The 118,014-nt window shown below is 44.9% G+C and overlaps 1 protein-coding gene across 1 annotated transcript; it reads right to left on the bottom strand.

The window, feature by feature from the left end:
* Positions 1 to 33,915: 33,915 nt before the first annotated feature.
* LOC116937952 (NACHT, LRR and PYD domains-containing protein 3-like) lies at positions 33,916 to 110,915 on the bottom strand. Its single transcript, XM_076059138.1, has 10 exons — positions 110,841 to 110,915; positions 108,064 to 108,156; positions 101,571 to 101,676; positions 82,207 to 82,588; positions 78,195 to 79,878; positions 55,449 to 55,535; positions 48,794 to 48,877; positions 47,518 to 47,604; positions 42,407 to 42,490; positions 33,916 to 41,820 (listed from the first exon to the last, which is right to left on the bottom strand). Exons 4-10 carry the CDS (start codon positions 82,568 to 82,570, stop codon positions 41,739 to 41,741), a joined length of 2,472 nt encoding a protein of 823 aa, XP_075915253.1. The 5' UTR covers positions 82,571 to 82,588; positions 101,571 to 101,676; positions 108,064 to 108,156; positions 110,841 to 110,915; the 3' UTR covers positions 33,916 to 41,738.
* Positions 110,916 to 118,014: the final 7,099 nt, after the last annotated feature.

The raw sequence follows: 118,014 nt of genomic DNA, 5'->3' as shown, positions 1-118,014 counted from the left end.
ATAAAAATTCTCACGACGTTTCGACCATAACACAAACCGTCATCATCAGGTGTGAAAACCCAACGGCAAGAAACATTTTAAAGAAGTAGCGGTTAGCATATATCTATTTATTTATTTAACGGTGTATTTATTTACATATATAAAAACGTTAGCACCACGGGCAGCGATTTGGCAGTTTATTTAGAAGGACGAGTTCATTTATGTTCTGAAAAGAGGAGGGGGGAGACGAAAAAATAATGTATGCTGTCTGAAAGCCACCATAAGCGTGAACAATCAATTAAGACCTGAAATGGTTGATCAAATCCTTCCAATGATTGCTAAGCCAGAATCAAACCGGTGCTGCTCAATGTCACCACTTCGCACTCTTTGTGAAAGAGGGAGGGAGAGAGAGGCACAGTGGTGCCATGTCTCACCACCACGGGACCCGCGCCAACACGGCCGCTCCACAGAGCCGTCTATCCCTGTGGACGCCCCGGATTCGAACTTGTGGTCTTAGCAGTACCTGTGCTGCTTGGCCCGGTTCTATTCCAGTTTAGCTCAGGCAGCAGCACAGCTCTTGGCTGAATGCAACTGGTTTTGTGAACGCGAGAGGAATAAGGACATTGATAATATCTGAAAGCTGTACAACACAACAAGGTCAGTCTCATACAGGGAGAGACAGATATGTTTACAATCGCTTCTAAGCAAGAAGCCTAGTTTTCGAGGAAGATTTAAAAGTGCTCACATAGTCCCAATTCTTGATATAGGTAAGGATCGTGTTCCACACCCAGCATTCGCCTCTGAGACAGCAGCCTGGAGTCCAGAGGCCATAAATTGTGAGCAAAGTAGCATGAGAGCAGAGCACTGAAGTAGACAGGCGCTATTCAATTCAAAGGCTTTTATATTGGCAACAGAATATTACATTTTATTCCTGAATTCGGCCAGGAGCAAATAATGCAAAGCATGTATAATATGCTAAAATATATTAGAGCATCCAAACAAGCATCTGGGTTCTGTACATACTGCAGAATATTTAAAACATCAGATATATTTTGATTTAAAGCTTTCGTGACTGCAGCAATTCATATTCTTAGCTCTTTCGGTAAAGTCACGTTGAAGGGAAACAATAAAAGAATAAAATATATATAAAACAATAAAAAATTATCACGACGTTTCGACCATAACACAAACGGTCGTCATCAGGTGTGTCGGTTTTGCATAAATTTATTTCTTTTTAAACGGTGTATTTATTTATAAAAACCGTCAGCGCCACGCGCAGCGATTTGGCAGTTTATTTAGAACGACTAGTCCATCTATGTTCTGAAAAGAGGAGGGGGGAGACGAAAAAATTAATGTATGCTGTCTGAAAGCCACTGTAAGCGTGAACAATCAATTAAGACCTGAAATGGTTTATCAAATCTTTCCAATGATTGCTAAGCTAACATTTTCATGGAGAAATTTGAGACAGACGCCATCCAGACTGCCACTCTGCGCCCAACCTTATGGAAGAGGTACGTGGATGACACTTTTGTCATCTGGCCTCATGGCCGGCCTGCTCTAGACCAATTCTTCGACCACATCAATTCCATACACCGAGCCATCAGATTTACCATGGAAGTCGAAAAAGATGGCAAGCTACCTTTTTTGGATGTCCTAATTAAAAAGAGGCCTGATGGTTCAATGAGCCACTCTGTCTACAGGAAAGCTACCCATACCGATCCTTATCTGAAACCGGATTCCCACCACCATCCATCACAGAAGAATTCTCTCATCAAGACTCTGTATCATAGAGCCCAATGCATATCCGACCAGGAACACATAGGCAGTGAACTCAAGCACGTACACCAAGCTCTTAAGGCTAATGCTTACTCCGACTATACAATCCGCAAAGCTATCACTCAAACCATGAAGAAGGACCCTCTTGAGGAGCCTTTCAAAACCATCACTTTACCCTACATTGCGGGGATCACAAAAAAGATCTCCAAAATCTTTAATAAACACAAGATCCAGGTCCGTTTCAACACATTACATAAAATCCGTGATCTGGTTCCATCTGTAAAAGATGTGATTCCGGACATACAGTACCCTGGTGTCTACAAACTAAGTTGCCTCTGTGGTAGTAGTTGCATTGGAGAAACCAAACGCCATGTCTCGGACCGCATTCGTGAACACAAAGCAGACCTTAAACACGGTAGGACCAACACCTCGGCAGTGGCAGATCATTGTTATAATTCAGTAGGCTCACATGACATTGACTTTTCCAAGACAGAGGTTCTTTGTAAGCCATCTGGCTACCATGAGAGATTCGTTCATGAGGCTATCCACATATACGAGCACTGAGACAATTTCAACCGAGAAGATGGATTCTGGCTTAGCAATCATTGGAAAGATGTGATAAACCATTTCAGGTCTTAATTGATTGTTCACGCTTACAGTGGCTTTCAGACAGCATACATTAATGTTTCGTCTCCCCCCTCCTCTTTTCAGAACATAGATGGACTAGTCCTTCTAAATAAATTGCCAATTCGCTGCGCGTGGCGCTGACGGTTTTTATAAATAAATACACCGTTTAAAAATAAATAAATGTATGCAAACCGACACACCTGATGACGACCGTTTGTGTTATGGTCGAAACGTCGTGAGCATTTTTTATTGTTTTATATATATTTTATTATTTTATTGTTTCCCTTCAACGTGACTTTACCGAAAGAGCTAAGAATATTATCAGATATGCCAACAAGCAAATAATTACAGTCGTCGAGTCCAGGGGAGATAATGGTATGTATTAGCTTCACAGCATCAGCGAGAGAACGGCAAGAGCATATATTAGCAATATTGTGAAGGAGAACAAATGACAGTCTTACAATATTTCTAATACGTACTTCAAAGAACTGGGCAAGATGAAAAATTACCTCTAGATTCCGAACTACAGGACTGGGTGAATTACAGTGCTGTCAATAAGTATCAAACGATATCACATTTAGGAAGCTGTTGTAGAAAGACAATTTCAATCTCAGCTTTGTCAGAATATTACTTAAATTGTTTTATGTCATCCATTTCTTAACGTCATGTAAACACTGTGGCAGCAGATACAGCTATTGCCATGTTTGATTGAGATTGGGTTAAAATAATTGTATCGAGTGGTAACATAAATATGGAAAATGGTATCAGCCCCAAGACTGAGCCCTGATGAATGTCAAATAAAACAGTGTTTGTTTTGGAGGTGTGTCCAATGTTTTGAAATAGTTTGCTGTCAGCCAGATATATGAAAGCAAGAGAGCAGTTCCAGCATCACCAGTAACTAATGCTGGTCTTTTTCACGGAATACAATGATACATTAAATTGAAACCAGCACTGAGGTCTAATATAGATAATTGAAAAGCTATTAAGCCAACAAAAGGTCATTAGAAATGCTAACAAGAGCTGATTGTGCTTTGCATTGATCCAAAACCAGATTGAAATGGTTTGTAAAGCTTATTTGATCACATATTGTAATGTAAAGGCCATGACACGTTCAATAAACTTAGACACAGAGAGAGACCATAACACAAACGGTCATCATCAGGTGTGAAAACCCAACGACAAGAAACATTTCAAAGAAGTAGCGGTTTGCATATATTTATTTATTTATTGAACGATGTATTTATTAACATATATAAAAACGTTAGCACCACGGGCAGCGATTTGGCAGTTTATTTAGAAGGACGAGTTCATCTATGTTCTGAAAAGATGAGGGGGGAGACGAAAAAATAATGTATGCTGTCTGAAAGCCACCGTAAGCGTGAACAATCAATTAAGACCTGAAATGGTTTATCAAATCCTTCCAATGATTGCTAAGCCAGAATCAAACCGGTGCTGCTCAATGTCACCACTTCGCACTCTTTGTGAAAGAGGGAGGGAGAGAGAGGCACAGTGGTGCCACGTCTCACCACCACGGGACCCGCGCCAACACGGCCACTCCACAGAGCCGTCTATCCCCGTGGACGCCCCGGATTCGAACTTGTGGTCTTAGCAGTACCTGTGCTGCTTGGCCCGGTTCTATTCTAGTTTAGCTCAGGCAGCAGGACAGCTCTTGGCTGAATGCAACTGGTTTTGTAAACGCGAGAGGAATAAGGACATTGATAATATCTGAAAGCTGTACAACACAACAAGGTCAGTCTCATACAGGGAGAGACAGATATGTTTACAATCGCTTCTAAGCAAGAAGCTTAGTTTTCGAGGAAGATTTAAAAGTGCTCACATAGTCCCAATTCTTGATATAGGTAAGGATCGTGTTCCACATCCAGCATTCGCCTCTGAGACAGCAGCCTGGAGTCCAGAGGCCATAAATTGTGAGCAAAGTAGCATGAGAGCAGAGCACTGAAGTAGACAGGCGCTATTCAATTCAAAGGCTTTGATATTGGCAACAGAATATTACATTTTACTCCTGAATTCGGCCAGGAGCAAATAATGCAAAGCATGTATATGCTAAAATATATTAGAGCATCCAAACAAGCATCTGGGTTCTGTACATACTGCAGAATATTTAAAACATCAGATATATTTTGATTTAAAGCTTTCGTGACTGCAGTAATTCATATTCTTAGCTCTTTCGGTAAAGTCACGTTGAAGGGAAACAATAAAATAATAAAAAAATATATAAAACAATAAAAAATTCTCACGACGTTTCGACCATAACACAAACGGTCGTCATCAGGTGTGTCGGTTTGCATACATTTATTTATTTTTAAACGGTGTATTTATTTATAAAAACCGTCAGCGCCACGCGCAGCGATTTGGCAGTTTATTTAGAACGACTAGTCCATCTATGTTCTGAAAAGGGGAGGGGGGAGACGAAAAATTAATGTATGCTGTCTGAAAGCCACTGTAAGCGTGAACAATCAATTAAGACCTGAAATGGTTTATCAAATCTTTCCAATGATTGCTAAGCCAGAATCCATCTTCTCGGTTGAAATTGTCTCTGTGCTTGAATAGCTGGATAGCCTCATGAACGAATCTCTCATGGTAGCCAGATGGCTTACAAAGAACCTCTGTCTTGGAAAAGTCAATGTCATGTGAGCCTACTGAATTATAACAATGATCTGCCACGGCCGAGGTGTTGGTCCTACCGTGTTTAAGGTCTGCTTTGTGTTCACGAATGCGGTCCGAGACATGGCGTTTGGTTTCTCCAATGTAACTACTACCACAGAGGCAACATAGTTTGTAGACACCAGGGTACTGTATGTCCGGAATCACATCTTTTACAGACGGAACCAGATCACGGATTTTATGTAATGTGTTGAAACGGACCTGGATCTTGTGTTTATTCAAGATTTTGGAGATCTTTTTTGTGATCCCCGCAATGTAGGGTAACGTGATGGTTTTGAAAGGCTCCTCAAGAGGGTCCTTCTTCATGGTTTGAGTGACAGCTTTGCGGATTGTATAGTCGGAGTAACCATTAGCCTTAAGAGCTTGGTGTACGTGCTTGAGTTCACTGCCTATGTGTTCCTGGTCGGATATGCATTGGGCTCTATGATACAGAGTCTTGATGAGAGAATTCTTATGTGATGGATGGTGGTGGGAATCCGGTTTCAGATAAGCATCTGTATGGGTAGCTTTCCTGTAGACAGAGTGGCTCATTGAACCATCAGGTCTCTTTTTAATTAGAACATCCAAAAAAGATTACACGGCTTACCAAAAATACTTAAAGTAGATACTCCCCCACCTACAAACTGGCGCGTTTTTTGTCTGAAATCCTGCGTCCTTTCACTGGAAAAACCACCTCTGCGGTACAAAATTCTACTCACCTGGTATCGACAATCAAGGGTATTTCCCTCTCCCCAGACGACCTGCTTGTCAGTTTTGATGTAGTTTCCTTATTCACCTAGGTTCCTGTACCTGAAACCATCGCAATCATTTAAGACTTGGTTCATCAAGGACTAAACACTGAGGTACCCCCCCTGGTGAGACACTGTTTAACCAATACATACTTCTCTTGGAATAAAACTTTCTACAAACTGAGGGCACCCCAATGGGCTCCCCCCTATCTCCGGTTATAGCTAACATTTTCATGGAGAAATTTGAGACAGACGCCATCCAGACTGCCACTCTGCGCCCAACCTTATGGAAGAGGTACGTGGATGACACTTTTGTCATCTGGCCACATGGCCGGCCTGCTCTAGACCAATTCTTCGACCACATCAATTCCATACACCCAGCCATCAGATTTACCATGTAAGTCGAAAAAGATGGCAAGCTACCTTTTTTGGATGTCCTAATTAAAAAGAGACCTGATGGTTCAATGAGCCACTCTGTCTACAGGAAAGCTACCCATACCGATCCTTATCTGAAACCGGATTCCCAACACCATCCATCACAGAAGAATTCTCTCATCAAGACTCTGTATCATAGAGCCCAATGCATATCCGACCAGGAACACATAGGCAGTGAACTCAAGCACGTACACCAAGCTCTTAAGGCTAATGGTTACTCCGACTATACAATCCGCAAAGCTATCACTCAAACCATGAAGAAGGACCCTCTTGAGGAGCCTTTCAAAACCATCACTTTACCCTACATTGCGGGGATCACAAAAAAGATCTCCAAAATCTTTAATAAACACAAGATCCAGGTCCGTTTCAACACATTACATAAAATCCGTGATCTGGTTCCATCTGTAAAAGATGTGATTCCGGACATACAGTACCCTGGTGTCTACAAACTAAGTTGCCTCTGTGGTAGTAGTTACATTGGAGAAACCAAACGCCATGTCTCGGACCGCATTCGTGAACACAAAGCAGACCTTAAACACGGTAGGACCCACACCTTGGCCGTGGCAAATCATTGTTATAATTCAGTAGGCTCACATGACATTGACTTTTCCAAGACAGAGGTTCTTTGTAAGCCATCTGGCTACCATGAGAGATTCGTTCATGAGGCTATCCACATATACAAGCACAGAGACAATTTCGACCGAGAAGATGGATTCTGGCTTAGCAATCATTGGAAAGATTTGATAAACCATTTCAGGTCTTAATTGATTGTTCACGCTTACAGTGGCTTTCAGACAGCATACATTAATTTTTCGTCTCCCCCCTCCTCTTTTCAGAACATAGATGGACTAGTCCTTCTAAATAAATTGCCAAATCGCTGCGCATGGCGCTGACGGTTTTTATAAATAAATACACCGTTTAAAAATAAATAAATGTATGCAAACCGACACACCTGATGACGACCGTTTGTGTTATGGTCGAAACGTCGTGATAATTTTTTATTGTTTTATATATATTTTATTATTTTATTGTTTCCCTTCAACGTGACTTTACCGAAAGAGCTAAGAATATTATCAGATATGCCAACAAGCAAATAATTACAGTCGTCGAGTCCAGGGGAGATAATGGTATGTATTAGCTTCACAGCATCAGCGAGAGAACGGCAAGAGCATATATTAGCAATATTGTGAAGGAGAACAAATGACAGTCTTACAATATTTCTAATACGTGCTTCAAAAAACTGGGCAAGATGAAAAATTACCTCTAGATTCCGAACTACAGGACTGGGTGAATTACAGTGCTGTCAATAAGTATCAAACGATATCACATTTAGGAAGCTGTTGTAGAAAGACAATTTCAATCTCAGCTTTGTCAGAATTTTACTTAAATTGTTTTATGTCATCCATTTCTTAACGTCATGTAAACACTGTGGCAGCAGATACAGCTATTGCCATGTTTGATTGAGATTGGGTTAAAATAATTGTATCGAGTGGTAACATAAATATGGAAAATGGTATCGGCCCCAAGACTGAGCCCTGATGAATGTCAAATAAAACAGTGTTTGTTTTGGAGGTGTGTCCAATGTTTTGAAATAGTTTGCTGTCAGCCAGATATATGAAAGCAAGAGAGCAGTTCCAGCATCACCAGTAACTAATGCTGGTCTTTTTCACGGAATACAATGATACATTAAATTGAAACCAGCACTGAGGTCTAATATAGATAATTGAAAAGCTATTAAGCCAACAAAAGGTCATTAGAAATGCTAACAAGAGCTGATTGTGCTTTGCATTGATCCAAAACCAGATTGAAATGGTTTGTAAAGCGTATTTGATCACATATTGTAATGTAAAGGCCATGACACGTTCAATAAACTTAGACACAGAGAGGAGGTTAAGAATGTATGTATGTATGGAGATCTTATGCCTTACCTTAAGTAGCCAACCGTGCTAATCGAAGGTGCAGAATGAGCCGATACTTAACTGAGTGTGCTCCAGTCGAGATTCTGCTTTTATAACAGGGGTGTGATAACAGCACATTGCAAGGATGTGGGTCAATTCAAGAGTGAAAGGATACATTGGTAATTCAAGTGACAATTGGACCTAAAACAGAAAATATAAACCAAGTAAGAATGTGGGTATAGGATCAGGAGAGCAATTTATTAGTTTCATTTTGGTAGCAACATAATGCCAATTGTGAAAAGACATTGCTCAACTCAGCAAGAAGAAATCCTTTTAATTCCAGGAGGATGTCAACTATATTTTCATAAATGGGGACACACAATAATATAATCAATTTTTATGGAAGAACTCGAAAAGTGTATTCCACGTTTGTGTATATGTTGATTTGGGTGTATACGCGTGAATGTAGAATGCGTTTGTACATGCGTGTATGTATATGTATTTGTGTGTACATATATCTTGTATGTATATATATACGTGCATGTGTCTGTGGGAGCAGTTGGACAGTGGTTAGACTGCTGTGCTATAAACTGGACGATCTGAGTTCGATTTCTGCTCATGACCAACACTTGTGATGATTATCTGAACCTGTCGTGAGCCTGCCCTGAGCCTGTCCTAAGTTAAATCGGCTTCAAATGAGCATCTGGTGCAATGGATTAACATTGCCACTGGGAAGAAAAAGACGGCCGGGCATGGTGCTGGTCACCCACCCCCTCGTGTGCTGTGCAGGCCTTCATCGATGCTCGCTAACAGCACTTGCCCCAAACGTCTGTTATGGATATACGGGGTATCATTGGCGCAGTCTTGCATATGTGTATGACAAGCAGGAATGGTGTCGCCAGGTATGAAGATCAGTGCTGATAAATTTAGACTCCCAATCCGCCGGCGCATGGAGTCAATTTGCACATTCCACTGCTATAAGCTCAACCACGCAAATCTGTGATTTGTGGAATGTGGGCGCAGGAAGATTCGAAATACATAGAAATGCGCGCTATGAAGATAAATTATTGCCCACATCGTCGCCTCTTAAACATGTTTAATTTAAATGTAGCAGTGTTATTGACGAATGTGAGTTCTTTTGTTCATTGTGTAGCAACACATTTCTGGGTTGAACCCAACCAGTCTTAGGGACACGAGAGAAATGAGGAAATGTTATCTAAGAGCTCTACAATACAGCAAGGTCAGTTGGGCATACGGGACAATTTTCCTAATATTTTCTAAAACAGAGCTTAGCAACATGAGGACTCCGTTGCTAGTATCAAAATGTAATAATAGGGTTTTTTCCCTTTTTTCTGGCAACAAAACTGAAATCGTTTTACAAGGATTCTTGTCTGCATTAACCACAACACCAGCAGTCAAAATGCAAACAAAAAACATACTGTGATAATATATGCATTGTCCTTGAAACTGTTTGGTCCACACCAAGGGACGGCTTTCTTTTGAGCCTCGACCCAATTGGTGCTCGACCACATGATGCCAAAAGGCGTACAGCTCAAAGACAATGCACTATCAAAGTAATGAGGGCTCGGGGTGAGCATCTACATCATTATACCTCCTTTGCCAATACCAAAATGTAATAATAGGGTTTTTCCCCTTTTTTCTGGCAACAAAACTGAAACCTTTTTACAAGGATTCATGCCTGCATTAACCACAACACCTGCAGTCAAAATGCAAACAAAAAACATACTGTGATAATATATGCATTGTCCTTGAAACTGATTGGTCCACACCAAGGGACGGCTTTCTTTTGAGCCTCGACCCAATTGGTGCTAGACCACATGACGCCAAAAGGTGTACAGCTCAAAGACAATGCACTATCAAAGTAATGAGGGCTCGGGGTGAGCATCTACATCATTAGACCTCCTTTGCCAGTACCAAAATGTAATAATATTAATGTATGCATTGTCCTTGAAATTGATTGGTCCACACCAGAGACAGATTTCCTTAGAGCCTAGTCTCATACGGTGTTTGACCAGATGACGCTAAAAGGCGCACAACTCAAAGACAACGCACTATCAGAGTAATGAGGGCTCGGAGACGGATTGATCGAATTGTGTTCTTTGGCAGCAGGGAGCACACGGTGGCCTGCAGTTGTTTGCATCGCGCGCTTTCAGATGCGCTTCTGCTGCCGTCTGAAATTCTCTTCCTTCTGATATTAGGAAGCCACTGGGGTGATGCACTTATTTGAAAACTCATTTCGTTAGAAGTGCTTTTTTGTGTTTAGTTTGTTGTCCTTCCTCCTCACCTAACGTATTGCACGTATGATTAGCTGAGCAGTCAAATAGTACGAAGAGATACTGTAATGTGGGGGAGGGGGTGACGGCGTGGGCTCAGTCGCTTTCTCTCTCATACAGCACACATATCCACAATAATTAAGAAAAAAAATGGACACGTGGCAAATAGACATCCATTGCTGTTTACGCCCAAGGTACGACAACTCTATTGGCTTCACTCTCGTGCAGCTCCATGCTACACACAGCAGACGCGAGCTCCTGCAGAGGATCAAGGGCAGTGCATCTTCTACGCCTACAGCACGATCTCCAACACAAACATCCCCCATGCTGTTATTGAGCCCCTTTGAAGGCCGGCATGGCAAAAGTGGATGAGAAATAGCCAGCACCACACCTGTCCACGTTTGTCTCATAGGTTCTACTGATTACCTATTGTGCCAGGCACTCATTTAATGCAGATCCAACCGAGAGGACCCAATACCAGTGTAGATATCATGTGCTATTGATAACTGTGGCTGAGTTTGTTGTGCAGCATGGCTCGCCAAAAACACACATAGGGCATGCACACAAACATACACAGATAAAAACGTGAAAAATCTCCCAAATAGTTTTGGACAGATTATATTATTGGGATTAGTTCTGCTAGTGAGCACCTAAGAAGGCCAGTAAGGCACAGGAAAGTAGTGGAACAATACACACTAACAATAACAGCCATTCACCAATAAAAATTGGTGACGTCAACAAAGTGCAGGTGCCAGGCTAAGTGCACATTGAGGTCATGTGCACTATCGAAGGCTCGTGGGCAGGAGGTTACAGGATAGATAAAGGTGCCATAGGTTGAGTGACAGGAACGACTGTCAGATCTACAACGCGTGCTCCCTACTGTTCCACCTTGCTGCATTTTACTCATTCTGCACTCCGCTCGTTGTAGTGAGCATCACTTCTCCGCCCTCCATTATTGCTGGAGGCAGACATCCTTCACAAAACTCCTCGAGAGAGGCTGATCTTGAAACCACTGGTTGAGCTGTTGGCAAGCCCAAGCAGATCCACATCCTTCTGTTATACAGCAGTCAAACTCTTACCTATTGCGTTTAGCCCCTTATATCTGAACAAACAGAAGCTGTTTGAGTACGCAGTGACTGGCCAGTTGGGCTACATGACCCAGCCAATGCTGCCACACCCACCTTAGGATCTTATTGATGGGAATTTGTACAGATCTTTCAAGGATTTAAGCTGCTCACACAATCCAAATTTTAAAACCCACAGTGGATCGTAGACAACTTGAATATGCAAAACCAGTGTAGATGATCCTTTAAAAGGGATCCACATTTCTCAAATGTAGAGAAGGGAGGGGATACATTGCTGAGAAGACCCAGAGATTTGTGTGGAGTGACAGGCCATGCAGCATTCACAGTGTGTTACACAGCTGGGATAATTATGTTCAACCGATTCGGAGCATTACCTCTGCTGCCAAACTGGAGCTAGTCACGAGCACCCTTTCCAGGTATGGAACATTGTTCTACTCTGTCCAAAACTGCCCCACCACTCCTGGGGAGTGGAGGGAGGGGAGAATAAGATGACACAGAATACCCAGGCAGGTGCTTTGTTTTATGTGGGGATGAATGTAAATCCCATTTCTTAGTAGTATACTCGAAGTTCAACAAAGCTTCTCCAGCTCATACTTGATATAGTTCTGATGGTGGGGATGGTTGTAATGGAGCTGGGCAGTGGTAATACATGCTCCTGTCTAATGAGGAACCGACAGTTTGGGACCAATTTCAAGATAATGTAAACAACGCCGCCAAGACCTGCCCAACAACCCGTTGCAATATTCGGAAGGAATGGATTAGTGATTAAACGAGATGTTTAATTGAAAAAAGAACGTAAAAACTGCTACAAGGGCCCATAGAAGACTACAAGGACCTAAGAAGGCAATGCAAAACTCAGATCTGGCATGACCAGAGGAGGCCTGATGGCAAAGTTGCAGCAGTTGAATAATAACTCTCAAAACAGTTAAATCAAGGATTACTTTGCAAACTTAAGTCAGCTCAGGGGAGCCTACTTTAATGTTCCCTGTGCAATTACAAATGCCAGTGGCAAACTCCTCAGCAGCTGAAGGCAGGAACTAGCATGCTAGAAATAATTATGCTTCCAGTTGCAGAATCGCTCTTCGTCATATCCCTCTGAAGAGCTTGTGCAAGCCACAGCAACTGAAGACCCTACACCAGGGGTGTCCAAACTACGGTCCGCGGGCCAACTGCGGCCCGCCATCCATTTTTAATTGACCCGTATCAAAGTCTAAAAATATAATGCACTATGGCCGACTGTATTGCACTTCTTAGTTTAAAAACTAGGTGGCGCTATTGTCTTGAACACGGCAGCGTCTCCACAAAGCAAGGAATCGAAAACAAATTTGCTCAGGGTCACCAGAAATGCCGGGACCAAAGAGATGCAAGATTGCAAGCGAGTGCAGAAAATTTCAGACTCGGTGAAAAAATGAATATTTTTTTCATAGAAACCAAGGGGAAGTGTGTTTGTTTGATTTGTAATGAGAGTGTTGCCGTGATGAAAGAGTACAATGTACGACGGCATTATGAAACAAAACATCAGACCTTCACGTCCTACACTGGCGCCGAGCGGAAAGAGAAGGTAAAGCTAATCGCAGCTTGCCTGCTAACGCAGCAGCAGGTTTTTTTCCGTGCTAACAAAGCTCAAGAAAATACAACAATAGCCAGTTATGAAGGAGCTCAACTCATTGCCCTACACGGGAAACCTTTCTCAGACGGTGACTTCATCAAACAGTGCCTCACTAAAGTCGTGGGAATAATGTGCCCGGAGAAAATGCAGGATTTCAACAATGTTAGTATGTCCAGAAATACGGTTGTGTGGCGAATTGAAGACTTGTCGGCTAACTCAAAATAGCAAGTGTCAGATAAAGCTTGTGATTTCGATTTTTACTCGATTGCATGTGATGAGAGCACAGATGCCACGGACACTGCACAGCTGCTAATTTTTTTTGCGGGGAGTTGATAATTTTTGCATTACGGAGGAACTGCTCGATCTTCGGAGTCTAAAGGGGACAACAACTGGGAAGGACATGTTTGAAGCTGTGTCAGATGCAATTGACCAGGCTGGACTTAAATGGGAAAAGCTGTGTGGAATTACAATGGATGGGGCTCCAGTAATGACAGGCGAGTGCAAAGGAATGGCCTCTATGGTGAGTGCCAAGGTGCGGGAGAGCGGAGGTGAGGCTGTCAAAATGCACTGTATCATCCACCAAGAAGCCCTCTGTGCCAAGATAATCCAGCTTGGCGATGTGATGAACACAGTTGTGAAAACTGTCAACATAATTCGGGCACGAGGGCTTTACCACAGAGAATTTCAAGCGTTCCTCTCTGATGTCGATGCTGAATACAGGGACCTACTCTACCATTCTGAAGTGCGCTGGCTCAGTCACGGCTCCGTGCTGCAGCGGTTTTATTCCCTGAGATCAAGTAGCGACAAGTTTTTGAAAGAAAAGGGCAGACCTCTCCATGAGATCAGTGACCCTTTATGGTTGGCAGATCTGGCTTTTTTAGTTGATCTCACTGATCATCTCAACACCCTGAACAAGATACTACAAGGCAAAGAGCAGCTGGTACCACAGCTGTACGCGCACATGAAAGCATTCCGTGCGAAGCTCCATCTCTTCGAGTCACAACTGCTCAACTTCAATGTAGCGTACTTCCCCATGCTGACCGAAATCAAATGCGCATTTCCAAATGCCAAGCTCTCTGCAAAAATGGGAGAATATGTGTCTGTGATCACATCTTTCATGACAGAATTCAGTCAGCACTTCCAAGATTTTTCATTCATTGAGAAGGAAATAACACTGTTTGCGGCTCCGTTTTCAATAGATGCAGAAGAAGTGGAGGAGAGTGTGCAATTAGAACTGATCGAAATTCAGTGTGATGATTCTCTGAAGAATCAGCATCAGCTTCTCTCCCTACCTGACTTCCACCAGAGCTTGGAAAAGGCCAAGTTTCCTCTGATGAGACGCCACGCAAAACGAATGATGAGTCTGTTCGGTTCAACATACATCTGTGAGCAGACATTCTCTCTGTTAACGCTGAACAAAAGCAGACTGAGAACCAGAACGACCGACAGCCATCTCCGTGACGTCCTTTGCATCTCAACCACCAAACTTACTCCTGACCTGCCAGCTATCCTTCAGACCAAAGCGCAGCATCACTGCTCCCACTGAGCGCAACATTCTTCCAATTACAGGTGAGTTAAAAATATACACACAGTTTTCATTTGTTAATAAGCCCAATTACTTAATAAATTCAGTCAATTAAAGTTGATGACAATTTTTTAACAAACGTTGGTTGATGTGTTAACAAACCCAATAATTTATTTGTGTAATAAGTTTGAAATATCCACATCCCTTATTTATCTTCTTGTCTCTCCCTTCATACAGGACAATGAAGGGGATCAGCACCCGAAGAACCAATCTGAGGCTGTCACTGAGAGAATGACCTGCCAACCTTTTTGTAAAAAATAAAAGGAAAATCTACTAATGGAGAGCTATGATGGAGGCTTTTTTTTCTTCAAACATGTTCAATTATCAAACGTAATTTACCTGCATTTGATTGATTTTGTCAATATTAGTGCATGAGAAGTGAGGCAGTATAGCTCACGTCTAGTGAGTGGCCCAGTCCTTCGTATATTTTTCTGTATGTGGCCCTCGGGAAAAATATCCCTCTGAAGAGCTCATGCAAGTCACAGCAACTGAAGACCCTACACCTTCTGCATTGAGCAATTTGAGGATAAAGTGAGAGGTACCCTAAGAAAAATGAAACAATCTAAAAGTATCCAACATTTGCAATATCAGAACAGAAATGCTGACACCCAGAGGCTCAACTATCATCACATGGGTGAGTAGGATCTTTTAACACACGTGGAGGGCAGGCTTAAAACCAGTTTTCAATGATGCAGTCTTTTTGGTTGGACTGCATGCAGTCTTACTCGTGCTGTGTCAGTCGTAGAAGTTGTTGGACCATACTTATATTTGCCTCAAGCAAGTCTTGACGAACAAAGTGTGGTATGACTGAAATTATCTGCTGAGCAGTCAAACAGTGCGAGGGGAGACGGGAATGGTAGGGAAGTAGAGGCAGCAAAATGAAAAATTATCAATTAAAGTGCATTTAAAGAGAGTCTGTCAAGGTGGTGTGCACATCAATGAGTTAAGATCATCATTGGGAACAAGGAGGTGTACATTCAGCCTACATTTATAAAGAGAGAACATACAGTGATAATCGCAGGATAAATCTGTGGATGGTAAGAGACACGCCCAGAGAATTGCATCAAAATAAAAGGGAATGAGTGGCTTCCGAATGAGTCAAGGTTGATTAGAAGTTCCAACAGGAAGCCTTGGTTGCTGGGCGGAAAATGAGTAAAGGGAAGTAAAGCGAGATGGTAGGGACGATATAGGAGAGCACTGGGAGGGGAGGGGAATGAGATGATGGGTGAGACAAGCAGGACCGAGTCCATGGAGAATCTTGAAGACAGTAAAGGGGATATTGTGCTTGATGCAGAAATGAATCGGGTACCAGTGGAGGGATCAAACACGATCACAACTTTGCCAATTAACAAAACAGACAACAGAAAAAAGATGAGTACAGTATTACCAAAGACAAGACTGTCACACTAGATAAAGTCCCACTTATTTCATGGATCGTTATTAAAGAAAGGTGTCGTTTTTATCGACATTGTGAACTCGGGATTTTACGGGACAATGAGTCCCATAGGCAACGCCACGGGCTGAAGGGCACAGTGGAGGCTATCACTCCCTCGACTGACTGTGCGCGAGTAACAGACTTCAGCCTCTATTGACGATCTCTGTGAACAGGGAGGAGGAAGCTAATGAAATTCATTTCAACAACAAAAACCGTGATCTTTAAATAGACAATGCTCCTGGTAAAATACGATTGACAGTACGATACCATTTTTACACGCGTCAGAGTACTATACCCATATTACAAGCAGCGTTCCTTCGTAGATTGATTCTGTTACTGATGGAGATATTAAAAAACATGTGGCAAGATGAGACGTGCATTCGAATCCGTGTTCTCAATGTCCTAGCCTCTTGGCATAGCCCCTAGGCTCGAGCATAAGACACTGATAAAAACTTTACTCAACATCGGCAGCGCCGCTTCGGCCCTGCCCCTATAGCCCCCCCCCCCCCCTTCAATCGCGCTATCTCCCACTCCCCCCATCGCGATGTTATTTATCTTCCGAAAGAACTTACATTCGTTGACAACACCGCTTGAAAATAAAAATTTTATAGTAACGGACAATTCAGGCAATGGCCCTTTTATCACAGCACTTCAGTCTCCTCGACTTGTGACATCGACGCCACCCGTGAGGAGCCGCGTGTGAGCGCCAATTCACACATTGTGGAAAATGAGCGAGGACTGAACCTCAATTGTCTCTCGTTAACATCTCCACTGTGCGAGATCATCCCGTTCATGTTGTAGGATCTATTCTGAACATATTCATCAGCAGCTGACTTAAAACAGTTGCTCGATTTAATAATACATCATTCATAAACAATGTGGCTCAAGCACCCATCAAAGACCACCAGTCAGTCTCGTCATTACATCGCAGGCGATTGAAGACCATAATAATAAGACAGATTTATTTATTTTGCATAAACTCATGCAGGAGTCCACATGTTTTTAAAGTCGTGGATGTTTCTTGACCATACTTCACCGTGTGGATTACTTAGGGGGAAGCAGGATTGATTTAGATATTTCCTGCCACCGACATTCACCATGGCAGGGAATGAAACTCATGTGCCAAGGTTCATCGCTCAGTGCAACATCTCCTGCAATACCACTCTCACTTTGACGATTATCCTCGGGGAAATTATATCATCATATATTATATAGAAAATATTATAACGTGTTTTTACCATCATGTGATTCGCACCCATTTCACAACAGAGAGTGTGGGGCAGTGTGGTTCCTCGTGGGTACGGATAGTGAGGCCACCCCGAACGGTTTCCAGAAGATGCTCGGTGAAAACTCTTGTGCTGCCATTCTCTGCCACACGATTCTCTGCATCAATGCTCTCCGATATTTGTAATTAGATTCTTCATCAAATAACCATGTTCTGATACGCATTAAGGATAAAACTGAACATCAAACACTGGATCAACTCAGAAAAGAGGGTGATATGGAATAAGTGGGAAGGATGTTCCATCAGCCCCTGGTAGCCTGCCAGAATTGTTCTCTCGCCCCCCATCAAAGATAACCCATAGGGCCTGAAGCTGCTCTAGGCCATTGCCACCATCCTCCGAGTCTACAGAAAGACAAATCCCGTTCTTTCCCCCTCTGCACAGTCCCCTCTATGAGGCACTGCAACCAATAAAATACAGGGTAAAGGAATTAATTGGCCAGCATGGTAAAGCTGCTGGTATTGATAAAATCGGAGACCTATAGACCCAAGAAGAGAAAATTGATTATTTCCAACTGATACAGGTACGACACGATATGCCGCAGTCACACTTCTACAAGTAGCTACAAACCAGGGACACCATCACCAAGGCTGAAAACAAAAACTTTGCCGAGAGCACTCACCCCATAATTGACTGGTTCGTGGAGAAAAAAAAAAGCACAAACTAGCAGAGGCGTGCCATCACTTCGACTCAGGGGAAGAGCAGATCAGACTAAAAACCAAGGAACTGTTGGAAGCACTGCTGGGGTCTGACATCCACCCCCACCCCCAGATATAACGAGCCTTGGCAGTTGGACCGTAGTCATTCCCCTTGAAAGTAATCCCATTAAAATTCATGCATGGAGTTTACCTAACTAACGGAGTGCAAAATTCTCTAACTCTTCTCTAGATTGTCTCAGATGCCCACAATGCACTACACAGACATAACCGCATGCTTTTTGGATTGGAGATTTTTACTGGAACATTGCCAACTAGATGACAAAAGTGTCATCCACGTACCTCTTCCATAAACACAAGATCCAGGTCCGATTCAACACAGTACATAAAATCCGTGATCTGGTCCCGTCTGTAAAATATGTGATTCCAGACATACAGTACCCTGGCGTCTACAAACTAAGTTGTCTCTGTGGTAGTAGTTACATTGGAGAAACCAAACGACATGTCTCGGACCTCATCCGGGAACATAAAGCAGACCTGAAACACAGTAGGACCAACACCTCAGCCGTGGCAGATCATTGTTATAATTCAGTGGGCTCACATGATATTGACTTCTCCAAGACAGAGGTTCTCTGCAAGCCATCCGGCTACCATGAGAGATTCGTTCATGAGGCCATCCACATATACAAACACAGAAACAATTTCAACCGAGAAGATGGATTCTGGCTCAGCAATCATTGGAAGGACATGCTAAACCATTTCGGGTCTTGATTGATTGTGTTCACGTTTACGGTGACTTTCAGACCGCATTCCATTCGCTGGCATTAACTATATAGCTTTTGTATTCTCCTCACGGATCGGAGTTTTTTTTTGCTCTGCTGCAAGTTTCCTACTACCACTCTCCCATTGACATATTTCTTTGCTCCCTCTTAGTACCTTTAGTAAAATTTCCCTCCCTTTATTACTTCTAATCCTATATAATATACTAGCATAATATGACTTTGAGACCCCCCCACCGCCTACACATTGCACAAGGAGTGACTTACCCCATATCTGCATTTGTCATCAACATGCTAAATTCCCCTGTTGATATGTAAACTCCTTTGTCAATGCGCTCTCCTCCTCCCACCCAGCTTAAAATACGCTGCAAAGCTTAACAGTGTTAATTAGGATGCTGTCTTTCCGACAGCTCTGTTCTTCACCTGAGGACGGCTGGTTGCATTGTGGCCGAAACGTCGTGAGAATTTTATCATGTTTAATTATTATTTTATTTTTCTCTTCTCCGTGACTTTACTGAAATAACCAATAATATGAATCCCTGCAGTCATGAAAGCTTTAAATGGAAACGTAGCCTCCTAATCAGTCAAGGTTGAATAAAAATCCACAAACGATAGCCCAACGAAGTGGCTTAATACGTGCAAATTTATAGCAGCCAAATAACCTGAACACATGCTTCCAAATGTGGAGGGAAAAACTGGAGGATCTGAAGAAAAATCAACGCGACCATGGGGAGAACAGCAAACTCCAAATATAGAACAGGCGTCAGGGTCGGAACTGATCCACCACCTCCTTCATACTAGGCAAGGAAGATGACATCTGATTTTGCATTACAATTCAATGGATTGCAACTGTGCGGCAGTGCGCACAGCTATAGACCCCCAAGTAAAACTATAAAATGTTTTTATTTTAGCAGGCAAGGCCCACTGAGCTATATAGCTATTTTTCAGAAGTTACCACGTTACACGTCATAGCTAATCGAAGAGGTTTATCATCACGTGGGAATTGATCATTGCCAAATAATTTACACGCGTGTTTCTAAATGTGGAGAGCAAAACCGAAGGGACAGAAAAAAATTCCACGTGACCACCACGGGGAGAGAACATATAAAAGCCCCCTTACGTATTCACTCATTTTTCAGAAGTGACATGACCACTAAAGATAGCTCAACGAAGTGGCTTACCACGATTCTAAATGTGGAGGGAAAACTCGGATGACTCGGAGCAAATATCCACACGACCATGGGGAGAACGTCAATTTTCAAAAATACAACAGGCATCGTAGTCAGGACCGATCCCACGACCCTCCTCCATACCAAGCTAGGGAATTAACATCTCGCCACCACGGGGACCCATGATAGGGGGTGGCAGGCAGAAGTGAGACCAGTGAGGATTTTCAAGACGGCGAGGGCAATCTTGTTTTTTTATTCACAAATTAATCGGGAGACATTGGAGGGATCATAAACAAGACCGTAGCTTTACCAACAAAACAGGCGAAACAGAACAAATCGAGTACTGTACTATGAAAGACAAGACTCCCAGTTGATTGGCACACTTGATAAAAAGCGAGTTTTAAATTGCATTCAAATATTTACAACGAGGTGGGTTCCACTCCAGTATAACGTCATTGTAAACTCAGGCTTCTACGTGGGAATGAGTCTCATAGGCAACACCACGGGGTGAAGGGGACAGTGGGGGTTTTTCTCCCCCTCACGTGACTGACTGGTCACGATTAACAGACTTCAGCCCCCATTGACAATGTCTGTAAATAGGGAGGTGGGAGTCAATCGAGTCAGCAACAAAAACCGTGACTTTTAAATCAACACCTTTTCTGTAAAAATACGATTGACCATATATTACGGTAATGCAAAGGGCAGTAAAGTAATATGGAACACCGCGGTGGCGAGCTGTTATCTCCATTGCCTCGTATGCAGGAGGTCGTGGGTTCAATCTCAACCCTTACGCCTGCATATTTGGAGTTTACAAGTTCTCCCCGTGGTCGCGAGGATGTTTTTCTGGGTCCTCCGGTTTATCCCTCCACACTTAGAAACATGTGTTTTGATTATTTGGCTGTCTTTCAAATGTCCACATGACAAGCCACTTTGCTGGGCTATCATTAGTGGCCAGGTCGCTTCTGAAAATGCGAATAGCTCAGTGGATTTTACCTGATAAATAAAATAGTTTTGTTTTGAACCTCACGTGACAAACACCAAATCCAACCAACACGCCCAGTGCAGATACACTGAAAAAAGCAGCAAATGCACCAGAATGAAGCAGGAAACATCTCGCCAAGTGGTATATGCATCAAAGAGACAACGCAAGAAAAATAAACAAATACACAACCAGTCCTGGATATGATAGTAAAATAACTGCCCAGGAGCAGTGTTCTTCACGAGCCTCCTCCGTGCCTACAGCACGAGCTCCAACACAAACATCCCCCATGCAGCTCCACAGACTGATGGGGCAAGTGCTGTTATTGAGCCCCTATGAAGGCCGGCATGGTACACGAGGGGGTCGGTGGTTACAACCACGCCGGACCGCCTTTGTGTGCGATGTTTACACACCGCCCCAGGTCCTCATTTGAGTTACACACACACTGACCTCCCTACCGCCCACCGTGCACACACACTCACACGTGCTACGCCATCTTGCACACGCAAAGAGACATTCATTAAAAAAAAATAAAAAGACCCCGTGTAGACTACACAGGCGGTTTATAATCTGGACCACACCACCCACCGTCCCCCACGCACCACAAACTCCCCACACTCACCCACGCCGTGAAGTGTCACACCACCCACCGTCCCCCACGCACCACAAACTCCCCACACTCACCCACGCCGTGAAGTGTCACACCACCCACCGTCCCCCACGCACCACAAACTCCCCACACTCACCCACGCCGTGAAGTGTCACATCACCCACCGTCCCCCACGCACCACAAACCCCCCACACTCACCCACGATGTGAAGTGTCACACCACCCACCGTCCCCCACGCACCACAAACCCCCACACTCACCCACGATGTGAAGTGTCACACCACCCACCGTCCCCCACGCACCACAAACTCCCCACACTCACCCACGCTGTGAAGTGTCACACCACCCACCGTCCCCCACGCACCACAAACCCCCACACTCACCCACGATGTGAAGTGTCACACCACCCACCGTCCCCCACGCACCACAAACTCCCCACACTCACCCACGCTGTGAAGTGTCGAGTCGCCCGCGTTTCTCGCCCCTGACACGCGCAGACGCGGCCCCGCTCCCCGTGTCGCCTCCTCTGCCGCTCTCTCAGCCTCAGGCCCTGACGCCAGCAGTGGCATCAAGAAATCTACTCCAGTAGTAGCAGGAAGGATAGGGGTAGGGGGGTGAGGGGAGGGTTGGTGGGAGGGGTGAGGGGGGGTTGGAGGGGTGCTGGGTGTGGGGAGCTGTGGCACCTGCAAGCACTGTTCTCTATGTGTGGTAAGTGTTACGTTTGATGTTTTATTACTTATTATGATTTGTATCTCTCATGGTAATAAGGTTGCTCAAGCGTGGAACATTACGGGGCGGAAAGTAGCTCATTTTTTGCATGAGAGTCAATGGGGAAACGATGATTGTTCGACGAGTTTTTGCTTATCGAGCATTTTCCACGGAACGTATTTTGCTGGTTAAGCGAGACACGCCTGTGTTACATTGTACTGAGACAATGTTGGTTATTGTGATTGTGAGTTCCTCACCAGGTGCCTTGTCATTGGTCTATGAGCTCAACTCACGATAACCATCAATGTGATCAGCTCACCTTTCACGCAATTCGTGTGATGCACTGATGCAGGCCGTAAAACGCATGAAATATCTAAAGTGAGTCATTTGTTCCTAAAATAAGCATTGAGGTGGTGCTTATTTCCTGCTCACAGCCATCTTCCGGTGGTGGTTATAATTCTACTTTTCTATGACGGGAGCGATTTCTAGTCTCAATATCGTGTGGCGATTTTTATGGCTGGGTAGACAGTGGCAGTGTAGCAATCATTGCTCAATGATATTTCTATTTTTCTGACCCCGGGCGACTTGCAAATGAAACTGATTTGACTTCACCTGATTGGATTTCCCCACAAAGTCGTGCTGATTTTATCGACCCATTAAGGATGGTGAGATGAGTCAACCCCAACCAGGGTTTGACCTCAACCTTTTAATTGCAAAGCCGTTTACTCTACTACTGAGATACCAAGGCAGTTAGTTAACATATGAGTATTATCATCCTTAATAGAGTTTTTTTGGGTTGGATCGTGTACATTTATAAATGTGTTGTTGTAACCCACCACCACCCGACACAGTCAACTAGTAAGGGTTGTCACGTAAACAGAACATGCCAATTCGTCACTAGTACAGCACACCGGTGTGTTGGAGAGCCAAGCCTCAACATTTACAATCTGAGTACGACGTTACGCCACTATTTACAACTAGCTTCATCAGATTTGAGAAGCCTAACTGTTTCGTTCCTTATACAGAGGCGTAGATGTGGTAACTACACTTCTGCTCTCTGCGCAAAGTGAGGGGGGGGGGGAAATAATGAGCCAACGCACATTATGCATGTGTATTATGCGAGCCCTTTGATCTTGTCCTTTCTCTCTATTGTGTGTATGAAAATAGCCATACCAACTATAATCCCTATTGGAGTATGGTTCCCTTTAAAGGCATGCATTTAAATAATGTATTATTTTATTATTCGCTTCCACGCAGCACTAAGGCGGTAGCTATCCGAACGGTTAAAATATTTTTTACTTCTTTCAATCTCGATATATTCTCTAATTAGTCTTGGCCAGTAGTAGCTAGTTTTGCAAAGGAACTTCAACATTATCAAAAACAATTCAATATCCTTGTTAGCACGCCTGTTCTGCAACTGCTGACAGTTGTATTTTGGAGTTTTTAATATTTCTCTGACGTTATTTTAGTCTCGTGCTGATCATTCATCCTGTTTGCCCAGTCATAACATTTTCCACAAGTGTAGTTAATCCTGTACAAACCTTCTGTTGATAGCTTCGGTAAAACATCTTTCATACAGATATTAATTTCTGTATTTTATGTACCGTGCCAAATCTGACTTGGATGTTTTGTTTTTCCAAACATCTGGCTAGTTTATCAGTTACTACCGCAATGTACAGTATTTTTGATCGTTTTAATTACTTGTGCAATTTCAATGCTGGTGTTATTTGATTTGGATTTGACATTCGAATGCCTTGTTGATTTGTGTATCATTGTAACCATTCACTTGAAGCGCTTCTTAGCTCGATTAATGAGCGTCTAGATAAGAGCAGATTTCCGTGTGGGGTAATGGTGTGACTCTCCATTCAGATATGCGTCAGTATGCGTTTTCTTTCAGTAAACACCGTCTGTTATTTTACCATTTTTACCCCGTCCGAGCAGAATATCCAGAAATAGTAGAGTTCTGTCAGCTTCCACTTCCATGGATGAACTGGATGGATGGGTTTTGCGAGTTGAGATAATTTAGAATGCGTTAGTGTATCTCTGCCGGGTGGCCAGACCACCAATGTGTTATTCACATATCTTAACCAAGCAGAGGGTTTTAGTGTGCTTGAAGCTATTGCTTTTGCTTCAAAATCTTCAATGTACAAATGCGATATCACAGGAGATAAAGGAGAGTCCATTGCTTCTCCTTCCTTTTGTTTATAGAAGTCACCTTGCCGCAAGAAGTATGTGTTCTTTAGAATGTTCAGCTAGTTCGTTACCAGAGTGTCGAGTAATTAAATTGTACTCAGATTATATTCTTAGCTCTTTCGGTAAAGTCACGTTGAAGGGAAACAATAAAATATATATATAAAAATTCTCACGACGTTTCAACCATAACACAAACGGTCGTCATCAGGTGTGAAAAACCAACGGCAAGAAACATTTGAAAGAAGTGTCGGTCAGCATCTATTTATTTATTTATTTTATTTTTTTTGAAACGGTGTACTTTTTTATTTATAAAAAACGTCAGCGCCACGCGCAGCGATTTGACATTGTAAATGTTGTGGCTTGGCTCTCCAAAACAACCGGTGTGCTGTACTAGTGACAAATTGGCATGTTCTGTTTATGTGGCAACCTTTACTAGTTTATATATTTACGCGATCTAACCCCAAAAAAACCTCTTATGGATATTGGTCGCAAAAGCCTACGTGTTAAGCATACTGCAGCTTATTGAAAACATTCTCAAATATGCCAACAAGCAAATCATTACAGTCGTCGAGTCCAGAGTAAATAATGGCGTGCGTTAGCTTCTCAGCATCAGCTAGAGAAAGGCAAGAGCATATATTAGCAATGTTGTGAAGGGGAACGAATGACGGTCTTACAAATTTTCAAATATGTGCTTCAAAGAACTGGGCAAGATGAAAACAGATGCAATATATCAATCAATGCAAACTACCACCATCATCAGATATATAACCAAGCCATCCTCTAAATTATAACTTCCAGAAATTATAATTTATGACAATTAGTTATCATCTACAGCACTGCACAATCCCCAATGCACTGGTGTGAATATTTGTTAAGATGTTTTCAGCAACTTCATTCATTTTATGTCTATAACAACTTCAACTTTAAAATAACACAATGTGCACAGACTCTCAGAGAGAACGATTCTGAGTGCAGGTTGTAAGGAGTAGCTACAGACAAGTGGGAGAGTCACCCACGCGATGAGCCAGCACCAAATCTTTTGCCAGGCTCTGTGGTGAGGCCAAGTGGCTCCGATTGGAGGCACTTGGGCAATGGGTAAACATTGCCACTGGGAAGTAAAAGACAGCCGGGCATGGTGCTGGTCACCCACCCCCTCGTGTGCTGTGCAGACCTTCATCGATGCTCTCTAACAGCACGTGCCCCAAACGTCTGTTATGGTTATACGGGGTATCATTGGCGCAGTCTCGCATATGTGCATGGCAAGCAGGACTGGTGTTGTCAGGAATGAAGATCAGTGCTGATAAATTTAGACTCACATTCCGGGGGCGCATTGAGTCAATTGTCACATTCCACTGCTATAAACTTAGCCACGCAAAGCTGTGATTTGTGGAATGTGGGCACAGGAAGACCCCCAATACATAGAAATGCTTGCTATAAAGAGGAGTTCTTGCCCAAACCGTCGCTGCTTAAACATGTTTTATTTGAATGTAGAAGTGTTGTTCATTGTGTAGCAACACAGCTCTGGGCCGGACCCAACTAGTCTTGGAGACACGGGAGGAATGAGGAAATATGTTACGTGAGAGCTCTACAACGCAGCAAGGTCAGTTGTACACACCGGACAATTTTCACAATCATTTCTAAAACAGAGCTTATCAAGTTCAATTACAGGCTGATAACTTGATGAAGATGGATTTTAAATGCTGCTCAGGTTGATGTTGTTGTGAACTTGAAGAGGCAATTTTCCATCTACACCTCCACAACATTATAACCATCATAGCAACAACCTCCGACACCAATAATGTAATCGTCCTCAGAATGGCCACCATCATCACATTGTAGAACATGCTGCCACATTCATGAAACCAATACAGTATTACCACTAGATACGAATGAAGATATGAGTGTATTGACTGCCTTGTTGCACATGTCTGGTGAGGATTACGTGTCAATGGAAACTTGAGGCCGATGTTGGTGGGGATGTACATACACACATGTATACTGCACGTACACATATGTATGTGAATGACGAGCAGGTGCGGTGTAGCCGGGTGTCAGGATCAGTGCGGGTGAATGTAAACATTCACATTTCCTGAGTGCATTGACCAAATGTGTAAATTCTGCTTTTATTTGCTCATTCTCACAAAGCTGTGAATTGCATATTGCAGGCAAAGGGAGACTCACTCCACACATGAATCGAACAGTTAACAGATGCAATATATCAATCAATGCAAACTACCACCACCATCAAATCTATAATCAAGCCATCCTCTAAATTATAATTACCAGAAATGATAATTTATAATTAGTTCTCATTCCCAAGCACTGCACAATCCACAATGCACTGATGTGAATATGTATTAAGATGTTTTCAGCAACTTCATTTATTTCGTGTCTATAACAATTTCAACTTTTAAATAACACGATGTGCACAAACTCTCAGAAAGAGAACGATTCTGAGTCCACGTTGTGAGGAGTAACTACAGACAAGTGGGAAAGTAAACCACGCAGTGAGCCATCACCAAATAATTTGCCAGGCTCTGTGGTCCTCTATACATCAAGGTGTTGTCGACCAATTAATGAGAGTTGGGAAAATCAATACCAACCATTTGTCGTCACAGGCCTGATGACAGCAAGTAATGGAGTTTACATAATCTGCTGTGCACGTTTCTCTTAGGAAACACTGGCGTAGATGAGGCATCACTCGCTTTTCACTGCAGATGCAGTTTGTATTCTGACCCTCGTTGAGATGGCCCCACTTTGAGGTTTAATTCGCAATAACCGACACCTGTTTGGTGGCAGTTCAGGAATCGCCGGTTGCCCTTATTTCTCCTGACTCTGTAAGTCTCTGCTGCTCGCAGTCTCATCTTAGCAGGTGTTGGTGTGGCTCAGGCGTGTGTTCTACTCCTTTGAGCTTTATGCTCTCTGTAAATGAGCTGAAAGGTTCCATAGTGGTGGAAAACTCTTATGCGACTTAAGTCTACTGCTTCTTGCAGCAGGTTTATGCTGGTAGAGCAGCTATGTTGAGTCTGTTCTGGCATGATCATTTTGCATGGCTGGCTACCATTATTCTGATATATGTAGGTGCAATGCCAGCCAAGAGGTAGAGGCCGTCTACATTGGTCAGCTTTAGATGTAGAATTTGTTACACAGGACCAATCTTTCTTGCACATACAAACCTCTCCAATGCAGAGGAGGCATATTCCACTTCGCAGTAGCAGAGAGCCAGCGTAGTTGACTTAAGTGGAGATGCATTCGTTACCCATTTAGTATTTCAATCTTGATTTGAAGCTTTCGTGACTGCAGGAATCCATACTCTTTGGTTCTTTCGGTAAAGTCAAGTAGAGAGAGAGAATAAAAATAAATAAATTGACAATTATATTTTATCTACCTACGTGACTTTACCATTTAGTTTTTGCCAGTTTTATAGAAGATGTTACCTCATGAGCTTTGCCATGGTGTTCTCAACATGTACCTTGTATGTCGGAAATCAGTTTATTGTTACGCCGAGGTACATAGTATTTGAGCAGTGGGCCATTCAATGGATGTTGAGTTTTCACTTCACACACCTGCTTCTTAAATGGAAGGTGCATACTTGGATACTAATGGAGTTTGTTCATAGACGGTTTTCCTCATATAGCTTAGTTAGTATATGAAGTTTAAGCCATCTGGCCAGGATTGCACACAACTTAGCCCACTTTTCACACAGACAAATGGAGAGCAGCACTAAGTAAGTGTTTCTAACCCAAGATTAAAACTAACACTTACACATTTAATATTCACAGTTAATAGCAAAAACATATATACTATAAAAAATATAGTATTTTTTTAACTTAATCTCAATGGTCATCATACTATATCGTGAGAACAAACGAATTTATTCTCACAGCTGATATGTACCCACATTTAGCGAAAAGCCAAGTTATATTGTATTTATTTGATATTGAGCTGAAACCACCAGTACACTTGAGTTCGTAGTTTCATCATAGGGAACTGAAATCCGGATTCTAACTTGAGGTCTCGGGGGAATCTGTGTCACTTGGCCTGGCTCGATTCTAGTTTAGCTCAGGCAGTATCACAGCTCTTGGCTGCACGCACCGTTTTTAAAACACGGGAAGAATGAGGAAGTTGATGATATCTGAAGGCTGTACAACACAACAAAGTCAATCTCGTGTAGGAATAGACATATTTTACAATCCATTCTAAACAAGCTTAGGTTTTTAAGATTTAAAAGATGACAAAGCATGTGTAATATGTTCAAATCTCTTCGATATCGTCTAAACACAAGTCTCTGGGTCCTAATAGCTTAATGAAAACATCATTAGATATGTGAACAAGCAAATCATTACAGCAGTCGAAACGAGGGCAGGCAATGACGTGTATTAGCTTCCCAGTATCAGCTACAGAAAGGCAAGAACATATGCGAGCAATCTTGTGAAGGTCAAAAAATGATACTCTTACAACATTTCGGAGTTGTGTCTCAAAGGACAGAGTAAGACAACAAAAAAACGTATAAATTCCGAACCACAGGAGGAGGTTTAATGACAGTGCTGTCAATAAGTAGTCAAACGACATCACATTCTGGAAGCTGATTTAGAGAGGCAATTGTCATAATCCTGCCCATTCATTTTCTAATATTAATTCGAAAAGCCAAAACACAACACAAACATCAAAGACCACGTAACGCACTTACATCTATATCCTCTCAAATGAGAAACCAATTGGGGGCACTTCGGCTCACCGCCCTTCCACCATAGGGAAACCGATCAAGAACATAATATTATTGGGGGAGGGGAATACAAGGGAAGAGGGGAACGGGAATAATGCTACCCATACAAAACCGTAAATAAAGTAACATGAATGCCACACCAGAGCTTATCATTCTTGTAAATCACTGCACCTCAAATGAGTTAAATGATGACGTCACCCTGCTGCTCTATTTAAGACGAGAGCAAGTCAGGGCTTTACCATTCTGGCGAATTGCCCAATGATGCTGGATGTAATTACCAGCGATTCGTCGTACTCAAACTGTAAATGTTGTGGATTCACTCTTCAACACACCGGTGGGCTAAAGTAGTGAATTATGTCTTTTGTCAACGTGACACTTTTTTTGCTGATTGGCCGTGTCGGGTGGTGGAGGGTTACGACACATTTATAAATAACGCGATCTAACCCAAAAACCTTTATTATGAATTTCCTAGTAACAATGGTCATTGTATGTTTACAATAATGGTTCAGGGTCAAGTGCATCCCCTCTCCCCGGCCACCATTTTCCAGTCATTCATGCTGATTTCAGCAGTTACTGGGACCACGCTGCCTCATTATAATTCCTTCTATCTCAGTTTATGGCTCAGGTGCTCCATTCTTGCCAGGTCAAGAAGAGTTCTATACCAAAGTCACCAAGAAGGGGGTTCATGATCTATACAATTCACCAGGATAGTTTTCCTCGCTACAATATAGAAGGTTTGGAGTAGTGCCTACTGATATTTGATGCCCGTCTTGGCTTCAAGGCCCACATAGTTGAGTCTTCTGTGAGGCTCAGCTCGGTGCCACAAATCCAATTAAAATATTCTGCAAAATCCTGGTAGAATTATGAGATATTTGGGAACGTCCAAATGCATGTAGATATGTCTGTACTGTATCTTGTGGGCATCTATGGTAATCTGGGGAGGAATTGGTGAATTTGTCTCTCCTGTCGTTAGTTAGGTAGGTCCCATGAATGCATTTCAACTGAATGAGTTTCAGCAGAATAGACCTGGGGCCTGTGGCCGTGGCCTACCATATCTGAGTCAATTTCGGGTAGGGGATGTTGGGTCCCAGCCGCCTTTCTAAAAGCTTTCTAGTTTTTAGTCTTACCCAGTCCCCTTCAATTAGGTAATATGTCTCCAACAATCTACATTTTTTCCTTTTTTTCGCCCAGCCAATCCAGGATGGGATGAGCGCTATGGTCGAAGCATCCCTTATCTATAGGTATCCAAAGAAATGTGTCCATCGGATTTTGTAGTCTGCCCACAACTGCTCGAATGACTTCACTTAGGTCAGGAGGTCCCTGACCCTTTCCAGCTAGGTCAGTTAACCTCTGTGCATTCCCTGCACATACCCAAGGTGATAACCTGCATTCTTTCTTCCGTTAAAACAATCCCCATCTCTTCTCCTTAGTCCATCTTGTGGCTACTTCCTGCCCTGGTCCCCCAGCTACGGCCTGGCCTACCCCAAATCCTCCTTAACCACTCCCACCTCTGCTCCTTTCACCACAACTACACCACCACGTTTAATAACACCACTCTTTATTTTAACCACTTTAATATTTCGTACAATTGTATGATTACTGTAAAGCGCTTTGGACGAAGGTGGTATGTAAATCTGTTTAGGAGAATATTCAGAGCACGTGTGTAGGAGTTACACAATGGAGCTGAATGCATCGCGTGAGAAGCGCGCCCTGAGAGAGGAGACGGACGCCTCGTATCTGCTGATCTCCCATCAGCAGATCACAGCCACGAGTAGGTGTGGGTCAGCTGCTCCGTGTCTGTGTTTTCTCACTGAGGGAATGGTTTCCTAATTCTAATTCTCATTCTGTATATGTGTACACGTGTGTGTATATACGCGTGTACACGTATGCAAATATGTACGTGTATGTGTGGCAGTGTGTTTATGATTCCCGCTCACAGTCAACACCAGTAACGAATACCTGAACCAGTCCTGGGCCTCCCAAAGGTCGAATCAACCTCAAAGGGTATCAGTACCTGGTGCTGTATAAAAAAAAAACGCCACTTGGGATACAAAGGCGGCCGGGCGTGGTGCTGGCTACCCACCCCCTCGTGTATTATTCTGGCCTTCAAATGTGCTCGTGAACAGCATTTGCCCCAACAGTCTGTTAAGGCTATAGGAAGATCTTTGTTTTTTGTGTGCATATGTAGTGTGTTGTACGGAGGCACACACTGGAGTTGGAGGCATAACGTTTATTTAACAACTCCACAAAAGGTGAACTCTGAACGTACACTGGTTCAACGTCTAGGTGATAACTACGCAATGATTCATCTTCTTTGGTTCTTTCGGTAAAGTCACGTAGAATGATAATAAAATAATAAATTGATAAAATAAAATAACACAATAATATTCTCACGACGTTTCAGCCACAACACAAGCGGCCTTCATCAGGTGAAGGGGGCGAGACTGTCTGGTAGGACAGCGCTGGAGTGAAAGAGCCACGTTCAGATACGGCCTTTAAGCTGTGTGAGAGGAACAAAGCGCCTTGACAAAGGAATTAGCATAGAATTTAGCATTGAAATGGCTGAATGATTAGCTTGTGACTGGTCAGAAATAGCTATGTTAAAAGTTAAAGCATACACACCCGCAGAGGCACCCATTGTTAAAGGCATTAGCATAGAATTTAGCATTGAAATAGCTAAGTTAAGGCATACACATCCGCAGAGGCACCCCTTGACAATGTGACCAGTCACTAGCTAATCACTCAGTTGTTTCAATGCTGGATTCGCCTAGTTATTTCAATGCTAAATTCTCCTGTTTGATTTGTACTAAGGGCCTCGGTGAATGTGTATGCTCTGACTTTAACGTAGCTATTTCTGCAGCAGGTACAAGCTCTATTTCTGCAGCAGGTACAAGCTAACCACTCAGCTATCTCAATGCTAAATTCTACGCTAATTCCATTGTCAAGGGGTGCCTCTGCGGATGTGTATGCCTTAACTTAGCTATTTCAATGCTAAATTCTATGCTAATGCCTTTAACAATGGGTGCCTCTGCGGGTGTGTATGCTTTAACTTTTAACATAGCTATTTCTGTGACCAGTCACAAGCTAATCATTCAGCCATTTCAATGCTAAATTCTATGCTAATTCCTTTGTCAAGGCGCTTTGTTCCTCTCACACAGCTTAAAGGCCGTATCTGAACGTGGCTCTTTCACTCCAGCGCTGTCCTACCAGACAGTCTCGCCCCCTTCACCTGATGAAGGCCGCTTGTGTTGTGGCCGAAACGTCGTGAGAATATTATTGTGTTATTTTATTTTATCAATTTATTATTTTATTCTCATTCTACGTGACTTTACCGAAAGAACCAAAGAAGATAACTACGCAGTTAACTATGTGAGTAGCTGGTTAACTACACGATCGGGTCAGTCAGCTTACACGCTGCCTGACCCTTGATGCCGAGCGAAGACCGAAGAGACGTCGCATCCAGGGTTGTTGATTCCACAGACGAGCCCCGATCACTCGGGGGGCTTCCCCTTTATCCCCCCTCCCCCGAGCCCGGCCTCGCTCCGCCTTCGGCCACGCCCCCTTCTCGTCCCCCCGTCACGTGTCCCTCGAGCCCCATTTGGCTCGCTTGCATGTCAATCTATGCTCTGGTTGCCGAGAGACCTCCCGGCGTTTCCACTCCTGTGACAGTAGCTGGCGCTAAGCGCCATAGTGACATCCATGACGTCACTACACATATATGTAAAAGTCACTATGTACTTGAGAGTGTCTACATATGTTTGTGTATGTATATATGTGTGTATATGCGTGTCTTTTCGATTTAAAGCTTTCGTGACTGCAATGATTCATCTTATTTGGTTCTTTCGGTAAAGTCATGTAGAATGAGAATAAAATAGTAAATTGATAAAACAAAATAACACAATAATATTTTTTTAAATCAATTTATTTTATTCTCATTCTACGTGACTTTACCGAAAGAACCAAAGAAGATGCGTGTCTTTGTTTTGTGTACAGTATATGTATACGTGTGTATGCCTAGCAGGTGTGATATAGTTAGGTGTGAGGATCAGTGCTGGTTAATGTAAACATTCTACAAATTTTCACGTCAAGCAGATTTACACATTCCGCAGATATGAGTTCAGTCACACAAAGCTGTGAGTTGTAGATTGTTGCGCAGCGAGACTCAATATGTGAATTGATCAGTAAACATATTAAATATGTCAATCAATACAAACTACCATCACAATTATAGCAACCACCACCATTCGAATAATAATCACCACCATAATAATTATACCCGACACCACCATCAGAAGTAAAACTACAACGATTATCATAAGACTTGGAAACATCACCACCATCTGTTGGGGGACGGGTACATCTTATACTTCGTGACGTCTTTTTAAACATATTCGGATAACTCCATTGCCACCACTGTCACGAGCCCTGTCGCGCACTACCCCGCAATCAATAATTATTATTTTCATTAGTTTACCCGAAATAGACTTAAAGATCTCTTACAGAGTTCAAACAATGCAAATATTTACGTAGAATTAAGGTACTTCATGATGACCTTAATATTTTACACTTGTGGCGAGTTTTAATTTAAGGGTGCTGTATTTGGGGTGCTATGCTGGTAAGGACACCCCACAGAAACAATGTTAATACCCTTTAAACAAAACATTGAGAAAATTAGAACATGTCTGACTATCTGTATCGTTTATTATTCGGATTACTAACATAGCAAAATCGTCACAATATTCGATAGTCCTTGGCGAAAAACCATGTGTTTAAAATCTGGTGGTTTACGTGTTTGTAGGTACAAGTATTAAAGTTTCAAAATAACGTAACTTAGCAAAATTTAGGCTATTCATTTTTTTATTCTAAATTCCCTTCACTTTCAGGAACATGTTATGGCTGTCAGTGATCAACGTGAATCTATAAACTTTACATTATTACCTCCTCAATAATGTTTCAAACAAATCCCACTAGGGCGCTGTGTACTGTCAGGTGCGGGCATGTGACTGTAGCAATGGCTCATGCAGCGCTGTAGCTGCAGTAGTGGTGACACCTGGTGTGAGTGAGCTCACGTGTCTGCACGTGGTAAAGCACAGCCTACTTGTGAGGGTTGCTCCATTTGAGCCCTCTGACTCTTCCCACAATGGAGGGTCTGTCCACTCACCAGGCCCAATAGCTGAACCACCCCACTCAGGCAAACCCTAAGCCTACAAAAGTGGAGACCATTCCTCACTTTCCAAACACAACACAAATAAAAAATCAATTAAAACCAATACACCAAAACGCGCGACACAAAATCCAACGCTCACCACCACCATTGCTTTACGCATTTGTATCAACAACTCCCACATGTCGATAGTACGACTGTCCTCTTGAAAGCACAGATCTTGCTTCCTATAAATGGGTAACGCACTCGATTAACTGTAATATTATGGTCACTGCATGGAACTTTGCTTGAGCACAGGTTGCGTTGAACTCGAACAAGGTAAGTTGAAACAATTATCATGGCCTGGTAACATTCACTGATCCACTGTGCAGAAGAGGAAAATGTTGCACACGAAGAAGGTAAGTTGATACTTGAATTCATGCCTGGTAACATCATCAACAACAATATGAGAACAATAACTTTTCTTCCTAAGTGACTTTACCAAAAGAACCAAAGAGTATAGATTCCTGCAGTCACGAAAGCTTCAAATCAAGATAACATTAATAATATATCAACGGCGATTTTACATATCGAAAATACCATCAACATTAATGACACATCGATAAAAATAAGGTTATATTGTATAATATAAACAACAATATGGCAATGATAATATAATCAACACTACTTGTATACATTTTATCAACAGCCGTACAATAATTTTGCAACCACAACGGAAGCCACGATATAACCACAAACCAAATTATGACCACAATTAAAACGATAATGTAAGCACAATCATTACCACATTATTAGCACAACGCCCAAATTGCTAAATTATTAACGCATTACAACAACATCCACATAATAACCTCAACATAATCACATCCACCATAACATAACCATAACTATGACGTAACCACATTAATATGGGATCCATTTTCTCTCCCATGCGAATACCTCAAAAGAAAGGGCACCAATGCGGACTTTTAAACGCGCTTTAAAAGCGGCATGAAGAGGGACAATAACTCGATCGGAAATACAGTCTTAATGAGATCTAGAATTGATTAACTATGCCTTGGGACACTTTGTCCAAGGACACGAATCAAACAGTCTAGCATAGAGCCCCCGCACATCGACCAATCACAGAACACCGAGTCCCACCGACTTTACACAACTCTAGTATAGAGCCCCCGTGCATCGACCAATCACAGAACACCGAGTACCACCGACTTTACACAACTCTAGCATAGAGCCCCTGCACATCGACCAATCACAGAACACCAAGTACCACCGACTCCTCGAAACTTCTCGCAACTCGAACAACACAGCTCCCCATCGCCCTCGTGTGTTAACAACAAAGCACAGTGGTAATAAAACAAACGACTGTACCAAACCTTCCACATGATCCACTCTTGTGTGACGACTCAACGCAGCAGAAGTCCAGGGTAGCTAACGGCAGTCTCAGGACTTGGCTGGGGTCTTCAACAGCGCCCTGAGCAACTCAACGCAGTTACAGTCTCGGGATCTGCCTGGCGCCATCAACAGCACCTTGTCGAGCTCGACACGGCTGCAGTCACGGAGCTTGCGCTCTCGACAGCGCTCTTGAGAGACTCCACGTGGCGACAGTCTGAGGACTCGGCTGGCGCCTTCAGCCGCACGTTGAATAACTCAATGCAGCTGCTGCCCCGGTCACTGAGCCGCGCGCCCTGCAGCAACAGCAGCTGGTCCTCTACTGGAGTCCCTTGCACGTGGTAAGCGTCGATCGTCTGGCGAACGCCGACAGCAACAGCCGCCGCCACGGAATCCCCAGCCCCCTCAGCAGTATGAGGGTAATAGCAATCATCCTTGCATGTTTGCAAGATGATTGATATATTATTTAATCATTGCTTTGCGATTAATTTGTATTATTATATATAAAAGTCTCCACGCGTGCGCGCTTGCAAGGGATTTGGTTCTCGAACGGTGGGCTTTATGTAGGTAAACATTTGCCACGCAGCACGCCCTAAGCCCCGCGGTGGGAATAGGCTATTCCGTTTTCTCATCCATAAACCTGAAAGTAGTTTAATTAACAAATTTGTGGCATTCTTATATTCATTATTTACTTATTGAACGACATCGACCGTACCAACTGATGACAATTGCCTGGGGGAGGTGGACCCTGCCATGTGATGCGCGTTCGGTCCAGCTCACTCGGGACATTTTATTTTAGCGTGTAACATGTAATAAATATACACATCACACTGCGGATTTTTCATCACAGTCTGATGTCCTATTCGCCCCCCCCCCCAACACAATGTGTCCAGTTTATACTACAGAGTCCGTAGAGCACTATAATATTATAGTGCTTACATACCATTATTCTTGCACAGGCGGGTGATTGGGTGTGGGGGTAGTGGCCCAGCCTGCCAACGTGCCACCTCCCCCGCCTCGGCAATGTAGGCCAGGACGGGGGCTCTGCACGGGCCTAGGCCTGACCAAGCTTATGATACGTACAAATTTCCTTGTTTCTTACTCTAAGCACTCAGGTTCATTGTTTACTATTATTAAACAAATACGTTGACAAATATTACAATAATGTTTGTGTATATAATAACTCACATTGCTTACTATTATGAAACAAATACGTTCCCAGATATTATAATAATCTTTGTGTGCACATAAGAACTCTGGTTCATTGTTTACTATTATGAAACTAATTGGTTGCTAGATATTACAATAATAATCTTTGTGTGCACATAAGAACTCTGGTTCATTGTTTACTCTTACGAAACTAATTGGTTGCCAGATATTACAATAATTATGTTTGTATGCAGATAATAACTCAGGTTCATTACGTAATACTATGAAACAAATACGTTGCCAGATATTACAATAATAATATTTGTGTGCCACATAGAACTCTGGTTCATTGTTTACTATTATCAAACTAATAAGTTGGCAGATATTACAGCAATGTTTGTGTGCAGATAACTCAAGTTCATTGTTTACTATTATGACACTAATAAGTTGGCAAATATTACTATAATAATGTTTGCGTGCAGATAACAACTCAGATTTATTGATTACTATTATCAAACTAATACGTTTCCAAATATTACAATAATAATGTTTGTGTGCACAAAACTCATTCTTACTTATTAGGCTGCTAAATATTTCCTTTTTTTGCTGTGTTTTTATGACGCTGCGACCGTCTACTGGCAGTCTGTCATGTGGCCTGCTGCCTGCTGATTAATTAACGTCAGTGCACTGCCACTATTATTTACACTGCTAATTTTGCTTTTGCCCATTAAAAGTGTATGCCAGTCTATAATCTGTTGCCTGCTTCTTTACCTCACTCAGTGTACTGCCAGCCTTTCATGTCGACTGTATTCTGCTTTTTCAGCTGCTGCCCATATTGCCAGCTTTTCATGTCGACTGTAGAAATGCTTATGTCATTGAGTCGGCGTACTGGCAGTCTATAATCTAGACTGTAGCCTGCTTCTCAACTTACCTGTGCGTACTGCTGCTCTTTAATTTACACTTATTTAACCTTATTTCTTCAATGAATTTCTATTGCTTCGATTGTTCTTACATACCAAGAAAACACCATCGCACGATTTCCTGACACTAACAGAGCATACCATGCCCTACAATAACACATTTTCCTGTCGCAAGCCCAAGATGGGTACCACGTCAAGATTCCTCCAATTACAAAGCTGCAGGACAAAGACATCCTCACAAAACTGTCTCCTCTAAAAAACGGAAATTCCTTCGTGATCATGGACAGAGGAGGAAACCACATATTATTGTGCGCCAACCCCTTTCACCAGTATGTTATCGATGATGCCAACATTGAGAGTGAGCGCATTCTTTACATTCAACTGAATCACAACCACTGGCGTGTGAACAGTATGCTCATCTCTGGGATGCCATCAATGCCGAAGGAGATGCAAATGGTCACAATGTGGGCTCATTAGTTATTTTGCCTTCATCCTTCACAGCTCCACCAAGATTCATGAATGAGAAGACTCAGGATGCCATGATGTACATCAGCCAATATGCCACGCTGCATCTTTTATCCAAACCCAAAAGCCACCAGACAGACATGACATCTTAGCGAGTGTCTTAAAGCTCAAAGTTTATGACATGATGCTTATTACGACCAACGAAGGCGACATCTTTGCATAGACAAGCAGAACCTTGCACACAATTGGGTGGCAAAAACGTCGTCTTCCTCATGCTCACATTTCCCTATGGATGACGTAAACAATTCATGCATGTCATATTGACACATTTATCAGTGCTGAGCTACCTCACCCCCATCAAGACCCTGCCCATTTACTATGTGGTCTGCAACCAAATGGTCCATGGCCCATGTGGCCAGTTCTATCCAAATGGGCCATGTATGCAAGACCAGAAGTGTTCCCAGAGGTATCCATGCAACTACTTAAAACACACTCAGTCGGCCCATGATGGCTATCGTTTATATCGTCACAGAACTACTGAGCATGATGGATTTCAAATTATGCTCAGTCCTGCCACTAACTCGATAATTAAGGTTCACAACCGGTGGATTGTTCCCTACTGCCCTCTCCTGTGCAAGATCTTCCAGGCCCACTTTAATGTCAAATTCTGCTATTCTAAAAAAATCTATCAATTATCTTTGACAATACATCAACAAAGGCTCTGACATGCCTGTCTTTGCTTTACCAAACAGAGGGACAAAGTGTGCATCAGCGCAAACTTTTTTCCAAGGAACATACATCAGCAACAATGGGGCCATTTGCTGAATTATTATCTTCTTCATCCATGACCGTTCACCCACAGTCGTCTATTTGCCACTTCACCTCCAAAATGGTCAACTCATCTACGTTCCCAAAGGAAATGCCCAACAACAGGCCCTGGCGCCACAAGATACCATCCTGATAGCGTTCTTTGTTTTGTGCACAATTTACCCATTTGCTACCAACCTGCTCTACCATTACGTTCCCTCCTACTATACATGGGCTGCTAAAAAAAACATTGAAGCGACGTGCTGCTGACGGTTTAACCGGATGCCTTAGGACAAGTCTACACAGTTCATCCCAACAATCAGCAGTGATACTTTATCCCAATGCTTCTCCATGTTGCCAAAGGGCACAAATCTTTCCAAGACCTCTAAACAGTCGAAGGAGTTGTCTGCCAAACATACAGGGAAGCTTGCAATCTTCGTGCGATTCTTCCGCATTATCACCATCTTCATGAAGCTATGACAGAAGCTTCTGTTTCAGGAAAGGGCGGTCCTGCACAGATGCCATATTTTCTGTCCGTCTGCTACAGCAGAGGTGTAGGGAATTCCTACAAGACCTACATCTCTGCTTTATTGACCTGGTCAAGGCCTATGATACCATCAGTAGGCCTGGGCTCTGGATCGTTCTTCGTGCTTTTGAGTACCTGACCCTCTGCTCACGATCATTAAGGACCTTCATGATGGTGAGCGGGCCCGGGTAAAACTACGTGGCCGGGAGTCAGAGCCATTCCCTGTACACCTTGGGGTGCGACAGGGATGTCCTCTGGCTCCCACATTATTTAACATCTATTTTGACCACGTAGTTTGTGAAGCCTTCAATAGCTGTACCGGGGGAATCTCCATATGGTACAGATATAATGGGAGGCTGATCGATGCCCGGGTGCGGTCAAGGGATGGCTCCCTATTGCTCAACCACGTTATGTATGCTGATAATTTGGTAATAGCTGCTCATTCAGAGGAGGAGTTGGAGACGCTGCTGCTGAGACTGGAGCGTGCCACTAAGAGGTGGGGCCTTACCATCAGCCCCACCAAAACTAAGCACCTGCCTGGGTATTTTGTACCATCGGACACTCCACCCCCACAACTCCCAATCGGTGATGGGGCAGTTGTGGAGCGAGTGGAGAGTTTCCCATACCTGGGCAGTGTGCTTATGACCGGCTCCAGTTTAACAGCAGAGGTCTCACTCCGAATCAGTCGAGTGGCAATATCTTTTCATTGGTTGCGTAACGCTGTGTGGAAGCTACCTGGTCTGTCGCTCCGCACTAAGCTTCAGGTCTTCTCGGCCACGGTCATTCCCTCCCTTCTCTACGCTTGCAAAACTTGGACCCCCTAATGGAACATTTTCGCCGGTTAGAAACATTTAGGCCGGCCTGCCTACAATCCATCCTGGGTTTAACCAGGCTGGATTGTGTGAGGAGCTCACAAATCCTTGAAAGATCTGGACAAAGTCCCATTGGTGAGCTCCTCAAGGCAGGCAAGGCTGCGTTGGCTGGGCCATGTAGCCCACATGCCCAATCACCGCATGCTCAAACAGCTTTTGTTTGGCCTGATCGAGGGGGCTAAACGGGCGTGGCACAGGCTCGAGAAGAGATAGAGTGATGTGGTACAGGAGGATGTGGAGCTGAGTGGACATGCTGATGACTGGTACCAGTGGTGGCAAGATCGGCCTCTGTGGAGGAGGCTCGTGAAAGACACTACTGGGCAGTTGGAGGCAGTCGCCCTCCAACAACAACGGAGGGTGGATCGAGCGACGCTCACAATAACGAGTGGAGCACCGGGTGGCTAAAGCACAGCAAGTTGGCACAGTAGGGGGCACAGGTGGTGCATCAGCCAGTCAGCTCAGTCATCTCAGCCATCTCAGTCAGTCGACCCGTGGCACCTGGGTCTGCCCCGTGACCTGCCTGCGGGCGTCCGACACTTCACGTAGCCTCAAGGTGCAAATAGCCTGGCACACAAGCGTCGTGGTGACGTCACCGCCACCAAGTGGCGAATAGCGGTTGTGTGTGTCTTTTTCGCTCGGGCAACGCTGGGTACTTCCTGTTAGTTATGAATAAATTCCTTCAAGCTGAAGTCGACTTGGAAGATTACTTTTAGACCGATCAATGCGCAGTTGAAAGTTAAAATACATGAATATTAAACAGATATAGGGTGACTGTTGAGACTAGGACATGTGCATGAGAGTGGTACACACTCATGTGCATGAGTGTGGTAAACACTCATGCACAAATGTATGCACGTTCATTAAAAAAACATTCCTACTCAGTGCCAGACCATTTCAAATCCACTTGCATCCCCTTCCCCCGCATGCCCCCCAGCACCACTCCCCCACAACCCCCAACATCACTTCCCTCCACAACACATTCATAAATACACTTCAACATCATCGTAATCACCACGCTCATCAGAATCTTGGAGCCGCATTCACCTCCGGCTCCGTGTGGAGCTCACAAAGAGTTCCTCGCTCATTGTATCAGAGCCGGTGCCGGCGATCGGAGCTGTGGAGGTGAAATGCTACAGGCTGGTGTGCGATTCGCTCATGGGGCAGCTCCGTCTGCTGCTGGGTCAGCGTCGCCTCTCAGCTTAAATCTACAAACGCAGGTTTACTCTGTGAGTCCATTTGCTCCTCAGCTCCTTCTTCCCCTCCTCACTGAAGTCATTGCCATCCACCCTGCAGCACAGAGAGAGGTTCACGCTGACGCGGGTTCACACGGAGACTCGAGCAGCTCCTCACGGTTCGAGACCCACACAGCCCCCACAACAACCGTGCTGGATGAAGGTCTCCCCATGCCATGAGAGCTGCTTTACTATACTTCACCACGCAGGTCATTGCAGGTCTGTGATGGCAGGGACTGCAGATCTAGGATAGTAGTATAGTTCAAGGGTGGATTGTGCTGCACACTGGTCCGTTGCCCACAACTTAGCTCTGCTGCCTATAACCCCTGTGGTTATGTGCGTCATCCATCTAAGCACTATCTAGGCTAAAACCTGCTTATCTTGCAGATTTAAGATAAGGTGCATTCCCAGTCGTTTGGTCATGCTCCTTGGTCTGATAATGCTTATTACATGTACTGGAATACACTCCACGACTAATCCCAGTTCTGGCAATGGCTCGTGTTGATAGGACACAGCCGTGCTGTGGAGAAGGTCCATTGCTCAAAACATTGCCTTTTGCATATATTTGTTATGTTAAGGCTACAGAGTTTTGTCTGTAGCAACAATTAGAGTGCGTATGAGACACGAGCAGCATATCTTACCAGAGCTCCCTCAATGATTTGTTGGTGATCATAATGTCATGAAGAGATTGGATCGATTTGTCCATCAGTGAGCAGTACTGCAGACTACAGGAGAGAAGAGGCACTGAGTGAGGTGAAATTGGAAAATAAAGTGTACACTCACAAGAAATGGAGAGCAACTCAACATCCTTCAATACAATGACAATGGTGGAAATCTCATAGAATCAGTTAAACAAAGAGGGAGGGAGTGATCGTTGCAGACACAGGAAAGCAACCCTATTTGTCTATTATTTGTGTAATGCGGCTTTGTCCAACACGGCATTTCCAGTAACGTAACCCCCCAGCGAGGTCTGCCTGTATGAAATATTGTATTCAATATTGTGTTTGACCATGAAAGGCCAATGTAGATACAGGCAGAATAGCCAGAATAAAAATGTGAATATTTATTTATATTGGAGAATCAAAAAAGCTACTTGACTTTACCGAAATAACCAAAGAGTATGGTTTCCTGCAGTCACGAAATCTTCAAATCAAGATAGAATGTTTTCAATGTATAGGTTTGGCGTATAAGTCATTGATGATTTTATGGCTTTAATAAGGGTCAGGTTGTGGTCTTATGAAGGTAAACGCATGGGTGGGCAATTAATGTCAAGATTGCAGCCGTTCGTTATATAAACTAATTAATTTTAATTTACAACGTTAAATACACATGGCCATCGATTATATCCAGAGTGTGCTTATCTGGCTTCCAACATCCGGTGAAACGGGAAAAACTGCTGGAAAGGCTTTACCAGTTTACCGACCGGCACCATGTGCGTGACAAAACAAGTAGCTATGCTTTATTTCTGTGCCAAATAATATATACAGTACATTACACATTACAAACAACTTAAAAATGAAAATACTGCCCGTATATACACTTTTCATGACTAATAACTAGTCATAGAAACTGAAAATATACAGTGTGATCCGGCGAGAATTGCGTGCAATTTGGCATTCGCCAGATCACCGGTCTGAAGGCTGCATCAGTGCGACGATTGTCAAACAAAAGTTGTCAAATACAAGTTGTTGTCAAACACAAGTTGTTGGACAAGAGCCTAGTCCGCATATCACCCCATGCAGAGTCTTCGATGTTGGAGTGGTAATAGCGGTACAGTAAATACCGTCACTTTTTACAGCAGGATATTTATTTTGTCATTGTATATTTATTTAAATATGTTCACATCGCAAACTACTTATAACACCAAACATACATACAGAACACCGATAAACATCTTATTCAAGAATGTGCAAAAATAAGCTATTTTAAATAATGATGCGATTATCTGGGTTTTTTTTATCCAGTACCCCGTTCCCTCCCTAGCCACTGGATAATCGATGATCTACTGTATTAACATAATATTGTTTAAATCATGGGTTAGAGTAGGTAATGTGACAATTGTAATTGTATTGTTATTTAATAGTGGTTAAAAGTGCTGTAATAAGTGTGGCTAATAACTTAATGATTGCATAAGAAATAAAGTTATAATAGACGTTAAAATACAACATTATCATGCTATACTGAGTATATTATATTCTTTGGTCTTTCAGTAAAGTCACGTAGATAGGTTAAAAAAAATAACAAAAAATAACCAAAAGCTATGACGTTTCAATCGCAACACAAGCAGTCGTCTTCGGGGTTAGCTTCCAAGGCAAACTGTTTATAAGGGTTTCAAATAGGTATAGCCCAAATGTCTGCAGCCAATGATAATGTAAGTGGTGGAGAGCCAACCTACCGCAACCAAGTGGTCGGCGCGCTAAGTGGCTGTGCTTTTGTGAACCCTGTGAAAGTGCAAGTTTTAAATGGGCGTAAAGCACCACTAACATCGAAAGGTGCTACGATGGAAACATCATAGCCAATTATGACTTAAAACTGGTCGATAACGTTCTTCCTATGACTGCCCAGTTTGTACTCATCTTCTCGGTTGAAAATGTGTCTGTGTCTATATATATGGATGGCTTCATGAACGAACCTTTGTTGATAGCCAGTGGGCGGGCAAAGTACCTTCGTCTTGGAGAAATCAATTCTGTGTGAGCCCACCGCATTAAAACAATGATTAGCCACGGCCGAGGTATTGGTCCTACCGTGTTTCAGATCTGCCTAAAGTTCACGAATACAGTCCGAGACATGTCGCTTAGTTTCCCCAATGTAACTACTGCCGCAGACACAGCTTAGTTTGTAGACAACGGGGCATTGCATGTCAGGGATCACATCCTTCATAGTGACCCCTGCCAGTGACCCCTGCTATGTATTGCAAGGTGATGATTTTGATTGGGTCCTCAGAAGGCTATTTTCCAACGGTTGGGGTGATAGCTTTACGGATTGTGTAGTCCAAATATCCATTTATCTTGAGAGCTTGGTGTACATGTTACAGTTCATGGGCTAGGTGTTAACGGTCGCAAATACACCGAGCTCTATGGTGTAGAGTTTTGATTAGGGAATTCTTCTGGGATGGATGGTAGTGGGAGTCAGGTTTTTAGGTAGGCATCCGTATGGGTGGCTTTCATGTAGAGAGTGTCCCATTGAGCCATCTGGTCTCTTTTCTATTAAAACATCCAAGAATGGTAACTTGCCATTCCTTTTCCACCTCCATGGTGAAATTGATGGCTGGTTGTATGGCATTGATGTGGTTGAGGAATTGGTTCAGAGCTGGTCTGCGATGTGGCCAGGTGACGAACGTGTCATCTACGTGCCTCTTCCACAAGGACGGACTAGAGTGTATGCCTGGATGGCATCTGTCTCTTATTTTTCCATGAAAACATTGGCTACAACTAGATATAAGAGAGAACCCATTGGGGTACCTTCAACTTGTTTGTAGAATGTTCCATTCCAGGTGAAATGTTGGTGAGGCAGTCACACCAAGGCCGGTACATCAGCATTCAGTCCTTGTTGGACCAAATCTTCAATGATTGCAATGGTGTCAAGCACAGGAACTTTGGTAAACAAGAGACCACGTCGAAACTAACGAGCAAATGACCTTGAAAAAGTGAGATGTCCTTAATTAACGATACCAATTGAGCTGAGTTGAGTACAACTGAGGTGGTCTTACCAGTGAATTGTTGTAAGGTCTCAGACATAAATCGGGCCAGTTTGTAGGCGGGTGAGTCAATGGTGGAGACGATAGGGCGAAGGGGTAATAAATTATTAAAAGCTTTCGTGACTGCATAAAATTACTCATTGTTTTTTTTGGTAAAGTCACGTATGTAGAAATACAATAAAATTATATTAAAACAAAACAATCACGACGTTTCGATCACAACACAAGCGATCTTTATCAGGTGATTGTTTTGTTTTAATATAATTTTATTGTATTTCTACATACGTGACTTTACAGAAAAAAACAATGAGTAATTTTATGCAGTCACGAAAGCTTTAATAATTTATTAACACACTTCTACGGGGACGTTACCGTTGCATTTCTGTCCTAAATGTACACCCCAAGCCTGTTCTCATCCCTCCCCCCCCCCCGCTTCTGTGTATGTGCAAGATGTGCCTTTTTTGAGCTGCCGCAAGATGTTTTTTGAGCTGCCGCTCTCTCTGCCGCCCCCCCCCCCCCAACCTTATTTCCTATTTAAGCTTCTGTTCATCCCTCTCTCTCTCCTTGCCTCTCTGTCCGTCTTTCCTACTGACCGTGTACCTCGTATTTTCACTCTGTCTATGCTGGTTTGTGCAATCCAGAAGTTGAACACGAAATTTAACACTCTTCTGAAATTCGTGGTCTGCCAGGAAGTGTCTAACTGTGTTGTTGGCCTGACTGGTGGTGCGTCACATAATGTTTTTTAGGTTTGTTAAATTCTCGTCTCTCATCCTTTTGTTGTATTTACCTCCATGATTTGTTCTTGACACCTGATGAAGATCGCTTGTGTTGTGATCGAAACGTCGTGTTGTTTTGTTTTAATATAATTGTATTGTATTTCTACATACGTGACTTTACCGAAAAAAAACAATGAGGACGAAGGGGTGTTCCTTCTTTATGGATTTTTGTTATGCCATACAATCTGGGTGGTCTAGCAGCAGAGGGTTTTAAGGAGAATCGCTTGGTTGGTTCGATCAAAGATGTCGAATCAGTGATAATATTGTTGGTTTTCGTAACGAGGCAGTTGGTGGGATCTCTTAAAATTTAGGTATAGCTACCATCATTAAGTAGGTCCTGAATTGTGTTCTTGAATGTGGTTTGTCCATGATGATTGTAGCATTGCCCTTTTCGGCTGAGAGGATGACAAAATCATTTCTCTTTTTTAATTTAGAAAGCTCAAAACGCTCATCTTTACTGATGTTGCTGATAGGTGTCTTAGCATTGTTGAGGATTGCAGTGATTTCCGATCTTGCCACGTTTGCATAAATGTGTCCCAAACTCTTAAGGGCTACGTCGACCTGGGCAATGATATCATCAACTTGGATGTGTTTAGGGGTGACTGCGAAATTCAACCCTTTGGCTAGAACCGATTTTAGGTGTTTGTCGGAAATTGGACTGTTACTCTGTTTGATAACCATCTTGTCAAAGTCTAACTTTTCGATGTGTGGATCTGGATTCTTGGAAAGGAGGATTAAATTGGAAATCAGGTTATCTTTGCATTTAGCTGACATTGAGGTGGCTGAAGAGGCTGTCATGTTATCTACATGGTCCCAATCAGATCTAGACATTTTTCCGTCAATGTTATGTGATTTCAGGAGAGTCTTGTCTAAATTGTATAGTTCAAATCGGAGCAATTATATTCTCTTCGATTGGTGGAAAACCAACCACTTTCAGGTTGGGCTGCCCACCACTTACATTATCATTGGCTGCTGACATTTGGGCTACGCCTATTTCAAACCCCTTATAAACAGTTTGCCTTGTAAGCTAACCCCCTTTGCCTGAAGACGACCACTTGTGTTGCGATTGAAACGTCGTAGTTTTTTGTTATTTTTTGTTATTTTCTTTTAACCTATTTACGTGACTTTACCGAAAGACCTAAGAATATTAATTCCTGCAGTCACGAAAGCTTTAAGTCAAGATTTATACTGAGTATCTTTGTGTTTTGTGTCACATATGTGTATATATATTTGTTTAGGTGTACTTTTACAAGTGTGTGTGCATTGGGCCATGACTCACTCTAACGTCTTCAAACTCCCTGCTATCCCGAACATCCCGTCCGCCAAACGTTTGAGTCCGCTGGCTCTGATCTCGTTGTCACTCAGCCTGAACCAAGGTGGACGGGAGAAGGGACAGCCCTGATGCACTGAGCCCACGAGAACCGCAGAGTCAAAAACGCGGTGAGTTAGGGACAGTCACAATGGCGGTGCACTTAACCGGAGTACACACTCATTGTTTTTTTTTTAAAGTCACGTATGTAGAAATACAATAAAATTATATTAAAACAAAACAATCACGACGTTTCGATCACAACACAAGCGATCTTCATCAGGTGTCAAGAACAAATCATGGAGGTAAATACAACAAAAAGATGAGAGACGAGAATTCAACAAACCTGAAAAAAGATTATGTGAAGCACAGCCAGTCAGGACAACAACACAGACACTTCCTGGCGGACCAGGAAGTGTCTAACACAGTTGTTGGCCTGACTGGCTGTGCTTCACATAATGTTTTTTTAGGTTTGTTGAATTCTCGTCTCTCATCTTTTTGTTGTATTTACTTCCATGATTTGTTCTTGACACCTGATGGAGATCGCTTGTGTTGTGATCGAAACGTCGTGATTGTTTTGTTTTAATATAATTTTATTGTATTTCTACATACGTGACTTTACAGAAAAAAACAATGAGTAATTTTATGCAGTCACGAAAGCTTTAATACAGAGTACACACGTTCATGAGCAAGCTGCTCATTGTTTAAAGCTTCTGTGTTAGACATTTGATGTATAATAGGTGGCATTCACAAACATAACTTTACTCACAATTATCCGTTCAATTATACTGCACTGTACCTTTATAATATGAAAAGTGTTTGCGTTTATATGAACACAAAGTTGCAACAGAGGATTACACACGAGTGAAGTACATTTTAATTGATGAACACAGGAAGATGTTGACAATTAATATATCTGCTAACAGTATGTTCTGAATATGAATATCAATTCTTATTAAGTTTGGTGCATTCTGCGTGATTTTCTTGTCGACAAAGATATTGCTCAGCATTGCCAATTGTTTATTGCTGTGGTTGTCCCACCTGATGGCGGGCATTTGTGTTGCGCCCGAAACGTCGTGATTAAATTTATTTTATTTTATACCTACGTGACTTTACCGATACTAGCCATGTAGAGACAGCAAAATTGCTGGGTTGACATTTAAATGTTTACTTCACAACGCGTTGCACCAATAATTAGCACAGTTCGTGCAGAGAGCACATGTGAGAAACGAACAGCAGAGCTTACCTGAGAATCTTCAAACCTGTGTTGGCCTTGAGGATAACACTGAGATAGGAACCCGACTTGTCCGTCAGTGAACAATGATACAAGCTGCAGGGAGAGAAGAGACTGTTAGTGGAGGCAGAGGGGATGGGTGGAGGATCTGGGCAGAGAGTGGGGGATGGTGAGGGGTGGTGAAAGGTGGTAGTTGTTGATGGGACAGTGGTTGAGGGTCGTGTTTGTGGAGACTGTGCACAAATGAACCTCATGTCAACTTTCATAGGAGCTTGCAAAAAGCAACTGCTGTTTAGGTTTTTGGGTTTAATGTGATGTGTGTGAATGTATACTATGTGTGCATTTGCATTTGTCCATCTCTGTGTGTTTGTACATGTGTCTTAGTGTATGCATATGTGTGCATGCGCGTGGAAAGTAGAGGTGCAGTGGTTAGCACACTGCGCCACGAACCTGGTTCGATTGCCGCTCACGGCTAACCTCATTGATGAATATCTAAAACGGCAGTGGACCTCACCTAGGTCGACTCAGCCTTAAACTAGTACCTGGTGTAGTAAGTAAACATCAGTTGGCTGAGTGTGGTGCTGGCCTCCTTATCCCCATGTGCCGTTCTGGCCTTCATTAGGTGTTCCCTAACAGTATATGACCGAAAAGTCTGCTAAAGGCTCTCTGTAGAATCTGTGTGTATATATATTGATCAAATCATCATGATTTATTTTCGATATTGCATCATCCTACAAGTAGTCACAACTGAAAGCATTTCATTTAACATCTCATCACAATGTAATTGAAAGGAAACCTTCAGTCACAACTATCTGGAGCACAAGGTAACTTAGCACCTGGCCTGCATATCGGCACTTCCACTTAAACTCTTCCCATATCCTCTCATTCCTAAATTTCTCATAACCTTCAATTTCCTTATTAACATGTCTCAATTTTATTATCGTGTACATTATTAACATTTAAATACTTCCCGTGGGCACTCTTTTCTAAATACCTGCAGATCAGTGACTATTACGAAAGCCCCAAACAAAGACTGCAAGCTTAGTGCCGACACTGTTATAGATTGGCTGAGGGGTTAAAAAGGACAATATAGATTGGCAGAGGCAAATCATGTAATCAACAGAGATGGTGACAGATGAAACACAAAACTAAAAAGTTATGGGAAAAGCTGCTGGGACTGCACATTTCTCACCAGAAATGGTCTTTTCTGCTGAAAGTTATTCAGTTCAAGTTCATGAATGGGACCTACCTGACCAATGACAGGAGAGCCAAATTTAACAACTCCTCCCCGGATTTCCCTAGATGCACACAAGGCATAGTACAGACATACATACACGTCTTCTGACCGTACCCAGATATCTCGAAATGTGACCAGGACATAACGGACTATTTTAAATGGATCTGTGGCACAGAATTGAGCCGCGAAGTGGACACAACTTTGTGGGGCCTGAAGCTAAGGGGGTGTCAAAGCACCAATACACACTACTCAAAACCTTTTAAATTGTAGCAAAGAAAAAAATATTCTGGCAAATTGGACAGACCATGAACCTCCTTCCTGGCGTTGTGCAGTAAGACCACGTGTAGACGGGATTTACTATAAGGCTGTGGCTGTTTAATAACACTGTTAAACTCAACATTCTAACTCACACCAGAGGTAGGTGTTCTCTATCTGAGTCCTTACCACAGACTCTCAACAGTGCCTGGTCCTGCCTTCAGCTATCCCATAGGGCTCTCTCACTCGTTTGCCCGGAACGGGGGCTCATCCAACACCGTCTGGCGATGAGTAGAGAGAAACCCTCTCTCAGAAGATCCCTACTGAATGCTCTGAACCCTACTTTCGGCTATCCCTTAGTTCTCTTCTTCCAGCCGATCCTTTCCCTGGCTCCCCACAACGACCCCACTTTCATCATTAGACCTCCTTTGCCAGTACCAAAATGTAATAATAGGGTTTTTCCCAATTTTTCTGGCAACAAAACTGAAACCTTTTTTTACAAGGATGCATGTCTGCATTAACTACAATACCTGCAGTCAAAATGCAAACAAAAAACATACTCAGCTATTTCAGCTATTTCAATGCTATTTCAATGCTAAATTCTATGCTAATTCCTTTGTCAAGGGGTGCCTCTGCGGATGTGTATGCTTTAACTTAGCTATTTGAATGCTAAATTCTATGCAAATTCCTTTGTCAAGGGGTGCCTCTGCGGATGTGTATGCTTTAACTTTTAACATAGCTATTTCTGTGACCAGTCACAAGCTAATCACTCAGCCATTTCAATGCTAAATTATATGCTAATTCCTTTGTCAAGGCGCTTTGTTTCCTCTCACACAGCTTAAAGGTCGTGATCTGAACGTGGCTCTTTCACTCCAGCGCTGTCCTACCAGACAGTCTCGTCCCTTCACCTGATGAAGGCCGCTTGTGTTGTGGCCGAAACGTCGTGAGAATATTATTGTGTTATTTTATTTTATCAATTTATTATTTTATTCTCATTCTACGTGACTTTACCGAAAGAACCAAAGAAGATGAATCATTGCAGTCACGAAAGCTTTAAATCGAAAAAAAACCATACTATGATAATATATGCATTGTCCTTGAAACTGATTGGTCCACACCAAGGACAATGCATATATTATCATTGTATGGTTTGTGTTTGCATTTTGACTGCAGGTATTGTGGTTAATGCAGACATGAATCCTTTTAAAAAAGGTTTCAGTTTTGTTGCCAGAAAAAAGGGGGAAAACCCTATTATTAGACCCCACTTTCGTCATGGGGGTCCCCCTTAAGTACCCCCTACAGCCCTGTGACACGACGTCATCCTCGTCTATCAACTCGCTCGCACCTCCCTCTGTTCGCCCCTTCATGGTTGCTCAAACTACTCCTCTACACTGGGACACTGACAGATTCTCTACTTGCTGTGGCGGGAATGGAGCTCTTAAGCTATGAACTTAAAGGAAGGTAGTTGGAATATAACGCTATGTGGTCCCCAAATTGGCTGAAACCTGCAAGAATTGTGGGATAAATGGGGGTCGGGGATAGGGGATGGCCTCTTGACACTGCACCATTTCTGCAAACACATGATGTCTGTTGCTCCGAGGGGAACAAGATTGATAAAATCGGACATCGCGTTTATATTATTTTATTTTGCATATTGTTTAGTCACATTACCCCCCCTCCCCTTTTACCCTTAACTTCCCCTCCTATGAAAATATGCTACTCTAAATCATTGCCCGATAGTGGTAAGGCAGTGAACCCAAGTGCTTGCAGTCGGCCCCCTCCCCATTTTAAGGGCGTATTGTGCCAGGCTGTTTCACGATTTTGACCTAAGTTTCTGTCTCGAATGTCCATGTTGTGGTTTTGTTGGATTATTGAGCAATACAAAAAAGAAAAAATCTAACTTCTTATTTGTGCAATATTCTTTAAAGGTCCAGTAATCGTTCTCTGCAATATTGATGTTTTTTTGTCGTTGTTTTGTTGTTCCTGTGCTCATGCAACCATGAATCTCTCAGCCTGGAAACTGGCTAAACTGGATCGTCCATGTAGCAAATAAAAAATACAGCAAACCCTTCCCTCTGACGGGTTAAGTTATTGCAGTTTTGCATTAAATGTATTCTGTGGCTCGACCATTCATTGTTTAATGCGAGATTCCTGTATTCATTGCATGTATGTATGTTGAACTTCTTTCACAACGTACGTACAGTACCATACAAGGATGCATGTAGTATATTGGAGTGGGGTGGGGGGGGATGGGCCAAGTGGGATCATGGACAAGGAAGAGCCCGAGGTCGGTGTGGTCACCCTGGGCGGCCGCTAGACTCCTCTTATTTCCTCACTAAATTCTTCCACTTCCTTTGTAATATATCCCAGTTATATATGAACTCCCATTTCATCTAGTTCTTATTCCCCTGCTACCTCCTCTGATTTCCTCACTAACGTCTCCCAGTTTTCACACACTTCAAAAATGTACCCCCAACTCACAATTCCCATGTCTCAAATGTGATTTCCCTTTCTTCACTACCTCCACCCACTTCCTCAAATTCCAACCAGCTCTTCACGTATCCTCAAACCAATCCCAATTATTATACAACATTTTCCCATATCCTGTTACTCCTATTTTCTCTTTCATTCCTTCCTTTCTAGCTTCTCTAATTCCCTATACGTTTTATTTTTACTCCTTCCATTTCTTCTATATCTCCTCCCACCTATTTGACCCCTCATACGTGTAATATAACGCTATCATTTCACTCCTACAATTCTAACACCGCAAATCCTGTAAATTCACCCAATGCCTCACAAACTCCTCACAGATATCAATGCCTCCTCGCACTTCCTCTCCAATTGATCGCATGTTCTCCATCTCTTCAGACTTCCTCTCTAGCTCCAACCATTTTCTAACTGCTCCTATTTCCTAACGCCATTCCCCTTTTAACTAATTTGACCCACATACTCACGAAGCTCTCACATTTTCCGTGCTATTTCCTCTAATTTTCTACAACTCCATTTTTATTTGTAGCTTTTCCTAATTCCTCAATACCTCACGATTCTACTCATACTCTTACTGAGTTGACTCAAGCTTCAATTTCCATCGACTCCACTCATTCCATTCTAAATCCTCTCATGGCCTCTCCAATTCCTAAAATGTCTTCTATAACTCTCCAATATCCTCTCATTCCTCCCATTCCTTCTAACTCCTACCGTTTCCTCTATAAGCCATCGCATGTCCGCTATAGCTTGTCCCATTTCCTGTCTAACTCCTCCCCTTCCCTACATCTTCTTCCACATCCTTACAAACCCAACCCATGTTCTCCCTACCTCCCAATAAATATATCTACCTACCATTGTCTCAATAATTATTCCCACTTCCTCAAACATTCATATTTCCTCTCTATCTTCACCCACTTCCTCCCAAGCTTCTCCACTTTCCTATTCAACTCCTCCACTTTCCTCACAAATGTCTCCAATTTCTATGTCCTCCCATGTATTACACTTTCCCCATTTGCTCCCCAACTCCACGCATTTCTTCTTTAGCTTCTCCCAATCCTTCTGCTACCATCAACTCAGATAAGGAGGTGGAGGCACTGCTGCTTTATCTGGAGTGTGGTACTAAGATGTAGGGCATTACCATCAGGCCTTCCAAAGCTAAGTACCTTCTTGGGTATTTTGTGCATCAAACATTCCACCACCTCAACTTCCCATTTGTGGTGGCACAGTTGTGTAGAAAGTCAAGAGCTTTCCCTACCTGGGCAGTGCATTTAGAACCACCTCTGGTTTGAAATTAGAGGTCTCACTTAGAATCAGTCAGGAAGCAGTATATTTTCATCGCCTGCATAATGCTGTGCGGAAGCTGCCTGGTCTGTCGCTACACTTGAAACTTCACATCTTCCTCAGCAACAGTTATGCCCCCCCTTCTCTATGCTTATGATACGTGGCCCCCTCTGATGTAACATCTGCACCAGTTTTAATATTCATGCTGGCCTGTACGATCTATCCTGGGTTTACCCAGGCTGGATTGTGAGGAGCTCACAAATCCTCGAAAGATTTGGACATTCCACTCAGTGATCTCCAAAAGGCAAGGCTGCGTTGGGTGGGTCATTTGGCCTGCATACTCAGCCACCGCATGTCCAAGCAGCTTCTGTTTGGCTGGATAGACGGGGCTAAATCGACACCACACTGGCTGGAGACAAGATGGACTGATGCGGTATGGGAGGATGTGGAGCCAAGTGGATTTGCCATAGACCAGTATCTGTGGTGTTAAGATTGGCCTCTATGAAAGAGGCTCGTGAAGGACGCTACTAGTCAGTTGGAGATAGTCACCCTCACCCAACAACGGAGGGCATAGCAGTGAGGCTCACAAAATCTAGTGTAGCGTCGAGTGGCTAAAATGCAGAAAGTTGGCACAGGTGGGGGCACAGTTGGTGCATCTGCTAGCCATCTCAGTCAGTCAACCCATGGCACCTTATTCTGTCCATGCCCTGCTGTCAGTGATCCTTCGACACTTCACGTGTCCTCAAATTGCACCTGGCACAGGAGCTGTGGAGACGTCACTGCCACTTAATGGTGAATGGCGAGTGTTGTTGTTGGTGGTGGCGTGTTGCCACAGTGGTTAGCGCCCTGCTCTATTAACCCAACCCACAACAGATTCCAACTCCTGACGAACATCAGTGATAAATACATAGGAGTCTCTGCCCACCTCTGAATCCACTCATTACCCATCACGTAGCTGTGGCTGATTTAAACTGTATATTGGGTACAGTTAAAATAATGTTAACATTAATTGGGGTGGTGTTTAAAAGTCACATGGGGTACATTGGTGAGTTTATGGCATTAATAAGGGTCAGGTTGTGGTGTAATGTACACTGATTGGTCGGAAAAGGTCAAGATGCCTGCCGATAGTTTTTCTAATCTTTTAATTTCCACTTATGGAGTGAAATAATCTATAGGGTAGAGTAGGTTATTTGTGAGAATCTGATTGGGAATTTGTAATTGTAATGTAAATTAATAGTGGTTTAAAGTGCTGCAACAAGTGAGGCTAGTTAATTAATGTGCATAAAAACAAGTGAAATATGAAATATTTTATCAATACTGAGTATCGTTGTGTTTTGTGTCTGTATTTGTGTGTTGATATTTGCTTAGGTGTTTATATAAGTGTGTGTACATCAGGACATCACTCACTGTAGCGCCTCCAAACTCTCTTCTCTCCCCAACATCCCATCAGCCAAAAGTCGGAGGCCGCTGTCTCCGATGCCGTTGTTACTGAGCCTAAACCCAGGTGGACGGGAGAAGAACCAGCGCTGACTCACTGAGCCCACATGAACCACAGGGTCAATCACGTGGTGAATTATGGACACTCAAAATGCGAATGGACATGCCCAGAGTACACGTTCATGAGCAAAGCTGGTCATTGTTTAATGCTGTGTTATACATTTGATATATACGTGGTATTCACGAATATCAGTTTACTCACAAGAATCCATTCAATTATACTGCACTGTACCTGTATAATTTGAAACGTGATTGCGTTTATGAGAACACAAAGTTGCAGCAGAGGATCACACAATTTTTCATCGAGGAACACAGGGAGATTATATTCACTAATATCACTATACATACAATCATCCATTCAATTTTAGTGCACAGTACCTTTATCATCTGAAAGTGTTCGAGTTTTCAACACACAAATGTGTAAAAGCACTTGGCCGTTGTGCAAATACAATTAGCATTTCCTGAAGAAGTGCATTGTGGTCCTCTTGTCACTAGCAACATATATTGGAGTAAATTAACTGACTAACAAAAGCAGTGGTGCAGTTTAATAATTTACAACTGTGTACTAGATTCATCCTTATTAAAGTTCGTGGATACACGTTGTTGGGATCGAGTGTGGGGGGGTCACACTTTCAGTGGGTTACGGGACAGACCCAGGTGCCTGGGTCGACTGACTGAGATGCCTATACAGGTCACCATACTTCAATAGGGATTACCATTGGTACAGCTATATTAGTACACACAATAGACAGGAAGCACAAGAACAATATGATCGTATAATGTGCATGCATAATGTACATTGATTACCATATAAACATCCAAAACGGCAATGGGTACCCATAATAATTTATATAAATTAATTAATCACCCCCACTTAGCGCAAGAAGAGCTCACAAGTGTTGCCATCACATCTACTCTATTTAAGGAATGAAACAGGACTTCTCTACAAATATGGCTGTCGCCTGATGAAGCTAGTTGTAATTTTAACACATAGGCTTTCGCGACCAATATTATTCATAATAAAGGTTTTTGGGTTAGATCGCGTTATATATGTGTCGTAACCCTCCACACCCGACACGGCCAATCAGCAAAAAAGTGTAACGTTGACAAAAGACAAATACATTTTGATTTAAAGCTTTCGTGACTGCAGTAATTCATATTCTTAGCTCATTCGGTAAAGTCACGTTGAAGGGAAACAATAAAATCATAAAATATATATAAAACAATAAAAATTCTCACGACACCTGATGACGACCGTTTGTGTTATGGTCGAAACGTGATAATTTTTATTGTTTTATATATATTTTATTATTTTATTGTTTCCCTTCAACGTGACTTTACCGAAAGAGCTAAGAATATGAAAAGACAAATAGTTCACTACTTTAGCCCACCGGTGTGTTGAAGAGTGAATCCACAACATTTACAGTTTGAGTTAGACGTTTCGCTGGTGATTACATCCAGCATCATCGGGAAATTCGCCAGAATGGTAAAGCCCTCACTTGCTGCCGGTCTTAAATATAGCAGCAGGGTGACGTCAGATTGTAAATGTTGTGGCTTGACTCTCCAACACACCGTTGTACTCTACTTGTAACGAATTGGCATGTTCTGTTTATGTAACAAACCTTAGTAATTGGATGTGTCGGGTGGGTTTAATGACACATTTAAGTGATATAACCTAAACAAAACTGTATTATGGATGATACTCGTTTGTTATTTCGGTAAAGTCACGTAGATATAAATAAAATAAAACAATTCATGACGTTTTGATCGCAACAGAAGCAATCCTCATCAGGTGGAACAACCACAGCAAGAAAACTTCTGAAGTAGGCAAGAGAGCTGCCATGGCAAGAGGTTATATAGGTAAGAAAGGGGGGAGGAGCAAGGGGGGAGAAAGAGGGTGGGGGAGGTGTGGGGCAGGGGAAGGGGGGCTCCGTGAGAGCTAGGGGGAGAAGAAGTGAGGCTGGGGGGGGGGAAATTGGCGGGGCAAGAAGTGGGAAGCTGAGTGTGGGACATGGGGGAAAGTAACTCGGAAAAAAAAAAACTGCTAGTAAATGGCAGGTATGATGGAAACAACTACAACCAGTTAAGGCTTTACCTGGTAAAATAACAATTTCAAAGATTGCTCAATTTGTATCCATCTTCTCGGTTGAAGTTATGTCTAAGTTTAAACATCTGGATGGTTTCATGAACAAACTTTTGATAGTAGCCCGAAGGTTTGCAGATTACCTTGTTCTCAGAAAAAAACAATATCATGCGAGCACACAGCGTTATACAATGGACAGCTATGGCAGAGGTACTGGTTCTGCCGTGTTTCAGATCAACCTTGTGTTCGCGAACCCGGTCGGAGACATGTCTCATTTCCCCAATGTAACTGCTACCGCAGGTACAACTCAGTTTGTAGACTCCAGGGTATTGCATATCAGGAATGACCTCCATCACAGATGGGATTAGATCACGGATTTTGCGTACTATATTGGATCGGACCTGGATCTTGTGTTTGTTTAAGATTTTGGATACTTTTTGGTAACACCTGCTATGTATGGTAAAGTGATGGTTTTGATTGGATTCTCAGGAGATTGTTTCTCCATAGTTGGAGAAACAGCTTTGCGAATAATGCGGTCCGAATACCCATTCATCTTGAGGGCTTTGTGTACGTGTTCCAGTTCACTGGCTAGGTGGTTCTAGATTTGAAGCTTTCGTGACTGCAAGGATTCATACTCTTTGTTTTTTTCGGTAAATTCACGTAGGTAAAATACAAATAAAAGAAAACAACTAAATTAAATCACGACGTTTCGGAGGCAACACAAGCTTCCGTCTTTAGGTGGAACAGTCACAGCAAGATACCTGCATCAAGTGGGGAGCTCTGAGACCCTCGAGCTTATATACAGGTTAAGGTGGGGGGGGGGGGGGGGGGCAAGCAGGGAACGATGATGGAGTGCGGGGCTAAGTTAATCCATCTTTTGTTATGTTGAGGGTTCGGGGGATGCGGTGGTTCATTGCACGGGGGCAATGGAAAAAAGGCTGTGCGCTTATAAGGTAGCTAAAGTTTAGACTTGGTTTATGACATCTTTCCAGTGGTTTCCTCCGAAACGTCGTGATTTAATTTAGTTTTTTTTACTGAAAAATCCCAAGAGTATTAATCCTTGCAGTCACGAAAGCTTCAAATCTAGAATTAATGACCTCTACGGGGAGGATTTCCACCTATCTGTTAGAGCGTTTAACAGACAACGAGATGAGAAGTCACAGCTCATCGAGACGCTAACCTTCCTCAAAAGAAGCCGCGATAACAAGGTAATACCCATCGCTTTCACACTCACATCTGCTGCTGTATCTGCACCGAACTCTAAACGGATTTTGTTTAATGCTAGCCTATCACTAATCTCAGAGAGGATAAGAGTTCCGATTTGAACTCGATAGTTTAGACAGGACTCTCCTACAATCTCATTTAATGTTAACAAAAAAAAATGCCCCCTTCTGATTTGAACCACGTTGACAACATGACTGCTGCCTCTGCTGATTCACTGTCAGTCAAATGCAAAGCTAACCTGATCGCTAAATTCAACCTCCTATCAAAGAAGAACCCAGTCCCACACATCACAAAACTGGACGTTAACAAATCGTTATTAATCAGAGTAACATCCCGATTTCGGAAAATCTGAAAACAGTACTGGCTAAAGGACTAAATTTCGCTGTCACCCCTAAACATATACTAGAAGAGGATATCATCTCTCAGGTCGATGTAGCCCTCAAAGGCATAGGACACATCCAAGTAGATGTTGCGAGAGCTGAAATAGCCACTATTCTTAAGAATGCTAAGAAACCCATGAGCAACATCAGCACAAATGAACGCTCTGAACTCGCGAATTTAAAAAAGAGCGATGATATAGTCATCCTCTTGGCCGACAAAGGCAATGCCACTGTCATTATGGATAAAAACTCATACAACAACAAAATCCAGGACCTTCTCAATGATGGGAGTTACTCAAAAATTAAAAGTGATTCTACTAACAGCCTAACGATAAAAAAACCAACAAGATCATCACTAGATCGACTTCCCTAATCGAACCAACCAAACGTCCCTCCCTAAAACCCTCCGCTGCAAGACCACCCAGATTCTATGGTCTTCCCAAGATCCATAAAGAAGGTACCCCACTGCGACCCATTGTGTCCACGATCAACTCCCCTACCTACAAGCTAGCCCGTTTTCTGTCGGATACTCTGCTTCCCTTCACTGGCAAGACCACCTCAGCAGTACTTAACCCAATTGGTTTCTATGGTCAAAGACATTGTACTATCTCCTGACGATATCCTCGTCAGCTTTGATGTGGTCTCTCTGTTCACTAAGGTCCCAGTACCTGATACCATAACAAAAATTGACGATTTGGTCCAACATGGACTGAACCCTGATGTACCTGCGCTGGTTAGGCACTGCCTCACCAACACTTACTTTACCTGGAATGGCACCTACAAACAAAATGAGGATACCCCAATGGGATCCCCCTTGTCACCAGTGATAGCCAATGTTTTCATGGAGAAATTTGAATCGGACGCCATCCAGACATCCACCCTTCATCCTTCCCTGTCGAAGAGATATGTGGATGACACTTTCGTCATTTGGCCACATGGCCTCCCAGCTTTGAACCATTTCCTAGACCACATCAATTCCAGACACCCATCCATCAAATTCACCATGGAAGTGGAGAAAGATGGCAAGCTGCCATTCTTGCATGTTCTGTTTGAGAGGAGGACTGATGGCTCTTTGGAACATTCTGTTTACAGGAAGTCCACCCACACAGATTCCTACTTGAAGCCTGATTCCCACCACCACCCGGCTCAAAATAATTATCTCATCAAAACATTATACCATAGAGCTCATTGCATTTCTGACCAACATCACCTGACCAGTGACTTACATCTAGCCCTCAAGATGAACGGTTACTCTGACCGTATCATCCGCCAAGCTGTTTCTCCCACCATACAGAAACAACCACTTGACACTCCAATCAAAATCATCACACTGCCATACATAGCAGGCGTTACTAAAAAGATTTCCAAAATTCTAAACAATCACAAGATCCAGGTTCGGTTCAATACAGTACACAAAATCCGTGATCTAATCCCATCCGTAAAGGATGTCATTCCTGACTTTCAGTACCCCGGTGTTTACAAATTGAGTTATATTTGTGGTGACTGCTATATCGGGGTGTTGTATATGTCGGTTGTTGAAATTTGATGAAAATAATACAAATATAAAGAAAGTGGTATTTAGCATAATTATGCTAATTATGCGTATAACTTATGCTAATTCGAGGGATAATCATATTAATTTACACGAGTGGGTGTGGTTATGTTAATGACAGTCTTTATGATCATCAGGCCCCGCCTCGTTGACGAGGTGGGGTTATCAATCGGAATAATGCAATTAATCGTTTGCAGTTATGCTAGTGTCAACTCGGCTTCGTTGTCTAACTTCGTATTATCGATCAGTATAAAACAATTATTCTCGCCTTGACATTTATTGAGTATGTATTAGTGTTTATGTAAGGTCACCAAGTTCATATCTCATCGCAGAACCAGTTCTTATGCATAGATTATAGGAAAGAATCACACCACAACTTCTGCATTAATCAATTCATTTCCTAATTAAACCTTAACTCTAATATATTATGTGAACTCTCAATCTCGGAACTTCAACACTATCAATACAGTATCATCAACGACTGTGTGATTTCACTTTGACAACGGCACATGGATTCCTTTCCCCGCATGACACGAGCCGTTTGTGAGAGAGAGAGTTAAAACATGCATATGCTTTTCTAAACAAAAACCTTCACTTATAATATGCAAGTTCATATATTTGAAAATATATTGCCCACACCGTCCTGCATTCATTTATATATCCATAAGCAATTCTTCCAGGAAACTTATCCGTTGTTTCCCTTTTGGTATCAGAGCAATTAATTCTTATGCAGCTTAAATATGAATAAAGTCCTTAATATTATGCGACGGTATTCATACGAAAAGTAATTAAACGAAAATTATTATTTCTAAAGGCACAAATATGGGTTCATAGATTAATCAGCGATATGGTGTAATTAATAAATGGCTTGTAGTGAGGTGTGCGGCGGGACGTGCTTCTCACGAGAGATTAATTAATTCGTGTACAAGATTGTATGATAAGGAAGCCGGTTCAACACGAATTCTTCCTGTGAGCGTAGCTTCGTGGCGAAGGTGTCAAGAACTAATTCGCATTGATTAATCTATGGGTAATCTATGCGATTAGAAGTACAATCACAAAACGAAATGTTAAGGAGGAAAATTATGAATATACTTATAAACGACAAATTGTCATCACTCAGTCTGCCACCATGCCTCCACGTTTTGATGATTGGCTTTTTTTCCTAACTCGTGTATGGGTGTGGAATATCAATTGTGTTGAATAGTCAGTGTTCAGAGTTGATTCTTTGCGTCAAACAGACGCTTGGCCTGTCGTCTGGTGGGGGCAGTGCGCGTCATACGTATCAGTCAGTTCTTCTGTCACCGTGGTAAACTGGTACGGCCGACGTAGGTTGACCAGTTGACACGTTGTTGTAGTTGCGATGGCCCACCGGTAGATGGCACTCACAGCTCGCTCGTAGCGTGCGCGGTGGTCTCGTCGCTAAACAGCGAGTCTCTCCATTCTGGCGGGCGGCAGAGACCCCCCCCCCCCCTTGCGTCTGCAGGGATGAGTTCTTCCCTTGAACTCTCCGATGAGAGTTGAGCTGAGTGTTGAGCTGACAAGCTGGTCTTGTCCGCCGGCTGAGCTATCCCCGATGAGCTCACGAGAGCTCCCCCGACGAGCCGAGCTGACGAGCCGAGCTCCCCCGATGAGCCCCCCCCAATGGGCCGAGCTCCCCGACGAGCCGAGCTGAGCCGAGCTGAGCCGAGCTGGCAAGCGGGTCTTGCCCACTTGCTGGTGAGCTGAGGTTCAATGCTGTAGTGTCCTATTTTATGCCAAAATCCCTCCTCTTGGCTCCTCCCCACATGGTGGAGCTTTTGATTTAGCTGCGTCGTGGTCTGGAGCGCGTGTCCGTATGTGTGCATCCGTATGTGTGTCCGTCCGTATGTGTGTCCTTGTGTGCGTCTTGTACGGCATAGTTCTGTTTTCCTCCTTTTTCCATAAACCACCAAAAAGAAAACAAGCAGATGTTACAAATCGTCTTGAAGGCGTCTCTCTGTCTGCCGGTGCGAGAGGGAGAGGCGAGCTCCCCTCCCCGCATGTCAATTCCCGACGCACCAAGGAATGGTTAGGGTTTTTAAAGTTAACATTTTATTCCATCATAAGCTGGCATCGCGTCACCCGCACCATGATTCTGTATGTAACCCAAGGTCTGTCGTGTCAGCTTTCCATCATGGTGTTTGACTTATGTCAAGGGAAGGTGCTCCCTTGAGCGTAAGCATATTCTTATCATGGGCTGCAGGAAGACAAAGGCGGCAGGGAGACTCTCTTTTCCCTGGCCCCCAGTTTAACATCGCTTAGTATCATGTAGTTTTATGTTTAACAAGGTTGTGTTCACCCTATTATCCTGGCTCTCCTTTCGTTTTATTCATTTCTGTCATTCCGTGTGTAAGCTTTCATTTATCATTTATTCCCGATATCCTGAGTCAAGAGGTAAGCTTCTTAATTCTGGGAATTCATATTCCTTGGTCTCTGCCAAGTCATATAAGCGAAATATAGTTTACGGTGAATAGCGTTAACATTAATGTTATATATGAATTATGTATTACGATTTTTTTAAATCAAAGCCTGTTCAACTGGGTTTTGCTGATGCTCTGCGCATTCCAAGCCCCCCCCCTCCCCCGGTCTCCCCATTCCACCGTACCCTCCTCAAGGCATTCTTTAACCCGCGGGGTCCAGATGGCCCCCTGCTATAATTCTTGTCTGTGGTGTTATTCCTGCTCTCCCGTGCTACGGGAAGACAAAGATGGCCGGGGTCTCTTTCTCTCTCTGACTCTTGAGAGAGGGAAAACACTGTATTATTATATTACATCAGTCTCCTGCAATTCGCTGTGCTCTGCGCTCTGTCTGTTCCCTCTGACCCTGGGCCTGTTTGTGAACTGTCAAAATTAAGTCAGTAGGTCATGTTAAATGGCTTTTCCATGACCTCCACATGCCGTTGCTGTGGAACTTTGTTTGGGTTGTTTTCTTTCATTATTTCTAAAATATATATATCTATATGTATCAGCAAATATTGTTATTGATATTAAAGATGGAAAAAGGGGCATGTACAACAGGGGAGACGAAACGACATTTCTGACCGAATTCGCGAGCACAAATCAGATTTGAAACACGGCAGAACGAATTCTTCGGTCGTGGCTGATCATTGTCTCAACATAGCGGGTTCTCATGACATTGTTTTCTCCGATAACCTCCCGGCTATTACCAAAGATTTGTCCATGAAGCCATCCAGATATACAAACATAGACACAACTTCAACCGAGAGGATGGTTTTAAATTAAGCAACCACTGGAAAGATGTCATAAACCAAGTCAAAACTTTGGCTACCTTATAAGTGCACAGCCTTTTTTCCATTGCCCCCGTGCAGTGAACCACGGCATCCCCCGAACTCTCAACATAACAAAAGATGGATTAACTTAGCCCCGCACTCCATCATCGTTCCCTGCTTGGCTCCCCCCCCCCCCCCCTTAACCTGTATATAAGCTCGAGGGTCTCAGAGCTCCTCACTTGATGCAGCTATCTTGCTGTGACTGTTCCACCTGAAGACGGAAGCTTGTGTTGCCTCCGAAACGTCGTGATTTAATTTAGTTATTTTATTTTACCTACGTGACTTTACCGAAAAAAACAAAGAGTGGCTAGGTGGTGTTGGTCGGAGATGCAGTGGGCACTATAGTGTTGTGTTTTGATGAGGGAATTCTTATGGGCCGGATGGCGGTGGGAATCAGGTTTTAGATAGGAATGTGTAGGTGGCTTTCCTGTAGACAGAGTGTCCCAACGAGCCGTCAGGCCTCTTCTCAAACAAACATCCAGGAATGGTAGCTTACCACCCTTCTCCACTTCCATGGTGAATTTGATGGATGGGTATATGGAATTTATGTTGTTTGCAAAATTGGTGCAATGCTGGCAGGCTATGTGGCCAAATGACGAAAGTGTCATCTACATATCTCTTCCACAAGGAAGGATGTAGGGTGGATGTGTGGATGGCATCTGTTTAAAATTTCTCCATGATAACAGTCGCTACCACTGGTGATAAGGGGTCGGCACTGCATGCAGAGTGTGGTGCCATCCAGCGCTGTCAGTCAGCACTCACCGAGCCCCTCCAGGGCCGGTACTGCACCCACATGTGAGTGGTGCCCACGATGTCAATACACTGCACGCCGTGCCTCTCTAGGGACAGCATTACACAGTGACATCCGTGATGTCACGACATCCCCCCCCCTCCCCACTTCGTAGCACTCAGCCGTCCCGGCTGACAACTCCCCCTTTTAAAAAGAATAACGTGACTAGCAATATAAAGTGAACAAAGCGAGTAAACACCCGGTGTGCCTCAACAATGACAATAAACAAATAAATACCCAAGCCCACCTATACAATACATATATAGTGGGCTCCAACGTAGACTCAGGCGTACTCTCGGAGGCAACATATTTTATTAATACCAACACTAACACAAGGGGTAACTGCCCCTTCACCAGATAATAACCTATGGTGGTGGTCCACCAGGCTAACTACACTAACTACACTGGGAGTAGCTACAATGGACAGGACCCCAGCTTGGGTCCAGGTCCACGTGTTGGTGACTCTTCTCGGACGTAGAATGTAGAACGTAGATTCTTCAGGATAATGACAGCAGTCGGTCCCCCTCGGGGACCAACTTTATTTCCTCCGTAGTGTGGCTAGCCCCGCCCTTAGCCACGACCACCTTCGAGAACCCTCGAGCAGGATCTCTACCCTGACATGTGACTACCCCTAGCCCCCACCTGGGGGCCCTGTGTAGACTTTACCAGTCACGTGTCCTTCGGAGTCAACCAGAGTGACATGGACCTTAGTAACCCCATTCGCGTGGCCGGAACTCTCACACCCTAACCTGTAAGGGTCGGCACTGCACGCAGAGTGTGGTGCCATCCAGCACTGTCAGTCAGTGCTCACCGAGCCCCTGTAGGGCCAGTACTGCACCCACATGTGAGTGGTGCCCGCAATGTCAATACATCGCATGCGGCACCTCTCTAGGGCCGGCATTACACAGTGACATCCACGATGTCACGACACATACACTATCTACAAATGTACAGTAATAAACGGGGAAAGGATGGAAGTACAGAACAAGAACCAGAAGAAAAAAACTAAATGCAGTAACGCTCGGAACCCCCTTCATCACCAACATCTCCCACCCTCACTGTGTAACAACACCTGCAGGCACAATAAAGGCCAGGTTCAGCCAATGACCGATACGGCCTGCCAACCAACTGATGGTGTGGGAGCGTGTGTGTATGGGGATCATGAAAACTGAAGAGTCTTTGATCGAGTCCATGTGGCCAGGCCCCCAGGGGAGGTGGGCTCGCTCTCCCTGGGGGTCCCGAAGGGAATATGCAAATGTTCCGTCGAACCCGGCTCGTCACGAAGAGCAGCCGGCCGGGTGGACGGGTTCTCCTCTCCCGAATCCAGAGGCGACAGCGCAGGTGGCGACTCGGGGGATGTTAGGCGTGCGGCGCCTGAGAACGGGATCACACGACTCCACTGAGGACCAACCTCAACGGGAACACACCTCAGCTTGCCGGACACATGTGACACTTGGCCCCTGCAGTGTGGAGATGGAAGGAACTCACACAGAGCGATGAAAGGCTTGAGGCGTTAGGGACGTACAATCCAACTCTGCCGCCCCAAGTGGATCCAGACACACTGTGGTCGAAGGACCCAAATCACATCAACCGGCCCTCTCCAGGGTTTAAACAATTTAGGCGACGTACCCACCGGTACCTGTGGACAGTGTAACCAGGCCCTCAGCTGCTCATTTGCCAATTGGCGTGATTTGGAATGTTCTCTGGAAGCCTCCCGTGCTTCGGAAAGCTTTTGAACGGTAAAGCGCATGAGTCAGAAATGTTTGATTTAGCATTGTTTGGCACAGCTCGTAACTGGACATCAATCAGGGGGTCGTGTTCTCTCCAGTACATAAAAAAATGTTGAGTAGCCGTTGGATGCGTGAGGAGCCATCCTATATGCAGCCAGGACTCCGGGAATATGCTAATTCCAGTCGAATTGGGACTCGATGACCTGATGGCACAACATGGAGGTCAGAGTCCTGTGCAGCCGCTCAACCATTCCATCCACCTGTGGGTGGTACGGTGACGTGCGACCTTTCTTTGTTCCCATCAAATCGCATACCTCTTGGAACAATTTTGAAGAAAATATTTTGCCTTGATCGATCAGACGACGTTCGGGAGCACCCCTGTCCATTATATAGCCATTGAGGAATGCCTCAGTGATAGTCGCCGCCGACTGGTTGGGGAGCGGCGAGGCCACAGGCTATCGTAAAAAATACTCAACTCCGACTAGCAAATACTTATTCCCATGATAGATAGTGGGAAATGGATCAAGAATGTCCAAAACAACTAGTTCATGTACGCGGGAGACCTGAATCGATTGCAACGGTGGACAACAGGGTTTCGCTGGCGGTTTCCGCTGCACGCACTGCAAAACTCTTTCAGCAAATTAGCGAGATACTCAGCCATGCCAGGCCAGAAGAAGTCAAGCTTAAGTGTAGCCAATGTCTTATGCACATCCAGGTGTAACAGGCACTAGTGTACCACCCAAATGACCTTACTCCACAGGGCAGTGGGCACAACTTGTTATAATGGTGCAACCCTCCTTCCCAATGCATGAGCAATCTGCCTCTAAGAATGACAGAGGCAATACCCCGTTGATCCCCGCCCCCATCAGCCTCCCTGATACGGCGTCGCAATTTAAGCAGGGAAGCATCTTCAACCTGGAGGCGCCCCCATTCTTCGTGATCCAACCCAATGACGGCGTCAAGCGCCACCGGACCTCCGGCCACCTCAGAGGTTACAACCTCGGCCGACGCCACAAAGGGAGGAGGCGAGTACTCGTTGGGTGGCTTACAGTACCCGCAGTCCAAAAAACACGCGCACCCATCGCTCGTTGGTAATCGAGAGAGAGCGTCAGCGTTCGTGTGTCGAGAGCCGTTGTGATAGGTAACATTAAAGGTGTAGTCACGGAGGAGCTACAACCAATGTAAAAGTTGGCCAGACGGCTGTTCAACATGCAGTGGGTGATGTAGCACTGCGTGGTCAGAGCGCACCTCAAAGCGTCTACCATACAAATAGGGGCGATACTTTTGCATGAAAAACACAATAGCTAACAGTTCCTGGCTTGGAACACAGTACCGTTGTTCGGCCAGAGACAGAACTCTGCTTCCTTATGCGATAACACTCTCGACGCCAGACAACTTGAGACAGAACAGCTCCAATTCCGGTGTTACTAGCGTCTGTATCAAGGACGAACGGCAAGGAAAAGTCGAGGTAGCTAGGACGAGGGGTGTTCACCAAGCCATCCAGAAGTGCAACAAATGCGGCCTCCTCCTCCCAATGGGATTTCTGACCCTTTGCCATCTAGGCTTGGAGAGGTGTAGCAATGGTAGTGAACCCGGCGACAAAACGGGGGTAATAGGACCCGAATCCAATGAAACTGCGCACCTACCCCATTGACGTGGGGGTCGGCCAAGTACGAACACACGGGGTTTTGTCCGGGTCACTCGCAATACCCAATTTACTTACTAGGTGGCCAAGATACCGAACCGATATTTGGAGGTGACACTTTTGTGGTTTAAATTTCAGGTTGGCCACACTAATTTTAATAAAGACAGCACGTAGCCGTTTGAAGTGTTCATCAAACTTACGGCTGAAAACGATCACATCATGGAGATATATTAGGCGTGACTTCCACTGGAGACCAGCCAGAATCAGTTCCATAAATCGCTGGAACATAGCCGGCATGGAATTAAGACCCATCGGAAGCCAACTTAATTCGACCAAGCCTTGTGGTGTATGAAAGGCTGTTTTGGGCTTAGAGGCTTCGTCTAGCAGCAACTGCCAAAACCCAGATAGGAGATCAAGAGTGGAAAAGAACCGTGCTCCTGATAGAGCATCCAGTGAGTCGCCCATTCAAGGTAGAGGGTACGCATCAGCAACAGAGATCTTATTAAGCTTAGAGAAGTCAACACAAAAGCGCAAGCTACCATCCTGCTTTTTAACAAATACAACTGGGGCTCCCCATGGGCTGGTGGATGGTGAAATAATATCCGCGGCTAACATTTCGTCAACCGTTAGCCGAACGTGTTCTTTTTTTGTAGGGCTCACCCGGTATGGATTCTGCCGGATGGGAGCGGCATCACCCGTATCGATGTGATGACTCAAAAGCGTAGTGCAGCTGATGTAAAATTAGCCTTTGCAAAAAACATCCCAGAATTTGCCATTAATTCCCCCCTCTGGACGTCAGACAATTCCGAATTTTCTGAACAAAGCGTATCCATCCACCCCTCATCAGGACTCTAGCACGGCTGAGTATTTGATGCGGAACCCACACTGACAATGATGCTTCCCTTATGAAGCGCTAGCGACGCATGAGCGAGCACGGTTCCTTCTTTAATGATTGACATGTCTAACCCTGCGTTAAGGACCTGAATGAAGGGTTCCTGATTATTGGATACCAATGTCTGGGCCCCTACTAACGTCAATCCACGACTGTCTTGATTAGAGGGTTCCAAGAGGATTCCTCCCACCATCGCCTCCTGGTCTAGTGGCTTTCGCAATCGCAAAGGGACCAACATTTGTGCGCCGGGGGGAATCTTTACCATCCTACGTGTAGGTGCTTGCACGGTAGCGTTAGCTGTGGACAAGCGAGTGGGAGAAGGCAAGAGTGTCATTTGACGGCCAGATGGTAATTCAGGGCACCCCTGGTCGATCAACATTTTCAGAGGCATCCTTCGCAGAAAATCAGTCCTGAGCAAGCAGGGAATAGCAAAAAACGTTAATACAAGAACCGGTCCTGTAAATTTGACATCCACAATGCACACTTCCACTGTTATTCTCCCAATGATGCACAATGAGCCGCCGTTTGCGGCGAAGCATGGAGCTTTCGACAGGGCATAAGGTACAACATTTAGGTGGCAAGATATTATAAATCAACTCTGAAATGATGGTCGCTGACGCACTGGTGTCAACGAGCATCCTGATTACAACCCCTTCTATCAATCCAATAACACTCGATGGACCAGCTCCGACCACTGACTGGGTCGGAGCGGCCGGCCGGTCCGATCAAAGTCAAAATCCTCCCACACCGACGCATGACCAGAACAGAAACAGAACGAGATGGGTGAGGTGGATTCAGGGGCCGAGTGTGTGGTATGTCGCAACTCGCCTTCGGGTGCAGCGGAGTGGCAGACGGTCGGACGAATGACGGCGGTGGTCCAGGGAGGCATCATCGCGGCACGCGGCAGCCCGACGAGACGTGCCCCGGCAGGCCGCAGCTGTAGCACACGACGAGCCTTCTCCCAGGACAAGGAGATGACTTCCGCCATTGTTGGTCTTCCGCCAGTCGCACCATGCCGTCCCCTCGCCCGCCTCCGCTCTGAGTCGATGCGTAGGCTGGGACAGGCTCCACATCTTCATGTGTATCGCGCGCCTCATGGGGTGCGGTAAACGCCGCCAACCTCTTGTGTTGTTGCAAGAGCTGTTGAGCCTGGATGCATCTTGCAACCTTGATAGACGAAAGATCATAGTCTACAGCCAGCAGGACGATGTTGAGGTCCTTAGCCAAAGCCAGCAATCTCTTGAGGACCAGCGAGTCGACTCCATCGTGGTCCATCCTCGGAAAGGCAGCCTTTGCTAGCGCCAAAAGTGTGCTACGGAAGGTGAGGGGCGTCTCGTCTTCTCCCCTCCTCCACATAGCGAACTTATGGTGCACATTCGGCGGCGGCTGGTAAATTGCCACCATTTGGTCAAAGGCTTGAGTCAGCTTGGCTGACTCAAGCCTTTGACGGCGAGATGATACGAAACGCCGCCAGGGCGTCGCCATCAAGGGTGTCGGGCATTGCCAAGTCAGCGTTTGTCAGGAACTGCCGATTGAAGGCCACTCAGTCGCCTCCGGTGGCTGTAAATTATTTTAAGAAGGGCAGTCGTCACCAGAGAGATGGGACGCTCACAGGTGAGCTTGATGCAGATTTGACAGGCTCTTATCAGAAGAGCAGCCGCTCTTCTAATAAGATTGCGGCTGCAAGCGCAGGCTGCACCACAGAGGTTACCGCTTGGCGTGAAATGGCGGCGGAAACTTTATTTCCGCTTGGCTCCACTGCTTCCCCGTCCACTGCTGTCTCCTCGTAGTGGAGTTCCACGACGATGGATGCAGCGGCTTGGAAGAGCTCTGCAAGGCAGGATGTGCCGCCCGGCACTCCTTCACCGACGGCGGTGAGCCGTCACGTGCCCCGGGTCAGTGTGCTGCTCTGTGACAGCACCTTGCCTTCCTCCTCCGGGGTCGCCATCCCCGGGGCAGTTTAAGGGATGAGGTCTTCATCTCGTCCAACGTCCTGGTACATAGTCTGCATCGCGTAGCCATAACCAAAGACGTTTAACTCTACTAGAGAATGTTTGTCCACTTCCGACACCAGTTGTGGTGGATTCAACTGAGTCGCAGACGTACTCTTTAGTGGCAAACACATTTATTAATACCAACAAACGGGGTAACTACCCCTTAACACTCTCACAACCAAGCGAACTGCACTGATTACACAGTAACTAGCTACAATGGACCGGACCACAGCTTGGGTCCAGGTCCAAGTGTTGGAGACTCTGTATAATGTAGAATGTAGAACGTAGATTCTTCAGGATGAACAACAACAGCCGGGGTCCCTCGGGGACCCGGCTTATATCCTCTGTGGCGTGGCTGGCTCCGCCCCTGGCCATGACCGCCTTCCAGAATCCTCGAGCAGGATCTCGGCCCTGACACGTGACCACCCCTAGCCCGCACTTTGTGGTCTTGTGTAGACTTAACCAGTCACGTGTCCTCTGGGGTCAACCAGAGTGCCACGGCCTATAGTAACCCCATTCCCTGTGACCGGCACTCTCACACCCTATTCTGTAGGGGTCGGCACTGCAGGCAGAGTGTGGTGTCATCCAGCACTGTCAGTCAGCGCTCACCGAGCCCCTCCAGGGCCAGTACTGCACCCACATGTGAGTGGAGCCCGTTGAAGTCAATACACTGCTCGCCATGCCTCTCTAGGGCCGGCATTACACAGTGACATCCGCCATGTCACTACACAAGCATGGAGAAGGGAGGGAATGACCGTGGCCGAGAAGACCTGAAGCTTCATGTGGAGCGACAGTCTATCTAGCTTGCACACAGCGTTGCACAGCCAATGAAAATATAATGCCGCTCGAGTGAGACCTCAGCCCCACCAAAACTAAGCATTCTTGTGTTATTTTATTTTATCAATTTATTATTTTATTCTCATTCTACGTGACTTTACCGAAAGAACCAAAGAAGATGAATCCTTGCAGTCACGAAAGCTTTAAATCGAAATTTGAGACCTAAGTTGACAAGCCGGAGCCCGTCATGAGCACACTACCCAGGTATAGAAAACTCTCCACTCTATCCACAACTGCCCAATCCCCAATTTGGAGTTATGGAGCTGGAGTGTCTGATGGTACAAAATACCCAGGGCAGGTGCTTAGTTTTGGTGGGGCTGATGGTAAGGCCCTACCTTTTAGTGGAACGCTCCAGGTTCAACCGCAGTGCCTCCAACTCCTCCTCTGAGTGAGGAGCAATCACCAGATCATCGGCATATGTAACATAGTTGACTAATAGGAAGCCATCCCTTGACTGCACCCGGGCATCGATCAGTCCCCATTGTATCTGTATAGATGGAAATTCCTTCGGTACAGCCATCGAAGGCTTCACAAACTACGTGGTCAAAATATATGTTAAATGATGTGGGAGCCAAAGGACATCCCTGTCGCACTCCAATGTGAACAGGGAATGGCTCCTACTCCCAGCCATGTAGTTTTACCAGTGCCTGCTCACCATTATGAAGGTCCTTAATGATTGTTTTCAGAGTCAGGGACTCCGAAAGCAAGAAGAACAACCCAGAGCCCAGGTCTACTCTGATGGTATCATAGGCCTTGACCAGGTCAATAAAGCAGAGATATAGGTCATATTGGAATTATCTACATATCTGCTGTAGCAGACGGACAGAAAATATGGCATCTGTGCAGGACTGCCCTGGCCGCAAACCACAATGGAGCTCCAAAAGCCTCTCCTCAGTGTGCCTGGCAAGGTGATGTTGAATAATCCTTGCTAGCACCTTTCCCAACACACTGAGGATGGAGATGCCCCTGTAGTTGTTACAATTTGTGTGGTCCCACTTATTAAAGAGGGGGACCACCAGGGCATCCTTCCAATCTTGTGGAACTAGTCCAGTTGTTTTACATTATGATTATGTCATGCAGGGCAATCTGCACACAAACACCACCCTCCCTCAGCAGTTTGCTTGGGAGAGCATCTCTGCCCGGTGCATTTCCTGGTCTCTGGATCGCCTTCCATACTTCCTCAACAGATGGAAGTTCAGCCAGCCACTCACAGGGGGTAACTACTTATTCCAATATTTATGGCAATGGAACAACATTCATCTATGTTCGACACCAACCCACCCCGACAAGAGTGTTGATGTACTGTATGGTCAAATAACCCCCAAGACCTGCATGGTGTGGGAGTGCCTTATCCAGCAGTGGAGTGACCAAAGGCTGTACCTGTACGTGTGTAGGAGTGTGTGAGTTTATATGTAAACTATGTCTACGTTTGTTTGTGTACATGTCTGTGTGTGTATATACGAGTTGCTTTCATTGTGCATTTCTATGCGTTTATGGAAATGGTGGGAAAGTCATTGGCACATTCCATTACAAACTACGTGACCTGGGTATAGTATCTGGTAACAGCATCAGTGCTGAGGGATACAAAAAAAATCTGGTCATCGAACTCCCCTAGGGTGACTCAGCCTTAAATGAGTACCTAGGATGGTGTATGAACATCAGCAATGGGGAGAAAAAGACAGCCAAGGACGGTGCTAGTCAGGGAAGTACAATTAGCACTTGACTCAAAAGTGTATGCAGGCTCCACGGGGAGATTGTCTTTGTGCTCTAAAGTGCAGTGTAGTTGTGTGTGCTTGTTCCCTGTCACTGGCTTCACTTTCCCCAACAGTTTGTATGGGTTACTTGGGGGAACTTTGTCTCTTTAATGATTTACAACTAAGATTGACATTAATTACGTATAAGCTGTTTCTGTAGTGGAGGGCACCATCACTGAACATGATCCACTGTGAACCAGGGGCTTGAATCGGCCACGTGGATCAAGCCGTTACCCTCACTCTCCACTGCAGATCCACTATCAGGGCTCCATTTTCTCAGTGTGGCCTACGGTCACCTCACTTGCTGCATCTCGTGTGAGGGCTATCATTATTGCTAATTGAATGTTGCTTAAGATGATGGAAAGCATTACAGCAGCCATGCATATGCATAACTTTTCTTCCTTTTGTACTTTAATGTACAACCAGTGCAGCATTCACTGTAGACCCATCTACTCACTATACATTTACTCATCCACTCGGACTAATTCACTCATTCACCAACCCACTCACACACTAATTCACTCATTCACCAACCCACTCACACACCACTGACCCACCAACTCACATCCTCACCTAACTCCACATACTCACTCATCGATCCACCTACTAAGTCCCCCACCAACTCAAGCAGGCACGCACTCACTCACCAAACATTTTCCCTCCGTGGACAAGTGGGCGTGGGGGGAGAATAGTGAAGGGATGGGCAAGGGTGGGGGAGGGGTTATGGGAAAGATGAAAGCAGGAGCAGATTGGGGGGTTAGTGAGAGGGGTAAGTGTGGAGTGCGGGGAGAAGAGTGAAGTGAGGAGTGTGGACAATGATTTCAGTGACAAGGGGAAGTATTTTGTCAAAAGTTGTGTTCATACATGGGCTATGCATGTCCGAGTGTTTACGCAAGTGTAGTGACTATCTTGATTTGATGCTTTCGTTTCTGCTGGAATCCATACTCTTTGGTTCTTTCGGTAAAGTCACGTAGTTAGAAATAAATTTAAATAAAACAAATCACTACGTTTTGATTACAAGACAAGCAATCATCATCAGGTGGGAAAACCACAGCAATATATATTTTTACCGAAGTGGGAGAGAGCTGCCGTGGCAAGAGGTTAAATAGTTAAGAAGGGGGGAGGGGCAAGGGGAGAGAGAGAGGGGGGGGGTAGGGTGAGGGGAGCGCTGCGTGAGTGCTATGAGATGGGACGTGAGGCTGGGAGAAGGAAGTGGGTGGGGGTGGAAGTGGAGGCCGAGAAAGCTGGGGATGCGGGGGGAAATTAACTCGGAAAAGCAGACTAGTGCCCGATAGATATGATAGACACAACCATAAACAGTTAAGGTTTTACCTGGTTAATAACATCCTTCCAATGATTGCTCAATTTGTATCCATCTTCTCGGTTGAAGTTATGTCTATGTTTATATATCTGGATGGCTTCATGAACAAACCATTGATAGTAGCCAGAAGGTTTGCAGAGTACCTTGGTCTCGGAAAAAAACAATATCATGCGAGCCCACAGCGTTATAACAATGGTCAGCCATGCCAGAGGTATTGGTTCTGCCGTGTTTCAGATCTGCCTTGTGTTCGCGGACACGGCAGAGACACCACTACGAGACAAGGAGGCTCACATGATCGAGTCTCTCACCTTTCTGAAGAGATGCCGCGACAACAAGGTAATACCGACCACATTTACACTCACATCTGCTTCTGTCACTTCTCCTAATGCCAAACGGATCTTATTCAGAGCTAGCCTTTCTCTAATCTCAGAGAGGATAAGACTACTCCGTCTTGAACTTGATAATTTAGACAAATGTCTCCTACAATCACACTTAACATTAACAGATAAAATGTCCACATTTGATTGGAACCTTGTAGATAACATGACTGCTTCTTCTGCCGCAACAATGTCTTAAAAATGTAAGGTTAACCTTATTGTTAAATTCAATAACTTGTCCAAAAATAAACCAGATCCACACGTTAAAAAGCTGGATATTAACAAGATTGTTATCAATCAGTACTAGCTAGAGGGCTGAATTTTGCTGCCACCCCCAAACACATCCCAGTTGATGATTTAATCGCCCACGTAGATGTAGACCTCAAAGGTTTGGGACACATCCCGACAGACGTGGCAAGATCTGAAATTGCCACCATCCTTAAAAATGCTAAGAAATCTATTAGTAACATCAGCAAAGACGAGCGCTCTGAACTCGCCAAATTGAAAAATAGAGATGACAGTCATCTTCTCAGCCGACAAGGGCAATGCTACTGTCATCATGGATAAAACCACATACAACAACAAAATCCAGGATCTTCTTAATGATAGCAGTTACACCAAAATCAACAAAGATCCTATCAACCGCCTGACTACAAAAACCAACAATATCATTACCAGTTCGACTTCTCTAATCGAACCATTCAATCAGCTCTCCCTAAAACCTTCTGCTACTAGACCACCCAGATTCTATGGTCTTCAAAAATCCATAAAGAAGGCACTCTACTTCGGCCGATCGTTTCCACTATCAACTCAGCTACCTACAAACTGGCCCGTTTTATGTTAGATACCTTGCTTCCATTCACAGGTATGACTACCTCAGCAGTACGTAACTCAGCTCACTTGGTCTCTCTAATCAAGGGCAATTCACTTTCCCCAGATGATTTGCTCGTCAGCTTTGATGTAGTTTCTCTGGTCACCAAGGTTCCTGTACCTGACACCTTAGCAATAATTGAAGACTTAATACAACATGGACTGAGTCCTGATGTACCTACTCTAGTTAGGCACTGCCTTACCAACACTTACTTCACCTGGAATGGTTCTTTCTACAAACAAATTGAAGGTACCCCCATGGGTTCCCTCTTGTCACCAGTGATTCCGAATGTTTTCATGGATACATTTGAAACAGATGCCATCCAGACATCCACCCTACGTCCTGCCTTGTGGAAGAGATATGTAGATGACAATTTCGTCATTTGGCCACGTGGCCTGCCAGCTTTGAACCACTTTTCAACGACATCAATTCCATACACCCATTCATCTAATTCACCATGGAAGTGGAGAAGGATGGTTTTGTTTTGAGAAGAGACCTGACGGCTCGTTGGGACACTGTCTACAGGAAAGCCATCCACACACATTCCTATCTGATACCTGATTCCCACCACCATCCAGGACTGAAGAATTCCCTCATCAAATCATTACACCATAGGGCCCACTGCATTTCTGACCAACACCACCAAAACTGGAACACGTACACCAAGCCCTCAAGATGAATGGGTACTCGGACAGCATTATTAGCAAAGCTGTTTCTCCAACCATGGAGAAACAACTCCATGAGAAGCCCATCAAAACCATCATGTTACCATACAGGGCATGTGTTACTAATAATATTTCCAAAATCTTAAACAAACACAAGATCCAGGTCCGATTCAATACAGTACACAATTAGTGATCTAATCCCATCTGTGAAGGAGGTCATTCCTGATATGCAATACCCTGGAGTCTACAAACTGAGTTGTACCTGCGGTAGCAGTTACATTAAGGAAACGAAACTACATGTCTCGGACCGGGTTCGCGAACACAAAGCAGATCTGAAACACGGCAGAACCAGTACCTCTGCCGTAGCTGTCCATTGTATAACGCTGTGTGCTCGCATGATATTGTTTTTTTCTGAGACCAAGGGACTCTGCAAACCTTCGGGCTACTATCAAAGATTTGTTCATGAAGCCATACAGATATATAAACAGACATAATTTCAACCGAGAAGATGGATACAAATTGAGCAATCATTGGAAGGATGTTATTAACCCTAATTGCGTTATGGTTGTGTCTATCATATCTGCTGGGTACCAGTCTATTTTCCCGAGTTATTTTCCCCCCGCATCCACAGCTTTCTCGGCCTCCCACTTTCAGCCCTGCCCACTTCCCCCCCCTCCCCCAGCCTCACGTACCCTCTCATAGCACTCACGCAGCGCTCCGCTCCCCCTACTCCACACCCCCCCTCTCTCTCTCCCTCCTTGCCTATCTCCCCTTCTTAACTATATAACCACTTGCCACGGCAGCTTTCTCTCCCACTTCAGCAAAAAAAAATCTTGCTGTCGTTTTCCCACATGTTGATAATTGCTTGTGTTGCAATAGAAACGTCTGATTTGTTTTATTTTAATTTATTTCTAATTACGTGACTTTACCGAAAGAACCAAAGAGTAGTGTAGTGACTGAATGGGGTTGCATTTGACTCTGTGCACAGTTACTAAGTGAGGATTCTTACAGACAAAAATCCGCCAAAAAGTCTTTACAGGCTGCTGGGGCAAGTGCTGTTAGAGAGCACCTATGAAGGCCGGTATGGCATATGATGGGGTGGGTGACCAGCATCACGCCTGGCGGCCATTGTCTCACAAGTAGCAATATTTTACACACTGCACCTGGTACTTATTTGAAGATGAGTTGCACGCACAATTTGTGAAGTAGCGAATGCGAGGTGTGCCAGTCTTACATTAGCTCTTTACATCTGTGCAGTCCAGGCTGGAGTCTCTTCATTTCCTCGGTGCCAATGCCACAGCCGAACAGGTTGAGTGTCTCCACAGGCTCTTCTCGATGCTGCAGGATCCAGGAGAGGGCAGCGCAGTCTGGTAGGGACAGCCTTGTACCTGACAGGTCTATCTCAGTCATGGACCGAGTCACATCACTCAGGTATCTGCGGTCGTGCAGCTCGTGCACGCAGTGCAGGAGACTGATGAACCTGTGTTTGTCAACCTTCTGAGTCTTCATGCTGCGATAGAGCCACTCGATTATTTCCTTTTGAGAATCTGCAGATGGAGGATCCAAGATACCCTCAAAGAACTTCCATGGAGTGCTTGATGCTAGTCCACAAAAAAACCTCTGAAACACATCCAACCTCCCATCTTTGCTATCCTCAATAGCTTTGATGACGTCACTCACTGGCCATGTTGAATGTGACAGATGCACGGCTATTGCTGCAAAGAATTCCTGCATTGTCAAGTGTAAAAAAGAATAACAACTCCCTTGTTTAATGCCCTCACATGTGAACACTTTGTTGATGAATGTACTTCCTAGTTCAGAAGAACTAACAGCACACTCTTCTAGATCTTTTTGGCTGAACATCTGGATGTTTTGCTGAACCCCCTTCAGAGCCATATTGGCAAGCGATGATACAATTTCCTTGGCTCTGCGGCTGCCACGTCTATGGTGTACTATGAGCCCAAACACGTATTGTGTGAAGAGGTCGGTCATTGATTTGAGGATAATCTCAGAATGTTCAGACTTTTGAAAATGTTCCTTCAGTGTAATGGCTGCTATATGGCAGAATGAAGGGTTATGGCACAATGTATTCACTTTTTCATTTTCCTGCAGGAAATTGAGTGCCCTTTCTACTAGACTCATATCTTGGTAAAATTTGTTAAAGAATGCTACTTTAGCTTCGTTGGAAAACCCAGTGATTTCAACAGCTAGATCAACATTCACTTCACTCAGCTGCTCCATGGCAATGGGTCTGGTCGTTATCAAGACCGAGGCCTTGGGCAAGAGTTTTCCATTCACTAGGGCAGCAATTATGGTTTCTACTGTTGCCGTCTTACGTGGATCAGTGCAAGCATTGGCATAGTGAAGGCACTTTCCAAACTCGTCCAATCCATCCATAACAAAAAGGGTTCTCTCTTGGTTTGTGAAAACCTCATTCGCTTTGTTTCCCAAACATGAGTGCAGCTTAGAAAACAGCTCTGCCAGTGACATCTCTCCAACATCATTTATCTCCCTGAACATCATGAGCACAATGTGCTCAAAGCGTTGTGCAAACACTTTCTCACCTGACAGCAAGCTGTGCACAATGAATTTGCTCAACATGGTTTTACCGCTGCCTGGAGTCCCCACTACAATAACCAGTCGGGGGTGGTTTTGTTCCCCAATGGATTCAACGGGATCAAAGAGATTATTGTAAGTCATCCCTTCTCTCTGTGCTCTCTCCATCATTATCTCGTGCTGCTTGCCTCTCGATAGTAACTCGTGCTCCTTGGTTTCTTGTTGGTGGTAGTAGGGAACCAGAATTGGCTTCACCATCCTCTCTCGCAAAAACACTGCAGGTTCTCCAGGTCGTGCGTTGTAGTCTCGTGTTAATGATGTCAGCTTCAGCAAGAATTGTCGGTAATCATCACCAGGGCTATCTAAATGACACAAATAATTTAACGAGCAAATTAGTTTCACTTACAATAAAAAAAATTCTATAGCAGACAAATATGTTTCAAATAAATTATGTAAAAAAAAGCGTAGCGAATTCGTTCACCATGGATAATGCATCACCATCATGTACATCATGAATTATTGTGTGGAAGTTTTCCCAATGTGTATTCTACACATGCATTTTTTTTTATAAACACTGTACTGTACCTTTGTAAAAAAAATGTTTTATCATAACAAAAATGTTACCACCATTTGTCTTGTGTGTTTTTCATGTGAAAAATATAGTACCATCACATTTCGCATTACTGTGTACATCAGCATCATCACAACCTAATTCTATCAATCTGTGTGTAAAATTCACTGCTTGCCTTATCCTACAATTATTAATTTTTGTTGTTTAGGATGTTGAATTTTACTTTTTATATTTCACTGGTATTGGGGCCGTGTTTCCTCTCCCATCTCAAGCTGACCTTCATCACGTAGCAATGGGACTACATTGGTGGAGTGCAGTACACCAGGCACGGTCCTAGCAGCAGAGAAGATGGAGTGTTTTCACCTCCACAACAGCAGCCACCATGAATTACAGAACTCGTAGCATCCCACGTGTTGCATCGTAGGTTCACTTGAGCTTCAACTAATCTGGCTACTGCATCATCAGCAACACTGTGGCAGCCACTACAGTACATTGTGGAGAGTGTCGATTTCCAATGACAAATTTGCTTAGCAGCTTCCATCAGCTTTCCAAGGAAACATTGAACCCAGTCTCCCACCACTTGGGCAATGGTGACCATGAGTAGCGTGATCCCTCTGTATCTGATGTTATTTTAATCTCTCGGGAATCATATATTCGGGGTCATTATCTCCCGTGGACTTTTTTTTCCAAATGACGAGGGCTGCAAATTTGACGTTTAATCTGGAGTGAATTATAACCAATCCAGTTTAAGTTTCATTTATTTGGTAAAGCCCTGTGAGCCATACGGCTCTTGAATCGGTGCAACCGCAACAAACAAAAACAGGAACAAGAAACATCTTAAAGTGACTACGCGCAAACAGAAAAATCCAAGAAAAAACAGAAAAGTCTTCCAGAAAAAATAGCGTATTTCAACGCTGTGTGCAAACATCCCAGTGGGATGCAAGTCAAACAATAACCATAATACAATTTAGATTAAAGTTATCAGTCTAACTCTGTACTACAACAAACAAATATGGCTAAACCAAAACGTTTTCGAAATTACCAAAATAAAAGCTTTAAAAGCAATGTAACAGTGATCATAGGAACTGATTAAAATTTTACAATAAACTATATACATAACATGTACTACCAAACTTTGCAGCCATAGCTGGCTGCATGAGTCACTCCATAACAGCAGGAGTATCAGTAGGAGTATCAACTTTTTCAAGAGTTAAGAGGAGAGAGTAGGTTCCGTTTCATGAGTCAATGGCAATAAAAAAGGTTGGGTGTCATTAGAAATAGCAGTGATAGCGAGTCAATATTTAAAATTAGGAATAAAAAATGTCCTCAAAGGAGGAGACATTGTACTGAGAAGAGTAGATAGCCAAGGACGTAGCCATGTGGAACACCATAGAATGGGGGCTTCTGAACGGAAGGCAGTCCTTGCTTGGAAAAATATGGCTCACTTTTAGAGGGTGAAGCAGAAGCAGTGGGGAAGTGTGAGGGATGCCTGCGTAGCCATGCCGATTCAAGAGGATGAAGTGGTGTGTGGTATCCAAAGCAGCCCAAAAGTCAAGAACTAGAAGCAGCTTCCATAATTTAAAAGAGGTGGTCATTTACCCTGCATAGAGGAACAGTTTCAACGACATGGACTTGGTGGAATCTGGATTGTACCAAGTCATGGAGACCATGGCAGCAGATGGGTTTGCTGCCATGGCCACACATCTTGGGCTTCACACTTGAAAGAGAGCTTCATAGCTCATTATATTCTTTTAACTCAAATAAAATGTATGTGTTTGAAGAGGTTAGAGAAAATCACCATGTTGAAGTCTTTTGCAAAGAAAGGGAGGTGTAGGATAGGACAGAAATTCAGGAATGTTGGGGTCCAGTGTGGATGTAATGTTTTGATACTGACACACATTTCCATTATCCATCCATCCTTTCCTCCAAATTGCTGATCCCTTGTACATACCCTGCTATGGAATGGAATATGAATGTCCTCCTCCTGAGAGGGATGTTGCTATGCAAGCTTGGTGCAGTTTGCGAAAATCAAATGACAGTTCATATCAGTTCTAAGCAATCTTTCACTTAAACTTGACAGAGACATGTGAATGGATAAGTGAAGTTTAGCATCACTCACGAGAAGCTGCTCCAGGGATGGCTTTACCCGCAGATCTGCTCAGATCGACACCCATCACGTTGAGCTGCTGCTCATGTTGTGATATCCACTGAACCAAGGGAGGGATCTCGGATCTCAGCGGCACCAGCACGGCTTCAATGAATCTCATGCACACTTCTTCTCCCTTGTCGAGCACCAGGTCAACCAGGTCCCGTGTTCGTGCAATGGGGTCAGTATTGCTTTTAAGGGACGCGTATTCACTGTACAGGACTATCCCTGCTTGTTGTGAATGGTCAAGCACTTCTGAAGACTTCGCCTGGAGGTATTCCTGCAGTTTCACTTTGTTGGTTCTAATGATCTCATATGCAGGATCTTTTGATGCCATCACGACAAATGCAGTCACCTGAAGAAAATGAAAACAAACCACGTATCACCTGTAAGCATAGTCGTGTAATTTTAGCCAGGTATGGGAAAGAATAATAATTATTATAATAAAATGCTGCTACTAAAATCTGAGGTCTTGGTTAGGTACAATTGTGACTTGAGGTATTTGATTGTGATTACATTGAGTTATTTAAATTGTAATGTAAGCTTAAAATTGATATTTAAATTTATGTAAATACATTAAATAGCATCGAAACACCTTAGGCATCTCAAAATACTCTTCGGTGCAAGCATATGAACATTCATATGAACACAACACTACGAAAAAAAGTGAAATGTTAACCTAATTCAAAACACCACACAGGTTTAGCAGATTAAGCAGCTGCGTGACACCACGTGCTCACTGCCTCGATCACCGTGATGCCACGCAGACGGCTAATTGCGCTGTAATGTGCATTGATCGGGATAGCGTCACCTCTAGTTGAGTGACGATTAGGATGGAGGTGGAACGGCAGAGGGTGGGAGCCAGGTTTGATCCTGGGTGGTCCCTATGTAGTGGGCACTCCCATGCTCTCAATGTATGGGCAGGGGGTGCTCTGAAGTTGTCTAGCAGTGGTATGATGTCACATACGCTTCACTGAAATTAATGAACATGATCTTTGTAGAGGTGCAGTATGTTTGTGTGGGGAAGCCAAAACTTAAAGTACACGCATGAGGCAGAGTCAGTGTTACTGTGATGTTCATTATGTTACCTATGTCATTGTTTACCTGTGTGGCTATCAAACCGTGGGGTTTACGTGTAAAACAAATGCCAGGTACCACGCCATAAGCCCCGTGCTGAGCCAGCGCTATTCCGATTTCACATCCATCACCTTAAAAGTATTGTATACCTTTAAAGTAGTTTAATTAGCGATTTAGTGCTGTTTTAATTTATTTATTACATAGCACGTGCTCGACCCTACCAACTCACACGCGTTTGGTGGCGGGGAGGGCACCTACCAAGAAGCCCGAAGGCCTGCTATCCTAGGACCCTGAGGACCCGTTGACCCGCTCCCCTTGTAAGGGCCGGGACTGAGCTGGCCAGTGGTCGGACCCGTACCTTGGCTGGGTTGGGTCAGCATAGCCTCCCCTAGGTTCCCTGTAGCCGGAGGGCTGACAGCCGTAGTCCCAGTGATAGCGCATGCTAGCCCGGAGGCCATACCTCCCCAGGTAGTGTTAGGGACCACTAACATTACTGTACTGTACCGTTTATTGTAATAAACGTGTTGCCTCTACGGACCGTCTCTACTCTCGTCAAACCCATTACACATTGTCTAACACACACACACACATCGACTGACACAAACACACATCGAATCACGCACACACACAGCGACTTACACACACACACATCGACATATACACACAATCGACTCACAGACACACAACAACAACCGCCATTGGTCACTAAGTGGCGTTGACGTCACCACGACGCTTGTGTCAGGCCATGTGCACCTTGAGGCCACGTGAAGTGTCGAACACCCGCTAGCAGGAGGTCACGGGGCAGACCCAGGTGCCACGGGTCGACTGACTGAGATGACTGAGATGACTGGCTGATGCACCACCTGTGCCACCTGCTGTGCCAACTTGCTGTGCTTTAGCCACCCGGCGCTCCGCTCGTTGTTGTGAGCGTTGCTCCTCCGCCCTCCGTTGTTGTTGGAGGTGACTGCCTCCTACTGCCCAGTAGCGTCCTTCACTTGCCTCCTCCACTGAGGCCGATCTTGACACCGCTGGTACCAGTCATTGGCAAGTTCACTCAGCTCCACGTCCTCCTGTACCACATCACTCCATCTCTACTCTAGCCCGTGCCGCGCCATTTTAGCCCCCTCTATCCGGCCAAACAAAAGCTGTTTAGGCATACAGTGGCTGGGAATGCGGTCTACATGACCAGCCAACGCAGCCTTGCCCGCCAGAGGAGCTCACCGATGGTACTTTGCCCAGATCTTTCAAGGATTTGTGAGCTCCTCACAAATCCTAGACTCACACACACATCGACCTACACACACACATATGTACTTACACACACAGAGATATCGACTAACACACAGACATATCTACTATCACATACACATCGACTCACACACACGCACACACACATCGACTTACTCACACACACCGACTTACACACATACATAAACTCACAAACACATCGACCTACATGCACACACATATTGACTTACACACACACACATGAACCCACGCACACACATCGACTCACACACGCACATAGAGCCACACACACATCCATTTACACGCAGACATATCGACATACACACACATACAGCGACTCGCACACATCAACGCACAAACAAACACATCAACTTACTGTTAAATATATTTTTTTATACGCACACACCATGCACAAATGTGTAATGACAATGTGGATCGATAGTGAGACAGTATGGTTCCCCGGGACCATGGTTACTAATGGACGAGCTAATGATGATTAATGAGACAAGCATTGACAGGGTCACGTAAGGGGAAGCACGGGATCCATTGGCGGGAAAGTGTAATAAGGGTGGTGATCGGCAGGGCCAGGTGTGGTTAGGAGAATTCGGGAATGAGGGCGTGGCCGGACCGGGCGAGGATAAGTAGGAGCGCGAACGGAGGCTTGGGGCTACTTGGTTTGGGGAACTGCCGTGGTCGTCGCCTTGGATTGGGTCGTCTCCATCGCCTGCGAGTTGTCTAGAGATTGGAAGCTATGTTGTCTCAGAATAGAGTTGTGTCAATACCCAAGTGTACGGAGTCACTCGCGGTTACGTGTTGAATTGTCATTGGATTTTATTCTTAATAGATATACAGAAGACAAGACAACGTCTCTGAGAGCTACATTACACATACATAGGTCAGTTTAACATGTAGGCTTTCGCGACCAATATTATTCATCTTCTTTGGTTCTTTCGGTAAAGTCACGTAGAATGAGAATAAAATAATAAATTGATAAAATAAAATAACACAATAATATTCTCACGACGTTTTGGCCACAACACAAGCGGCCTTCATCAGGTGAAGGGGACGAGACTGTCTGGAGGACAGCGCTGGAGTGAGAAAGCCATGCTGAGATCACGACCTTTAAGCTGTGTGAGAAGAAACAAAGCGCCTTGACAAAGGAATTAGCATATAATTTAGCATTGAAATGGCTGAGTGATTAGCTTGTGACTGGTCACAGAAAAGGCTATGTTAAAGTTAAAGCATACACATCCGCAAAGGCACCCCTTGACAAAGGAATTAGCATAGAATTTAGCATTGAAATAGCTAAGTTAAAATATACACATCCGCAGAGGCACTCCTTGACAAGTGAATTAGCATAGAATTTAGCATTGAAATAGCTGAGTGATTAGCTTGTAACTGGTCACAGAAATAGCTATGTTAAAGTCAGAGCATATACATTCACCAAGGCAACTAGTACAAATCAAACAGGAGAATTTAGCATTGAAATAACTAGGCGAATTTATCATTGAAATAACTGAGTGATTAGCTTGTGACTGGTCACAGAAATGGCTATGTTGAAGTTTAGGCCTACACATCTGAGCTATTCACAGTAACTGGGTATACAATAAAATATATAATGAATACTATATAGTGAACCAATAAAAAATACTAAAATATAAATTACCTCAATGTTATCAATAAACTCTATATTCTCCAATCAGCTAAGCTACCAACAATAAGTCGTTATATATCACAATGCTATATGGCGAAAAATGGGTGGATTCTTACCCTCAACTTTAGCAACACGGATAGCTACGGGTCCCGTTCAGACGGACGAGTTCATCCATGGTCGGAACAGAGGAGGGGGAGAGAGACAGCTGCGAGGCGCTGTTATACTCCATTTTGTAAACCATACCATTAACCGTGGTATGAGAGGTATTAAGAGTCAATGCCAGCGAAAGAGCTGCGGTCTGAAGGTCATCGTAAAATACAAAAACCATCACCTTACCCTACATTGCAGGGGTCACTAAAAAGATCTCCAAAATCCTGAATAAACACAAGATCCAGGTCCGATTCAACACAGTACATAAAATCCGTGATCTAGTTCCATCTGTAAAAGATGCTGTTCCAGACATACAGTACCCGGGCGTTTACAAACTAAAGTGCCTCTGTGGTAGTAGCTACATTGGAGAAACCAAACGACATATCTCGGACCGCATCCGCGAACATAAAGCATTGACTTCTCCAAGACAGAGGTTCTTTGCAAACCAACCGGCTACCATGAGAGATTCGTTCATGAGGCCATTCACATATACAAGCACAGAAACAATTTCAATCGAGAAGATGGATTCTGGCTTAGTAACCATTAGAAAGATGTTTTAAACCATTTCCGTTCTTAATTAATTGTATTTTACGATGACCTTCAGACCGCAGCTCTTTCGCTGGCATTGACTCTTAATAACTCTCACACCACGGTTAATGGTATGGTTTACAACATGGAGTATAACAGCGCCTCGCAGCTGTCTCTCCCCCTCCTCTGTTCCGACCATGGATGAACTCGTCCGTCTGAACGGGACCCGTAGCTCTCCGTGTTGCTAAAGTTGAGGGTAAGAATCCACCCATTTTTCGCCATATAGCATTGTGATACATAACGACTTATTGTTGGTAGCTTAGCTGATTGGAGAATATAGAGTTTATTGACAACATTGAGGTAATTTATATTTTAGTATTTTTTATTGGTTCACTATATAGTATTCATTATATATTGTTTTGTATACCCAGTTACTGTGAATAGCTCAGATGTGTAGGCCTTAACTTCAACATAGCCATTTCTGTGACCAGTCACAAGCTAATCACTCAGTTATTTCAGTGCTAAATTCGCCTAGTTATTTCAATGCTAAATTCTCCTGTTTGATTTGTACTAGTTGGCTCGGTGAATGTGTATGCTCTGACTTTAACATAGCTATTTCTGTGACCAGATACAAGCTAATCACTCAGCTATTTCAATGCTAAATTCTATGCTATTTTCTTTGTCAAGGAGAGCCTCTGCAGATGTGTATACTTTAACTTAGCTATTTCAATGCTAAATTCTATGCTAATTCCTTTGTCAAGGGGTGCCTTTGCGGATGTGTATGCTTTAACGTTAACATAGCCTTTTCTGTGACCAGTCACAAGCTAATCACTCAGCCATTTCAATGCTAAATTATATGCTAATTCCTTTGTCAAGGCACTTTGTTTCTTCTCACACAGCTTAAAGGTTGTGATCTCAGCGTGGCTTTCTCACTCCAGCGCTGTCCTCCAGACAGTCTCGTCCCCTTCACCTGATGAAGGCCGCTTGTGTTGTGGCCGAAACGTTGTGAGAATATTATTGTGTTATTTTATTTTATCAATTTATTATTTTATTCTCATTCTACGTGACTTTACCGAAAGAACCAAAGAAGATGAATCCTTACAGTCACGAAAGCTTTAAATCGAAATATTATTCATAAAGGTTTTTGGGTTAGATCGCATTATATATAAATGTGTCGTAACCCTCCGCCACCCGACAGTCTAGTGAGAGAGATCAAACACGTTAAAGACGCACTACGACAGAATGGCTACAATAATGCTCAAATTAACAGAGCACTGAATGCCAAATCACGATCACAAAGCAATACTGCTGAAAGCGATCAGATTGTTAAAACAATAAAAATTTTCCATATATCTCAGGAGTAACTGACAAATTAGCCCGTGTTTTGCAAAAGCAAAACATTACAGTAAGATTTGGTACAGTACACAAAATTCAAAAACTAGTATTTTGCACTAAAGACGCATTACCTAAATTATCAACATAAGGTGTATATCGGATTAATTGTTTATGTGACAGATGCTATATTGGACAGACGGGACGTAACATCAGCGTAAGACTAAAAGAACATCAAAGAAATATTAAATTATCTCAAACACAACTGTCGGCAGTGGCAGAACATGCTTGTCAACAAGGACACTCAAGTGATTTTGATAACGTTGAAGTGTTGTGTGAAACTAATTATTATTGGCAAAGACTAATTAGAGAATCCATTGAAATTGAGAGGAATAAAAATAACTTTAATCGCTCTGACAGCTACAGGCTTAGTGCGGCCTGGAAGCGTATTATTAAATAATACATATTACAATTCCTTATAGGGGAAACACATACTAATTAACGGATTACTAACATAGCATATAATCACTAACACACATTACAACTAATTACTAATCTACAACTCATTACTAATCATAACCATTGACTCATTACTAATCGATTACATAATTACAATACTCCCCCCCCCCTCCACCTCAAATCACTGCACCTGAAATGAGTTAAATGATGACGTCACCCTGGTGCTCTATTTAAGACCAGGAGCAAGCGAGGGCTTTACCATTCTGTCGAATTGCCCGATGATGCTGGATGTAATTACGAGCGAAACGTCGTACTCAAACTGTAAATGTTGTGGATCCACTCTTCAACACACCGGTGGGCTAAAGTAGTGAATTATTTGTCTTTTGTCAACGTGACACTTTTTTTGCTGATTGGCCGTGTCGGGTGGTGGAGGGTTACGACACATTTATAAATAACGCGATCTAACCCAGAAACCTTTATTATGAATAGGTATTGAGAGATCGCCATCTAGGGGATGACAAGAGGTATCTACATAAGCTACTACTGGGCAATTAGTACCCAATCAGAAGTGTGGGATTCGTCTGGGCCAAAGGTGACGGGCGGAGCTAGAGGGTACGTGCGAGAACAGTCGAGAAGGTTCTACGATGGGGCGTGTCCGGAGGTGGAGCTTGCTCCGCCGAGGAGAATATAAGGACAGGCAGTCAGAGGACTCTTGGTCAGTGTGGGAAGCCTGGAGTCCGGACTGCGTCATAGCCAACCTCTACTCGCCAACGGCCACGTGGCGGCTCTTCCAGCGAAGCCGCCTCTCCTCCCAGCATGCCGTCAGCCAGCGGCAGATGCGGAGCAAGAGGGAGACGCGCTGCGATGGTGGAACAGAGAGGGTGTGCATCACGGCAGAGAGAGAGAGTGAAACCATCCAGAGAGAGAGATAGCGGAGCTGTGCAGTCATTTTATAAAGAAAGACGCTGGTCAACAGTTGCAATGGAAGTGCTTTATTACAACTGGAGTCAGAAGTGTTTTTTCTAGAGACAAGAAAGTACAGCAGACAACGAAATGTCCAAGCATCTCAAGAAGATGAACCCACCTGTGGCATCTTCCGACGACGACGAGGCGGGGACCCAGGACCCCGGGATCCGAGGTCGTGGTCAAAGGAACCACGGCCAGTGAGCTCACCACGCCAGAGAGGGACGGCGCAGATGCGGCATCTTCGCCACAATAAGTGGAGGAGGAGCTGGACTTGCTACAGACGGTGCGTCTCCAGCTGGTGTCGCTTGTCGCGTCGTCTACGGTGACAGGATGCCCACAAGAGGTTTTTCTGAGGGGTTGACGAGTAGAGGCTTCGGGATGGAGCCTCGGAGGGTCCCACTGCAGAGTCAAAGGCTGCCATTGTGGGCGCATTAGTGCTGTCCGCCATTACACACGCTGCGGAGACCACGTGTCGGGATGCCGCCATCTTGGGCAGAGCTTTTGGAGCGCGGTACACTGGTAGGAGGAAGAAGCGTTGGTCACTCTGCCGACCATTTCAGATGACGATGCGCTGGCGATGTTTTGATCGATTCCTCCTGAGAAAAATAAAACGTTGAAAGATGTGTATGCTGAAATGGCTGAGGTCTAAGAATCACCTTCCAATACTCGACGAAAGTTCATGCAGCGTAGGCGGTGGAGTTCCGAGTCCCCCTTGCCTACCGTAGTGCTTTGATGGCGTTGGCTGTGGCCACCAACTCTGATGTAAAGCAATAAGTCCTCGACTCTCTTGTTATGGAAAGAATGCTGGCTTTGGCAAGGGACATGGGGGTGTTTCTACCTGTTTGCCACAGACGTCTCGATGGGCCGCCAGATGCTTGAACGCGCACGAGAACCTACAGCGTTGGGCCCAGATGGCTGCATGGACTGGGAATCCTAGTCGCGATGGTGAGCCGATGGGTTGGTCACCAACCAAAGTTGTCCACATTCCGGACGATGCGCCTTCTGAGGGTGATCTTGTGGCGGCTGTTCCTCGTTGGAATCGATGACGGGGTGATGCTCAATGTTGCCGGGATTCCTACGGTCCACATCGGGGTGACGACTGGGCAGTTTGACGGCCTTTCGTCACCTGCTTCAGGTGTGGCCGGTTGGGCCACTTCGCACGGGATTGCCGGGGTTGCCCTCGTTCTCCAACTCCGCCTGCTGCTCTGGCTCCAACTCCTCCATTGGCCAACATCTTCTCATGCAGGCGAGTCGGTATACACTGGTTCCTGGCTTAATTCGTCACCTCAGGCATCTCATATCACTGATCAGGGTCGTTCGAAACGTGATTCGGGTACTGTTGCTAAGGGTTGGCCCGTTTCAATAACGCAATGGAAAAAGCTGGCAAGTTGTATGGTCATGGCGGCCGCGGGATCCTCGATGGTACCTGGCTCCATTCAGGACATTGATGTTCACGTCTTAGTGGATACAAGGGCTTCCGCTACAATAATTTCTGATGTAATTTCAGCTTTTGTCCATTCCTATTTCACGAGTTCGACCAGCCTTTGACGCTTGCGTTGCTGCTAATGGGGGTAGCATGGGCATTATCGGCCAGGTGGATGCCCACATCGCAATTGGTAATGTTGCTGCGTCAGGGCCGGTCTTGATTTCGAGGTCTTTAGCTGTGCCCTGCTTGTTAGGCACTGATTTTCATGGGAGGATGCCTGTTAAAATTATCGTGGATCAGGTGTGTCTGGAAATGCCCTCCGGTCCAAGCTGTTTTTTCTACCATCTCCGCTCTCACGTTCATCACTGTGCGCTGTCGTGCAGGCGCTAGCGGACATTATGCTTATAATTCCGCCGGGTTCCCAGATGCTGGTGCCATTGCGTTATCGGAAATGGATCCGTTGCGATGATGCGGCGGCTGGGGTCCTTCTGACCCCATCTAATACTGCGACCCAGAGTCTGACACTTGTTGGTGCTCAGACAATAGTTCGTTCTGGACAGGCCCCGTTTTTACAAGTTCTGAATGGGGTTCTGGATGAGGTTGCCGTTCCTGCCAATACGGTGCTGGCTCATGCCACCACCACCTTTACGGACCACGACGAGGGTGCGTCGCGCTGATTGGTTGGGGCGACTCGTTCCGCATCCGTTTCAGATGATCGATGGATCGCGGAGTTACGTCGAGAGAATATGTCATTGTCTTCCGACCAACGCAGGGAGTTGGGTGCTCTTCTGTGCAAATTTACTGACGTTTTCAGTAAAGACGATTTTGATTTGGGACGTATGTCCCTTTTGTCCCACCACATTTACATGGGTGAGGACATCCCTTTTCGTCAGAACTCACATCGGTTGAGCCCTGGGGAGAAGGAACACGTGCAGCGCGCTGTGAATGATATGCTGGCCGCTGATAAAATTTCCCCATCTAACAGCCCTTGGGGCGCGACAGTCGTACTTAAGAAAAAGGACAGGAATCTCAGATTTTGCGTGGACTTCCGAAAACTGAATAAAGTTTCAGTGGCCGACACGTATCCGATCCCGCGCATGGATGACTCCCTGGATGTATTGTCCCAAGCGCGGTATTTCTCGACTCTCAATTTGTCTTCCGGGTTTTGGCAATTGCCCCTGGATGACTCATTGAAACCGAAAACCACGTTCCGCACGCCTCAGGGACTCTTTCAATTAAATTGCCTTCCGGTAGGGTTGAATGTAGCTCCTGCTACGTTCCAACGCTTGATGGAGCTCGTCTTAGCTGGCTTGCAGTGGGAAACTTGTCTCATTTATCTGGATGATGTAATTGTGCTTAGTCGCACGTTCGATGAACAACTTCGACGCCTGCGCGCCGTTTTTGAGAGGATGCACTCCGCTAACCTCAAATTAAAACTAAAAAAGTAATCTATTGCAAAATTCGGTGCGCTACTTGGGTCACGTAGTTCGCTCCGATGGTATTCCATGGATCCGGCAAAGACTGCCTGTGTTCGCGATTGGCTGACTCCAACATGCGTGGGGGATGTACGCAGCTTCATCGGATTCATGTCATATTACCGTCAGTTTGTGCCAAATTTCACTATGGTCACTAAACCCCTGCACGCGCTGACTGCAAAAAATCTGAGATTTAAATGGGGTCCGGAGGAGGAAGCGGCATTCATGGCCCTTCGCAGTCGCTTATCCGATGCACCCATGCTCGAATATCCAAATTTTTCCTTGCCGTTTAAATTAGATACTGATGCCAGCAACACGGGTATCAGCGCTGTGTTATCACAATCAAAAAACCGTGTGGAGAAAGTAGTCGCTTATGGCAGTCGTGTCTCCAGCGGAAAGCCACTACTGCGTAGCGAGAAGATAACTTTTGGCCATTGTTTACTGTGTGCGTCAGTATAGGCCTTACCTTTACGGCAGGAAATTCATTGTCCGCACTGACCATGCAGCTCTCCAGTACTCCTTGAAGATTGAGCAGCCGGCCGGCCAATTGTCTCATTGGCTGGAAATTTTACGAGAATTTTCCTTAGGTCATTTATCACAAAGGTTTCCATCATTGCAACACGGATGCGCTATCACGATTGCCACGTGCTTCCCGTTGCGCATGTTCTTCTGGAACAAGTCGTTGTACGCCGGTCACTTCACCTCCATGAACTGTCATATCTGCGGTGGATGATTCTACGATACACGCTACTCATGTGCCGGCTGCCAGCGTCCTGAAGCTCTCGCGTTCCGTGTGGGTGCGCGAGCAGCTGATGCATGATTCCTTAGCTACTTTTCGGCGTCGAGCAGAACACACACGACTTTTCTGCGTTGGATGACAGTGGTCGATTGGCTTTTCATGATGGCCTTTTGATGTGGAAGGAGGATATGGCAGATGGATTGCGAATTGTAGTCCCTGTTGCTCTCCGTGATGGGTTGGTTCATGTGTCGCATAGTGAAAAATTGTTGCACCTCGGTGTTCAAAAAACCTTGCTAACGCTGCAACGAGATTACTTTTGGCCCGGCATGATGGCCGATGTCTCCAAACTTTGTTCCTGCCCTGATTGCGCTCGGCGGAAACCGCCGTAGCAGAGGTGTTTTCCGCCATTGCAATCCATTTCGGTCAAGCGCATCAACGAGTCTGGGGCCCATTCCCAATCACTCCCAGAGGTAACAAATATCTTTTGGTAGTGTGGAATATTTTTCTCGGTAGCCAATACCATGGCCCTTGCCTGAACAATCGGCGTCCTCCATCACTGATGCGTTTTTGAAGGTGTACGTTATGGACAAAGGTGCTCCAGAACAATTACTTATGGACCAAGGTCGCAATTTATTTTATAAATTGCTCCGTGACGTCTGTGATGCGTTGGGCACTAAAAAAATCAGGACGTCGCCATACCATCCTCAGATCGACGGGATGGTCGAGCGGATTAACCGTACTCTGACCGCCATGCTTTGCCACACTGTCAATTAAAAACAGACCGATTGTGACTTACACGCACCGAGCGTGCTCGCCGCATATAGAATGGCCCCGTATGCTTCCATGGGATTGTCACTATTTTTCCTCATGTACAGAAGGGAAAACATGCCACCTATTGATACCAATTAGGCACGACTGTTGGGGGCGCTAAACGGACCCTACCTGACCATGTGCAGGACTCTCTGCACCAGATTTCTGAAGCACGGGAGGCGGCTAAGGTTAACACTACTAAAACGCAGGCTCGCAACGAGGATTGTGCACGCAGGTCCAGCCGCGACATGCCGTGGTCCGTCGGCGACCGGGCCTGTCTTCATTGCCCTTAGGTGCCTGTTGGCACCTCTCCCAAACTACACAGTTCGTGGCACTGTCCTGTTCAAGTGGTTGAGGTTAGGCATCCACAGTGCGTGCGCATTCATGCAGGTCGCCGTCGTTGGTTAATCCACCTGTCTCGGTTGAAACCGTCCATCCCTCCGCGTGTTGCTTGCTTCGTCATCTCCAAAAATTGGCCTGCCGGGGTTTGATGAGTCCGACGAGCCAGAGCAGTTGCAGATTGATCCCCCGAGGGATTGTTTTACCGCCCACAGCACATGAACCCTTGACTGCTGCTAAGGACGACAACCCCGCCTTATCCAGCCCGCAGCAGCAGACTCTACCACGATTCCGCCGACTGCCCTGCCTCCTGCCGAGCCAACCCATGCAGGGCCGTTCTATGATGCCCCGATGTCGTTAACGTTCCACATGTGCCCCCTGCCTGTGTTGGGGATTCGGCTTACTTCCTTGTTCTTGCGTTCATTGTCGTTCATGTTCTCTTCTTTGTTATGTATGCTCCAAAGCTCGTTGCCACCAGGATTGTGTTGCTCCTGCCATTACGTATTCAGGTTGATTCCTAGCCGAGACGGCTAGTCTTTTCATCATGGGGGGGGGGGGGTGATGTAGTAAGAGAGCGCCATCTAGGGGACGACGAGGGGTATCTGCCTAAGCCATCATTGGGAAATTAATACCCAATCGGGAGTGTGGGATTCATCTGGGCCAAAGGTGACGGGCGGAGCTAGAGGTTACGTGCGAGAACAGTCTAGAGGGTTCCACGAGGGGGCTTGCTCCGCCAGGAGAATATAAGGACAGGCAGTCAGAGGACTCTTGGTCAGTGTGGGAAGCCTGGAGTCTGGACTGCGTCATTGCCAACCTCTACTCGCCACCGGCCACGTGGCGGCTCTTCCAGCGAAACCGCCTCTCCTCCCAGCACGCCGTCAGCCAGCGGCGGATACGGAGCAAGAAGGAGACGCGCTGCGGCGGTGGGACAGAGAGGGTGTGCGTCACGGCAAAGAGAGAGTGAAACCATCCAAAGAGAGAGAGCAGAGCTGTGCAGCCATACAATAAAGAGAGACTCCAGTTAACAGTGTCATGGAAGTGCTTTATTACACTTACATTCATACATAGAGAACAGACAGTGATGGGTACAAGAGAAGCAGGTGGATGGCAAGAGAGACAGGCTCAGATAATTGTACCAGGAGGGAATAAGGGGCCTCCTAATGAGTCATGGTTGAATAAGGTATTAACACATTTTTCAGAAGTCACTTGGCCACTAAAGATAGCTCAACGAAGTGGCTTACCATGTGGAAATTTATAGCAGAGAAATAATCTAAGTAATTTCAATGCACGTTTCTAAATGTGGAGGGAAAATCCACACGACCATGGGGATAACTTCAAATTTCATCAGGGTCGGGAATTAACATCTCGCCACCACGGCGACCTATGATAGGGGGTGGCAGGCAGAAGTGAGACCAGTGAGGATTTTCAAGATGGCGAGGGTGATCTTGTATTTGATTCACAAATGAATTGGGAGCCAGTGGAGGGGTCATAAACAAGACCGTAGCTTTACCAACAAAACAGGCAAAACAGAACAAATCGAGAACTGTGCTATGAAAGACAAGACTCTCAGTTGCTGGGCACACTTGATAAAAAGCGACTTTAATTGCATTTAACCATTTACAACGAGATAAGTTCCACTCCAGTATATGGTCATTATAAGCTCAGGCTTCTACGTGGGAATGAGTCTCATAGGTAACACCATGTAGTGAAGGGAACAGTGGGGGTTTATCACTCCCTCAAGTGACTGACTGGGCATGAGCAACAGACTTCAGACCCTATTGACAATGTCTGTAAATATGGAGGTAGGAGCCAATCGAGTCAAAAACAAAAACCGTGACTTTTAAATCGACACTTTCTGTAAAAATACGATTGACCATCTAATACAGTGATGCAAAGACCAGTAAAGTGACCAAGGCCACCAGGTACTGTACCAGTATGCCGCGTCAGATTAACATAGGGCGCCGTGGTGGCGAGATGTTATCTCCATTTCCTGGTATGCAGGAGGATGTGGGTTAAATCCCATCCCTGACGCCTGCATATCTGGAGTTTGCAAGTTCTTCCTGTGGTCGCGTGAATTTTTTCTAGGTCCTCCGGGTTTTCCCTTCACATTCAGAAGCATGTGTTTTGATTATTTGGCCGTTTACAAATTTCCACATGACAAGCCACTTCGTTCAGTTATAATTTGTGGACAGGTCGCTTCTGAAAATGCGAATAGCTCAGTGGATTTTACCTGGTAAATAAAATCGTTTTGTTTGTTTTGAACCTCACGTGACAAACGCCAAATCCAACCAACACGCCCAGTGCAGAGACGCATTGAAAAAAAGCATAATGCATCAGAATGAAGCAGGAGACATCTCGCCAAGTCATATATGCATCAGAGACAACTAAAGAAAAAGTCAAATCCACAACCAGACCTGGATATGATAACAAAGTAATGCCCTGCTGGATATTGGGCACCCTAAGCCCTGTCGGTCGTGTTTTTTTGCTTTATCATACTTCACCACGCTGGCGAGTGCAGGTTGGTGAAGCGAGGGGGCCAAGACTGATTCATTTGTCACTCGCCTCTGATTTTAGTCCAAGGGTTCGTAGTGCAGTGCGCAAAGCACTGTGCAATTGTTCCACCCCAGATGCCATGGGCATCTTTGCGCATGAGACATTCAATCTCAATATAATTTTCTGAACTAAAAAAATGCAAGTGCATTTAAGGAAATCAGAGAAATGTAAAACTTCCAAGACACGGTGGGCAGGTGTGAGACACAATGGAATAAAATTATGAATCACGACTGAACATACACACCAAGCACACCATGGTGGTGCTCGCTTCATCCACCCAGCTTGAGTGTGATTCCTTTCCAGCACCTAACTCGTGGCTCGCTATGGAAATCGCTGCGTCGGTGTCCGCTCGTGCAGCTCCACGTTGCCTACAGCAGACGTGCGCTCCCTACAGAGGATCCACGGTCGCGCGTCTTCTATGCCTACAGCAAGAACAGCCGCCATTCGCCACGAAGTGGCGGTGACGTCACCACGACGCTTGTGCCAGGCTAGGTGCAAGTTAAGGCCACATTAAGTGTCGAACGCCCGCCGCCAGGAGGTCACGGGGCAGACCCAGGTGCCACGGGTCGACTGACCGAGATGACTGAGATGAGTGGCCGATGCACCACCTTTGCCCCCTACTGTGCCAACTAGCGTCGCGTCTCTACCCTTCGTTGTTGCTGGAGGATTGCCTCCAATTACCTAGGAGCAGCGTCCTTCACGTGCCTCCTCCGTACTTACAGCACGAGCTCCAACACAATCAACCCCCATGTAGCTCCACAGACTGGTGGGCAAGTGCTCCCATTGATCCCCTATGAAGGTCGGCATAGTACACGAGGGGGTAGGTGGTCAAAACAAGGCCAGATCGCCTTTGTGTGCGCTGTTTACACACCGCCCCAGGTACTCATTTGAGTTACACGCACACTGACCTCCCTACACACACACGTGCTACGCCATCTTACACACACAGAGACATTCATACACAAATACAACATCCCCCGTGTAGCATACACAGGCGGTTTATAGTCTGGACCACCTACCCACCGTCCCCCACGCACCACAAACTCCCCACACTCACCCACGCTGTGAAGTGTCACACCACCTACCGTCCCCCACGCACCACAAACTCCCCACACTCACCCACGCTGTGCAGTGTCACACCACCCACCGTCCCCATACTCTCTGGTTCTATTGGGTAAAGTCACGTAGGTAAAAAATAAAATAACAAAAATCACAACGTTTCAGCCACAACACAAGCGGACTTCATCAGGTGAAGGGACGAGACTGTCTGGAGGACAGCGCTGGAGTGAAAAAAGCCACGCTCAGATCACGACCTTTAAGCTGTGTGAGAAGAAACAAAGCGCCTTGACAAAGGAATTATAATATAATTTAGCATTGAAATGGCTGAGTGATTAGCTCGTGACTGGTCACAGAAATGGCCGCGATCACAAGGTAATGCCCATCGCTTTCACACTCACTTCTGCTGCTGTATCTTCTCCGAATTCTAAACAGATTCTGCTTAAGGCCAACCTATCTTTAATCTCAGAGAGGATAAGGCTACTCCGATTTGAACTCGATACTTTAGACAGGACTCTCCTACAAGCTCATTTAATGTTAACACAAAAAATATCACCTTCTGATTGGAATCACGTAGACAACATGACTGCTTCTTCTGCTGAGTCACTGTCAGTCAAATGTAACGATAACCTGATTTCTAAATTCAACCACCTATCAAAGACGAACCCAGTTCCACATATAACAAAACTAGATGTTAACAAAATCGTCATTAATCAGAGTAGCACCCCGATTTTGGACAATCTGAAAACAGTACTGACTAGGGGACTAAATTTTGCTGTCACCCCAAAACACATACCAGTAGATGATATCATCTCTCAGGTCGATGTAGCCCTCAAAGGCGTAGGACACATCCAAGCAGACGTTGCGAGAGCTGAAATAGACACTATTCTTAAGAATGCTAAGAAACCCATTAGTAACATCAGCAAAAATGAACGCTCTGAACTCGCGAATTTAAAAAAAACAGAAGTGATATAGTCATCCTCTCAGCCGATAAAGGCAACGCTACTGTTATTATGGATAAAGATTCATACAACAACAAAATCCAGAATCTGCTCAACGATGGAAGTTACTTAAACATAAAAAAAAATGACCCTACTAATAGCCTAGCGATAAAAACCAACAAGATCATCACAAGTTCGACCTCCCTAATCGACCCAACTAAACGTCCCTCCCTAAAACCTTCTGCTGCAAGACCCCATAGATTCTATGGTCTTCCCAAGATTCATAAAGAAGGCACCCCACTACGACCCATCGTATCCACGATCAACTCCCCTACCTATAGACTAGCCCGTTTTCTGTCAGATACCTTGCTGCCTTTCACTGGAAAGACCGCCTCAGCAGTGCTTAACTCAGCCCAATTGGTCTCTATGGTCAAATACGTACTGTCCCCTGACGATATCCTTGTCAGCTTCGATGTCTCTTTGTTCACCAAGGTCCCAGTACCTAATACCATTGAAATAATTGAAAATTTGGTCCAACATGGACTAGACCCCGACACACCTGCACTGGTTAGGCACTGCCTCAACAACACCTACTTTACTTGGAATAGCTCCTTCTACAATCAAAATGAGGGTACCCCCATGGGATCCCCCTTATCACCAGTGATAGCCAATATTTTCATGGAGAAATTTGAATCAGACGCCATCCAGACTTCCACCCTCAGACCTTCCCTGTGGAAGAGATATGTGGATGACACTTTCATCATTTGGCCACATGGCCTCCCAGCTCTGAACCTTTTCCGACACCACATAAATTCTAGACATCCCGCCATCAAATTCACCATGGAAGTGGAGAAAGATGGCAAGCTACCATTCTTAGATGTTCTGTTTGAGAGGAGACCTGATGGCTCATTGGGGCATTCTGTCTACAGGAAACCCACCCACACAGATTCCTACTTGAAACCTGATTCCCACCACCACCCAGCCCAAAAGAATTCTCTCATCAAAACTTTATACCATAGGGCTCATTGCATTTCGGACCAACACCACCTAACCAGTGACTTAAAACATGTACACCTGGCCCTCAAAAGGAATGGTTACTCTGATCATACCATCCGCCAAGCTGTTTCTCCCTCCATACAGAAACAACCACTTGATACTCCGGTCAAAACCATCACACTACCATATATAGCAGGCGTTACTAAAAAGATTTCCAAAATTCTAAACAAACACAAGATCCAGGTCCGGTTCAATACAGTACACAAAATTCGTGATCTGATCCCATCCGTTAAGGATGCCATTCCTGACTTATAGTACCCCGGGGTTTACAAATTGAGTTGTACCTGCGGTGATTGCTATATCGGGGAGACAAAGCGACATGTCTCTGACCGAATTCGCGAGCACAAATCAGATTTGAAACAGGGCAATACGAATTCTTCTGCCGTGGCTGATCACTGTTACAACGCTGTGGGTGATCACGATATAATTTTCTCTGATACCAAGGTTCTTTGCAAACCCACGGGTTTTTATCAGAGATTTGTTCACGAGGCAATTCAGATCTACAAACACAGACACAATTTCAACCGAGAAGATGGTTTCAAATTAAGCAACCATTGGAAAGATGTTCTAAATCGAACTAAACATTAAACTAATTTCAATGGTACAGTATATTTTTCAAGTAGTGGTACCCCAAACTTTCGCAGCTCTAATAAATTACCTTTCACACCATCAATAGGTAAACTCCCCCCCCCCCGCGCCAAACGGCAAGTCCACCGGCACGTACACCACCTCTTTTCTAAAATCGGCCAATCAAATGCTAATTGTTATGCTAATTTCTTTGTCAGGACACCTTGTTTGCTCGCACACAGCTTAAAGGTCTGCGGTCTGAGCGTGGTTGTGTTTCGCTAAATTATCCTGTTTGATTTGTACTAGGTGCCTCGGTGAATGTATATGCTTTGACTTTAACATAGCTATTTCTGTGACCAGTTACAAGCTAATCACTCAGCTATTTCAATGCTAAATTCTATCCTAATTCCTTTGTCAAGGGGTGCCTCTGCGGATGTGTATACTTTAACTTAGCTATTTCAATGCTAAATTCTATGCTAATTCCCTTGTCAAGGGGTGCCTTTGCGGATGTGTATGCTTTAACTTTAACATAGCCATTTCTGTGACCAGTCACAAGCTAATCACTCAGCCATTTCAATGCTAAATAATATGCTAATTCCTTTGTCAAGGCGCTTTGTTTCTTCTCACACAGCTTAAAGGTCATGATCTGAGCGTGGCTTTTTTCACTCCAGCACTGTCCTCCAGACAGTCTCGTCCGTTCACCTGATGAAAACCGCTTGTGTTGTGGCCGAAACGTCGTGATTTTTGTTATTTTATTTTTTGCCTACGTGACTTTACCCAATAGAACCAGAGAGTATGGATCCTTGCAGTCACGAAAGCTTTAAATCTAAAACTCCCCATACTCACCCACGCTGTGAAGTGTCACACCACCCACCATCCCCCGCGCACCACAAACTCTCCGCATTCACTCTGTCAAGTGTCACACCACCCGTCCCCCACGCACCAAACTCCCCACACTCACCCACGCTGTGAAGTGTTGAGTCGCCCGCTTGTCTTGCCCCTGACACGCGCACACGCGGCCCGGCTCCCCGTGTCGCCTCCTCTGCTGCTCTCTCAGCCTCAAGCCACTGACGCCAGCAGTGGCACCAAAAAGTTTCCTCCAGTAACAGCAGGAAGGAGAGGGGAGGGGTGGGTGGTGGAGGGGTTAGGGATTGTTAGGGGAGGGGTGGTCAGGGGAGGGGTGGGGGGATGGGTGGGTGGGCGAGGGAGGGTGGGTGGGTGATGAAGGGTGGGTGGGTGGTGAAGGGTGGGTAGGGGGGAAGGTGGCTGGTTCTTCATGTGTGGGGTTTCATTTGATGTTTTATTAATTTATTTTAAATTAAAAATTGTTTTGCTCACGGTAATAAAGTTGCTCAAGAGTGGAACATTTTGGGGCTGAAACGTAGCTCAGCTTTTAACATGGGAGTTAATGGGGTTATGATGAGTGTTCGACGAGTTTTTGATTATCAAGCATTTTCAACCGAACGTATCTCATTCGTTAAGTGAGACATGCCTGTGTTACATTGTACTGAGACAATGTTGGTTATTTTGATTGTGAGTTCCTCGCCAGGTGACTTGTCATTAGTCGGTGAGCTCACCTCACGATAACCACCAATGTGATCAGCTCATCTTTCACGCAACGTGTGTGATGCACTGATGCAGTCTATGACACCCATTATATATGTCTAGAGTGAAAGTTATTTGTTCCTAAAATAAGCATTGAGGTTGTGCTTATCTCCTGCTTACAGCCCTGTTCCGGTGGTGGTGGTGGTGGTGATAATTCCACGTTCCTATTTTTAAGAAAAGCGGTATTGATATCGTGTGGTGCTTTGTATGGCTGGGTAGACAGCGGCGGTGTAGCAATCATAGCTCAACGAGAATTTATAATTTTTCTGACCCCGGGCGACTTGCAAATGAGACTGACTTGACTTCACCTGACTGGAATTCCCCACAAAGTAGTGCTCACTTTATCGATCAATGAAGGATGATGGGATGAGTCAACCCCCACCAGGGTTTGAACTCAAAACATTCTGATTGCAAAGCCGCTTACTCTACTACTGAAATACCAGGAAAGTTAGGGAACATATAATGATTAGCATATTTAAAATCACTCTTAATATTAAATGTAATATCTGAGCCCCTTTGTCCCTCCACAAAATAGAACTCGTATCCGAGCTGATGTCGTCTGCATTATACCAACATGGCCACACCATAGTCCATGGCTTCCCTCTCACTGCTCCACTGGGAAATTCCCTCCCATCGTATTTGTCCTAAGTTCTTTGATAGATCATGGGTCAATGTCTTGAAACGTGTTGACTCTAATATATTACAACTTAAATCGTGCTCGTTGTTTTTTTTCGGTAAAGTCACGTATGTAGAAATACCATAAAATTATATTAAAATAAATCAATCACGACGTTTCGACCGCAACACAAGCGATCTTCATCAGGTGTAAAAAAACAAATCACGGAGGCAAATACAACAAGAAGATGAGAGACGAGAATTCAACAAACCTAAGAAAAAATATGTGATGCACAACCAGTCAGGTCAACAACACAGACACTTACCTGGTGGACCACGAATTTCAGAAGAGTGTTAGATTTCGTGTTCAACCTCTGGATTGAACATACCAGCATAGACAGAGTGAACAAATATGATGTACATGTCAGCAGAAATACATATACAGAGACACCAAGAGGCAAGGAGAGGAAAGACAACAGAGAAGCAAGGAAAAAGAAAAAGGGCCAGAAGGATGAACAGAAGCCTTAAATAAGAAGTAAAGGTGGGGGGAGGGGCCGGAGAGAGAGGGCACGGCAGCAGATTCGGGGGGAGGAGCAGGAGAAAGCAAGGGCTGCAACGCAGCAGAGGCGGGGGGGGGGAGGGGTAAGAGCAAGCAAGGGGTGCACTACGCTTAGGACAGAATTGTAAAGGTAACTTCCCCGTAGAAGTGTGTTAATAAAGAATTAAAGTTTTCGTGACTGCATAATTTACTCATTGTTTTTTTTCGGTAAAGTCACGTATGTAGAAATACCATAAAATTATATTAAAATAAATCAAATATTAAAATAAATTAAAAACCAATGAGTAATTTATGCAGTCACGAAAACTTTAATTCTTTATTAAATCGTGCTGTTTGTTGCTGGCCGCTTTGCATTATTGGCCTTTGTGCCTACACTCGGCAACAGCGATTGAAGACAAAATACTGATTTGGTTTTGGCTATGAAGTAGTCTCACTCCCCACTTTGTGAGTGTGTGTACTGTTAAACGTGTAGGTGTGTATGCGTCCTTGATGTGCATGGTTATAACCCCCCCCCCCCCCCTGCATGCACAACTCACGAATCCAGTGAAAAACCACTCCCCGTGTTACGGTTACATTTTTACCCCAAGTTACATCGCATGCATTGCTATTAAAATCTCCGTTTTTCACAATATAACCCTGGCGTTTAGTGAGCGTTACTGCGAGAGCTTCTATTAGTGGCTCTCGTGGAAATCTGTCCGGCAGGGGTTATGATTAACAACGCGAAAAGCATCACTCAGTGGTGTAAGTGCAAACTCGCACCACTCATTTACACACACCCAAACATTCACAAAAGACAAAGATAGCTTTGTACAGGATATTGGTGAAATTTCAGTTCGTGAGTATTTATGTATATATTGAACTTTTTTCGCACCGTACGGTAATTGGAGGTGCAGGGTAAGAACAAACTAAACACAAAAAGCAGTTCTAAAGAAATTAGAGTTCAATCTAGATTTAAAAGTGCATAGCTCCCAGTGGCTTCATGATATCGGACGGAAGAGCATTCCCGACGGCCGCAGAAGAGCATTTAAAAGCGCGCAATGCAGTGACCATCTTTGTTCTATGGTGAGTCAATAGCTGCTGCGATGGTGACTGGGGTTCGCGTGATAGTGTATGCTCCTTAACGAGATCAGCAAGGTATTGTGGTTCATTTGTGGCAAGCACTTTGTGTGTAATGAGTGCGACCTTATCATCGATTCGTTCGGCAACAGGAAGCCAATGTGACCTGGCAAGCACTGGACAGACATGGTCAGATCTTGCACTACCGGTCACGTAGAGAAGTGAGTATATACTCTTTGGTTTTATTCGGTAAAGTCACGTAGGTAAAACAAATTAAAATAAAATAAACAATTAAAACACGACGTTTCGGAGGCAACGCAAGCTTCCGTCTTCAGGTGGGATCAGTCACAGCCAAAATTGCTGCACCAAGTGGCGAGGCTCTGGGAACCTAGCGCTTAAATACAGGTTAAGGTGGGGGGGGGGGGTGTGGGAGGGGCCATGTAGGGGGACTTTAGTGGGGTGCGGAGCTGAGTTAATTCGTCTTTTGTTGTGTAGAGGGTGCGGGGGATGGGTCACTGTGTGTGTGCAATATAAACGGAAAGAGGCTCTGCCAGGCTGTACTGTAAGGGGAGGCAGTAGAAAAAAGGAAAATCGAAAAGTTCGGAAATAATGGTTAGTATACCACTGCTTAAAATTGCTGTTAGAAATAAGTTAGCGTTTGGTATGATTTAAAACGTCTCTTCAGTGGTTGCTTAATTTGAAACCATCCTCTCGGTTGAAGTAATGCCTGTGTTTGTATTTGTTGTGTAGAGGGTGCGGGGGATGGGTCGCTGTGTGTGTGCGGGGATGAGTTAATCCGTCTTTTGTTGTGTGGAGGGTGCGGGAGATGGGTCACTGTGTGTGTGCAATATAAACGGAAAGAGTATCGGCCAGGATGTGCTGTAAGGGAGCAGTAGAAAAAAGGAAAATAGAAAAGTTTGGAAAGAATGTTTGGTATACCACTGCTTGAAATTGCTGTTAGAAATTAGTTAGTGTTTGGTATGATTCAAAACGTCTTTCCAGTGGTTGCTTAATTTTAAACCGTCCTCTTGGTTGAAATTATGCCTGTGTTTGTATATCTGAATGGCTTTGTGGACACATCTTTGGTGATAACCTGTAGGTTTACAAAGAACCTTGGTATCGGAAAAGACAATCTCATGATCACCCATAGCGTTGTAACAGTGATCAGCCACAGCAGATGAATTCGTTCTGCCGTGTTTCAAATCTGATTTATGCTCGCGAATTCGGTCAGAGATATGTCGTTTCGTCTCCCCGATATAACAATCACCACAGGTACAGCTCAATTTGTAAACTCCGGGGTACTGTAAGTCAGGGATGACATCCTTTACGGATGGGATCAGATCACGTATTTTGTGTACTGTATTGAACCGGACTTGGATCTTATGTTTGTTTAGAATTTTGGAATTCTTTTTAGTAACGCCTGCTATGTAAGGTAGTGTGATGGTTTTGATCGGAGTATCAGGTGGTTGTTTCTGTATGGTAGGAGAAACAGCTTGGCGGATGGTACGGTCAGAGTATCCGTTCCTCCTAAGGGCCAGCCGTACCAATTTTAATTCACTGGTCAAGTGGTGTTGGTCTGAAATGCAATGAGCCCTATGGTGTAACGTTTTGATGAGAGGATGTCAACCCTGACTTACAGTACCCCGGAGTTTACAAATTTAGCTGTACCTGTGGTGATTGTTATTGTTGACGAAACGACATATCTCTGACCGAATTCGTGAGCATAAATCAGATTTGAAACACGGCAGAACGAATTCATCTGCTGTGGCTGATAACTGTTACAACGCTATGGGTGATCATGAGATTGTCTTTTCCGATACCAAGGTTCTTTGTAAACCTACAGGTTATCACCAAAGATTTGTCCACGAAGCCATTCAGATATACAAACACAGGAATAATTTCAACCGAGAGGATGGTTTAAAATTAAACAACCACTGGAAAGACGTTTTGAATCATACCAAACGCTAACTAATTTCTAACAGCAATTTCAAGCAGTGGTATACCAAACATATTCTTTCCGAACTTTTCTATTTTCCTTTTTTCTACTGCTCCCTTACAGCACATCCTGGCCGATACTCTTTCCGTTTATAGTGCACACACAGTGACCCATCTCCCACACCCTCCACACAACAAAAGACGGATTAACTCAGTCCTGCACACACACAGTCACCCATCCCCCGCACCCTCTACACAACAAATACAAACACAGGCATTACTTCAACTGAGAGGATGGTTTCAAATTAAGCAACCACTGAAGAAACGTTTTAAATCATACCAAACGCTAACTAATTACTAAAAGCAATTTCAAGCAGTGGTATACTAAACATATTATTTCCAAACTTTTCGATTTTCATTTTATCTACTGCCTCCCCTTACAGCACAGCCTGGCAGAGCCTCTTTCTGTTTATATTGCACACACACAGTGACCCATCCCCCGAACCCTCTACACAACAAAAGACGGATTAACTGAGCTCCGCACCCCACTAAAGTCCCCCTACATGGCCCCTCCCACACCCCCCCCCCCTACCTTAACCTGTATTTAAGCGCTAGGTTCCCAGAGCCTCGCCACTTGGTGCAGCGATTTTGGCTGTGACTGGTCCCAACTAAAGACAGAAGCTTGCGTTGCCTCTGAAACGTCGTGTTTTAATTGTTTATTTTCTTTAAATTTGTTTTACCTACGTAAAGATCCTGCAACACAAGATCGCTTGTGTTGCGGTAGAAACGTCGTGATTGATTTATTTTAATATAATTTTATGGTATTTCTACATACGTGACTTTACTGAAAAAAACAATGAGTAATCTATGCAGTCACGAAAGCTTTAATTCTTTATTAACACACTTCTACGGGGAAGTTACCTTTACAATTCTGTACTAAACTAATTGCGCCCCCTTACATTTTCCTGCCCCTCCCTCTTCTGCTGCTGCCGTGCCCCTTGCTTTCTTCGGCCCCTCCCCCCACCTCTACTACTTATTTTAAGCCTCTGTTCATCCCTCCGGCCCCTTTTTTCTTGCTTCTCTGTCCGTCTTTCCTCTTCTTACCTCTTGTGTCCCTGTATATGTATTTCTGCTATCTTATACCTCGTATTTGTTCACTCTGTATATGCTGGTATGTTCAACCCAGAGGATGAACACGAAATTTAGCACTCTTCTGAAATTCGTGGTCTGCCAGGCAAGTGTCTGTGTCGTTGGCCGACTGCTTTTGCATCACGTAAATTTTTCTTAGGTTTTTTGAATTCTCGTCTCTCATCTTCTTGTTGTATTTACCTCCGTGCAGTTTAACGCTCTCTATGTGTTGCGCTGATGTCACCCTATGTGCCATCTGTTTTTACACCTGATGAAGAGCGCTTGTGTTGCGGTCGAAACGTCGTGCTTGATTTATTTTAATATAATTTTATGGTATTTCTACATACGTGACTTTACCGATAAAAACAATGAGTTAATCAATGGTTCTCTGTGTGAGTGAGTCTATGTGTCTCCATGTGAGTGAGCCTATGGCTCTGTGTCAGTGAGACTTTGGCTCTCTGTGTGAGTGTGCTCTGTGAGTGAGTATATGGCTCTCTGTGGGAGTAAGTGGGTCTCTAAGGCCACCCCCATCTTGCTCCCTGCCCAGTGCGTCCACCTGGTTGAGCTGCAGAAGTCTATTGTCCACCGCTCCAGACCGCACAGATATCCGACGTCCACCTCCAGCACAGACACCGGCAGATTCTTAAACCTGGTGGTGGAAGTAAGGACACGGGAGGGGTAATAGTCAACCACCATTACCACCATTACAACCACCAAAATCACCGCTATCGTTAACACCACCATCAATATCACCACCTCCACCACAACGATCACAATCACAATTACAATCACAATACTCTTTGGTTATTTCGGTAAAGTCACGTAGGTAGAAAAAATAATAGATCACGACGTTTCGATCGCAACACAAGCAACCATCATCAGGTGAAAAAATATAGCGAGAAAGCTGCTGAAACTCGAAGTTATATTGGCTTGAGATAAGCTCAGCCCAAGGGTAAGTGGGCGGGGCTAGAGGTAGAATTTGCATGTAAATACAACGCCACATCGTGGAAAAGGAAAGAGAGACACAGACACCGAGAGATCCACACACAGAGAGAGGCACACACAAAGAGACACACGAGAGACGCATATAGAGAAAAACACACCGGCAGAGAGAGACACCCACACAGACAGATGCAGAGAGAGATAGACACAGAGAGAATTACATAATTGCCCATGAATTACTATGGTGTGACAATGCCAATTACCAATGTCAAAGGGAACATCAATGAATGGTAAATGTGGGGTAATATCCCCAGAAGAGCATGTAGACTACATAAAAAAATAAAATAATCAGGCAATATAATATCACATATGGGTTCATTTTAAAGTTTAATTATGACAAATAATATTGAAATAATTGTGCTCCATAGATTATCTTAATGGTCAAGTTACATAAACATCACGGAATCACTTAAGCTGACCATTTAAAAAGACATTAATTCCAAGATGTTGAGCAAAGGAAATTGTTTGGAAGTTCATCTCACACCAAGTACATGTAACTATAAATCTAAATCTGCATAGTTCTCAATCAGCAAAGTCGCAAACATGTTTTACCACAAGCAAGGAGTTCGGTGTAAAGCTGTTAAGCAAATTAACCACTGCACACGGTTGTAAAGCTCTCTGCCTCAAAGACAGCACTCTACCAAGTGTCACGACGCAGCTGCACACGCCGCATGACAATAGGCGGAGTGAGTGAATCTAAGTAGACACTGACCCTGTCAAAGGGGATCCCATGTCTAGAGTATTTGTGGCTGGTGCTACACATTTCTATGTGATTAGCCATTTAGCTGATCTATCATTTGTGGAAAGGTCGCTTCTGAAAAACAGCCACATAGCTCAGTGGGTCTCACCTGGTAAAATAAAAATAGTTTATAGAGTTCGTTCTGCCTCAACGCGTGTTTTCATAACGCCATTTGGATATGGCACGATGGATGTATTAGGGAACACGTTTTATAACGCGGATGCTAAGTGGATATAACGCGATTGAGTTAACAGAACCACGTCGCGCGAGTAGGAATGTGCGGTTGTACGGCTGCCTGGGCACAGCGTCACACGAGGCATTGGGATGCTGCTGGATGCTTCCTGATGCCCCCCACGCACCTCGGTCTTTGTTCAGCCGACACACGCATCTCACGCTGTTATCACGGACTGTGCTTTACCCTGTATTAGTCATTGTAACGAGGGAGTTTACACAACGCGGTGTTCTTCAGCAACGCAACTACCGCGTTATAGAACACTGCAGTAAATATTGTCGCGGTGTGGAAGGAGCAATGAACGTCATCTTGTGGCATGGAAAGGCATCGCAGCCCTAGCGAGCAGCCAGAGACAAAGCCTGCACGCACGGCAAAGTTGTGATTGACCCGGGGACTATTAGCAAGTGACACGTATGGACTAATGGTTACTCTAAATGACGATGTTGACGTTGGTTAACGTGCTACAAATATGCTAAACGCACATCACATTAGCTCTGACAAATAGCGGACTTTTTAAAGTTATCGTTTACAATGGTTAATTTGTATATCATGCCAAGTGAGTAATTTGCGTGTGGACCCTGACAGCGGCACTCAATGTCCAACTCTTGCGAATGCTCTCAGGGGATCTTTACCGTGCGCTGCGTTCACTCACTCAGCCCCAATCTCCCTGTCGTGAACTCACCACTCACCCACTCACTCACCTCACCCTTCATCTCACTCACCCTCCTCACCTATTAATTCTCCTCATTAACTCACTCACCCTGCAATCCCCCCCCCCCCCTCCATCAACCGGCACTCACCGCCTGTCCGTGACCACCTCTCCCGTGCCTACAACCACAAACACCACCACCACCTCTCCCGTGCCTACAACCACAAACACCACCACCACCTCTCCCGTGCCTACAACCACGAACACCACCACCACCTCTCCCGTGCCTACAACCACAAACACCACCACCACCTCTCCCGTGCCTACAACCACAAACACCACCACCACCTCTCCCGTGCCTACAACCACAAACACCACCACCACCTCTCCCGTGCCTACAACCACAAACACCACCACCACCTCTCCCGTGCCTACAACCACAAACACCACCACCACCTCTCCCGTGCCTACAACCACAAACACCGCCACCACCTCTCCCGTGCCTACAACCACAAACACCACCACCACCTCTCCCGTGCCTACAACCACAAACACCACCACCACCTCTCCCGTGCCTACAACCACAAACACCACCACCACCTCTCCAGTGCCTACAAACACAAACACCACCACCACCTCTCCCGTGCCTACAACCACAAACACCACCACCACCTCTCCCGTGCCTACAACCACAAACACCACCACCACCACCTGCTGCTGTCGCGGTCTCCGCGTGGCGCCGCGGGCCCAGGGGGAGGCCTCGCGGCCCAAGAGCGGCGCCATGGCTCCCCCCCTCCCGCTCCTGGCCCCTCCCCCTCGTCCCTCCTGGCCCCTCCCCCTCGTCCCTCCTGGCCCCTCCCCCTCGTCTCTCCTGGCCCCTCCCCCTCGTTCCTCCTGGCCCCTCCCCCTCGTTCCTCCTGGCCCCTCCCCCTCGTCCCTGCTGGCCCCTCCCCCTAGTCCCTCCTCCTCCCGCTCGCGACGTGGAGTGATCTCGCCCCCCCACCGCCCATTGCAAGAATGGCGGGAAGCGGTCGCGGGGCCGACCGTGCGCCGCCTCTCGCGTGATTGGCTCGCTTCGCGTCACGTGGGGCAGGCGGAAGAAAAGTATGGGGGAGGAGCTGCGCGGTTAGGGGCGGGGCCGTGGAGTCACGTGGTTGGCAATGATTGACAATAAGTGGGCAGGGATGACTGTTACGTCAAGGTGTACGTCACATCCGGTAATGACGTTAATATAAATAACACGCCCCTTCGTGACGTGCATCACACTGGCCTCTGTCCCGCGTGCCGTCAACACGAGCTGAGCATGGCGCTGCTGATCGTAGGCGTTCTGCTCTTGGCCCTGCTTGGGATGGGGATCTTCATTTATCTTTGTTTTACGCTTTCCATCTCAGACTTTCACCGCGAGACCACGACGCTGCAAAGGGAGATGATGGGCCAGCAGAATGTGGAGCTCTGTCAGAAGAACAAGACGCCCCATCTGAAGCTACAGCAGCAGCAGGAGGAGTTGATGGATAACCGAGAGACTCTCCAGAGAGAGAACAGGGGCCTGGTTCAACAGCTTAAAGAGCACCAGTTGGAGCTGGAGTCCACGAGTGTGCCTTGCTACGAGCGTGCGTCTCTCCGTGCGGATTTTCTCCGAGACTGCAATGCAGCACAGCGGCAAATGTCGCTGCGCTGTAAAAAGGAAGGTCTCCGTAGGTCGCTGCGCATCCACCTGAGGGAGTTGAACTTCCTGAATCCACAGAGAGGGCAGAAGCAGTTTAGGCTGCGCGGGAAGCTGGCGCGTCACGAGGAAAAGTGGCACGGCGAAGAGAAGATGCGCAAAGAGTGCCGGCATCTCAGTAGACAGCTGAAAGAGCTGAAATGCGCCAATTCTCAAATTTACAAAGATGCCACCACCACCAACGCCACTGCCACCGCCGCTGCCACAGCTGCCACCACCGCCACCAAGCTCAAGAAATGAAGAGATGTATTAATTGGGTCCGAAAATGGCTGAAACGCAAGTCGACCATTTAAAAACATTGGGGCAATTTTGAAAATGACACCGCCCCAATTAAAACATTATTCACAAAGACAAACGTTCCCCGTATAGAATCAAGAGACTATTGGGGCAAGTGCTATTAGCAAGGAGCAGCACCTAAGAAGGCCTCCACAATACAATCACAAGCACAAACACAAAGGTCCCCCATGTAGCCTCAACACACTGTTGGGGAAAGTGTTGTACAATATATATTTATCTATGTTTAACTTATTTTGCATCACATGTAGTCAACCATACCAATGGGAGGTGTTGTTAATGAATAGTACAACTTTTGGATTCCATTACAGAGAATCGTTAGTAAGTCGAACAGTTCATAAGTCTGAATAAAATAGTGTACTGTATTTAAATTCACATACTGGAAGTGTTGTAAAATGTATTACGGTTTAACAAAAAATTGGAAGCATTGTTAAAGTCATAACACGGAATATTATACATTTGCAAATAATACTGTAATAAATACTGTATGGTAAACAAAAAATAAAGTTACGTAAATAGAAAAAAAAATGTTTTTATTGTCACTTACCTTGAGTCTGGATGTGGGCCCGTTTGTCGGGAGGGGGCATAATGAGTCCCCATAACTGCACACGGGGGGGTTGGGGGTGAACGCCCGCAAGCACACAAACACACAACAGCGACAGTCATCCCCCGAATAGCCTAACCAGAATGTTGGGGCAAGTGCTGTTAGCCAGCAGCGCCTATGAAGGCTGGAATGTCGCACGAGGGGGTGCGTGGACAGCACCACGCCCGGCTGCCTTTGTCTCCCCAGTGGTGATATTTACACACCACACCAGGCACTTATTTGAGGCTGAGTCGATCGACGGAAAGCCCAGCAACCATTAATATAATCGTTAAAGGTGTTGGTCGTGAGTGGGAATCGAACTGGGATCGGTGGGATGGTAGACAGTGTTCACCATTGCACTCTCTCCACACACACACTCACAGGGGTATATGCGTCCGTCCACACACGCACAACAACAAGACAATAATCGCCGTTTGCCCCTAAGTGGCAGTAACATCACCACAGCGCTTGTGCGGTGCTTGGTGCATTTTGAGGTCACTTGAAGTGTCGAAGGCTGGCTGGCAGGAAGTCATGAATAGACACAGGTACCATGGGTTGACTTAAGGTGATGACGGGCAGATGCAAAAGCCGTGCTCCCCACTGTGCCAACTTTCAGTGTTTCAGTCGTATAAGCGCTCTGCTCATTGTTATGAGTGTCGCTCCGCTGCCCTACGCTATTGCTGGAGGGCAACTGCCTCCACCTCCCCAGTAGAGTCTTTCATGAACCTCCTCCACATAGGCCTATCGCGACACTGATGCTACCAGTCATCAGCAAGTTCAATCAGCTCCACATCCTTCTGTACCACATCAGTCCATCTCTTCTGTAGCCCATGCCGCGCCTGTTTAGCATGATCTATCCGCCCAAATTGAAGCTGCTTGGGGATGCGGTGACAGTGCAAATAGACTTCATGACCCAGCCAATGGAGCCTGACTTGTCGGAAGGGCCCACTGATGAGCCTTTGTCCAGATATTTCAGGAAATTTTGGCCTCCTCACACAGTCCAGTCTGGTTAAACCCTGGATAGATCGTAGGCAGGCTATAGACCGAATGTTTCAAATCATTGCAGATAATCCTATAGAGAGAAATAAGGGAAGGCATAACTGTGGTCCAGAAGACATGAAGGTTTGTATGGAGTAACAGATCAGGTAGCTTCCATACAATGTTATGCAGCTGATGAAAATATAATGCCGCTCGAATGAATCGAAGTGAGACCTCGGCTCCCAAAACAGAGTTGGTCATCAGCACACTGCCCAAGTACGGAAATATCTCCACTGTCTCCACAACTGCCTCAAAATACATGGGGAATTGAGGGAGGGGAGCATTTTGATGATGTAAAATACCCAGGGAGGTGATTTGTTTTTGTGGGGCTGATGGTAACGGCCCATATTTTAGTAGCATGTTCCGTGTTTAGATGGAGTGTCTCCAACTCCTCCTTAGAGTGGGCAGTAATCACCAGATCATCCGCATTCATAAAATGGTTTAACAATAGAGAGCCATACCATGACCGGACTCGTGCATCGATCAGCCTCCCATTATATCTATACCAGATTTAAATTCTACTGGTACATCCATGGAAATCGTCTCATTACTAAGTAGTCAACGAAATATGTTAAGTTGTGTTGGGGCCAGAGGACATCCATGTCGCACATTACTCACATATTCTATCATCCCTTAACTCCATTATATCGATTTCCCATGAGACACAGCAGTTGTTTTTCTATTGTTTATATATGCTTTTCATTACAGTAACTCTGTTTTTATTTAGCTTTTGTTATTTTGGTGATCCAGGTCTCTCTTGCAAATGAGAATCATCCTAGTCTCTTTAGTTCTCGCCTGTTTTAACTAAATAAATTACTACTTACTCACTCCATTATGAACTCACCCACTTCCCTTACTTTATGACTCACATAAATACGTCCTCTCCTTCCTCATGAGTCATATATTGACCTGATAACCTAGGCAATCACCTGATCATTCACTGTGCCAACATCACTCATGCACTGTTTCACAATCTCACCAATGACCTACTCATCCCATCACTCACTGCCTTACTCACCATCCGCTTCCCTCATTGACCCACTGGTAAAATGGAAATACGCAGTCTAACACTCACGTGTTTAAAGAAGCTCCTTCGCACGTTAGCTTTTCTAGATGATTTATTTCACGATAACGTATTTACAACGCAAAAGTACGACTCACATGAACCTTCCCTCGTACAGTACCCTGCATCTGTTTCCACCCATCAACACTGACACCACTATAACCTTTGCCATTTAAGAGAAAGGAAGTAGAAGACGGTTGAGTCTGCTGGAAGAATGTACCAGGGAAACTGCTGGAAGCTGCCAGGGCGAGGCTGAGTGGGTAGAAAAGGGAGAGCGAGGCCCGCAATTGGGGCGCTAGCTCGGAGACTGAAGGACGACTGCAGGTGGATGACATAGGGGCCGACTGTTGGATATCTACATGGTGGAAACCATTAAGAAAGACTGTTCGAGATGAATGTAGTGGAAAACACTGGGGCTGCAGATAGTCATACCCTTGTGAAGCGTGTGAGTTGCACTCTCTTCTCAAAAATGGAACCTGCAAAGAAGCTTCTGGTGGCAGTGGTGGGATACAGTCTACAAGTTCAAGAAGGAAGACCCGCCGAAGAGCTCCTGCAGAGGACGAGTCATCAACCCTAAGCGCTCCGGGTTTTTGAGACTCGGCAAATGGCGCGAGTGAGAGCCGGACCCCGTTGGCAGCCAAGTTCCCGATGGAAGTGGATGCTCCGCTAAAGACCCAAGAACCAGCATCGCCGAACAAAGAAAATTGGCGGCAGCTGTTGGACAGGTTGGACCACCTTACCTCAGTGGTGGATCGACTGATAATTTCGATGATGAAGAAAAGAGAAAAGGAAGGAACAGGTAGTGCACGGCTTAAGCCAGATCAATCTCCACCATGGACCGCAATGGCGAGGAGAAAGTGCCATAGGGCAGCAGCCATCGCTTCCCCCCGTCGAGCAGCAGGCGGGAACCAATCAAATGACTCAACCACAACTAGAAGCTGTTCAACAGACCTTAACCACCATGCAGAAAAATACGGGAGGCGATTGGATTGCATTCATCAAAAGATTTGAAGCAGCTGTCAGAGTCAGCCGATTGATTGACGACGAAGTGCTACGATTGCTTCCTACGGTGTTGGATGACAGAGCACTATTGGCCTTCTTTATGATCCCGGAAAATCAACCTGCCACAACCCAACACGGTTGTCAAGGGATGGCCGATGTTTTCTGTCCTGCGTCCAGCACAAGGCAGCAATGTTCGGCCTGGAGAAGAGGAGAGAGCGAGCCACTGATGGCTTATAGAAGTACCTTGCAAGCGGTTGCAGATGTGGCATTTTCAACGATGGACATGACAACCTGAAACGTGCTAGTGGTGGAGCGGCTACAAACTCTTCTCTATCAAAGTGGTATTACATTGCCGATTGTGCCAGAGAGGGAGCAAACTTCAATGTAGTTTGCTAAATGCCTCTGGGCACACACAGATCCCAGGGCACCATGTGAAGTAGCAGCCCATGTGACAAGGGTGATGGAGAATGGAGGAGCAGGAGGACCAACGGAGCCAACAGGGACAGCAACAACAGGGACCGCCGCAATGCCCAGCATGGAGGGTGATCTGCAGGCGACCTTGAAAGAGATGGCTGTTGCCATCCAGGGGTTCAACGATTCAAGGTGTCAACTACAGCATCAGCGACCATGGCACAACCACGGAGGAATCCAGGACCATGCGGTGATATATTGCTACAACTGCGGGAGGCCGGGCCACATCGCGAGCGGTTGCCGAGGGGAAGTCATCCCGAGACAACCAAGAAACACCCAGGGGTGTCGCCTGTACACCCAGCCAGATCACACGTGCACCTCATTTCCAAAACCCTCATCACCAACATCACTAGCACACCACTCGATCACATCGACCTGGAGTGAAACAACAGGGAAAATTGGGCCAACATCTCGGGATAAGTGGAAAAAGTTAGTGAGATCGGTCGTAGCAGCAGCGACAGGAGCAGCATGGTGTAAACCGACCCTCCCTGACTCGCCGAGACAGGTGATGTCAATAAACACAGCAACGATAGAAAATGATGTACCACCCGCAGATCATGATCTTGGGCTGATAAGGACCGAATGAATCCGATTGCAAAAATAGGATGAAATTATAGTCATTGGCTGCACAGGCAGCTGAATGTGCTCAAACTGGTCAAAAGGGGGAGCCATTCATCCCATGGCGAGGTCTCCTGATGAGGTGGGACATGAAGATGCAGCGTTGTTGCCTAGTGGTGCAAAAACCCTTGCAAAACAGTTGCTACTAGAAGTGCACGCCAAACAACAAATGCACTTGGTCCACCGAAACACATTGCTCACACTGCAGGCTCGATATTTTTGGCCAGTGATGTCAAAAGATGTACGCGAGCGGGTAATCATTGTCAGGAGTGTGCAAAAAGGAAACCTGCTCCCCATCCTATACAGCCTCCACTGCAGTCGATCGCAGTGGTGAGGGTAAACGAACTAGTAACGTTGGATATCCTGGGTGCATTTCCTAAAACAGCAAGGATAAAAAAAAAATATTTGCTCGAGGGGATGGAGTATTGCACACACTGGCTCGTTGCATGGCCAATACATGACCAAACGGCTGCAATAATAGCAGAAGCCTTTCTCCATGGCTATGTATTGGACAAGGGCCCCACTGAGAAACGTCTAACAGGCCAGGGTCAGAATTTTTCTACTAATCTGTTGCGAGAGGTTTGTAATATCGTGGGTACTAAGAAAATTCGAACGCCACCGTACCACCTGCAGTGTGATGGACAAGTAGATAGGCTTAACCGCACGCTGTCCGCAATGTTGTGCCATGTTGTAAATGGTGATCAGATGGACTGGGACTTGCACATCCCAGGGGTCCTAGGGGCATATTGTAGAGTGCCACATGCATCGGCCGGGCTCTTCCCCTTCGTTTGGATGTAGGGGAGAGACCCTGAGCCACCTATTGAGGACCAACTGGTGGCTTTCCCTGATAAAGTTGTGTCGTCGCCAACCTCCCTCAGACTGCCACTAAAAAAAGCTATGTGAAGCTCGTGAAGCCGCGATAGCAGAGTCAGGCAGATCGCAAATAGCAAACAAACGGTTGCGGAAAAGAACGGAGACGCCTGTACCCTTTGAACAGGTTGATCGGGCCTGGTTACACTGTCCTGAGGTCCGGGTTAGAAAATCCGCCAAACTACACCATCCTTTGCAAAGCCCAGTGGAATTGTTAAAATCC

Source organism: Petromyzon marinus (assembly GCF_048934315.1).
Source record: "Petromyzon marinus isolate PM22_M1 ecotype Great Lakes invasive population chromosome 84 unlocalized genomic scaffold, UKy_Petmar_22M1.pri1.0 chr84_unloc.3, whole genome shotgun sequence".
Classification (NCBI taxonomy): domain Eukaryota; kingdom Metazoa; phylum Chordata; class Hyperoartia; order Petromyzontiformes; family Petromyzontidae; genus Petromyzon; species Petromyzon marinus.
Note: the sequence above shows the minus strand (reverse complement) of the source record. Positions and strands in the feature narration are given on the sequence as shown.

What these genes read in the sequence shown, in the direction of transcription:
- LOC116937952 (XM_076059138.1), bottom strand. Translation starts at nt 82,570, where the DNA reads ATGGCATCAAAAGATCCTGCATATGAGATCATTAGAACCAACAAAGTG. An exon ending in ACAGGTTTGAAGATTCTCAG is followed by an intron (nt 47,605 to 48,793) that starts GTAAGCTCTGCT and finishes ACCTTGGTTCAG; the next exon opens with GCTGAGTGACAACGAGATCA. An exon ending in GGGAGTTTGAAGACGTTAGA is followed by an intron (nt 42,491 to 47,517) that starts GTGAGTCATGGC and finishes TCTCTCCTGTAG; the next exon opens with TCTGCAGTACTGCTCACTGA.